The following is a 143,159-nucleotide window of genomic DNA, read 5'->3' on the forward strand; positions in this document are numbered from 1 at the left end:
CTCCCAGGAGTTATTGGCAGAAGCAGCTCCCTGGAGCTAAAGGGGAAGAGACAATTTAATGGGACTAAAGTTTAAAAAATGCTTCTCTCCAATTCAAATTATCTGTGGTGAATTATCCCTCCTCCTCGGGTTAGAATATAAGCCCAACATCTTATACCTGGCAACATTAATGGCTGTGCATGTGCAGCCTCTTTGCTCTGTGACCCAGGAGAATGGCTTCTTAATATTCCTCTTAAAGACTTAGTGTTTGTGTTTGCTTTCCTGTAAATTCAGAGTGTTTCATTTGCAGCCAAACTGCAACAAAAGCCGCAGAACAATTAGGAAGCCTCTCACGTCGATACAGAAAATGCAATCACAAGATTGCTAAATAGGAATTGCTCTATCTTTAAATGCTCATGAGCTGTCAGCTGTTCCTTTGTGTGGATTATTATAGACACACAGAAACCATTTGATTGAATGCTCGAGTTTTGCCCAGCCAGAACCCAGACGGATGTCTGCAAAAATAACAAACACCCCAGCCCTCCCCAAACCCCTTCCTGCCTCGGCTGAATTTCTCCCTGTCTTCAAACTGGCATTTCAGGGGCTAAACTGGACCAAGTAAACAATCTCCTTTGCATTGATTTCCAAATCAAATCATTGTTAATCACATCAGTATTCCCAGCTGGCTCAACAGTCTCACAGGGCAACTCTCTGTCAAACAAGCCCCTCTGCATGGATGGCACGGAGCCCTGTGTGCTGCCCAGGTCTGCTGTTGTCATTGTTAGCAGCATTAGGTCTGATCCCCTCACTCTTCGTGCCCCTATTCTGCTCTTGACTCTGGATTTCCAGCCTGTCTGTGATGGGCAGGGGCAGCTGCCTCGTGCCAAGCACAGACCCAGGGCCCCACTGACTTCCCTGTGAGCAGCCACAATCCCTGAGCCCTGGGAAGTGGCACACTCAGCATCCTGAGCTGCTGATTCCTGGGGCTAAACTCTTCTGGTTTTGGTACAGCTCTTATCTTACAGGGCATGTGGCATCTCAGGGGGACCAGAGTCTGCCTCCTCGGGCTGTGCTGCCTCCTCGGGCTGTGCTGCCTCCCGGGCTGTGCTGACTCCTCAGGCTGTGCTGACCCCACAGGCTGTGCTGACTCCACAGGCTGATCCTGCAGGACTTTGTCCAAGGGAGTCCTTTCAAACCCGTGTGCATCTCTTTATGTTCAGCGAGATGAAACTTCAAATGAAGTGAGTGCCTGAGCTCTGGGAGGGTGGCAGTGGGGCAGGGCAGTGGGGCAGGGCAGTGGGCTGTGCTCTGTGAGGGTGGCAGTGGGGCAGGGCAGTGGGGCAGGGCAGCGGGCTGAGCTCTGGGAGGGTGGCAGTGGGGCAGGGCAGTGGGGCAGGGCAGTGGGCTGTGCTCTGGGAGGGTGGCAGTGGGGCAGGGCAGTGGGGCAGGGCAGTGGGGCAGGGCAGCGGGCTGAGCTCTGACTGGCAGCAGCAGCACCAGTGTGCCAGCCCAGAGTGGGCAGGATGCTGGCAGCATCAGGAGCAGCTCAGGCTCAGCAGCTCTGCCCGAGGGCAGTGCCCACCCTGAGCAGGGAACAATTCTTCCCTCTGCTGCAAAAGAGGGAGCAGAGGGCAGAGAAGGGGAGGTGGCAGCCTCAGACCTGGCTGTTTCCAGCAGTACCAAGGAGCCCAGCAGTGTGCCCACCCAGGCAGAGCAGCCCACACAGAGCAGGGCACAGCCTCACACAGGGGTGCCTGTCTGACTCTGGATTAATGGGCAGGCTCAGCAGGGCAGGACCATCCCTGGGCACCAAATGCCATCTCCCAGTTGGGCTCAGTTCAGGAGCTCTGTCTGTGCACATGTGGGCACAGCTGGCTGGGAAGGCATATGCTGCCCATTTGACATGTGATAAATTTACCCTGTCAGATAAGCAAGACTTCAGGACTGTATCTGTAACATCTATTAGGAACGGCAAATTAATTAAAGTACAAACTAATTAACCTCCTTGCTCTCTGCTGTTCCCTTGCCAGGGCAGTGGGGTCACCCTGCCCAAGCCCTGCCCTGGCAGCCCTGGCTTTGCTAATGGTCCATCAGCTGCTCCCTGTGCCTCGGGGGAACGAGGTGCCCTCTGCTTAATGAGGCCACTGACAGGCTGGGGCTGCTTTCTGAGAGTTCCCCCTGGGCCTGCACTGAACTGTCTGTGCAGGGGCTGCCATGAGGTGGGGGAGCTGCAGGGCAGGGCCACCAGGCTGGGCTGCTGTGGGAGCTGCAGGGCAGGGCCACCAGGCTGGGCTGCTGTGGGAGCTGCACGGCAGGGCCACCAGGCTGGGCTGAGGCTGGAACAGGCTTTGGAGGGTCTCTGCCCTAGAAAGGGAAACTGGTGAGATGAAGGAAGCTCTAAAAACAGGCTGAAACTGCTCCTCAGGTGATTGAGCTGAATTTAGGGACTATTAGTGTAACATACAACCCTCTGAACTACCCTCTAGCAGAGGTTTTATAGCCCCAAGGGAGCTGCCTTTAGCCAAGGGGAACTGGGGCCAGTGCCCTGCCTGCCATGGCCAACCTGCCCCAGAGCTCGGTGTGCCCTGCAGGAGCCTGTGCAGGGACTGTGGGCACAGCAGGAGCTCTGCCCATCAGCCAGCTCAGTGCCACAGGTGGGTTCACCCCAGCACAGCTCACCCTCATTCTCCTGCTGTCACATTCCCCTCTCTGTTCACTTGTAAATCAAATTGCCACGTTCTCTGATGATGATGTTTTACTGCTCCCAAAATTACTGCTTGCACAGTGGCATCTGTACAATACTATTTTCCCCTCTGAATAATCATTTTCATAATCTGAAACCAAAAAGAAAACCCAAACAACTACCATGGAAGAAAGGAACATTCTCCTGGAATAAATTTCCATAGACTCAGTTACATTTCCTGGTAAATGTGTGTTCCTTCTGGAGCTTTCTGTGAAGGCAGCAATGAGAGAATTATTCTGCTCTGGTTTTAACTACTGACCCTACCAAACCCTTTCCCCAGCTGCCATCAGAGGTGTTGCAGAGCTGTTGCATTCACTGTTGCCTGTTTAATAGAGCTGATATTCAACTCGAGTGATGTCCCTTGTCACAAATGTAATTTCATCCTTCTCCTGCACTTGCCAAACCCAGAGCACTGGGCTCACTTAGATCCTGTGCTTGCTTCATTGCCTTAAAATATGTTAGCACTTGGTTCATAATGGCTTTGATGGCTTAAACAATAGAGGTGCTGAATTTTTAATGGTAACAATCAGGTATTTGCTTTACTTGCATTTGAAGAAGGAGCAGGAGGCACAAACACCTCCTGAGAAAGCTCTTTTCTGTGAGACTAAGTGTGGTCCTGCAGCTCTGCTGATCGTGCCAGCAGCCTTTTTTGAGGTGAAAATGTTGCAATTCCTGCAGGTCATTTGCCACTTAAGGATATTCTGAAAGATGCTCCGGAGGCTCTCCCAGCAGTGAGAGGCTTTACCTTTCCCTGGGCAGCCCCAGGGAGGCTGCACAGAGGGAGCAAATGCTGCCTGTGCTCAAAGCAGCCTGGAATCAGTGCAGAGACGTTTCCTGGGGGGGTTCTAAGGCTGATGTAGGAGGACAGGCACAGGTTGGGGTTTCAGGATCATGTGGCCATTGGCAACACCTCCCCTGTCTGAGAAAACCATCGAATCATGGAATGGTTTGGCTTGGAAGGGACCATGAAGATCATCCAGTGCCACCCCTGCCATGGGCAGGGACACCTCCCACCAGCCCAGGGTGCTCCAAGTCCTGTCCAACCTGGCCTTGGACACTCCCAGGGATGGGACAGCCACAGCTTCTCTGGGCACCTGTGCCAGAGCCTGCCCACCCTCACAGGGAGGAATTTCTTCCTAATATCCAACGTAAACCCACCTTCTTTCAGTCTGAAGCCATTCCCCCTTGCCCTGTCACTCCAGGCCCTTGGAAACAGCCCTCTCCATCTTTCCTATGGGCTCCCCTCAGATACCAGGAGGCCACAATTAGGTCACCCCATACCCATCTCTTCCAGGCTGACCAATCCCGACCCTCTCAGCCTTTCCTCGTGGGAGAGGAGCTCCATCCCTCTGCTCAGCTTGGCTTCCCTGTGGTCACTGGGTGCTGATGTGCTGTCAGGTCTGCTGTGTCCTGTTGTCCCAGAGTTACCTGGAGGAGCAGAGCACGAGGCTGCCCAGGGACAGGAGGGAGGGCACGAGCCATGCCCCTCAGGGCACCTCCTGCTGCTCCTGGCTGAGCAGTTTGGGGCTGCAGCCAGAGCTGGATCTCCCCTGGGACTCTTCATGCCTTGCAGGGAGCGCGGGGGGAGCAGCGTGGTGGCATTTCTGGATGTGCTGCTCTGCCCCTCTGCTCTCCCTGCAGAGCTGTGCCCCTTCTTCCCCTGGCCTGGCCCCACACCAGCCCTTTCCTCAGGGCAACTGCCCCTCCCTGTTCACATGCCCTCAAAGGGCTTCCTCAGCCTTTCCCCTGCTCAACAAGGAGGTGGGAGGCTGAAAACATCTCCCTATTGCCCCAGGAACTGGGGGTTCCCCCGGGCAGGACTCCCCAGTGACTGCAGGGAAGACAGACAACACTTTTAGGAAGGAACACTGGAGAATATTTCTGCAAAAAATGGAAAATAATTTATTTTTAAAGCCTTGTGCACAAAATTTGGCTTCCTCTGAAATGGGAAATTGTCTCACACAACATAAGCTAATTCATTAGATGAATTTCATTCACTGAAATGTGAACTACAGTAATTTCTTTCTGCTTTTGAATGCAAATTGCAATTCAGCCTTAGTTATGGTGGTATTCCCATTGCACAGGACTGAGGAGAGTCTTTAATGCTTTTAACTTAGTAAAATCTTTTCTCAATGAGCTTCATCTCATCCCCCTTCAGTTTTGCAGCCAGGGCTTGGCTCAGCCCCCAGGGTAGGGCCCCCCCAGGGCTGGAAGGCTCCCAGACCCCTGGGGGCTCCAGGTGGGGAGTTACAGTTCCTGTCTCTGTTCCTGGGGGAACTGGGTCTGTCCAACCTGCAGCAGCTCAGGGGCTGCTGAGGCACAGCCAATATGGGGCTTATTTTCCCTTGGATTTAAATTAACAATTAGTTAATTCATAAATGGATATATTTGCTTCCATTTGGATTTGTAATTTGAATTACTGATTCTTCCAGCATAAATAACCTCCCCTATAACAACACTTTCATAACCTCAGGACTTCTCTTTGGGCTGCTGCTGAAAATGCTGCATAACCTGCAGGAGCCCTGAACTCGTGCTGAGCATCATAACCACTGAAAAAGGGGAGGAATGGAAAGAGGGAGAGAGAGTGACATTCACTTTCATCCACTCATTACCTTGTTTCTTTAAAATTGTTCTGATGGCCTTTTTCTGCTCTCAGTAGTCTTGGCTGTGCATTCCTGTGTGCCATTCTCTCTGTATGAGGCTGATGAGTGCCTGAAATCAGCACTGAAAGCAACTGCTTGGCCTCCCCTTCCTGTGCTTGGGGATGTGATGAGGCGTCAGGTGTTGGTTATTGCTCAGCTCACAGGTGGCTCTGCCCAGCCCGGGGCTGGCACACACAGCAAGAACCTCACTGGGCATCCCACTGGCACCTTTCCCTGCCTCCTCTGGCTCTGTCTGCCCACACTGCCAGGGGTGCAGGGACAGGAGCGGTGCCAGGCAGGGCAGGGCTCTGCTTTGGGGCAGGAGCTGGTGAGGCATTAAAGCTGCTGGGCTGGCAGAGATGGCAACAAAAGCAGAAAACCTCCTTGTGCAGAAGGAAAAAGAGCCCACTGAGCCATTCAGAGGTGGCACAGGTACCAGGCACTGATTTCCAAAGTGCTGTTACTGCCAGCCCAGCCCAGGTCCTGAAGTGCCTGGCAAGGCTGGTCCTGTGGGTGGGTCTGACTGAGGGCATTTGTTCCACCTGCCCTTCAGCAAACTGGGCACAGGAGGCACAGCATGGAGAAGGCAAACCCTCTGCAGTGCCCTGCCCTGCCAGGCCAGAACCTCGTGCCCAAACCCATCTCTGTGTGCTGGTTGTGCAGAACACTCCGAGCTGTCCCGGGCAGTGCCCCAGAGCCCCGCACTGTGCCAGGCACTGCCAGCTGCCCACGGGGCAAGGTGACTTCCCCGCCGTGTGACACCACCCTGCACCACCCACCGCCACCAGCAGCCCCCAGGGCATGCCTGGGGGAGGCAAATATCTCAGGCTGAGGAGTCTGGGATTGCTGCATTACATGAGAATCCCTCAACCTGAAAATTGCTTATGGTAACGAGCTCCACTTTGCAGATATCGCTGTCTAACAGAGCAAACATCTCAGGAGTTGGGGAATGAACCTGGCACGCTCTGCTGTGACTGTTCATGGGGTGAGGCAAGACTGGCACGAAATACTAAGGAGCTGTAGGGGAGGCATTTGAACAAACAATCTTAATCTTCACCTTTCCGTATTTAAGTCACAGTGCAGCTTCCTGCCATTGTTAGAGCAATTAAAATGCAATTACTTTTTCATCTTTACTTGAGTTCTTGAATAATTAAAGGCACTTTATATCAAGGGTGATCCATAAAGCAGGGCATTTGGCCTGTGCAAAGCTGCAGAGGGTGGGAGCTGTTGGCTTTGGGCTCTCAGCAGCCAAGGGCTGAGAGAGGTGGTGCTGCAGGAGCTGCCTCCTCTGCTCATCTCCTCAGCAGTGTGGAAAGAGGCCAACTGCTGGATTTCTGCACTTTATCTTGATTAAACAGCTCTTTCCATTTGGTGTTCACTCCTTTCATATTTGTAATCACTTTGAGATTTTCATTTTATAGTGTTCACTCATTTAACTGCTTGTTTCCTGCCAAATCTAAAAAAAGAAAGGCTTTTCCCTCCCTTCTCCTTCCTGTAATAAAGGCAAGAGTTTACAGAAAATTACTTCTATATTTAAAGTCTCCTGATGTAAATCTCTGATTGCTTTAAATAGTCAGAGCTGGTAGATGGTGCAAATAAGTACTGGAGTGAAAGATGCTGAGCTGGGGGGGAGGCTGACAAGTGCTGCCAGCTCGTGGGCAGCTGCTGGGTGTCCCTGGGGTGCAACACCCCTGGCACAGGAGTTGGTGCTGCCTCGGGTCTTCCTCTGGAAGAATTTGGGATTGCTGGCATTGTTTCCAGGATGTGCTGCCCCCCTGTGCTGGGGCTGTGCCCCCTGGGCTCCTGTGGGCTTGGGCACAGGAGGGCTCTGTGCCATGGGCACCTCTCCAGAGGTCTGGGGAGAGGAAACCTCCCCCGGGGACTGCAGGGATTGCCAGACTGCCAACAGCAGCAGAACAACTCCCTGCTGCTTTCTTAGCACCCAAATTGAACATCATCTGCCTTGTAGCTCAGCCAAGGTAATGGGAAAAGAAATATAGTCTAAATGTGCTGGAAAGGATGGAACCCTCCTGGGGTTTAGTTTTATTATTAGAAATGAAGGAAATCAGCATATTCTCAGGCATTTGCTGCACATGGCAGCTTTATCACACCCATTTGTCAACACTTTTTTATTGATGTTGAGGGCTGTAGTTCAAAGAAAGGGAGCAGCAGGAAAGCTGGAACCCATGGGAGGGACCAAAGCAGGGAGAAATTCCTGTGGTCCTGCCTGGTGGCCAAGGGGTTCTGCTGCTGCTGCCCCTCAGCAAGGGCAGGGAAATGCTTTGGGATCAGAGCTGGGGCACTGCCCTGCCTGAGAAACCAGGAGCAGTCACTGGCAGCATCCTGTGGGCAGCCCTGGTGCCACAGCTGTGCCAAGGAGAGCTCAGGGGTCACCCCTGGAGATGGTGCCACAGACACAAGTGCCACTGCTCAGCTCAGTTAGGGAGTCTCACTTTTCAGCCTCACACCTGGGGCAAGAGGCATCTCACCTGTCCTACAACTGCACTGTAAATTGGGGTTAATTACTGCATTTAATTATAGGTGTGAACAGCCTTTGAACTGCCGAGGAACTGTGTGACTGGTTTGTGAATCCAGTCCTAGAGGGACATTATGAAACACTTCTGCTCTCCTTGGCTCCAAAGCTGCCTGGGGTTGGCACACAAACATCTCCAGGGGGCACAGGGAGGGCAGGGCTGGCCAAGCAGGAGACTGGAGAAAATCAAATTGGTCCTAAACTTGGCAGGGGGCAGAATTTCTCCAAAGAGATGCAGTGGGACAGCCCTGGCACAGCAAACCTGGGCAGGGGGGCAAAGGCTGCTGTGCCCACACAGCTTGGGCTGCAGGGGGGTTTGTGGGTGAGTCTGCAGTGCTGGGCAAGGAGCACCCAAAGGAACCTCTGCTCTCCTCATGTGGGTGTGGATAAACACACACTATGGCAAAGGGAAAGGTGCTCTGCAGCCTGTGGGACATTTGCATTCCAAGCTGGAGCTGCTCAGGAGCTGGAGCTGGTGGGGATTTGTGTTGCTGACAGACTGCCAGGAGCTGGACAGTCCTTGGCACCAACCTGGCTTAAGGACCAGGGCTCTCTAACTGCAGGCACTGGGGTTTCTACATTTTCCTAACTAGCAAAAGTCTCTTTTTCTTTCTAAATAAATGGATATACTCAGAAGATGTTACAAAGAGTGGCAGGACTGTGAGCTGTGAATTTCCTGCTTCTTGCTTTTCTTAAGTTACAGTGAAAAGGATGATGAAATAAAGGACAGATGCTGTGAGGGGAAATCTAAAATCTATTATAAGAGTAGTTCAGCTGCAAATGCTGGAATCCAAAGGCTCCTTACAATGGATGGTTTTCATGTTCACAAAGCAGCAGAGCATTTGTGGCCTTGATATTGTCTGAGATCTGAAAACCCCTCCCTATCCTTTGTATGGATTTTCTTTAGCCTTCTAAATCTCAGTGATATGAATCAATCATATCTGAGCACCTCTGTAAAACCCTCACGTCCTTTCCACTATGAGTTACACCAATCATTCCCCTTTTCAATCAATAAAACAAAAGCCAACTTCCATCTTCATTAATACCTGGTATAAAAATCAAGTTTGAAGGTGGAAAAGAAAGTTTTGATCATTTCTCCTTAGCCCACCCCCAAATATATCTGGTTTCTGACCAGGTTTGCTAATGAGAGGGTTGTGGTGGGAGTGAGTTCTCAGGGGGGTTCTGACACCACTGGAAGCAGCACCAGCTTTGCCTTCTGTCCTGCCAAAACCAAAAACCTCCTAAGGATGGGTGTGATAAAAACCCTCTGAGCTTTACAGAGTGTTCAGTGGCCAAGCCAAACCTGCAGCAGTTGTCTGAGCTGGCTCTCCAGAGGCACCATCACCCCTGGTCACAGAACACTTGGTCTCACTGCCCTGGTCTCTCCCAGCTCTTTGCAGTAGCTCAGAGTGGCTGAAGGCTCCATGGCACCAGACCCAGGGAACACCATCCTGAGCTTTGTGCCACACACAGACTGTTGTGGGCACCACTGGTGGCAATGGCCAAAGGGTCTGTGAGATTCCAGGGTCGGTTGGATTTGGGGGTGGGGTCTCCTGACCCTTGGGGCACAGGGAGCATCGTGAAGCACAAACAGGAGCACCCTGGGGTGGCTCCAGCTCAGGGGGAGCTCAGGGTCCTTCAGAACCATAATGAATTGCCCAACCTTTCTGCACAACAGAGGTTTGACTTCACTGTGATTTTTGGGGCAGGGAGGGAAGTTAATTTAAAGGGCAGCTAAAAGAAAATAGGGAGATTTACATTTGACTGAGCTACAGAGTCACTGGAGCTCAGGAGCTTCAGGTGAAAATCAGAGCAAAGCTTGGATTTTTCTGCATGTTAAAATTAAGGCCACCCGACTCCTTTATTTGCTTTTCCCAGACCCACTGGGTGAGATGCAGAACAGCCACACAAATAACATCATCAGAGGTGCTTTATTGACTGCTGCTTTCACAGTGACACTGGAATTCTGTCCTCTGTACAGTCACTGCAGGGCACAAAGCCCCTGGAGGTGACAGAGCCAGGGGTGCCACTTCAGTCCAAGCTGCCCTGCCCTGCCCTGCAGCTGCCCTGCCCTGCCCTGCCCGTGCAGTTGGTTTCTGGAGGAGTGGTCCCCTCCCAGCTCCCAGGGCTGCAGGAATTTGCTCTAAACATGCAGCTGGCAGCCAATTCCACTCCCTTTCCCTCCTGCAGCTGCTCCTGCCCTTGGATTTGATGGAACCAACTGCCCCTCAGGGCCCAGGGGAGGCTGGTCCAGCAGGTGCACCCTGAAAGGTTGAAAGGTTGGCCCTTGGCTTTTCTCCCCCTCAGCCCCAGCCCCAGCCCCAAACAGCAGCAGAGCCTGGCCCTGAGCTGGGCTCTCACTGCATTTTTATCATCTTAGGCAATTCTTCTCTGCAGAGTGATTTCTGTGACACCTCAGGGTATTTGCCAGCACAAACAGCTCCAGAGGCACAGGCTGTTTGTTTACAGCGAGAGGAGGAGAAGAGCCCTTAGTACTGAGATTTTGCCTTCTCCCCTCAGGCCTCTCCCTGGGAGGCAGCACGTAGGCAATATTGATACCTGCTCTTTCTAATTTGGGGCCAATTCTCTGTATAGATGGATGTGGTGATGCATAAATAATCCTCTCCTTTGCTGCATGGCTTGTTTATTGCAGAGCTCATTGGCATGCACAGCACACAAGGCAACCAAACCCTGCTCGGGATGGGGATTGTCAGAGAGCTTGCCAGGCTGTTCCCTGGAGGGAACCATCAGGCACACAGAGCTGGAGTTTGTAAAGTCCTTTTATTTCATCTTTCAATGCGCTCGGAGCTGCTGCTGCAAAGTTCAGGCTGAATCAGCACTCCCAGGAAAATTCCTTATTTTCAGGAATTCAGAAGTTGCTGGTGAAAGCAAGAGCAGGATGTGGCTGGGGGGGCCCAGGGCCCCGGGATGGGGGGGTTGGCTTGGCCCTTTACAAAGGACACAAAGCAGAATGGGAAATGCTGCTGTACAGAGCCAGCCCTGAGCTGGGGCAGGGGTGGGCAGGGGTGGGCACAGGGAGCTCACCCTGCCCAGCCCTGAGCCCTGGCCCATCTGGGCACTGCCCCCTGCGTGGGCAGGAGACAGAGCCTGTGCCCTCCAGGGGCTCTGGGGGGGCACAAATGCCTGCCCAGCTTGTTTGCTGCAGAGCTGATCATGACCTGTGATATATTCTACTGAAACAGACTATGAGAGGCCCAATTCTCCCATTAATTGCAAAATTCTCAAGAACTTCATTAAGAGCAAGGCTCAACTGTCCAGTGTAGAGCCTTAATCACTTGCTGTGCCATATGCCATCCCCAAAATCTAATACTGAGAGCAAACCCACTCCTGAGGGCTTGTGATGAACTCAATTTACAGCTCACACCAAATAACAGACAATTCTTCCTTCCTGTCTCACTGCTGGGAAGGGTCTTCTGCATTTTTCTATGGAAACACACTATTAAATCTGATGACATGAGGAGGGAAAGGGGTTGGATTTAGAAATGTTGGATAATAAACTGACCTGCTCTTATTCTGAAGTGTTTTCTGCAAAAATGGGGAATGGTGACCAACCCCTGTGCCCCTGCCCAGCTCGCAGACACCAGTTTGCATAATGGCAGTATATTAAATTTCCATTAGGTTTATGGTTTATAGCAGTGCCTCACTGAGTGCATAATGCATGGGAGCACCCCCAGCAGCCAGAGGCTGGAATGGCCCAGGAGTCTGGAACTGAACCTGAGCAGAAATGCTCTTCCTCTGCTGCCTGCGTGGGCTTTGCTGTTGTTTCAGGTTCAGGAGAGCTTCTCCCAGCACTGACAGATGACAAGGGAATGTGGTACAAACCAGACCGTTATGCTTTTAAATGTTTGTTATTAAATTTTGGAAAATACAGGGCTGAGAAGTTTAGTCAAAGCAAGCCTATTACCCCGAGGGAATTGCAGCAGTCTTGCATGTATTGGCAGGGGGAAAGGAGGACAAAATATACTTGGTGAAATGAGACTGTTTGGGTTGTCTGCTGGGTTGGGTTTTTTGATATTAAGTAATTGCCAAGCAGCTCTGAGATAATAATAACAACACAAGCATGGCAGTGAGGTAACAAATTCTGCTGAGCAGCTGATGGAAATGTGGGTGAGTGATCTGGCCTACAATTCCTGTGTCTGGGTGAGCCAGACCTTTGGGCTCCCCCCAAAGTCAGCAGAAACAGATGAGCTGCCTCTGTGGACAACTCTTGGGGTTGTTCTGCCTTTCCTCATCCTCATCTCAGAGCCCTGACCAGGTTAAGGAGAGGAGATGAAATCATTCCCCAGAGCTGCTCAGGTTTTCCTTCCCACCCCAAATCCCCCTGGCAGGAAACCAAAGCCCCTGTAGGGACCGAGGGAGATGATGTTGAGGAGTTAACGTGTCAAAGCCATCCTGCCTGTCACAAAGCTCCAAACAAACCAAGGAGTCCTTCTCACCCAGCTGGGATCAGCTCAGAGGGAAGCCCAGGGGGGTGTCTGGGTGTCCCCAGAGCTGCAGTGCCCCTGGCACTGTCCCATCCCACCCCAGGGCATGCCCAGCTGGGATCAGCTCGGAGGGAAGCCCAGGGGGGTGTCTGGGTGCCCCCAGAGCTGCAGTGCCCCTGGCACTGTCCCACCCCATGCCCAGCTGGGACTGCAGAGCTGCCTGGATTTGGGGTGGAGGGCTCTGAGGGGCAGCTCGAGCTGGAATGTCTAAAGGGTTATTTGTTGTTTCCTAATTATGACATTTAGGGGAAAGCCCTGTTAAGTGCAGGGCTGGAGGGTGTCTGTCTGGCTGAGCTCTGCAGAGGGGTGGCAGCCAAGGGACCAGGGCCCCTCCTTCCCTCAGCACCTTGGTTGCTGTGTCTCCACCACAAACATGGGGGTTCTCCATCAGGAGGGTGTGCAGGGGGGCAGCAGGCACAGAGGGGGCACACACGGCCCCAGGGGTGCCAGGAGCTGCACCCTGAGCCAGCTCCTCATGCCCTGCCAGGCTGGGGGCTCTGGGGGTGTCCCCGTGCCCGTGCTGGTGGCAGCTGCCTCCCTGCCCAGCCTGGGGGAATCAGAGGCAGGGGGGGCACCTGTCCCAGCCCAGCCGGGCTGATGCCACCCCCGGTGCTGGCAGTGCCCTGGCACTGGTGGGACAGGGCTGAGCCACCACGGGGCACAGGCAGAGGCTGCTGTGATTATGCTCCAAAATGGCTTTGGGCGAGATGCCTAAAATACAAATCAAGGGGGGCTTGAAAAATTGCTTGAGATGTGCAGCCAGCCCTGGCACAGCTCCTAAATGGGAACCATCTTTCTTGCTGGGATCATCCATCATGCTTGAAACATTCTGAAGGCTGTATCTTCCCCCTAACCATCTTTATCATTTTAATTTAAAAGCTTTTTAAAATTATCACCCAAATAAATGATAAGTAGTAACAGGGTAAACTGCTCTGAGCTCTCCATTAGTGCAAACAATGCAAAGCGACTGTGCTCTATTTACAGAAAATTAATGAACGTAAAAAAGATGAACTGCTTGTCATCCTGGTGATCATAAGTTGTTTTTCATGCAAGGAGGTTTGTAGCTTTATACATTAAATGCTGGGAAAAAAGAAACATCTCTGCAATATTAATAGTTGTAACGTATGATTGTATGTGAAGGGAATAGAAATAACATTTATTTTATTTAATGAAGACTAATGAAGTTGTTCTGATCTTTCCATTACAGTTTCAACAAGTTTTTCTAATCAAGAAGATCCTATTTTTTGAAAGCTAATTTTTCATTTTAGGCTTCTGAAATGCCAGTAGAACAGTGAGATGCAAAGGCTCTGTCGTGGGATGTCAGAACATTTCCAGTTCTAAAGGGAAATTGATGCATTTCAGGCGGTTTGTTTTGGTTTTGATTAAAAGAAGAAACCTCAGGCTATTACAGGAAAGTTTGTTTTTCTGTCGTGGGGCTTTATCCATACGCAAACAGGGCAGAGGCTTTTCAGTGGGTTCACCCACAGCTGGATGGGCAAAGGGGGTTTTCCTGAGCCTGGCAGGGCAGGAGCCAGTGCAGGTCATGGCAAAGGACACAGAGCTGAGGGGCAGGGGAGGAGCTGAACCCTGAAACCACCCCCTGGGGGCACCACAGTCAGCACACACAGACTGGCTCTGCAAAGTGCCCCCAGCACTCCCAGCCTGGCCACAAACAGGAAAACAAGTCAAACCTGACTTTTTGGGGGTGTTCATGCTCAGATTCCCAAAGGAACATTGGCTATAGGGCCCCACCTGTCTTTGGATGATGCAAAGGGAGAGTGTGGACCTGGGCAACCCTCCTGGTGCCAGGGGAGATGGGCACTGGCTGCCCCTTTGTGGGCACCTGGACTGGCTGCTGGGCAGGAGAGGGTGCCAAGGGCAGGAGAGGGGAGAGGGGAAACACTTCAAACCTGTGTCTGGGCAGTGATGGAGCAACAGAGATGTGGAGGGAGGGAGAAAAGACAGCTCTGCCCTTTTATTGCCCCCCTCAGCTGTGCTCCCAGCCCCCTGTGGGAATGCCCAGGGGCACTCACTGCTGAGGGCTCTGCCTGGCAGGGCCTGGCCCTGCCCCATATCCCTCCCCAGCTGCTGGTTCAGCCATGCTGCTTCCAGAGGGAAAAAGTGGGGAGTGGCTGCCCAGAATTTTGTCTTAATTTCTATCGTATGTCTCTTATGCTGTGCTGGTGCTCCTGCATAAATCTGCTGTCTCACACCTTTGCAGAGCTCTAATAGGGTTGTTGAGCCTTCAACATTTTTCACACCTGACAGTTTCTTAGAATGCATCAATTATTTTCCTACCTGTGTTCACAGTTTTGTTGTCATTAAAGAAAAAAAAAGGAAAGGAAAGGAAATGAAAGGATTGATTTTATTTTTGATTTAAACAGAAGAGCCTTTCACAGCCTTAATATAAGCACAAACCTGATACCTTCCAGAGCTAACGCTGAAATCTGAACTGGTGAACTGCCTTTTTCAGGCCTGCAGGTGTGGAGCAAGAACAGGACAGGAAAGTCATACTGAAAAGAAGATGGAAAAAACCACGACCTGTTAATGCCATTTGTAGCTGCACTGATGCCCCAAAGCACATGTAAACACCCACAGGTACACTCAGAGTGTCTGTCCTATAACATGCCATTCCATATCCTGGGTAAAATTTCCTGCTGACACTTGTCTTGGGCTGAGAAACAACTGCCCCCTCCTCCAGCTCAGTGCTGGAATGATGCCCTGCAGGTGCCAGGTTGGTGAGACCTCCATGGCACCTTCTGCTGTCTCTGGTGCTCCTGGAACAGCACCCAGTGGGAGCAGGTTCTTCCCATGCTCAGGAGCCCTGATGTCAAACTAGCCCAATTTTTTAACATTAAAAAATACCCAGAAGGACAAAAGGGCTTCTGTGTCCATGTGCTTTGTGCTTTCCCTCAGCAGTGTCATCCACACATTGACTTGACTTCTCTCTTGCCCTCACGCACATAAAATAGAAAGCTGACAATTTTAATAAGTATAGAGTTTTCTGCCTAATTGAGATTAACAGAGACAGTTAGAGCATTAGCACAGGAGCAGGACCTCGGGGCCCTTCAGCAATTGCTCAGCTATTTGCTGGGTCAGGTCTCTAATCATCAGTTCTCTGCACAGTTCCATGTTTGCAGTGCAGGGCCATGGGCAGAGCTGCCCGTGCTGCCTCGAGCCCAGAGCAGTGTGGGGAGGGCCCGTGTGTGTGCACACTCACAGACAGACAGACAGACAGACAGACAGACAGACAGACAGACACATGTGTGTGCACACTCACAGACAGACAGACAGACAGACAGACTCAACGTGTGTGCACACTCACAGACACAGACAGACAGACAGACACACGTGTGTGCACACTCACAGACACACAGACAGACAGACACACAGACAGACACATGTGTGTGCACACTCACAGACAGACAGGCAGACAGACACGTGTGTGCACACTCACAGACAGACAGACAGACAGACAGACACGTGTGTGCACACTCACAGACAGACACACAGACAGACAGACAGACAGACACATGTGTGTGCACACTCACAGACAGACAGATAGACAGACAGACAGACACACGTGTGTGCACACTCACAGACAGACAGACAGACACACGTGTGTGCACACACAGACAGACACACACACACAGACACATGTGTGTGCACACTCACAGACAGACAGACAGACACATGTGTGTGCACACACAGACAGACACACACACACAGACACATGTGTGTGCACACTCACAGACAGACAGACAGACACATGTGTGTGCACACTCACAGACAGACAGACACACAGACAGACAGACACATGTGTGTGCACACTCACACACAGACAGACACACACACAGACACACGTGCTGCTGGCTCTGCCCTCGCTGCCCGACGTGCCCTCCTGGTTTCCTCGGGCTTTGCCAACGTCCCCCAGCCCCGCGGGGCAGGGAGCAGCAGCCTGCCCGTCAGGGGCCACTCCTCGTGCCCGGGTGGGGGACTCAGGATGCTGCTTTGGGTCACCTGGAGCAATGAATGACTCCAAACAGAGCCAGAACTTTGCATTTGGAGTCCTTGCAATCACCAATGAGCAGTGACTGCTGGGTTGGGTGGTGACCTTGAGCAAGACACCTCCCCTTGACAGGGCACCTTCCCTTGAGCAGGGCACCTCCCCTTGACAGGGCACCTTCCCTTGACAGGGCACCTTCCCTTGAGCAGGGCACCTCCCCTTGACAGGGCACCTCCCCTTGACAGGGCACCTTCCCTTGAGCAAGACACCTTCCCTTGACAGGGCACCTTGCCTTGATAGGGCACCTTCCCCCATGCTCCTGCCTCCCCATGAGCACAGCGTGGCTTCTGGAAGCCCTGCCCTGCTCCTGTGAGCTCTGAGCAGCAGAGGGGGATTTTCTCGGGTTTTTTTGTAGTCCTGTGCTTTGCACGGGCAGCAGAGGCACCGACAGCGTTCTCTGCCCCAGCCACCGCAGGCTCTGCCATGGCCAGGGGGAGCCGGGAGGTGCCATCTCAGCTGTACCCCAGACCCTGCTCCTTGCCAACCCCTGCCCTTCCTTGGCCATCATTCCAGCACAGACCCAGCCTGGTGGGAGCCCTGGGCTCCCTCCCTCCCCTGGGTTTGGAGTGTGGAGGTCTCTGCTGCCTCTTCCCATCCCCGTTCATGAAAAGCCAGCCCGGTGTGCAGCGGGAGCAGCTCCAGCCACGCCCGGAGCGGGGGGGAGCGAGATGGGAGCTGGATGGGAGAGGGATGGGAGAGGGATGTGCCCCGGAGCGGGATGGGAGCAGGATGGCAGCGGGATGGCAGCGGGATGTGCCCCGGGAGCGGGATGGCAGCGGGATGGGAGCAGGATGGCAGCGGGATGGCAGCGGGATGTGCCCCGGGAGCGGGATGGCAGCGGGATGGGAGCAGGATGGCAGCGGGATGTGCCCCAGGAGCGGGATGGCAACGGGATGTGTTCCGGGAGCGGGATGGCAACGGGATGTGCCCCGGGAGCGGAAGGGCAGCGGGATGTGCCCCTGGAGCGGGATGGCAGCGGGATGGCAGCGGGATGGGAGCAGGATGGCAGCGGGATGGCAGCGGGATGTGCCCCGGGAGCGGAAGGGCAGCGGGATGTGCCCCTGGAGCGGGATGGCAGCGGGATGGCAGCGGGATGTGCCCCGGGAGCGGGATGGCAGCGGGATGTGCCCCTGGAGCGGGATGGCAGCGGGATGGCAGCGGGATGTGCCCCGGGAGCGGGATGGCAGCGGGATGTGCCCCTGGAGCGGGATGGCAGCGGGATGTGCCCCGGGAGCGGGATGGCAGCGGGATGTGGCCCTGGAGCGGGATGGCAGCGGGATGTGCCCCCGGAGCAGGGCACATGTGGCCGCTCCGGGCTCCGCCGGGACCGCGGGCAGGTTTCGTATCCAGGGAAAGGATGGACGTGACTTTGGTTTCGGCACAAATCTCCCCTAAAAAGGGCACAGCTGTCACTCCGTTTGTCAACATCAGCAAGTAATTATGTAAAGAAAAACATCATTGTACTTCTGACTTTGGCGCTTGTCGTGTCGAGCAGAGGCCAATAGATGGACCACTTGGACCGCGCGAGGTGAGACGCACAAAGCTGGAAGGGCTCCTCGGGCGTCTGCCAAGCTTGTTATTTTTTCCCCCTAATAATAGAGTGAGAATTGAGAAAGAGAGAAAATTAGCAGCAGAAAAATCAGTTCCTCTTTGTCGAATAGACAGTTTAATTTATTCCTCAGCACAATGTACCTGAAGAATGATAAGAAACAACTTTGATACCTTGCTAAATAAATAAAAAAGAGGTTACATAACCTAATTTTCTCTGGGTCTTACAGCAGTCTCTAGTTTATCAGCTTTCATTTAACCAGAGCAAAATTAATAAGACAAAAAAGTAGGACTCCCTGGAATGCTACAAGATTGCTTAAAAAGAAACCTGTCAGCTAATTCTTTGTGTGCAGGTCACTGCAGGGTAACCAGGAGGGGCAGCCTCCAGGAGCAGCCGGTGCTGGGGGAGTGGCACTGAGGGGAGGGGCGCTGGTCCCCAGGCTGGCACTTGCCCGAAGAGCACTTGGGACCTTTCACCAGTGCCAGGACTGGATGGGCCACCGGGGCTTGGCACGTGGCTGGGAGGTGTGGGGACAGCGAGGAGGGATGGCCACGTGCCCCTCAGCCCTGGGCACAGCTGCCTGGCACCTCTGGGCTCCCAAAGCAGGGCAGCCACGCCCGAGATTCCAGAGGCAGCTCATTACAATAAATTCAAATGTTCTCTGCTTTGTGAGACCACCACAAGCCCCATAGTTAATAATTTTCTCCCTTTCTTCCCTCTTGTTCCCCAAGAACAAAAACTAAGGAGAAATGGTGAAATAAACATTTTTAAAGAATACATTTCCAGGTTTTGGTTCTGCTTCAATTAGGGATGAACTGATATACAGCTACAGCTGGAGGAGAGGATGGCAACCACGTGTCTCCCTCCCCACAGTGTGACATTCACATGGCACCCAGATCCAGGCATGGCTTTGGGTTTGTTTCAAAAATCAGTTCAGAAGGAACAGTTGATGTGCAGGCTTAGATGCAGAATTTAGGTGTAAAATTCCCCATAAAGAGGCAAGGGTAGGTCATTTATTAGGTTTTGGTTTCCTGTGGCCTTGCAAATGTGGGGAGTGGGAGGTGAGAGGGCTCCTTTGCAGTTTTCCTTGCTAGGTATGACTCCAAGGGACCCAAAGGGGGGCAGTGCCCACCTGACTCTCTGGGGAGGGTGATGCCAACGCTGCCCACACTCAGCCTGCAGTGCTGGGGCTGCCCTGCAGCAGCATCCTCTGTGTTAGGTGTTCAGGAGACTCCTGAGCTGTGACAGCAGAGGGGGATTTGCCACCCTCCTGCCAGGCACCCTCTTAGTCCAGCTTATCCACCCTTGGGCTGAGCTTAAAGGCTGCTGGTGCTGAGCAGCCCCAGTGCCAGCAGTGCCCGCAGCTGGCCCAGTGCTGGCTCCTCCCAGCAGTGCTGCCCCTGCCAGCTGCTGCTCCTGGGCAGGAACAGCTCCCACGGTCTGACAGGAACCAAAGCTCTTCCTTTGCACACTCTGGAACTCTGCTGGGGGCATCCTGTGCATGCAAATTGTAGAGCAGGGACCAGTGGCCTCCCTCCTCGGGCACAGCATTTACAGTGGGGTCTGTTGTGCTTTGGGAACAGAAAATGGGAATTGAAGATACACTGGCAGCGTTAGGGGTTGGGTCAGTGGGACTGAGCTCTGTCACAGAAGGCACAGACTCTGGGGGGGTGCAGCATCTTGGGAGGTGCTGGCTCTGGGGGGGCAGGGGGGGGCTTTGGGCCTCTCCCTGCAGTTTCTGCCCTCATGTTACTCACATGATGACAAAACTGGCACGTGTGGGGGGTCAGCAAGTCATCCTCTAGTCCCTCTGTGCCCTGCAGTGTGCCAGTCCCACTGCTTGGCCCCAGTGCCCAGTGGCACACAGACAGGGGGACAGGCAGGCATTTGCTGTGCCCTCCTGCCATCAGGGCTTGGGCACCACGAGCCTGAGCTCAGCTGGGAGTGTGACTGGGGCAGGCTGGGGGCCAAGTGCACGCCAGGGCCAGGCTGCCAACCACCACCCCTGCCCATTTACCTGGGCTGTACCAACAGGCTTTCTCCCATAAAGGCAAAGCTGCAGAAGCAGAGCAGGCTGCAGAGAGGCTTTGCACTGGATTGTGGTATAGAAATACATTGCAGATGGTATTTACTTAAAAGACAACTTTTATTTTTGTGTCTGCTTGGAATAAAACTAATTAAAAGCTAAGCAGAGTGTTTTCCTCCTCACTTAAAATATTACAATTAGTGGCAACATCTGCGTTGCACAATTTATTATTGTATGTGCAATGCTGTAAAACACCCTCTCCCAACATTATAAAGTGATGTACAAATATTCTGCAACTAACTAATTAAAAACATTAAAATGCTAATTTAATTTTGAGTAAGATAACTCAATATAGTATCTTCTCTTTAAAGTGTTTTCCGTATTCTGTTACAGAACTCCAGGGAATCTGTGCTGTGGGGGGAGCTGGGTGGTCTCCTCTCACTCTATGGAGTCCATAAACCCCAGGCTGACACTTCAGCTGAACCCCATCTTGGGATGTCAGAACTGGAGAAGTGTCCCAGGGAGGGCCTTGAACCAACAAGATTTGGGTGAAACGAGACTTCAGGGGATGACAGTCATGCCCTGAGTGACAGCAGGAACAGATCTCATCTCTGTGACTTATGGGACGTGGTGAGGACAGTGACTAAAGATGTAATTCCTCTCTGGCATAAAATACTGTTTTCCTACAGCTTTTCATCCCCAGAAGTCACCAACACAGAGCACAGCAGGAGTCCTCTCTGCAAGGACAAGGATTGCTCACAGCACACAGTTCTAGTCATCACTTTGGAGCTGGGGTTGTATTCAGTCCCCCTCTCCCTCTTCCCTCTTTTCCCAGCTCAGCCAGTGCCCCAACAGTGCCCTCCACCTCTGCCTGTGTTAACCCCAGTTTGGCTGCACCTCCTGAGGCTTCAGGGCTCCCCAGAGACCATCAGTGCCAAGCCCCGAGGTGCAAGGGCAGGAGGGTGGAGAGACACAGGAGCTGCTCCTCCCCTGGTGTCTGGAAGGAGCTCAGCCCATGCCCGGAGTGCTCACACCCTCAGCAGTGCTGAGCACAGGAGCACCATTGCAAGTCAGACTCAGAGGCTGACCTTGATTGTCCTCACTGGAGTGAGAATCTTTTTTCTCCAGTAAGGATTTAGTTCAAAACTAACTTAGTTCATAAAGTCAGTGTAAATCTTTCCATGTTGTTCTCATGGAAATCAGGGCAAATTCATATATTTACATGAGCAACAACATTCATAGACTGATCAAAAAATAAAATAAATTCACACCTTTAAACCTGAATTGCTTGTGTTGAAGATGGGGCTGGTTCCTGGTTTGCTGCCTGCACTGAACTGGAGCTCAGCTGAGCTGAAGAGCATCTCTCCAAGCTCCCCCAGGCCCAGGCAGAGCAGCCCCAAACCCCGAGGGGCACAAACCCTGTTTGGGTGGTGTGTTTGTGCCCCAGGACACAGAGCTCGGTGCTGCCGGTGTGGAGCCCTAACCAGGACAATTCCTTCCTGGCTGCCTCCCAGCAGCTGGAGCCAGAACGGCTGAATTAGAGCTTATGGCAGGATGAAAAAAAAAGCAAACTCCTTTTCAAGTTTTCCCGTATCTTCCTTTTTTTTTTTTCCCCTCAAAACAAACATTTCCTGATTCCTTTCCTCCCTGTTTTGCAGTAGTGATGATGCTACATTGTCTCAGAGTGTTCTCACAGAGTTTCCTCCTCCCTGGGACTGCAGAGCAAGGTGTTTGTAAGCATTTCCCTGCGGGGAGCTGGAAATGCCTCTCCGTGAGACTCCTCTGCAGCAAACTGGGGGGTTTGGAAGGGTCTGTGATGGATTTCCAGGGCTGGCCCAGCAGCTCCTCTGGGAGCCAAACTGGCGTTGTGTGCAGATGTGCTCCTGTGAGGGGTAAACAGCGGCTTAAAGCAGCTGCTAATTAGCCCAGCTCTGTTCTGCTCCTGCTTTTCATGTCCAGATCCCTTCTTCAGAAATAAGAAGCAGAAGGAAAACATCCAAGCAGAAGAATCAGAAGGCAAAGGAAAAGAAGTGGTCGTGGATTGCAGAGCCAAATTAATGAGAGCCCTCATTTCAAAGCTTATGTAAAGCTGAGCTGCATCTGTGTGAGGAACAGTGACCCAGAAAGAGCAGCGTGGCCGAGAGCAGAGTGAGCTGCAAACCTCGGGAGCCTCTCTGCCCCTGGGATGCTCCTGCACTCCCAGCAGGGACCCCTCGGTTGGGGTTCTGCTTTGCAGCTGGTGCCTGGCAGGGTGGGCTGGGGCAGCCTCAGGCACTGCCAGCACCTCCCGGGCACAGGGAGGCTCAGGAGCTCAGCCCTTGCCCTTGGTGGGCACAGCAAACCTCGTGTGCAGCGTTGGTGTTCCCCCCACTCCTCACAGCTAAACATGGGTGTGCTGAAATATAAATGTCAATAAATGCCCTTAGCTTGTGGCCCAGATAAAACTCTTGGTTTATAACACTGCTGCCCACCTGATGGGAATTGCCAGTCTGGAAGGCTCAGGATTGCTCCCACCTGATGGGAATTGCCCTTGTGGAAGGCTCAGGATTGCTCCCACCTGATGGGAATTGCCAGTCTGGAAGGCTCGGGATTGCTCCCACCTGATGGGAATTGCCAGTCTGGAAGGCTCGGGATTGCTCCCACCTGATGGGAATTGCCAGTCTGGAAGGCTCAGGATTGCTCCCACCTGATGGGAATTGCCAGTCTGGAAGGCTCGGGATTGCTCCCACCTGATGGGAATTGCCAGTCTGGAAGGCTCGGGATTGCTCCCACCTGATGGGAATTGCCAGTCTGGAAGGCTCGGGATTGCTCCAGCACAGGGAGCAGGTCACGCTCTGTGTCTGCAGCTGCAGCAGAAATCCATTCCTGCTGAAAGAAAAGAGGAATGTAAAATGCCTCCTGGGTGGCACCAAACCCCATGGGGCGTATTTCTCATTGTTTCACAATTCAAACCCTCCATTAATGGGCAGCTGCTTTTAAACCCACTCCCAGAAGCAAAAGACCTTTGGTGCCTTGCACGGCAGGGCTGAGATTCTCACCTGGAATGCTCACCACTTAACACCTGAAAACCAGGACTGTTCACAATTTTCCTGGAAGAGCCAGTGCTGGATCATTATCTAGTTTGAGTGACACCCTTTGCTCGCTTGCCTGTTGCCCTTAGTAGAACTTAGAATTATTTAAAATGAAACCTTTTGTCTTTTCTAGTCAGACCCCCTCAGTAATGGTGAGCAGCTCGTGCTCTGCTGGGGGGTCTGCAGGGACAACACAGAGTTTCTGTGTCCCCCTGACCCCTCCAGCCAGTCCTTCCCCTGCAGTTCAGCTGAAGGGGATGAGCCCATCCCACGGGCTTTCTCAGGCAGCATCACCCCTCAGCAGCCACGGCAGAAAGGGCAGCTGGCAGACACCTCCCACAAGGGCCAAAAAGGCTCTAAGCAAGGAACCTTCTCCCTGAAGTCGGTCAGAGCAGGTGCTTATCACTCTTCATGAGACAGTGAGGACAATAAACTATTCAGTCTAATCCAATGGGCAGGTGCAATCTGAGTATTTAGTGTCTCATTAATATTGACTGGGAAGACAGAGTGAAGAAATTGGAATGCCAGGGGTGGCAGCTGCCAGTCTGGCAGGGCACAAGCAGAGCTGATAAATGTTTGTACTTGCACAGGAGGCTAATTCCAGTTTATTGTCCAAGGTGTTAACTGTGGAAATTCATAATATTTAAAACTTGCACTTTGTGAATCTGCTCAGCTTTCCTGTTGAAAGAATTGCTCTTAGTTCCCAGGAGGTTAAAGGAGCAATGAGAGATCAGCAGGGGTTTTATCCTGATAACTGGGGTTTATCCTGGTAACTGGGGTTTATCCTGGTAACTCTGGGGTTTATCCTGGTAACTCTGGGGTTTATCCTGGTAACTCTGGGGTTTACCCTGATAACTGGGGTTTACCCTGGTAACTCTGGGGTTTATCCTGGTAACTCTGGGGTTTATCCTGGTAACTCTGGGTTCTCCCTACATTTGGCCCCAGCACTTTGTGCCCTTTCTGACTCCCCCACGTCACTTGTTCCAGGTAGGGCAAAGGATGATATTTCCTCTTACAGACCCAGAGAGGCTGTTCCCACCCTGGCAGGTGTTTCTCTCTGCCAGCAGCACTGGCAGGGGCTGCTGAAGGCCCAGGGCAGAGCTGCCCAGGGCCAGAGCCCGTTGGGGGACGAGGGGCAGCTTTACCCACTGCCTGGAGGGCATTTATGCACTTTGGTCCTCTTTAGGAAAGCTGCTGCAAAGTTAGAGCTACAAAAAGACACTTCCCAAGGCCCATTTTGTTGTGGTGTAGCAGCATTTTGCTGCTGGCCCCTGCCCCTCTCTGCCCTGTGCCCTCTGTGCTGCATCCCTGGGCAGCTCAGGGCAGCCTGGCACCAGCAAGAGACTTCCAACCTCAAGGCACTAATTAAAACTTGCCCTTGAGTCAGCTCCAAGCCAGGTACCAAAACAAAGGGCCTGGAGAGGGATGGATGCTCAGGAAATAACAAGACCTATAAGGCCTTTCTGTTCATGGCAGACAAAGAGTTTCAATATATAGGGGTTAAGTCTTACTGAAAATTGTTTAAAACCACTTATGTCGTTTATTTTTCAGAAATATGGTCGAGTTGTTAAAGTTCCTCTTCCCAAGGATCTGATTATTTAGCACAGTTGAACCATCAGTGGCTTAAGAAGAAAGAACTACACACAAGCCAATAACAGTATTTTTACAATAAATGATCTGCTTTGCCTTTGGTGAGCTGAAACAATCTGGCTGCTGACAGACAATTGATTAGAGCTGGAGAGAGAGGATTAAACAGACAAACTATTTCTTGAGTGTGAACATTCAGGGGATTCTGAATAATTTCCTATTCCTTGTCAATCTTTAGAAGGATTTTCACTTATCACTGAACAGCAAATAACTGGGGACTTGGACTATCTGCTCTCTATCAAATACATTTGTACTTCTACCTATTTTCTGTTATGGTTTTGGGGTTTTTTAGGTGAATGTACCTTTCCAGTATGAGAATAAAACATTACTACATGCAGCAAATGGAACATATCTAAGGACATACTTCCAACAAAATAAGTTGCAAAATGTTGATGTTTGTGTCATTACCATAAAGGTTAATGATGACAGGAATAACAGGAAGCAATAGGTGCTGAAACTCCTACAGTAAAAGGGCAAGAAGGTGAATATGAAGCTTTAATCTACTGGCATTTATGTGCATCTGTTGTCCTTGTATTTGAGTCACTCTGCAAACTCCATTTTGCTTCAAGATTGCTGCATTTTTATACCAAAAGCCTTGTATGGAAAGCTGATGTTTTGGAAATGGTCTGATCTCACATTAATTCTGCATTGTGATAAAACTCTTGCCATGAGCCCCATGACTTTTGAAATAGATCTTTCTATTGCAGATGATGTAGAAAATAAAAAAAAAAATCAATTTCTCTATATTGGGGTGATACAGAAATCCAGAGAAGCCACTTTAACCAGAAAAAAGGTGAAAATATCACATAGAAAACTCTCCTGTCTCTTGGTGTATTCAGGTCTGTGTCATTGGATGCAGCAGAGGCTTTGCCTTTGCCCCCGGGGGTGTGGGGGGCCCTCTCCAGCACAGCACCAACCCCTCCCTTCAGGAGAGAATTCTCCTCTCAACCTGCCCTGCAAGTCTGGCATGTGCTGGTGGAATTGCTCTAAAAATTAGTGATTACTGATCCAAATACAAAAATGTAACTCCCCTCAGCAGAAACCAAAAATTGTGTTCTCCAACAAAAAAAAATTCTGTATTTTCAAATGCTGTGATTAAAAATGCATTTTGAGAAACACATAACAAATGTAAAGCAGAGAGAGCTGTTAGGGATGGGCTGTAGCTGATTCCCCTGTACAGCTTCTCTGGCAGTCTCTGGTTGCCAAGATACTGCCCTGGCACCTTCCACTGTGGCTCCTGCATTTGGAAATTCTGTTCTTTAACCCCAGTCCATGGATTGGCTCCAAGCCTTTCCCTTCCCTCTCCCTCTGCAAAGGCAGGTGGGGAGTGGAGGTGAGTTTTCCATGCAGAGCCCAGCCCTGCCTTCCTCCAGGGGAACATTCCCACCTTCCCACCACTCCCAGCCTGGGCTGCTGCATCAAGGGCTTTAATTAGACAGGAGCAGTTCTGAGGTTGTCACACCAGGTAATGTGGGTTCTTCTGTAACTGCAAATCACTTCCCTGCTCTAAAAAGTGCCAGAAAACCAGATGGACTGATTTTCCAGCGAGCTCTCCAATTCTGTGCTCAGATACCTGACTGCCTCAGTGAGAACACTGTCAATACCTGAATGGTTGGTGTGTGAGGGCTCTGCCCCTGCTGCCTCCAGGCTGCACAAGGCACATTCAGGGGGCTGCAGACGCTGCTGCCCATTCGCAGGAGGAGCGAAGATGGAGCGATGGGCAAGAAGCTCAGCCCTGAGAGCTCATGGCTCTCACCAAGCATGATTAACCACCAAATAATGGAACATTATTTGCTGATAGGAAATCAAAGCATTTGCCCCCAGCATGGTGACATTTACAGCAGTGCAGAGCGTTTGCACATTTTATGCTTATAAGAACAGATGAGGTATGAAATGGGCTCTGATAAGGCTTTGAGCACCAGGGAGGTCTCGTCATTTATCACAGCTCTGAGCTGGCTCTGCATCCCTACCATTATTGGCACATTTCTGTTCAGCAGGAGGACAGGAAAACTTTGTTTGAACAGCAGACAGTGGATGAATCTTCCCAAGTCCAGCAGGCACGTCCTCCTCAAGCAGGTCCCACTGCAGTGCTGGTCCCATTTCTCACATGGTTTGAGGGGTTTTGTTCATGAACACCTGGGCAGGCAAACTGCTGATGTGGGTTGTCTGACTCCTCAGTGCAAAGAGATCAGATTCTCTCTTGAGATGCCCAACTGTCATCCAGTTCTGTTAAAATCTATCACAAATGATGAGTTATATGAAACTATCTCAAGAAATTGCAAATGATTTTAAGTTTTAAATGAATGCACGTAAAATGCACACTTGGTGCCAGAATATTCCTCCTGAAGAAGCTGCCCTCCAAATCAGTAGTAGGATTTAAAATATTTATTTGGTGTGTGCTTGGACTCCATTATTGAAAAGTGCTGGAGAGTCAGAATCCCTTGGGCTCTAAATTTTGCTTTGGGTTTTTTTCATCTAAGAACTAATAGCTGCAAGCACAATTCTGGCTCTTTGATGTCTCCGGACTGAATTCCTTCCTTACTGTGAAATTGGAGATTATGAAATGGAGCAAAGAATCTTAAGAACAGATTCCCATAGTTTATATACATCCCAAATTTTTGAGAAATCACATTTGAATCTTTACAGCGTCACCTCCTCTCAAAACCAGATGAAAAGCAGGTTCATTGTCACCTGTTGGAAGTGTGGCCATTGTACAGTTCCCTGAGAACCCTCATGGATGCAAACTGGACTTGTTTTACTCATAAAACACGTGAGATGGACCCTTCATGACCTCTCAACAATCCTTGAAAGTAGTTTTAGACTTTTATTTGTAAAGCTCCAGAAGGTCTTGGGGATGTTCATGTTCTTCCTTTACGGTTCCAGTGCACTCCTGGGCTTGGTACTTGTCAGTCCATCTCCCACTCCATCCCACGTGCCCAGGAACAGGAGGAAGAGTCTGCTTTGCTCTTCAGGCCTTGATTTAGACCTGACATTACTGGTCACAAGCTGCCCAAACACTGGGAAAGAGGAGCCACTGAGACTGAGCATATTTAGGTGTTTGCTCTTCCTGCCAGAAGTCTTTAAAGTATTAATAAAACAAGATAGGCACTAATAAAGTCTCAGCTGAATCCAGGTGATTTCAGATGAGCTCCTCTGACCTGCCTGCAGCCTATTGATTTATATTTGTCCTTGTTGGAATAAAACCTATAAATGCACAGGAGTTCTGTTGGAGGTTAAATAGGACAATGTTAGTAGAAGGGGGAAGAATACAAACATACCAAAGGGAGGCACCATCTGTGCTTAGACTCCTTTCCAATGTGTTGGCTACTTATTTTTGCTGCATCCTCTCCAGTCCCATCAAGGTCTTGTCTCGGCTTCGTGGTGTTGAACAGTAATGGCAAAAACAAAACAGAAGTTTAATGATCTGGTTTCAGTGAACTTGAGGTCAAAATTCAGCTTCTGTGGAGCCAAAACTCGACCCTTTAGTCATTTATGTTGGTCATTTGTAGAGCTCTGCTCCCCTGGTGAGGAACACAATAACCACACGAGTTCTTGGGCACTGCCATGGAAGGAAAGCTGCAAAGTGTGGTTGGAGGTGGGAGCTGCCTCAGCAGCTGCACTGGGAATGGTGGGGAAATACCCCTGGCCTTCAATGCCTTCAGAAAGCAGCTGCCCCTCTGGTGTTTTTTGAAAAATAGTGATTCAGGCCCTGCTCAAGCTCAGTCTTGTCTGTGCAGATGAGAATAGGCAGGTGTTACATTAAAGAGCCAGGCAGCAAGTTCTGTTCACAGTTGTCTCAGGTACTGATAATTGCAGCAAGTTCCAGTCACTGGAATGTCAAAAGTACTTTATGGATCTTCAGCATTAGTTGGTTGTCTCTCTAAATCCCACCTTCTGTGATCATTATCTTCAAGAGTCTCTTGTCTCCACGTTTATATTTTTCCTCATCAGTGCTGCTTACAAGTACCTAATCAGTGCACATCCTGCCTGCATCACCTTCCCTGAAGCAAAGAGCTCTGTGCTCACACCCCACCTCCAACTGCAATCAAACAAATGAATTAAACATTGCAGCATCAGCCAGCAAATGGCAAAAGAGCTGCAATTCAGCCTTGGGAGAAGTGGCTTCTGTGCTGGAGCACCATGCACAGCTATTTCCAAATAGTTTTCAAGCTGGTTTTGTATTTCTGAGATATGTAAGAGCACAAACTGGATTCCTTCCTCCCTCCCATCTCAGCAGTTGTGGATTTTGGGCTGCACAGTTGGTCATTTCCAGCAGATGATCAGCTCTGTCAGAGGGCACATCTCCAACTTGTGCTGAGACAGACATGAGCACAGGATGGACGTGTGTGCATTCCCTGCCCCTTGTGCAACAAACACCCAGGACCAGTGCCCAGTGCTGAGAACAGGATGGGTGGCTCTTCACTGACCCTGCAAGCAGCCAAGGACTGCCCACACCCCTGGCAGGGCACCCCTGGGCTCCTCTGTGAGTGCCACCCCCAGTTTGTCACGTGGGTGTAGCTCTGTAGCTCAAAGCACTGCTCTATATGCACTATCCTTAGAATAATATCTCAGACCAAACTGAAAAGAAAGAAGCAATTTCACTAAAGCCCATTTAATTTTAATGTTTTGTAGTCCAAGTGTATGAAATGCTGAACATCACCAGAGAATACATTACAAAGTGAGACACCTGTTCTGTTGTCAACATTCACATTAGAATTAATGGAACATGGGGCTTGGCAGGATTATTAAATATGTCTTGAAATAAATAAATAAAACTACCTTGGAAATCCAGTTAGGTCTAAAAACCCATTTAGTAAATACACTTCCCCTCTTCCAAATAAATTCCTTCAGGGACTTGCTGTCTTGCTGTAGGCTTCCTTTCAGTGGCAAAAAAGTCTTTTAACTCTCAATCCTCCTTCCCCCAAGGACTGACAGTCTCAGCTAATTTGCCTCAGGCTCAAAGGGAAGTGCCTGTTCCCATCTTTTGAACTGGAGCTGGTGCACGGGCAGTTCCTCCCCAGGAGCACAGAGAAGGTCCCACTGCTCAGGGTGCCCACGTCCCCTGTGCCTCGGGGAGGGCAGCCAGCTCTGCCACCCGGGAGAGGTGCCAGGGGAGCTGCAGAGGGCTCTGCACAGCTGGAGTGCCAGCCCCTCCATGGGCTGCCCTTTGCTCCTGGCCAGCCCAGCCTTCTCTCCCCTCCAGGATCAGGGCTGCTTTTCCTCTGTCTTCAAACACTCCAGGTGAATCCATCCCATGGACCACACAACAGAAGGAACACTTTGTATGTCTGGCTGTGGAATTATTTAAGGCAGCCATGCTCATTTAGATTCTTGTTCTCTTTTAACTCGAGCAGCTATTTTTGGTTAAAGCCCAGAATGACTTAGAAAGGGACTCTTCCACTTCTTTGATTCCCTGACCTAGCAGAGACTCCATCACCAAAGAGCCTTTAGGGGTTATTTTGCTGCAGATCCAAATCAATCCTTCCTTCACTGCCCTTCCAAAGGGAGCCAGCCTTCCCTCTGCCATTTCTGAGCCTGAGCCCAGCTCTCAGGACAAAGGGCAAGGTAGGACAGAAACTGCAATGAGAAAACATGAGATCAGTTCTTGGCTTTCAGTTCAGGAATGGCCACAGAGTTTCCAGGTTTACCTGTCTGGCCCCTTGCACAGCCAGAGGAGTTTGTTACCTGGATTTTATGATAACCATTCCTGCTGGACAGAGGAGTGGCCCCTGGAACCACGAGTTTGATGCTTGTGAGGACAAGGAAAACCTCTCCCCTCCCTCTGTTTTCATCCTCTCAACAACACACCAAGTCATGACCATATGACATTTATTACTATAAAAACACTTCACATTCTGTAATAAAATGTGTAAGAAATGGACATTTCCTTTAAGTTCAAAGGAAATAGCCCATTTAATACAACACATGGCTATGAATGTGAGGGCCTGACCTTCAGTCCTGTCACTCCAGGTCCATTCCCAGCTGGTGAACAAACATCTGAGCAATCTCACACTCTATTAGCAACAGTCTCAGCTACACCCAATTCCCCACATTTGGTACATCATGCAAAGACTCTCCTTCTGAATTGTTTTACAGCTGACCATGGACACTTTCACTACTGCAGTTCTACATATGCTCTGGCTACCAGAAGTCCCAGTGGCAGATTTGCTGCTCAATTCTGCCTGAGATGATTTAAAGTAAGAGCTTGAAGAATCCAGTTCCAGTAATTATTATAAGACACAGAAGTTACATTAGTATTTGCTAAATAGGTTATTAAACAGATCACACATTGTGATAGGTCTTAAATAGCTAAATTAAGACAACATGTATAAAAAAGGCTAAAAACCTACTTAAATCAGAACCAGTGGCAGATTCACAAAAGTACTGCTGGCTTGAACTTAAAACTAGTTAAGATTTTATCCCAAATTGTGTAGAAAAACTTGGGAAATGGTCTGACTACTCAACATTTCTATAAGAAATACCCAAGTCACCTTCCATTGCATTGCAATAAGTAGTGATGATGGTGACATCTGATGGTTTTCCCCCCTGCATCTTGTTGTCCTGAGGTACCAAAAAGGGTGAACATATTGTTCCTATTTTGGCCATTCCACACCATGTACTTACTGCAGTGTGATGAGTGGCCTTCACAGGTGGCTTGTCAAAACCTCCATTACTGAGTTCCCAACAACTCCTGGATGTGACCAGCTGTGGGGAGGAGATGACTGAGCCTTGATGGAGTGCAGCAACACCACATTGTAATATAAAGAATGGAAGGGAGAAACTGAATTTCTAGATGAAAAATCAGGGACAACTTTAGAATTCTAGGACATAAATCCTTGAATGTGACTTGTTTTATCTGTCTACTTGTGTAGGTATGAAGAAGCAGACTCCACTTATCACTGAGTTATCCTGGCAGTGCTTGCAGTTCAGTAGTTGCATTTTTCTTCTTTATAAACTCATTTGTCCTTTCCTTAACAGTATCAGGTCAAACCACTACCTGCATAAAAATACTGAGCTTATTGTTCAGGGAAAACAGGCTACAGACCTGATGTTACTTGTATGAAGTTCATATATTAAAAACTAGAACATTCTCTGGTTTACCTTTTTTGTTATTCTTCAAGTACCTTCTGGACTCAGAGAGAACCATTTTTCCAGGCAGAACTGGAGTTTTTGAGTCAGTAAGGTCTTTTTAAGACTTTGAGAGTAAAAATTAGGGTGGGATGTGTTGCTTTAAGACCCAGCACTTGGGCAAAGCTGCATCCTGGGGCTGGTGTTGCACTGCTCCACGTGCCTCTCTCAGTTCGTAGTGGGCACGATGGTTAAGCATCAACAGACCTTGTGCTTCCCCTGTGTGTCCCTCTCCAGGGCTGGGAGTGTCTGCTCAGAGTGTCACTGCACTCACTGAGCGCCGGTGGCTCCCGTAGTGGGCACTGCCTCTGGCCCCTTTGCCCCCAGCCTGCCCAGGGGCTGTTCCCCTGCTGGCTGCAAGGGGCTTGTGGCCAGAGAAGGGCCCTGCTGAAGAGTCTGGAGCAGCAGATTCCTCCTCTGCCCACCTGTTATAGAAATAACAGCCTTCTTCAGGTGTGTGTTGGCCAAGAGCACTCCCTTCAGAGGCAGAAAGGCCCTGCCCCTCTGGATGCCCCTGGGGTGGAGCTGCTGCTGCTGGAGGGAGGAAAGGGGACACACACAGGTGGCTCGTGCTTTGGTCAAGGTCATCATTAGGTGCAGGGAATGCCACAGCAGCACCAGAAGCAGCTTCTGTTCTTGCTCTCAGTTTGTGGATTTGGAGATCCCTTTGTCCCTGAGGAAGTTTCTCTATTTGCTGTGCCTTCAGGATCAGAGAGGCTCCAAAGGTTCCTCGGAGAGCAAAAATAAAGAACCTGATGAAAGAGGAAGAGGATGGATTATTTTACCAGTCTCCTTGCATTATCTGCATCCCATAATGCAAATCCAGGAGCTAATCTTGCATTGCTCTGCAGGAATCTGGTGGACACCTGGCCCTGGCACTCCTGGACCTTAATGCAACCTGTAACTCTGTGCTTGCTTGGGCCTGTGTGGAGTCCCCTCTATGCACATGATCATGTACGTAGTATTTACAACCACTCCTTTGCTGACCAGTGAAGAAAGATCCACACAAGCTGACCAAGAGATGAAGTATTTGAAAAGCTTGAAATTATATTTATACTGCTATAACAGGCTAAAGAAGGGATCTTAATTTGATAGATAACAGAAAACAGAAGTAAAAAATCCTCCCCTTTGGATTTGCTCAGAAAGCAGCAGTAAGAAGTTGTCCCACTTGCCTCTTGCAGGACAGAGAACTTATATAACTATATACTGTGTGCAGTGGGAGAGCACACACCCTCCATGTCACACCAGCTGTGGGTGAAAACCAAAGTCTCTTTCAAAGCAGCTTTTTATCAGGATTTGACCTTTACATAGGGGGCCTCAACGTGTATTTTAAACCAAACACGGGGACTCTGTGACATCACACGGAGAAAGCTGCTGGCTGCACATCCTGCTGCTAAATGTGTGCAGAAAGAGCTGTAACATGATTAAAAATGCTAAAAAGCCACACTCAGCACAGAGAGGGCTTTTAAGGCAATGGATTTCTCAGGCTGGCACAGGTAGGAGTGGATAAAGTCTGTCTGCTGTGCCTGTGCTCAGGCTGGTGAGTGCCACACTCTCAGCTCTGCCTGGGCACTGCAGGGACAGCCCAGCTCTGGGTTGTGGGTGGGTCTGCTGTGGGTCACTCTGTCCTCTGTCCTTCCCCTCAGCCTGCCCTGGGTGTGTCTGTGCAAGCTGCAGGTGGAGCAGGCAGGAGGACAGGGGAGGGGTGGAAAAGTGTCTTCCAGCCTGTGAACTGCTCTCCCCTGCCCTTCCCTTCCCACAACGGAGGGCAGGACCCAAAGGAAGGGCTGGGGACAGCAGGGACTTTAACAACACCCCTTAGGCAGGAACCAAAGCATCGAGGTTCCAAGTGGTTTCTGGAGGAGGCAGGGAGCAGGCAGCATGCTGAGATGGACCATGGAATGGAACTGAAAATTCAGTGTATTTTAGGAAAGGGTGGTCTCACCACCGCTGTGGTGGCACAGCTCAGCCATGGCAGAAACTGGAGGGAGGGGAGTCTGTGACTGGAGGACTCTGCAGAAAATAATCTGCAGTACCAACATGAAGACACAGCAGCTCTCCAGCTTTGAAGATACTGAGACCAAATCCTGAAGCTTAGTAACCTGCTGAGGCAGCAAGGATCTTAATTGTGCTCAGTTCCCAAGGCAGAGGTCCGAGTTCCCTGCCCACGTGGTGAGGCAGCTCAGCACAGAGCTCGGGGTCAGGAATGACTCTGGGAATGAGCCTGACAGGAAACAGAGACCACAGAGGAGCAGAACAGCCTGGAAGAGGATGCCCTGCCCAGGAGACATGAGACCTTCCTGAACTGTGTGCTGTTTATTCTGAGCTGAACTTACATAATGGAACATGAAGTCACAAGAGCATCTTGACTCAAATGGGGAAATAATAATAACAATTTGAAGAAAAAAACTATCTACTCTTGAAAGGTTCCTTTTCAGACAAAGTTAAGGCCCAGATGCTACTGCCTCAAAGCCCTTACAAAATCAGATACTAAAAATACTTTCCTGGTTCCTGCAGTGGCAGTGTGCTGCCCTGCTTCATGGCAATTAGGATGGAAAGGGAACCAGCAACAGTCAAACCAGCCCATTCCTTTCCTTGTCCAAGCATAAATAAAGATTTTCAATAAATGGTGCAACTCAAACAAGGCATATCTGCTTAAATAATTAGTGAAGGCAAAAACCACCAAAAATAGGAAGCATCCCATATACATACATGGGAACAGAATCATTATGTTTTTCAAACCATTTTTTTCAGCAACCTATCAAAATAAGTATCCCCCTCCAAATATTATCCAGTCTCATTTAAAATTATCTTTAAAATACCTAATTTGTTGCAGGGAGTAAGACTAAAATTCTGTATGCAGAAAACTGTTTCATATAGAAACATGTTCTTAAATTGAACTTATTAATGAACTGCAATGTACTTAAAAGACAGAATATATCTTGGAACTCTCAAAGCCTATAGGAATATTCCAAAGACTTGCTTTCTAGTCTTGATCAGCTCAGCAACGTTGTGTTGATGGCAGTGAACAGTTACTTGGCAGATCTGTGCTGGTGACCTTTGAAGCACCCCAGGAAGGAAAGTTTCCCAGATGGGAAAACAAGCAGAAGATACAGAGTGACTTATCTAAGGTTATGTAACCGAGTCACGGAATGGTTTGTGAACTGGAAAGCTGAACCCAGACCTCTGACTTCTACCCTGAATTCTCCCTGCTCCTCACATCCCACCTTTCCACAGCCACCCCTGCTGTCCCCGGTCCCAGGTGCCCCCCGGGCACAGAGGGCAGCCATGCCCACCTCGGCAGCAGCGCGGCCAGCGGCGTCAGCAGGCACAGCAGGTGGAAGGTGGGCTCGCTGAGCTGCCTCTCCAGCACCCAGTAGGGGTTGGTGGGCGGGTTGCACACCAGGCACACGGCGTTGTAGATCAGAGAGAAGACCAGGTAGGAGGCCACGCTGCAGAGCATGGCCACCAGCTGGCACAGGGTCTGCAAAGGGCACAGCAGGACACGGTGAGAGAGCCTGTCTGGGGGTGAGACAGGAGCAAAGAGCTTACCCAACAGTCATTCTACTGAAAGAACTTGTCCAACAGCACATTCCACTGCAAATGCAGCAGGAGAAACAGCCAGAAGTGAACTCAGGAAACAACAGTGACTGCAGTTCTCTGAGTGACACACTGCAGTGTGCAAATATTGTGTCCTGTCCTGTCCAAAGGCACCACAGAAACAAATTCTGTCACTGTGCACATGGAGGTGTTATCCTGGGGCTAAGAACGAATCCTGGCACATTGGGACACCTCAGTGCATCTGTTCCTCACTTTCTGTGACCCAGAATTCAGGCAAATGGCTCAGGGACAGGGCCATGCCTGCACAGGACTCTGTGTGCACACAAACCTGTGCTCCTGTGCCCAGGCCAGGCCAGACACGTACCCAGGTCTTCATTTCCAGAGCCTGGTGCAAGAGGATGGTCAGCAGGGAGATGGTGTTGATGGGGTTTCCAAAGGAAAACACATCGATGTCAGAGTCCTTGTACACCTGGAAAACAGGCAGAGGGAATGAGCATTCAAAGGGAATCTGGTAGTTTTTAAGGAGAATGAGAATATTAATGAGAGTGTTACTTACCAAATAAGGGACAAAGAAGCAAACGAGGCTCTGATAGAAGGCATCCAACATTGTAATAATGAAAGTTGACAGGTTGTATATCTGCAGGGGTTTATAGATAACAGGCATTAGGATGGGCCACACATCTTTAGCCTGTCCTGCAGACATAATTGCTGCCTGTTTTGCTTCCTTTCACACTGCTGATTACAGCTGACTGCTCTCCCGTCCTGAGTGAATGCCTCCTGAGCAGCTGATTAAACCAAAGGCTTATCTATGAACAGGCATTTTCTCTGTGTTAACTAAAGATAGACCTCAGGAACATTAACTAGTCAACCAAGAGTCTTAAAAGCTGAATTTCATCAATATTCCATCCCTTCCCAAAGGACCCCAGTCCTCAAATTTTTTGTCAAACAAAGCTCTTCCTAGAGGTATTGAATTGGTGAAAAATCCTTTCTTCCATTGAAACCTCTATTTTGTACCATTTTAATTTGACTACTTGTCACATTTAAGCTTCTCTAACGACCTGTGGGGCCACAGCTGCCATGGAGTGGGTTGCCACAGAAGGCTGAGCTCCTGTTTCAGTGCAGACAAAATGCTGAAGCAGCAACAACCACCTCTTCAAAATGCCAATTACACAGATATCTCATGTGTATTTTAAATATATATGAGTTCTAAGGCTCCTAAGACAGGGGGTGGAAAGTCCTACGGAGAATCCTCGAATTCTGCAGACCCTTGCCGAGGTTTTTGGAAACCTCATTAAACACAACCTGAACCACCAGCTTTCATCAGTACCAGAAATCACAGTCCAGCACAATGAAGGCAAGTGTAGGGAGAAAAGGAGGAGAGGTAAGGTAAGGATTCCCAACTACCCTGCAATGTTGTGATTTCAAACTGAGGCCACTTCAAATTCTGCTCATTACTCGTTTCATAAATTCCTGTTAAAAATTTCAAGGCAATTTCAGAGTAAGTTTCCTGTACTACATCTACAGGCAAACCCAGGTTTGTATGTCTGTCTATGTGTGCTCCTTGAAAACAAGAGGAAGAGGTAAAAACATATTTCATGCATGTTTTCTGAAGGTGACCAATACTGACTTGTCAAATAAGTAAATAAATCAAACAGTTTATGCCTGGACCAGCCCAGGCACCAAAGGGTGACAAAATCCTTTATGTACTGGCAGGTGTGTCTCTGAACCTGAGAGCAGGAAAAAATTACAGGTTGCTCATTGATTTAAGGGTTTGTGTTTGCATGTAAGTTTTTGCTGTAATCTTTTAAACAAGCTTTTCTTCAGTAGGTTGAGACTGAAGCACCAAATCTGAGCTGGGTTTAATCAAGGACCAGCTCAACTGTTTCACCCTCATCTCTTACATTTTTTATCCTGTTGTATTTCTCTCTCCATGTGCCTTTGCTGAGAATCTGTCTCTGTATACAGTGCATGCACATGCATATACACACAGACACACACACAGACACAGACACACAGACACAGACACAGACACACACACACAGACACACACACTTGCTCCAGCAGCTCTTCTTCAATCACAACCCAACCCCAGGGCTGATTCACTCGAATGTCACTCATTATAATGCAGCATGCTGGGATTGCTCCATGTATTGAAGGGCAGAAGAACCTTCCCATTTACATCTTCTGACCATGACCAAGCACTCAGCATCATTCCAGAAAGCAACTTCAATCATATATTCCAGGTCTTCTGACAGCTATAATTATGCCTTCTTTTAGTGGACATCAGTAAACCAGACACCAGAAAATGGATCATTTGGTTCCAAGGAAGTCTGAGCTCTTTTCTTCCTTCCCTGCTTCCCAAAAAACCTCTGGTCCTTTGGCTTATCAAGCAGATATTTCAGCAATCATGACATACCTCTGAATTTTGCCCATTCTTGTACAACTCAGGCAAACTTAGAAGGGTTTCTGCAGAGACATCTTTATCCAGGACTCCAAAGAGAATTGGGGGCACTGAGGTGAAGAAGAGGTTGAAGAAGATCATCTGCCAGTAGTCGATCATGGTGCTGCCCGAGAAGCCGCAGAAGAACTGGTACCAGAAGAGCAGGTTGACGTAGCTCTGGGACAGGCAAAGACAAACACAGTGTCCTGCTAGGGCTGTGCTGGGCCTGCCACTCGTGCACAGTCCCATCCTCCAGACTGATGGGATTTCATGTCATTTTGGGCTGTGGGAGTCACAAAGCTGTACTTTTCCTGTGTGTGGGCTCTTCTTTCCATCCTCCTCCCGTCCCCAGCCTGTCCCCTGCTGTTCCACCTGACCTGGAGCTTTAGTTGGCCACCATGGATGGTCCGTGTCTCTCACAGCTCCATAGGAGGTTTCTGTAGGACACACTCACAGATCCTCCTGGGAATGCACTGCTTTGGCTGAAGGTGCTGTGTCTCTGCAGGGTCTGCCCCACAGCAGGCACTGTGAGAGAGCCTTTTAAAAGCCATTACGTTTCTCCAAGAACAGAATGAACCAAACTGTTTCCAGCTCTGAGCACCAGATTTCAGAATCCTTGTATAAACTGGCTGTCCATGTGGACTCAAAGGCCTCCTGCTCTCCCTAATGCTACTGGGGAGATAATAGAACAGCAGCAGCCCAAGCTGGAGAGCTATTTCACATTGCAAATAAAGATCCTTTGAACTCTAAAAGGATGTCCAATCAGGAAAAGGAAAGTGTTCAATTCCACTACAAAATTTAACAGCGATAAGAAATAATCCTTATTAAAAGTTATTAAACCCCCCACAAAACCAGATGCTTTGAATTCCAAGTAAATGGCCTTTCATGCTCAGAGTGTATTTCATGTCAAATGGACTTGTTTGCACAGTCCTGTAGAAGCTGAATTACTGTCTTTTTTCCCCTTTACACTGTACTTCAGCGCACAGCTCATTTGCATATACATTAAATTTTTAATAAAAAAGCCAGGTATGGCTGCATCATTACCTGCAAGAGGTTCCTATAAAAAATCAGAGGTTTCACAGACTAGCAATTCTTAGTGCAGAGTCACCTTCTATGTTCTAGCACTAATAATCTGATCTTCCTTATGCAAATGTTATTTTGAGGCTCATGGGCATTATTATGAAGTTTCCTGAACTACCATATGAAGTTACTGAGCTTTGAGTCCTTTTCCCTCTGGATAATTCTGTTTTAAAATGGATTGAGAGCCCAGATTTTCCTCAGTGCTTTATGCAGCCCATTGCTAAGAAAGAAGTGGCACACAATAAACTTGTAGCTTCGTGAAAACAGGAGTATGACCTGCAAAGAACAAACCCAGACAAAAACCCCAAGCCCTGGAATTAACCCTTACCAGGATGAAGAGATCCAGAATTTCAACAATCTTACCACATTTTTGTAGAAGAAGTAAATCACCATCTTTGCCAGGCGAGTGTAACACCAGTGCCCGTGGACAAGGAGCAGTTTCTTGAGGTGTTTGAATCGGGCTATTGCAAAGTCACTGGCCATCACAGCCTGTGGGGAGACAGCACAAGGGCCCTGGCAAGATATTCTTTTCCCACCCAATATAATGAAATCTGAATGTGGACATGGAAATAATTTCCTCCTATTGCATTTTTCAGGAAAGAAACCCAAAAAACGGACCCTCAAGGAAACAGTTGGAACTTTGTTTCTTTGCAGAACTCTGCATTTAAGGAGCAGGAGGAAGGGGGACGTGTGGGGAACAATTCAGGGCAGGAAGGGGAAAAGATTCCACAAACCTGCACATGCTGCAGCAGAGAGGATTCCGAAAGCAGAGCTAAGCTAACACTGGACAGGCATCTGCTAATTTTCCAGGCTCATGAGCAGACACACATCTGTCCATGCATGCTAATTGTTGGCTCAAAGTGCTCTTTTCTGGCTGGACCCATAATTATGAACTGCATGTTAATTTATGGCAGCAGTGATGCCAACTTGCATTTTTAAGATGCCACTGGGGAGCCCAGGACTGCTGTGGAGCTCCCAAAGCAGCAGGAGACCACAGGACAAAAGAGGAGAGGGTACCTGCATGCCTTCTTGGCCAGATATTCCAATGCCAACATCAGCTGCTTGAATCATGCTGACATCATTTGCACCATCACCTAGAGAGGGGAGACAGGAGGGGACAACAACAGAGTGAGAAAGGGATGCTTAGTACGTAGTGCCTCTATCAGAAGAAGAAAATAATCTTAGCTGTGCTCATTATTTTGGCTGTTCTCTACCACCTGCATCTTAATTAGGACAACTGATACTGGGCATCAAGTATTCATGACTCTGGGCTCTGATCTTGGTAGAACATCCTCCCTCCTCCCCAGGAGCCCTGGCAGGGCAAAGCCCAGCCCTGGGACCAGCTCGGTGGTGGATGGGCCACCATCTCCATCTGCCTCATGTTGTGTTCCTGCTCAGTGAGCTCCATATGCTCAGCCACACGCTCTGCAGCCCCTGCTTGGAGTCTCCAGATCACAGGACAAAAGACATTGCAGATGACAATGGAACAAGCCAATGTCAGGAGTTATTCTGCTCATTCAGCTTGCAGCAATATGTTAAATACATAACCAAATTTCCAGGGAAGGAACAGCCATGGTTGGTGCTTGCAATGTGGAGGTTGTAAATTAGGCTTGTGGTAAAGCAAGAAGGATGAAGCAGAAGGATGAAAGTTTACATTTTGAATTATAGGCAAAGTGAAAAACCTTAAAATACAACACACTCTTCTGTTTGGTCCACAGAGGTCTATTTTTTAGTTGGAAGTCACTGAAAACAATTTTGCAAGGATTTTAGTGGCATCACTTACCAAAAGTGGGGCAGAAACCTCAAAGCATTTCACATTATTTGGAGGTAAAAGGCAAATGAGTCAGTGCTTAATACCACTCTGGGGAAAACTCTGTTTTCACCAGCTGGGAAAATCCAACAGGAGAAGGGCTTTATAAAAAGACAAATTAGTGACTGCCCTTGAGTGCTTTCCAGGCCCAAAGCAAAGGCACTCCAAAGGGAACGTGTCCATGTGTTTGTAGTGCTGTGCATGGAGGGCACTGCTGGGAGGCTCTGAATGTGGAGCACCTTCATCTTGTTAAAGGGGGGCCACATTTACTTACAATCACAGAATCATAGACTCGATTGGGTTGGAAAAGTCTTCTGAGATCATCAAGTCCAACCCTTGGGCCAACTCCAGTCCCTTTACCAGATCATGGCACTCAGTGCCACGGCCAAGCTCAGTTTAAAAACCTCCAGGGATGGAGAATCCACCCCCTCTCTGGGCAGCCCATTCCAATGCCTGAGCACTCTGTCTGCAAAGAATTTCTTTCTGCTCTCCAACTTCAATTTCCCCTGGCAGAGCTTGAGCCCATCGTGCCCCCTTGTCCTATTGCTGAGTGCCTGGGAGAAGAGACCAACCCCCACCTGGCCAGAACTTCCCTTCAGGCAGTTCCAGACAGTGCTGAGGTCACCTCTGAGCCTCCTCTTCTCCAGGCTGAACACCCCCAGCTCCCTCAGCCTCTCCCCACAGCACTTGTGCTCCAGTCCCTTCTCCAGCCTTAGTGGGAGATGAAGCAGCACTTCCACACGTGCTTTGATCAGGAAAGATTCCTCACCGCCCTTTCCTACTCTGCGTGTCAGAGGCACAAACCCAGCGTGTGCAATGAATCCCACCCCCCAGCCCCGGGGCACAGGCAGGGCCGTGGGCTCGGTGGGTACCTATGGCCAGGGCCATGCCGCGCAGCCGCCGCCGCACCAGCCGCACCACCATGGCCTTCTGCAGGGGCGTGGAGCGGCAGCACAGCACCGAGCGGCACTGCCCGGCCAGCGCCAGCAGCTTCTCCTCCAGCCCGCCCTGCAGCGCCAGGCTCAGCGTCCTGCCGTCGATGACCAGCCCGAAGTGGGCACCGGGAGCCTCGGGGGCGGGCGAGGGCGTGGGGATAATGCCAAGGAACCTCCTGCGCCGCGTGTGCCGCTCACGGCTCTTCTTCACCTCCTCCAGGGTCAGATCCAAGAGGGATTCACAGGTTTCCTGGGAGAGAACAAGGGTGGCCTTAGGAATGGTTCTCCCCATCTCCCTCTCCAGCACAGCCCCTCAGCAGGTGTTCGTGTGGCTGTGCCAATGGGTTTAAGGCTGTGAGCAATAAACGTCAGGGCAAACTGGCTGGGAAAGGCTCTGCCCCATCTGACTGGAGATTATTGCAAGGACGTCATCGAATCCTGCAGGGAAATCACTGCACTTTTCATCAGCCAGTTGACTGAAGGAAGTATTTAAAAAGAAAACAAAATAATCTTTACATCAGGAGGACATACATGCCTTTGGAATGCTGAGAGGACAGAAATTAAAAAGAATTTTTTTTAAGGAGACTGAAAAATCTGGTTCTGATATGAATGATGTGAAATAATGCAGCATTTGCTTCCATCAGAAATAAACTGCAGTAGAGAAACAAGAGGTTCAGATCTTCAAAATTATACAGCAACTGTGAGGGTGTGGCCTTTTCTAGATCATGTATCAGGTGTGTGTCAGAGTGAGGAACAGAAATAAAACTTCCTACTTTCCAGCACTGTGTCTTACACACAAATATGGACCTTCTTTGTCAGCAAATCTGCCTCAATTTAGTCCAAGCCTCCTTTTAGATGCAAACAACCAGAATTGACTTAATATTAAATACACACAGAACAAGGGAAACACTTTTGTCTCTCCAATACAGATCTTCTAAATTGACAAACCACTATCAGAGAAAACCCTGAATGATCTTAAAGTTGTTTTGCTGCTGCTGAGTTCTGGAACTCCTCCTTCTGTGCATGGCACTGAATACCTGAGGAGCTAATCACTCCTTTTTCTACCTTTTCTCTCAGCTTTATTGAGTGATGATTCAGTACCAAAATGTTATTTTCACTTCATGTTGCATAAGGTACATGTGTAGGATGTTTGCAAGATTTAAATTACCCTTAAGTGGGAGGTTCTGGAATCAAATGCACTTCTGACATCTAATAAAAAGCCTGCACACTTAAAATCTCCAAAAAATACTGAAGAAGCATCATCTTTCTGTGACCAAACCAAAAATTGTAGTGGAAATTCCTGCTTTGCCTTGGCTTGCCTTTTGAGATGAACCCCCCAAGGCACCTCCTTTAGTTGCACCTTCCTGGCAGAGGTTTCATTTTCAGTGCTGGGATGAGCTGTTGGGCTCAGGGGGTGAAGGGAGGCCCTTCCACTGAAGCCACTCCGAGGGTTAAAGTTGACAGGTGGAACATTGCCTGCATTCTGTGTGTTCCTCACTGCACTGGGAGCCTCTTTCAGAACCAGGGTCTGCCCCCGGGTTTGTTTTGAAGGGGAGGGAACAAAATCTTTTCATGGAGTGACTCCAGTGCCCCCTGCACCCTCAGGATTCCCACAGGTGCCCATCTGTGCCCAGCCTATGCCTGAGCCCGGCCCCAGAGGGTGCTGGGGGGAGTGCCCGTGGCTCCTGGAGCCAGGGTGGTCCTGCTGCAGCATCCCTGCCCTGGCAGAGCCCATCCTCTCATTTCCATCCTCAGTGTATTCCCTCTGCATCCTGCTAAGGCAGATCTGTATGTCCAATGGAATCACACACTGAGGCAAGGACAGCACCCCGTGCCAAATTCCGTGTCCTTGTGGCGTGTTCCCCGTTCCCGTGACATTAAAAGAGACAGACATTTGCATGGGATTTTGTTCTCCTTTGGAGAGCCACTGGCTGCAGACAAAAGCAGGGAGAAAGTAGGGCACCTCCCTGCTCCTCACAATTGCTACCACAAGGAAAACACTCACGATTTGAACTATATTTAATTAATCCTCACAATAGCTTTAGCAAGAAGGGCAGGCTGGTGCTGGTGACCCCCCTCCTGCGGGGAGGAAAGCTGGGGCACCAACACAGGTGCCCTACCCGGTGCCACAGGGAAGCCCTGCCTGCCCTCCCCACCTCCTGCCAGGCAGGGCAGGGCAGGGCTGTTCTCAGGGGGGGCCACGAGTGATGCAGCACAAAAAGGACAGAGCAGCACTGGGAAAAGGGCAGTGGCTGCTGAGGGGGCACCTTGGGGGCTGCCAGGGCTTGGGGCAAGCAAGAGATCACCAGCAAGGAGATGCAAAAAGGGCAATGGCACATTTTGGACCCTGCTTTTGGGGTTAGAAATGGTCAGGGCTGAGCTCTCCTTAGCAATGGGTCTGCTTTAACCATAATGCTGCACTCCCCCTCCCCTAACCCACCTCCAAAGCCTCCTGTCCCACTGGATGCCCAGAGGGAGGAGCTGCAAGCTCTGCACAGTGGGGGCCACTCTGCTCTGCTGGAGTCAAGACATGCTTTTCCTGGTACCTGCTTGGGTTGCTCCACAACCACCCAAAGCCAGGGTGGCTCTTCTAAAGCCTTTGACTTTGCCCATCCTTGATGGCACTGCCCTCCTGGGAAGTTGGGACTGTGTTTGTTCCATTCAGATGGTTTCAGGAGAGCCATGGGTTGCACCACAGATTGCTCACCGTGGTTTAGTGAGCCACAGGAGTTGCCAGACGTGCCCTTGAAGTGACTGTCCTCAGTCTGGAGTGTGTCTGCTTTGCATGCCCTTCCTGGTGCCCATGGAAATCCAGGGAAGAGCTGTGCACACCAACAACTGTGTGTGCCATCATGGAATGCCAAGGAAGTGGCTGTGGCTTTAACCAACCCACAAGAACCATATTTAGGTGTTCAAGAAGGTGAAATGCCACTTACACAAAAAGACACCAGATTAAATTGTTCATTAATAAATTTCTGGTCAAGTCTAATCCTATCAGGGATCATGCAACTAGAAATTTCCAAATTTAATTAAGTCTCCACCTGTACATTTTTCCTGGCTGACTCAAAGGACATTCCAAGTGTCTTCCAAGAAATATCACCCAGGGTTAAAGTATCATTGGAACTGAAATTTCCACTGTAAGATGAAAATCCAGATATCAACATTATTAAGGAATTAGGCACTTAAACTGCATGTTACCTTCTTTCTAAAGGTAGTAATTCAGGTAATAGCTCATGAATCAGGAAATTTGTAAAAAGAATATTTTCATTTGGAGAAATCAGTGTATTCTCACTGAATGAAACTCTACAAAGTGTCTTGTATTTCAATTCATCCTGTTCTGTGTGGTTCTGCAGAGTTACTGGGCTAATGCCGTGTGGGGTTTTGTTGACTGTTTTGTGTTGAATGTGGTCTAAAGCAAAATGGTGCCAAACTGCAGGACATGAAGAAAGGGCAAGGCAGCAAATTCTATGCATCTTGGCTTTCTCTGCTCACCTTATTTTCGGTGTTAATGGTGAAGACAGTGTCTCTCTGGTGCAGGAGCTTGCAGGAGTATGCAATGTTCACTGCTGTCTCCTGCTTGTCCCCTGTCAGCACCCAGATTTGGATCCCAGCCTCTCGCAGGGCCACGATGGTGTCAGGCACTCCCTCCTGCAGCCTGTCCTCAATCCCTGTGGCTCCTGGGCAAAAGGGCAAAGAAGAGAAACTGTTGTCTTTAGCTGGAAATCACAGTGCTATTCTGTTGTTTAAGAAAAGCTCTTTGATTTCCAGTCATGCTCCTGAACTTATCAAGAGTTGAGCTAAGGTGTTGTCCAGCAAATAAACACACAGGCACAAGATCTGCATTTGAAATAAGGTCTGGATGTGTCAGCAGTCAAGTTCTGGCTCTTCATTTGTCTCATTGCCAGAACAATGAATTTCATTTCTTCTTAATAATCCAAAATGACAACGTGCTGGCAGAGGAATCACACCATATGCATTTTTTAAGAACTGCATTAAGTCCCATCAAAGCAACGAGAAAAGATGAACTCTGAGTATTTAAATGATTCTGTCCCTATTGTCGAGTCAGACGCTTCAGCCATCAAAGGGAGAAGACACAGGACAGCACATCTCCTGTTTGAAAATGCATGAACTCAGGAGAGGATGCCAACACTCATCCTGATGGTATTGGCCAATCACCACGTGAACGTTGCACAGCTCCTGATCTCCTCCACTAGAGGTCAGTTTGCAGATGCTGCAACTGTGGTGCATTAACGATTGGTATCGATCTCAGCTGAAAGGACACTTGGCAAATTAAAGTATGGAAGCACAGAGAGCCTTAAGAGTTGGCAAAGGTAACAGATTCTGACAAGATCTACATTCCCTCTTATGTGTTCTGCTTATGGCATTTACCATTATTACTCTAATTTTTTAAATCACTGCAGAGATTATGAGAAGCCATAATGCTAATAGCTTGCAATCACAGAAATGCAGGATAATGAGAGCAGAGTGCAAACTGTATGCACAGAAAAATGAGGCTGAGGCAGCTCCAGAAAGGAAAGTCCTAAAGAACAAAATGTTTGGAAACAAAATGGAACCCAAAGCACTGAAATGCTCCATCATTTCACAGAATGGTGTTGTTGGATACAATAGTGGTGGGTGATGCAGAAGGATGGATGTTGTAAGTTTTAACATTAAACATCTTTTCACAAAGTGCAGAAAGCAAACCCACCAATGCAGCCACTGCAGGAACTCACTGGTAAAACACCTACATGTTTAAGTTACTGGTTTTTATAATACAGTTCAATTATCAAAATTCTCTTGGAATTTGTGCTCAAAACTGAAGATAATTTATGGTATTTTATAGGTTTAAGTTAATTTATAGTGTTTTATAGGTTTATCTCAGGACACAGACACAACTGACTTGTGGAAATGTCCTTATCTGCTGTGTCAGCTGAGCCCCAGTAAGTGCCAAGGTGTGTGTCCTTTGCTCCTGGCACATGAGAGTTTCAGGGCACCTTTTCAAAGTTACTGCTGCTCAAAGTGCAGGGGGACTTGTGCAGACACTGTCACTGCATTGTATCTCCCTGGCCTGGAGATTTCCAACCTCAGAGGAAGACTTTGGGATAGAAATTAGTATAAGCTGCTGTCTCTGTGCTTGCCAAGAATGGCACAGGAGAGCCAGTGATACTTCCCACCGTGCCAGGTCCCATTTTAGCTACCCAGCAAGGTGAGGTTGGTCTCCAGGTGCTGGGCTGTCTCCATCAGCAGCTCCTCCCTGTTGTCCATTGCAGCTTCTGCCTCCCGACGAAAATTGGCCCATTTTTGAAAGTCATCTTCACTTAAGACCTGAATAACACAATTAAAACAGAGCTTATTTTAAATTTAAATGAGAGAGGAATGCCAGCTTTTGGGATCACAGGGACTTAGCTCCTATCCAAGCTGGTAAAGTGCTGGGTCATCTTTAAAATAGCACAAACTTTTCCAAGAGAAAACTGCAAGAACTTGTAGTTTGCACAAATGGCCTTCAGCTGAGACTCAAAAGTATGACCTAGAGGAACTCTTGCTCACACAACCCTCAGCTGGGGCTCTGCACTGGAACACACAGTTTCTGAAGGTTGGTCTACATTTCTCCAGGGCTTGAATGTGACCTCTTTGTTGCACGTAGACAACTTGTGTATGAAAGCACAACACTAAGATGCATTAACCCAGGCTGAGGGCAAGATTCTTGAAAGCAAAACAAAAAGCTTGGCTCCTCTGCAGGCTGTTTGTTTCTTACTTGGAAGCACCAGGTCAGCTGGAGTTACCAGGAGAGAAACAGAAACAAATTGTTGAGACTGACTAAAAATCCATCATCTGGTCACACTGAAGGAGGAAAAAAGGACTGCAGAGCAAGAAAATGGACAAATACATGGGCTGCATCTGGCTGGTTCTCTGAAGCAGGAGGAATTATAAAAATTAGTTTTTGTTAGTAAATCTCTTGCCATGCCCAGAGCTGAGCTGCAAACAACACCAGCCTGGTGCTCTCCCACCTTCTTGGCTATGCACAGAGTCCTCAGTCCGTCACGGGCATAGTGCTCCAGGTGCTTCTGGGTTCTTGCTTTTACCCTTTTCATTCTCTTCTCTGCACCACTGTCACCTGGGAAACACAGGGAAAAGATTCCACGTTTTAAGCACAGATCATTTCAGACCTAATGGCCTAAGGTTGAAAAACACTGGGCATTAGAGGGTAGTGGGTTCCAGTAAAGCTGCAATTCTTTTAAAGCTCGAAACTGTTGCCTGTGCAGAAGCTGAAGGCATGTTAGAGAACTTTGTCTGCTGTAAGAGAACGTTTCTTGTGAGTTTCTGTGTGTTTGAGTTTCTGTGTGTTTGCTGTGTTACAACTCTTGCTGACAAGCTGGAAAACAACGGCCAGCCCTCCCAGCAGTGTCACTGCAGAGCACACAGTGCACATGGGCTGCTGCTGTCAGGGAATTCTAATTAGCCCATTCCATGTTCTGAGCACTACTGAGGTTAAATAAATACCTCAGTTCTGTTCTACAAGGATAACACTAGAGGAAGCTTATCCTTTTTTTATACTTCTGATGTCTAGATATAACATTTCATGTACTCAGCACTGGTGAGGCCACACCTTGAGTGTTGTGTTCAGTTCTGGGCCCCTCAGTTCAGGAAAGAGATTGAGGGGCTGGAGCGGGGCCAGAAAAGAGCAACGAGGCTGGAGAAGGGACTGGAGCACAAGTGCTGTGGGGAGAGGCTGAGGGAGCTGGGGGTGTTCAGCCTGGAGAAGAGGAGGCTCAGAGGTGACCTCAGCACTCTACAACTGCCTGAAGAGATGTTGTAGCCAGGTGAGGGTTGGTCTATTCTCTCAGGCAACCAGCAATAGAACAAGAGGGCACAGCTCAATCTCTGCCAGGGGAGGTTTAGGTTGGATATCAGAAAGAAAATCTTTATGGAGAGAGTGCTCAGGCATTGGAATGGGCTGCCCAGAGAGGGGGCGGATTCTCCAACCCTGGAGGTTTTTAAGGTGAGACTGGATGTGGCACTGAGTGCCATGATCTGGTAATCAAGTGGGGTTGGACCAAGGGCTGGACTTGATGATCTCAGAGGTGTCTTCTAACCCAACTGATTCTGTGATTCTGTGCAGGAAAGAGCACTGAGTCTTTAGTAGGAAACACAACAGAGACAGCTCCCGGCTAATCACCTTTGGCAGAGTCCTCCAGCAAGTCCATGATGACGGAATCAGCGCCTTTGGTATAGACCACAATCTCCTTGGTGAGAGGGTGCCTCACCACCACAGACATCCTTTTCCTCACCGAGTCGAAGGGCAGGCTGTGCAGGATGTCGAAGGCGAGCAGGGTGCCCTGGGGCAGGCGCACGGTCACGCGCCGGGGCGTCCGTGCCACCAGGCTGACGCTGTAGGCGTGCGCCGCGTGCACCAGCGCCGCCTCGTCGGGGCTCTCAGCCTCGTAGCACAGGGCAGGGGGCACGGGGCTGCTGCCCACGGACTGCAACACCTCCTCCAGGGCGGCCGTGCCCACGTCTGGGCCGTCCCCGTGCCCCAGCCCCGCGCCCGCCGCGCTGGCACCACTGCCCGGACCGGCCAGGGGCTCCTCTGCGCCAAGACTGGCACCGAGCTCAGACCCACACTGGGAGCCGAGACTGGCACCCAGCTCGGGACCACACTGGGAGCCGAGACTGGCACCGAGCTCAGACCCACACTGGGAGCCGAGAGTGGCACCGAGCTCGGGACCACACTGGGATCCGAGACTGGCACCCAGCTCGGGACCACACTGGGATCCGAGACTGGCACCCAGCTCGGGACCACCCTGGGAGGAGGAAAAGGACTGACTGAGGCTTGCTAATTTCAGCCTCTGGAACATCTGATGGATCTTCTCCAGGGTGATCCCTGAAGGTTTTAGTGGTGGTGGGACTGTGACCTAGAAACATGAGAAAAGCTGTGGTTAAAAATAAAGGAGGGTGAACTGCAAGGTCCTTCTCAAAGCTTCAGTGTATTTTTCTGTATCTAAATGGCAATAATTATAGAAACATCTTTCCCCCTCCCCCCATCCCATTTAACTGCCCTCAGCAGAGGAGTCATAGACGAGTTGGCATCCAAATTTCATGGTGATTTGTATCTCCACCTCTGGAGCAGAGATGTAATCAAGCTCCTTGGAGCTCTGTCAATGGCCTGGCAGCTCAGAGCAAACCCAGCGTGCTCCACACCCCTCTGACAGCAGATATAACACAAAATCTAAATGGAAAGGTGCAGATGCTGTGATAACCTCAGCTATCCATCAGCCATAAAAAGCCCTGCTAGGAAGGGATGCCCAGGCAGGGAAACGAGGTATTACACAAAAGGTAAGAGAAGGAGAGGAGAACTCCCCAACGCCCCATTTTTCAGCATTTCAGGTTTCACTGAGCACTGCTCTGTGTGGTTAAATGGGAGCATAACCAATTTTCCTCATCTCCTGGCACTGAGCTCACCCTCTGCCTTGGCTCCGTGGCTGTGGACACCAGCACCGTGTTGCAGATGGCAAGGGCAAGGAAAAAGTCAGTGAAGGACGTGGAAGTCTTCGTGGGAAGGAAGGGAGAAAGACTCTCAGTGTGCAGGGCAGCTTCCCTCACCCTCCTCAGCAGCCTGCTGTCTGGAGTCACATCCTTCTCCTGCAAGAGAAATCACTCTGAGGATTATTCCTGTTTCATCTTGGCCTCAGGGAACAACTGGCAACTGGACAGACTTCTTGCCTCTTACACTGAATTTACACCCAGGATTATGTAAGGGAAATGCCTTCTGTACTTAACATCTAAGGTAAAAAGGATGTATTTCTAAAAGCTGCAGAACTAAATAAATAGAAGGAAATGCATCTTGAAATAGAAGTGATTTCATAGTTTTATTTCTTTTTGAGATCTGCTTAAAATTGAGAATAATCTATACCATATCCCCAAACTTTCAAACTGCTGACTCCTGAATTAAAGGGCATTTCAGATAGAAGTACACATGGAATCTCCCATTTCAGTGTGGAAGCTGTTCATTATTTCAACAAAGGATATTTTGTGCTTATGACTTAATTACAGCAGTATCACTTTTGTTTCCAGAATAATTTCATTTCACCCCCAGAAAGAGAAGCTGTCTCGAACTCTTCTTCCTCAGTCCTTGCAGTAAATAAATAAATCAATACATTCCTACATGTTCCTGGGATGTTTCTGTAATTTTACTACCACATTCCTTCTAATCAAATCTAAATTTCCAAGCCAAACTCCTTAAGAGTGCCACTTATCTACAATTTAATTTGGTGCAGGGCTATGGGAGGGCTTTAATTCCATGTAGGGCTGTTTTACTGCTAATGGAAGTTTCATGTGAGCAGAGTCTGGTTTGGATTTAATTCAGGGCCATATTTAACAAGGGCTTCCAAATTTAAGAACAACTTCCTGTGAGCCAACACTTTTGATGCCTTGTCCAAGGAACTGCCAAAGTTACTCAGCTGCTTCCTCGTTCCTCTCTGCTCTTCCCCTCTCCTTGGTCAACCTGGCACAGCTGGCCCAAGTTCTGTGAAAACACCCCACAAGTGCCCACCCTCCATGGCTGTGCTGAGCTGAACCTGCTCATGGAATTGCTGTTGCCAAAGGCAGGGCTGGTTCTTCATTAATCCTGATAATTACAAGGAGATCCACTGCTCCTTTTGCAGCTCAGCTGAAATCCAACCTTCTGAACTCAGAATTTTCCTCTGGAAAAACTGGGAATTGTCAGGTCAATTATGGTCTCAGAGACACATTTATCAAAACAAAATAACACTAATACTAAAATCAATATTTATGGGAAGAATTTTTCTCTTTTTCTTTTCCCATTCAGTGAAAACGAGGCTGACCTGAATTTCCAGACTGAACATATGGAAAAACCCCTCAGCAAACAAAAAACAAAACAAAATAAACCAGCACTAATGATGGTGATGATCAACTAAATTTGCCACCTTTTCAATGACAGCAATTCTGTTAGAGCAAATGGGGGTGCTATAAAGGGACCTGTGCCATTCAGACTTTAAGATCTCCTCATTAACTTGGGAGCATTTCTTCTACTTGGGGGCATTAAACTGATGGCAACAGGACAATGGGAACCTTCAGGAAATGCTTCCAGTAGCAAGGCAGGGCTTATTGCAGCTATTAAATCTAGAAGGAAATGTGCTGTCACCACCTCAATTCCTGAGAACCCCTTCAGGGAGAGAGAGCAAATGTTAATTTTCTATCTTGTTCCTTTGTTGAAAGATGGATTTTTTAAAGAACTTTTACCTGCTGACACCACACAGGCCACAGACACTCTTGGGATACCTGGAGTGCTCCGGGTGCTCCAGATTTGGAGCAAAGCACAAATGCATCAGACAAGGGGATTGAAGTTCCAAGGGGCAGGAACCAGAGGGACACAGGAAAATTTATTATCCCCATTTTATTAACAGGGAACTGGCTTGGCAGGTAAAGGAGGATTCTGCCATGTGTCATTTAAAGGACATCTTCATGCAGGACACCCTCTGGGCAATCTCTCATTGTCTCCTTCTTTACTACACCTTCATATTTGTCATAGGGGTCAAACAATTTATCCAGACAGTGACACCTCTGAGTCCATGACAGCAGCTTAATCTTCCTCTACAAAGGAGATATTTGATACCAGTTCCTCAGATTCTTATTTATAGAAGAAAATGAAGAGGCCTGGCAGTAAAAAATGGAATTGGGAAATGTACTGACAAGAAATTTCTTTATCACACCTCAGAATCAAGACCTGTAAGAAGTTCTCAGAAGTCACAAGTCATGGGTTCTCAAGAATCCATGGAGATGTTCTCTACATCTCATGAGGACTGGGCTGGAAAATCCTGGGATAACAACTGACCAAACTCCCATATTCCAAGGACAGGAGGAGTTCTGACTGGTATCTACTGTATGACAGAGGAATTGCTCAAGGTGAGGAGGATGTTATAAGGAACAACAACTGCAGAAAATGAAGATCTGAGAATTTTGTGTTTATTAGACTTAAAAAAATAATAATCAAGATTTGGAAGGGTTTCCCAGGCCTTTAATTTTAATTGGAATTCTAACTTTGAGAGTGTATGACCTTCTCTTACTGCTCACAAAAACCTTGTCTGAAATGCCTGTTACAAAAACCTTTCAAGAACAGAACTGTCTGACCTTCATTAGGCTGTGTTGGATTTTGGGAGGTTCAGATGTGAAGTTCAGCAGAGCTGAATTCAGTTCCACCCTGGCTGCAGCCTGGAGCCCAAAGCTCTGGCTCTCCTTCCCCCTGGCAGCTGCCCAGGGCTGGGTCTCTCCTGCCCCCCTGCCCACCCCAGGGTCTCTCCTACTCCCCTGCCCACCCCAGGGTGTCTCCTGCCCCCCTGCCCACCCCAGGGTCTCTCCTACTCCCCTGCCCACCCCAGGGTCTCTCCTGTCCCCATGCCCACCCCAGGGTCTCTCCTGTCCCCATGCCCACCCCAGGGTGTCTCCTGCCCCCATGCCCACCCCAAGGTCTCTCCTGCCCCCCTGCCCACCCCAGGGTCTCTCCTGCCCCCCTGCCCACCCTGGGCCAGCAGGGAGCTCCCTGGGTACTCACGATGGTGCTGCTGAATGCCACCTGTGCCTGGGCACTGTCCTGGCGCCCCATGGACCTGCTCCTGGTGTGCCCCTGGAACCGTGCCCTGGCACTCTGGCACCTCCTCAGGGGTCTTAGGGTGCCCTGCCTGCCCACTGGCCCCCCAGGGGGCACGGCAGGCAGAGTGAAGTGCTGGAGCTTTGCCAGGTCCTCATCATCCCAGTCCAGCCCTTTGTGTGTCTCCAGGCGCTTGGCTGCAAAAAAAGGCAAAGAGAAATTTTTCCTCTGAGTGAGGGTTTGGGTTTGGGTTTTGGGAGGAATTCCTTGAGCAGTTAAACAGAATGAAGCAAACTAAGCTAAAGCCAAAACATCCCAGAAACCTGCACCAGGAAAACCTCACTGTCCATAAAGTTACCGGTGACTCTCCCTGTTTGTTACTGCAAGAAAACCAAAGTGTGTTTCCATTTCCAGAGCAATCAGTCACTTCCATGGCCTTCACTTGGGCTCTTTGGCTGCGTTTTGCAGTTGAGTGGAACAGCAGAGTGGAATGTGGTGACCCACAGTTTGCTGATGTTCTCAGTCACAGAACACAAACATCTTTGGGCAGCTGTTTGCCAGTTCCATGAGATCCCTTCCACTGTGGGCAGTGAGAGCAGTGCCCAGCAGGGCTCGGAGCCTGCAGTGCCAGGAGCCCCGGGCACAGCCTGCAGCAGGAGCTGCTCCAGGGCTCAGGGCTTGGGCTCTCCAGGGCACACACAGGGCCATGGCAATTACTGTGGGACATGCTGAGTTTAATTGCTAACTAATATCAGTCTGGGAGCTTATGAAAGGTTGGCTGGTGCTCCTTCAGAAATGAAAGAGAAAATGCTCTCTTTGCATGCCCGAGTGGGCATTGAATGCAGGGCAGAGCCTGAGGTGCAACCCCTGCCCCTTCTGAATCACCTAAAACACCTTCACTTTCCTGGATCTCTGTAACAGGAGTCCCTCACATAGTGGAGACAAATCCACAAAGTTCTACATTCAATCAGAAGGCTCAGTAGATTTAAGTATTGATATTTAAATTAATAACATTTAACTGTTCAGAGGAAAAGAAAAAGAATCCAAAGGCATCTCTCACCATTTTCCTGATGGGAAAACTCAATTCCATCGACAGTACAGCGGCGAAATACCATTTTGTTTTCTGTCAGTGTCCCAGTTTTGTCTGAGAAGATGTACTGGATTTGTCCAAGATCTTCAGTAATATTCAGGGCTCGGCACTGGATGGGCAAATCTGCTGCTTCATCATACAGGTCAGTGTCGTTGTGGATCAGGAAGGCTTGGCCCAGTTTGACCAACTCAATTGACACATAAAGAGAAATGGGGATGAGGGTCTGAAAGAGAGTTGAAAATGCAGTGAGGGGTGAGATGTCAGCAATGCCCTGGCACAGGCACACGGATGGTTTCCCAAACAATTCTTCCCAGAGACCCATTGTAGGGCTGACAAATAACAGTTCAGGGGGCAAATAAATCCTGCACACAATAGCACAGGGTAGAGGGACAATAAGTGGCAAATTTAAGACCAAATTCCTATAAACCAAATTCAAAGATGGAGTTTCAGAGATGGCCTTACAGAGCACATTTTCTGGGCACGGGACTGTGCTTGCCCTTACCCTCCTGAAACTCTGAGAGCACCAGCACAGACTCAGTGCAGAAAAGTTCCACAAGCAATTACTTGGCACACACTTCCCACCCACGAGCCTCCTTGGCCTGAAATAATAATGAATCCTTAAGATGCACAAATATTCTGTTTGAATAATGAAGAATAATCCCCCAAGGAATCTCTGAGCAGCTCTGAAACTTATCTTCACATTTCACTCATATTGAAGAAATTCTGTCCACTTAAATCTCAGCAGTGACATCAAGGAATCTGAAAAGTAAATGTGACTTTTTTTCCTCACCCAAGAAAATGGTCTCCCCCAATTAGGCTTAATCAGACTCAAATATACAAGCATCCTACTTCTAATTTAGCTTTCCTCCTAGACCAGCTGAACCATAACTAGTTATTTTTCCCTACTGGCAAAAATGACAATTTTTGTTTCACTGTTTTCCTGAGATGTTAAGTGGAATTATTATTTTTGAATTCTGGATATAGGCAGAAAAAAAAAGGAAGCTGACATTTGGATGTAAACATCCTCTTTATTGCATCTGCTAGAGAGTCTGGAGTGAAAGACAGAATACAAGTCTTTCCCAGCTATATCCTTGTGGGGTTTCAGCAGCAAGAGGGAAAAATCTGCAGTTAGAAAGAAAAAGAAGATACGTAATTTCACACTTGGATGAGCTGAAATACTCCCAGCAATTTTTCCAAATAAGATTAAGAAGGTACTGCACAGCTATTAGTTGCTATTAATTGTTCATTAGTGATTAGACCTAATTTTGAATAGCTTCTTCCTTGGAGGTAACTGAGAGGCTTTGCCTCTTACCTGCAGCAGGATTATCATGGTCAGGAACGTGTAGAATCCAGCAAGAACTGGGGACAGAAAATTCCCGTTGCCATCGGGGACATCGTAGGGAGGGTGCTCTGAGAAGGTCCCAGACCAGATGGCGTGGCCTGTGGGGTGAGGAGCAGCATTGGGGCAGGCTGAGCTGGGGCTGTGCAGCCCCTGCCATGGGGATGGGGATGGGGATGGGGATGGGGATGGAGGTGGGGATGGGGATGGGGACGGGGATGGAGGTGGGGATGGGGATGGAGGTGGGGATGGGGATGGGGATGGAGGTGGGGATGGGGATGGGGACGGGGATGGGGATGGGGATGGAGGTGGGGATGGGGATGGGGATGGGGATGGGGATGGGGATGGGGATGGGGATGGGGATGGGAATGGAGGTGGGGATGGGGATGGGGATGGAGGTGGGGATGGGATTGGGGATGGGGATGGAGGTGGGGATGGAGGTGGGGATGGAGGTGGGGATGGGGATGGGGACGGGGATGGGGATGGGGATGGAGGTGGGGATGGGGATGGGGATGGGGATGGGGATGGGGATGGGGATGGGGATGGGGATGGGGATGGGAATGGAGGTGGGGATGGGGATGGGGATGGAGGTGGGGATGGGATTGGGGATGGGGATGGAGGTGGGGATGGAGGTGGGGCTGGGGCTGGGGCTGGGGCTGGAGGTGGGGATGGAGGTGGGGATGGGGATGGAGGTGGGGATGGGGATGGGGATGGAGGTGGGGATGGGGATAGGGATGGGGACGGGGATGGGGATGGGGATGGAGGTGGGGATGGAGGTGGGGATGGGGATGGGGATGGGGATGGAGGTGGGGACGGGGACGGGGATGGGGATGGGGATGGAGGTGGGGATGGGGATGGGGATGAGGATGGAGGTGGGGATGGGGATGAAGATGGGGATGGGGCTGGGGATGGGGATGGACTGCTCTGACAACCAAACAGAAGGATCATCTGCAGAGCAACAGGCCCTGAGGAGCACTCAGTCAGCACTCAGACCTCTGGGACAATGCACAGCACCTGCACACATGGGATGTGCTGGTGAGAAATAAACATCAGGAGTGTTTTCCTTCCCCCTCCTTCGGGAGGAGCCCCCCAGGGCTCACAGCTCTGCACAGACCCTTCCTCACTCTGTCTTGCTGCTGGAGGCTCCTTCTCTGGCACCCACCTACAATCCTTGGTGCTGAAGACGCCTCTTTCTAACAGAAGGAGACCTTAGAACCTTTATACAGACAAAACTGAAGTATTTCTTATCCCTCCTGACCATTCTTGATTTCAATGTACCTTTGTTAGAGTTGATAACCCTCCTGTAATTCAGACTGGGTAACTCATTTTTACATTCCCTTCAATCAAGTCATATCCCAGAGAGCCAAGGCAAACAACTGGGTTTCCCTCTTTGCCTCGTTGCTCCAGATGCCAAAAGCCTCCATTTGTCCACTTCCCATCCCCAGCTCTGCTCAAACTCCCTTTAGCAGCACATAAACAAGCAGTTGTTCTGCAGCATCTGCCTCCTAAAATGCTGCCAAAGATGTTCCAGTGATGGCAGCAACGTGTCCTGGCTGCCAGAGAGCACAGGCCCAGCTGAGCAAGGACAACTCTGCTCAACAAGCCACTTTTTGCCTCAATTTATCACTGTGTGGAAGTCCTGATGACTGATGCCCCAGTGCTATTCCCTCCTAGAACCCCACACTGGGACAAGGCTGCAAAGCAAGAACTCATGGCAGAGCCTGGGGGCATCTTGGATAGATGAAAGCTAATGGATTGTTCCTGTTTTACATGTTTCACTTAGACTAACAACATCTTTTTTTTTTAACACCAGCAGATAAATTGTTTTTCAAATGCTGATTTTTTCATCTGAGACTACTTTAAACCTTAAATTGAAGGACTTTATTACTCGAGGGCCCCTACACAACAGACAAAGACAAGTCTCTAAATCTACATGACAGCAGCCAGGGAACAAGGAAAATAAAGTCTCTCTCTCCCTCACACAGAGCTCAGTTGTCAAACTGAAATCCCATTTTGCTGCCAAAAGAGCCCACTGCAACACCAAGCAGTAAAATTAAAGCAGTGATTAAGTCAGTTCAATTGTTCATCTCTTTTGGATGGCTCTCACTTCCAAAGGTATTACACTGAGCTCTGGCTCTGTGTCCCATCACAGACCTCCAGGGCAGGTGCAGGAACACTTGGCAGAACCACAGGATTGGGCTTTGTCACTAAATCAGAGCAGCAGCACTGAGCAAGTTGTCACCGAGACAAAATCCATTAAAAAGGAAAGGGGCTCGTGGGAGCCTCTGGCAGCTCTTTCAAGCAGTGACCCATTCCAAAGCCAGTGGGTTTAAAATCGGGTCCTCTCCTCAGAATGATGAGATCCTGCTAATTCTGCCCTGCCTGGGACGTGCTGCAGCCAGAGCTGGAGGGAGCAGGTGCTTACACAGGGTGAGGATGATGTTTGTGAGACCAGGATGATGCTGGTTCCTCTATTCACGTGTGCTCACCCACCAGGACCCAGGGAAAGGGAACAGGTGCCCTCTCCCACCCTGCCCCAAGGGGGCTTTGGAGAAGGAAGCAAACTGTGCACCCTGGGAGCTGCAGGAACTGGTTGTGTGCAGCTCGGGGGTTCTAAACTGGGTGGCTCTGGCAAACATCCCTCCTGAACATCTCAGAGGAAGATGTTACTGAAATGGAGGTCAACCTACATCATTTGAGGACCAAACACCCCCCAGGAGGCAGATCCCAGTGGGCCAGTACCATCCCTCCAGTGCAGGAACCAAACAGCTTTCACTTGAGTTACACGTTTAACCATAGTGGAGATGGGCCTTATCTGGAACATTCCTACCCGTGGATGAGTTCTATTCCATCTGAATCACTCAAATTTGCCACTTCAACTCATCTGTTGGAAAGACCAAGGAACTGAAAGAGCCCAAGAGCATTCAGCTCTAGATCTGACTCCTGTCCGTAAGATCAGTTTTAGCCACCATTTCTGAAAAAGCAGTGAAGCAGCAGAGGGTTTGGTTGTGCTCATACCCACAGCAGAGGGTTTGGTGGTGCCCATACCCACAGCAGAGGGTTTGGTGGTGCCCATACCCACAGCAGAGGGGTTGGTGGTGCCCATACCCACAGCTCCCAGCAGACACATCCCCAGCAGCAGAGGGGTTGGTGGTGCCCATACCCACAGCTCCCAGCAGGCACATCCCCATGGCAGAGGGGTTGGTGGTGCCCATACCCACAGCTCCCAGCAGGCACATCCCCATGGCAGAGGGGTTGGTGGTGCCCATACCCACAGCTCCCAGCAGGCACATCCCCATGGCAGAGGGGTTGGTGGTGCCCATACCCACAGCTCCCAGCAGGCACATCCCCATGGCAGAGGGGTTGGTGGTGCCCATACCCACAGCTCCCAGCAGGCACATCCCCATGGCAGAGGGGTTGGTGGTGCCCATACCCACAGCTCCCAGCAGGCACATCCCCATGGCAGAGGGGTTGGTGGTGCCCATACCCACAGCTCCCAGTGCTCATCCCCACAGCAGAGGGGTTGGTGGTGCCCATACCCACAGCTCCCAGCAGGCACATCCCCAGCAGCAGAGGGGTTGGTGGTGCCCATACCCACAGCAGAGGGTTTGGTGGTGCCCATACCCACAGCTCCCAGTGCTCATCCCCAGCAGCAGAGGGGTTGGTGGTGCCCATACCCACAGCTCCCAGCAGGCACATCCCCATGGCAGAGGGGTTGGTGGTGCCCATACCCACAGCTCCCAGCAGGCACATCCCCATGGCAGAGGGTTTGGTGGTGCCCGTACCCACAGCTCCCAGCAGGCACATCCCCATGGCAGAGGGTTTGGTGGTGCCCGTACCCACAGCTCCCAGTGCTCATCCCCACAGCAGAGGGTTTGGTGGTGCCCATACCCACAGCTCCCAGCAGGCACATCCCCAGCAGCAGAGGGGTTGGTGGTGCCCATACCCACAGCTCCCAGCAGGCACATCCCCAGCAGCAGAGGGGTTGGTGGTGCCCATACCCACAGCTCCCAGCAGGCACATCCCCAGCAGCAGAGGGGTTGGTGGTGCCCATACCCACAGCTCCCAGCAGGCACATCCCCATGGCAGAGGGGTTGGTGGTGCCCATACCCACAGCTCCCAGTGCTCATCCCCACAGCAGAGGGGTTGGTGGTGCCCATACCCACAGCTCCCAGTGCTCATCCCCACAGCAGAGGGGTTGGTGGTGCCCATACCCACAGCTCCCAGCAGGCACATCCCCAGCAGCAGAGGGTTTGGTGGTGCCCATACCCACAGCTCCCAGCAGGCACATCCCCAGCAGGAGCCCCACGCACAGCACGATGTCCCTGTTCATGCGGCGCTCGATGCGGCTCCGCTTGTACCGGGGGCCGCTGTTGTTCAGCATCGCCTTCGTCTCGTGCCCTGCACAACACACAGAATAGCAGCCCCTTTAGGGAGGGTTTTTTGGCTTGGTTGGCTTTTTAAAAAAGTATTTCTCTCACAGGATGAGAGCAGGATGACTAATGTTGATGTCACTCTAGTTTTATTCATCTTCCTTCCCTTTTGACTGAATGTGTCAGAGACTAAATCCAGGGGTCTGCAAAAGACCCCCCATTGCACTGCAGATTTCAGCTGTCCCAATGACAGCAGATTTAGCATTACAAGGTTTATGTAAATATTCAAAAGTCAAATCATCCTGAGAATAAAACCAAAATGAACAATAATATTATATATTTGTATTTTGCAAACAAATAGCTTCGGTGCTATGCAGATTCCTGAAACCTACATTGGAAGATTTCTCAGCAGCTGTTTCAAAGCCAACAGACACATTTCTTGTATTGACTTAAATGAAATCCAGCAAGTCGGATTCAGCAGGGAAAGACACTAATGTTACTGAGCTTTTCACTCTGTGCTTGGAAAGTGCTAACAAAACAGTAGGATGAGAAATAAACAAAACCTATTCCTTAAACTTAGTGAAATAGAACTGAGCTGGTGTATTTGTAATGGCAAAAGAGAAGTAGAAATTGCTTTTTCCAGTCTATTAATATTATCTAAACTGTGGCTCCACAACTGGGAGGTCTGGACACCATCTGTTGCTGTATTACATGGGATCTTTGCTTTTTCCATTGTCTTTCCCCCTGGAAATACAGACCCTTCAGACTTGTATTTGGTTTCCATTTGCATGTGCAGGATGTGGGTGACAGGGACTGTTTTCCAAGCTGCCTTTCAGCTTTCTCTGGGGAAGGGATTCAAACCCAAAGCTGGAATTCAGGTGCAATTCCATCCCACCTGCTGGATCCAGCCCAGGTTCACACCCACAGTTATTAATTAAGGCAGAGAGCAAGAGAGACATTGCTCTGCAGCCTTATGGTCAGCACACCCACCCAAGGGCTGGGGCTCCTGGCTCTCCACTCCATGAACAGGCCATTCATTATTCACCCAGCCTGGAGCACTGTGGGCTTCTCCCACCCCTGCTCCTCCTTGGCAGCTCCTGCCTGACCCTCAGCCTGGCTGTGGAGCTGCCGGGGCAGGGGGGGTGTTCCCTGGCAGGGGGGGGGTGTGTGTTCCCTGGCAGGGGGGGGTGTTCCCTGGCAGGGGGGGGTGTTCCCTGGCAGGGGGGGGTGTTCCCTGGCAGGAGGGGGGGTGTTCCCTGGCAGGAGGGGGGGTGTTCCCTGGCAGGGGGGGGTGTGTGTTCCCTGGCGGGGGGGGTGTTCCCTGGCGGGGGGGTGGTGTGTTCCCTGGCAGGGGGGTGATCCCTGGCAGGAGGGGGGTGTTCCCTGGCAGGGGGGTGTTCCCTGGCAGGAGGGGGGTGATCCCTGGCAGGAGGGGGGTGTTCCCTGGCAGGGGGGGTGTTCCCTGGCAGGGGGGGGTGTGTGTTCCCTGGCAGGGGGGGGGTGTTCCCTGGCAGGGGGGGTGTGTTCCCTGGCGGGGGGGGGGTGTTCCCTGGCGGGGGGGGTGTTCCCTGGCAGGGGGCGGTGTTCCCTGGCAGGGGGCGGTGTTCCCTGGCAGGGGGCGGCGTTCCCTGGCAGGGGGGGTGTGTTCCCTGGCACGGGGGGTGTTCCCTGGCAGGGGGGGGTGTGTTCCCTGGCAGGGGGGTGTGTGTTCCCTGGCACGGGGGGTGTTCCCTGGAGGGGGGTGTGTGTTCCCTGGCACGGGGGGTGTTCCCTGGAGGGGGGGGTGTGTTCCCTGGCAGGAGGGGGGTGTTCCCTGGCAGGAGGGGGGTGTTCCCTGGCAGGGGGGGGTGTGTTCCCTGGCAAGAGGGGGGTGTTCCCTGGCACGGGGGGGTGTTCCCTGGCGGGGGGGGGGTGTTCCCTGGCAAGAGGGGGGGTGTTCCCTGGCAGGAGGGGGGTGTTCCCTGGCAGGGGGGGTGTTCCCTGGCAGGGGGGGTGTTCCCTGGCAGGGGGTGTGTGTTCCCTGGCAGGGGGGGGTGTTCCCTGGCAGGGGGGGGGGGTGTTCCCTGGCAGGGGTGTGTGTTCCCTGGCACGGGGGGTGTTCCCTGGCGGGGGGGTGTGTTCCCTGGCAGGGGGGTGTGTTCCCTGGCAAGAGGGGGGTGTTCCCTGGCAGGAGGGGGGTGTTCCCTGGCAGGGGGGGTGTGTTCCCTGGCAGTGGGATGTTCCCTGGCAGGAGGGGGGTGTTCCCTGGCAGGGGGGTTGTTCCCTGGCAGAACGGGCACAGAACTGAGTCTGCCCTTCTCTGAACTGCTGCCCCAGCCCCTGAGCTGCCCAGAGCAGGAGGGCACTGCTGCTTGGCTTGCACTTCTCCTCCAGCAGCTGTGGGGACCTTGAGCCTCGCTTTTCTTTTATGCCACTTAATGGAATGTTTTGTGCTGAAAATAAAACAAGACAAAACTCTCTAATCCCTCCAAGAAAACCCTCAAGGAAATGTTGATGGATTTATTTCAAGAAGAAAATATGAAGGGCTTTCCTTCCAAATTTCCTTTGCACTTCAGCTGACCACTTCTGTAATGCAGATATCACCTTGCAAGGAACAGAAAATCAGAAACATCAGGAATAAATGACTGTGTTCTCCTCTAATTCTCAGTTTCCTGTGCTGTGCAACACAGCCCCTCACCTACCACCCTACTAGTCCCTGGTCTCTTTCTGGGTGCTGATGGACTCTCCTAAAACTTCTTTCTGGTACTTTCTTAAGTGAAAAGCTTATAATTCTTGCTGCTGTCCCTTCCACATTGGCTGTGGCTCTGTAATGAGGGGTTTGTGCTTTAGTGCTATTGCTTTGTGCAGAACCATTTGGGTGGCCATGAAAGCATAACCATGCTCAGGTCAGAGGAGAACTGCACGGGCCAAGCAATTGCTCCAAGTGATGGTTGTGCTCTTCACAAAGGCTTCCATTAGAAATGAAGTTTGGGGAGTAATAGAGTTAGAAAAATGGAAAATGTGCCCTCTGATGATGTGGCTGATCGTGATTGTTCAGAAAAGGTCACAGCCCATGATTAAAAGCCAGAGTACAATCAATGTCAAAGAGCCCTGGAAGTGAAGCTGGTACTGACTCAAGGCAGCTGAATTTTAGGCCAAAAGAATAAACTTTTATGCTGATATTAACAATCAGACGTCAGCTGGAAATTGGATTGAAGACTCCCTGACATCAAAGGCACCAAGTCTTGGGAACAACTTTAAACCTCCAACCTTTGCTGGCAGCAGCTTAAGTGACATGAATAGAGACCCACGTGAGGATCTGGGCTGGTGGTCAAAGGAACATACGGGAAATCTTAACCAAGGAGAAGAAAATTAGGAATTGCAACGTGAGAAGAGAAGACATGTTACTCCAATTCCATAGGGAATGATCCCTACTGAGTTTTCTACATGGAGTAGCTATTTCCAAAAACAATTGAGGCTGAGTCTGCCCCTGGCTCTCCTCTCTGTGACAGGCACCGCCTCCCAGGTGTGTCCAGAGAGAACAATGACAGACCCCAGAGACAAAGCCACTTTGGAAACATTTGGGAATTACAGACATTTAGATCCCAGTTGTGCAGCAGTGAAATAAACAGTCAGTTGTCAGGCAGATTGTTCCAGGTTGTGAAGACTAATCCAAGCTAAATGACTCCTGCAAAGACTGATTTCTATTTTCTCTTAGGTGGCTCAGCTTTGAACCTCTCGCTGCTGATTAGACACAAAACAGGGGAGATAAAAATAGCCAGTGGGATTAATTGTTGTGTTTAACTTGACCTCTGTTTAATCTACAGAGAAAAGAGTAGCTGATCCACCCTGTCTGGAGCAGAAGAGGGCACAGCTGACAAAGCCAATGATAAATCCTGCTCCTGAGTCAAAGCATGGGAACACTGCAAAGATAAAAGCTGCTGAGGACCAGCTGAAGTGCCCCACTGCTGCCCCTGGCACTGCTGCCCCTGGCACTGCTGCCCCGATCTGGGCACTGGCACTGCCCTTCTTGGCCCATGTCTCTGCTGCAGGAATTCATGGCTGTGTCTGTGGCAGCACAAACCTCTGCTGCTGCTGCTGCTGCCAGTCTGTCTGTCCCTCCCAGCTGCTGCTGCTGCTGCCAGTCTGTCTGTCCCCCCCAGCTGCTGCCAGTCTGTCTGTCCCCTCCAGCTGCTGCCTGTCTGTCTGTCTGTCTGTCCCTCCCAGCTGCTGCTGCTGCTGCCAGTCTGTCTGTCCCCCCCAGCTGCTGCCTGCCTGTCTGTCTGTCTGTCCCTCCCAGCTGCTGCTGCTGCTGCCAGTCTGTCTGTCCCCCCCAGCTGCTGCTGCTGCTGCTGCCAGTCTGTCTGTCCCTCCCAGCTGCTGCTGCTGCTGCCAGTCTGTCTGTCCCCCCCAGCTACTGCCTGTCTGTCTGTCTGTCCCCCCCAGCTGCTGCCTGTCTGTCTGTCCCCTCCAGCTGCTGCCAGTCTGTCTGTCCCCTCCAGCTGCTGCCTGTCTGTCTGTCTGTCTGTCCCTCCCAGCTGCTGCTGCTGCTGCCAGTCTGTCTGTCTCCCCCAGCTGCTGCCTGCCAGTCTGTCTGTCCCCCCCTAGCTGCTGCCTGTCTGCCTGTCTGTCTGTCCCCCCCAGCTGCTGCCTGCCTGTCTGTCTGTCTGTCCCCCCCAGCTGCTGCCCCCGTGTGCTGCCACTGTATCAATGGTATTCACTGATCAGAGTCTGGTTTTTTGCTGGGCAGACCTTCAGCTGCCCCAGTTTGCTCCCTGAGGAGCCAGTGAGGGCTCCCTGAGGAGCCAGTGAGAGCTCCCTGGGGAGCCAGTGAGGGCTCCCTGAAGAGCCAGTGAGGGCTCCCTGAGGAGCCAGTGAGGGCTCCCTGAAGAGCCAGTGAGGGCTCCCTGAGGAGCCAGTGAGGGCTCCCTGAGGAGCCAGTGAGGGCTCCCTGAGGAGCCAGTGAGGGCTCCCTCAGGGCAGCTGGGGAGGTTTATGACACATGGAATTACTATTAGAGCCAGAGCTGCAGAGCTGAGGGTTAAACTCACCTCTGCAATTTTTTTGTCTGGATATTTTTGCAAGATGTTTGACAAGCACCAGGATACTGTCACTTGCCAGAGACCCAGTGCAAGACCTGATGGCTTTGGAGAGGGATGAGTAATACCTTTATGTATAAAAAGTTATGTAATTTGCTTCTGCACTACCAGTTTTTAAAACAAAATGTTGAATTGTGGTGCAATATGAGACTATACTTATTTCTCTAGGGATATTTACAGTGAATTCTCAGTTCACCTAAAAAGAACATGCATCTTACCTGCATATATAACAATCCCTACTGCAGCCTCAGTGTTCCTGATGGTACAGCCCCGGAGCAAGAGGCTGTCAATGTTAAAGCCAACCCGTTCATGGTTTGGCTGCTCCCTGGAAGAAAGAAAAATCAAATGAAACAATTACTTTTTCTGTTCTAATGGGGTGTTAAACAAAATGTTTTGGTGTATGTCTGTTTTAAATTGAAAGCAAGTAGCTTTAAAGGCCCATTTTGCTTTTATTTCACTCAGCTGCAATGAAGACTCTGGCAAGAATTACAGAGAAGTCCAAATCTGTCTTTCAAAGGTCACCTGCACAGTGTGTGTGTCATGAAGACACTGAGCAAGTTTGGCTCTCTCTTGGTGCCTTCTCTGGCAGATTCAGTGTCTCATGGATGAAGCCAAGATAGATTATGTGACTTCTTACAGACACAGTTCCTTTAGAAAGCTGAGCAGGGCTGGGCTGCAGGTCCTGGGTCAGGCAGGCCCATCTCCACCTTGCAGCAGCCTCTGGCCCTCTGGCAGCCACCAACGGCCTCCCCAGCTCTGTGGACCTCAGTTCACTGAGCAGTGTCTGGGCTGAGATCTCTCTCTCATCTCCCCCTGGATGGAAGACTTTCCATCCTGGCTAGAGGTGTCCCATCCCTCTCCAGCTGCTCCTGCTCAGAGCAGCAGCTGATGGAAGCCACAGGGTCAGTGCTCCTTGGGCAGGCAGTTTGGTCCTTGCCCCTGAAAGTGAGGGCACTTCCCTGCCTTGCCCACAGTTTGGGTTGTGCTCTCTGGTGGCTTCCTCTGAGATCTTTACCCAAGCAGAGATTTTTTACTTCAGACTCTCCACCTTGTTTTGTTACATAAATATCAGAGACAGAAAAGAGTCTTTTTTTCCCAAGGCTGTGCATCTTTCCCTCCTTTCTGTTTGGTGTGTGGCACTGCAGTGCCCAGCAAAGGGCACCACTCAGGTGAGGGCAGGGGCAGAGCTGTGCCAGGGCTAAGTCCAGTCCCATGTCCAAGTGCAGCTGCACATGGTTAGATAACTTCAAACAGACAAGGGCAAAGGTGCAGCTGCCAACAACCTACACCTGGCTGCAAAAATAATGCCAGAATGTGGATGGGAACCTCCACTCAGCCTTGGTGAACTCACTGAGCAGGAGCCTCCCCTCAAACAGACTTTGCTGTGCTCAGGGGTGCCAGGGGCCTGTCACCAAGTGTGTTTGCATCATTTCAGCAGGGATAGTACTGCTACTATTTTATAGCAAGGCAAGAGAGCCTCAGTTAAGGGTTCTTGGAGAGAAAGTAATTTGTGTTTACAAAACAGCTCAAATCTCAGCAGAGCAAAGATGGGAACTCGACTAACTGTTAGCAGGGAATTTTCCCTGGCAAATTCTTCCATCCAGCCCTGAGGCAGGGAGGGAAAGGCAGAAAATTCCATATTGCAGCAGGCAGGTGGGCCAATAGGCATTTTGAAGAGAGATGAAGCCCTGTGAGAACAGCTGGGATGGAACCACTGCAGACTCAGTGCCAGGCCTTGGTTCTCCTCACCTCCAAAAGGAGCCCAGTCTGTGCCTTATATTGACCTCTGACTCCAGGAACAGATAATAGTGCCAACCCCATTTCCCCCCAGATCCTTCCTTCCATCCAGTTCCTCCAAGAGAAATATTAAAGTTCAGATACAAGATGCATTTATGGATGACAAGTACTTACATGTAACCCTTGAACTTATTGAGATCATTGTTTGGCATTTCACAGACAATGGTGTTCTGGAAAAATTCAGGTTCAAACAAAGTATTCTGCAAGAGGAAACACGCTGAGAATTAGTGTCAAATCCAATGGCTACCTGAAACATTAAACTCTAAGAAAAGCTTAATTTAGACCACCAGGGCTGGAGCACTTGCCCTGGAAGAAGAGCCAGAGTGAGTTTAGCTCATTGAGCCTGAAGCAAAGCTAAAAAGGGCTGAGGAAAGACCCAAGATTTTCCTCTCCTGGATTTACAACTGGTTAAATTAAATGAAGAAAATTCTGTGTATTGGACAAGACATCACAGAGGCCAATTAGGAAAACATCTGTCTTCATTTAAACTGAACAGAGCAAAGACAGTACATTTAGATTACATACTAGGAAGAGATTCTGCCCTGGGAGGGTGGGCAGGCCCTGGCACAGGTGCCCAGAGCAGCTGTGGCTGCCCCAGCCCTGGGAGTGTCCCAGGCCAGGTTGGACAGGGCTTGGAGCAGCCTGGGCTGGTGGGAGGTGCCCCAGTCCCAGCTGGCAGTGCCAGGGCAGGGTAGAGCTGGTGCCCCAGTCCCAGCTGGCAGTGCCAGGGCAGGGTTCACCTGGTGTCCCAGGTCCCAGCTGGCAGTGCCAGGGCAGGGCTTACCTGGTGTCCCAGGTCCCAGCTGGCAGTGCCAGGGCAGGGCTCACCTGGTGTCCCAGGTCCCAGCTGGCAGTGCCAGGGTGGGCTCACCTGGCTGGGGTTGCCCGTCACCACGCGCCGCTGCTTGAGGTTGGTCTCCCCGTCCAGGTTGGCAGTCTCCAGGTGGCAGATGCCACTCTGGTCTGAGGAGTGGAGCAGCAGGATGTCTGCTGGGATGGTCTCGTTGCTCTGCAGCTGCACAAAGTCCCCCACTCGCACGTCCTTCCAGCACCTCTCGACGTAGGCACGTTCCTCCCTGGGCAGCACAGACAGGGCACGGGTGAGGGGGCACTGCCAGGGCACCACTCGTGCCTCGTGGGCCTCCAGCAAACAGCAGACTCTTTTTGACAGTGTATTTTCTCTAATTGATCCTTCAACTGCTCTTAACCATCTCAGCAAACCCCACACTGCACAATAAGCTTTAAAATGAGGGAATGGGAACTGCCCTGGCAACAAAGGCTCAGCTGCTCTGACTCCTGGAGAGGAAATTATTTTTTCAGTATGAATAATTGAATCATCTTCTGCCTTGTTCTCAAAGAGGGAAAATGCTCATGATCCTTTACCAGAGAGGCAGAAAATGGCCTTTTGTAATGACTCGGAGTCTCATTTTTGGGTAAGTTTTTAACCCCCCTCGTCTCTGCCTGAGGAACCCTGAGCTTCATTCACTGTTTGCAGCACCAGAGGGGAGCAGGGCCAGAGCACGTCGAGGGTTTGCTGCAGTTCAAAGCACACACCAGGCACAGCTCCAGGGCCAGGCACTTCCCTGGCACTCTGCAGGGCAGAGCCAGCCCTGGGGCTGCCAGGCAGACCCTCACCCTGGGCTGGGGGCCTTCAAAATGGTGCCCATTCCTGGGAAAATAGACACTTGAAAGCAGTTTAATGGAGAAAGATACACAGGTCACCTCTATCAGAAGCTTCCAAGGTGCTCACCAGAAGGTCTGTGACCCCCTGACCAGGAATGTTACAACTTTTATAACCTCTCTAGTAATTTGCATGTGAGAGATCAATAACCAAGAATGACCTTCCTTCCTCTGAGTGCCCCACCCATGGGGGTCTCCAGAACTGCCCCCTGGAGACCTTCCAGGACCTCCAGGCTTTCCTTCTCCCTCTCTCCAGGTGGCTCCTCACAAACCCCATGGCCTCGGCAGGGCATGGGAAAGCTCACAGGTTGTGGGGAAGAGCTTTGGGATGTGAGCAACCTGCAAGAATCTCTGCAACTTACGGGATTCCAAAAGTCTACAAGAACACCCTGGAATCCTTGGGCATCAGAAACATCAAAGCACAGCCACCTGCAAAGGTTATGCAAGCACTTAAATCCTGTGCTGATCCCAGTGGTATCCACTTTTTATTCAAAAAAAGAACCTCTCAGCCTAACTACTCAAATCCCTGTCATGCTGTGAGGTGCTTACTAAATGAGGGTGTTGTAACATTATTTTTTTCCTTCTTACATGAATTTTTCTTTCCTGAATTTTTCATTCTTCTTTCTTATCTTATCTGACTCTACTTACCTGAGTGTCCTTTTCTTTTCTCAGCAACAGACAATAAAAAACCACACTGAAGAACAGAAGTTTGTTCCATGTTAATTTGATGTGTCTCTACATTTAAAAAACCCAAACAGCTCAACTTCTATTTGAAAAGTATTTTAAGAAGGAGGATATTGGACATTTCATGTTCTACACGTAGATACTGTTAATAAAGCAAATGAACTAAGTAGCTGTGAATCCTTCCCACGTCAAACACCTTCATTTTGTTTGGTTTGTTTAGAGGAAGCAGCTGGCAGGTGCTGCCCTCCTGGGCGTGTGGGAGGTGGCACAGTTGGCAGGTGGTGTTTGCTGTGGCTCTGCAGGCACATCCCAGCCCTGGGCACGTCACCCCCTGCGCAGGCAGAGCTTTGCACAACACACCTCTGATCCTCCCTGCTCATAAAACCCTCCAGAAGGGCCTGGCCCAGCTGGCACTGCCCCAGGTCAGCTGGAAGGAACCACGTTGGCCAAAGGAACCCACAGAAATCCCAGAGTTGGGATGTTTTCCCAGAATTCCCAGTGGGACACACATCCCACGGGGAGCCCCAGGGCTCTGCCCAGGCACTGGTTACAGAGGAGAAGGTGAGTCAGGAAAGCCAAAGGACTTCTTTGGATCCGAGGAAAAGCCTGACTTAGCTCAGCACTGGAGCTCAGGAACTGCAGAATCCCAGACCTGCCTTGGGTGGACTGACTGTCCTTCTCTCAGGGAACATTCAGGCTGGGAGAGAAGCACATTTCCTGCTCCTGGCAGAGCTTTTCAGCCGGAGCCAAAGATTAACAATTCCCTGCAGCACAAAGGTTTGCCACAACTTTGCAGAGAATCAGCAGTGGATTAAAAGGAAATGAAATCCTTGAGGATGAAAGGGGTGCAGCCCTTGGCAGCCCTGGCACAGCTGCCCAACGAGGGTTTTCAGAGGAAGCAGCTTCCTTCAGCAGTGCCTGTGCCTGGGAACTCTGCCCAGTTCTGCTCAGTGATTAAAGGGCACAGCACAAGCTCTGCTTGCTGAACAAACAGAGGAGCTTCATAAATCCGAGATGGTCTGAGGAGAAACACACAGAAAAGGCAACTGTATTTAACCAATAAAATAGGGGGGAATCTGGAAATCTGATTCTTAGGGCTGTGGCACAGCCAAGACATGATGAAAGCTCTCAGTGCCTTCCCTCCTTTACCATCCAATTCATCCACAGCACTCAAAGGGTGTTCCCTTGCTGTCCTGGCATGATGGGCAGCAGGAAAATGCCCATCAGAGGATGGTGCCAAGGAAAAGAGGTGGTTCCCTGGAACAGCCAGAGAGAAGTCTGCCAGAACTCTTATTGGACTCATCAAATCTGACCAGAAGACCTGAACTAAACAGACCTTATGAAGTCATTTCTGGGAAAAAAAGGGTTATAAAAACATCCTGCTGCCATTGGAGATTGTGGAGAGACTTGAATAAATTATTGACTTTGTGTCAACAGTTTGATTTCTCATTCTTGGATTCAATAAAGATAAATCTCAAACAAAAACTGGGTCAGAATGGATGCTGAATGGGAGCACAGAAAAATCATTGTCCAGCTCCCCAGTGGAAATTAAATAGAAGTAATTTCTCACATGGACTGCACAGCATATCTGTGTGTCCCAGACTGTCTCAGAGAAAGAGCTTCAGAAAGCATTTAATCAGCCAATTAGAGTTCCATGAGTCTTATTCCCTTGAATCACTGCAAGCTCCATCTTAGGATCCTTTGCAGCTTGAAGCAAACCCTGTTTGTTCCCCTTCCAGCCCCTGAATTGCCACTGGGTTATGACACCAAGAAAAATATATCAGTGTCATCAAGAGACAAGGCCCAATGTTTGTATTCTGTTGTATGTAAAGTTGCTCAAATGTGGTATGTGAAAATGACCTTCAAGCATCACCTGCTTGATAAAAACCCCTTAACCTTCTACCATTTGGACACTCACTGAGACAGCAATAGCACCTTTTAAAGATAATGGGAGGGAAATTTTTCTACAGCCTAATAAAGTACAAACACTTCCATGGTTTTGGCATTTCAAATTCCTCAATGGGAGCAGCAAATCCTGTCTCTTTATGTGCTAAAACTGCCTATAGCTTTGTAATAAGGGAGTTATTCTCTTGATGGTTAAAGAAGGCCATGATCAACTTCTGCAATCAATTCAAGTTTATGTGAACTTTAAGTACCAGAACTTCATAAATGGACCATGTGCTCATATGGAAGGTTTTGGATTTCTTTTAACCTGCCCTTGAAGAAATAAAATAGGATTAAAGAGCATGTTGAGAACACTTTTCCTTAGACTTTACTGGGTTCATTTTGTAAGTTATAGATTATTGTATTTAGGAAAACCTATTTTGTTTTTAATGCTGCCTTCAACAAAATGCTACTGTTGCAATTCCTGCTGGCCCCAGCTGGGACTGACAGGTGACTCCAAGGTCACTCAGTGTCCTCAGCATGCACTAATCATTAGCATTAATCAGCAGCATTAGTTTCTCAGGTCTCTCATTAACTTAGGAAGTTTCTGGAATCCACAGTCTCCATCAGATTCTCTGGCAGGCACATCCTTCTGTGCCCACGGAGCTCTGGAGGTCACTGGTGGAAACGTTTCTCTCCAGGCTTTAAAGGCACTTTAAAGCTCCTCACAGTGAGGATGGATCTTAAAGCCCCGAGGCCACAGTTCTGCAGGGCCCTGAGCCAAACCCACTGATTTTCATCGATTTGCCCTCCATGTTGAGTCCTCAACTCCTGCTGCCATTGCTGCACCTTTCCTGGGAAGCAGCTTCCAGTGCCTTGGCAGGTCACAGATCCTGGAGAAAGCTCTGACAGAGCAATACCCAAGGCAGTGGGAGCAATTCATGGATTTATGGATTTTCCTCCACGGAGAGGAAGGATCCCACTGTGCCAATGCCCTGACTGGCACCATCCTCTGCTCTGCTCCTCCCCTCCCAGAGCTGCTCTCTGGACCAGCTCAGTGCCACATTTCCCTGGGGCATTTGGGCAGTGCAGCACGTCCCAGGTTTCCTCCCCACACCACCAGCACACTCCCCACAGGAGGAATTCTGGCTTGAATTCCTTCCCAGTTTTGGTAGTCCCAGTTCCAAGCAGTGTCCTGGTGCCTCAGCCCAGCAGGGTCCCCTTGGCCAAGGACTCTCCCAGCTCTCTGCAGTTCCAGGAATGCCCCAGCTGGCACACCCAGGGGGCACTCTGGGGTCAGGTGGCCACAGCTAAACCAGGTACAAAGTGCCCACAGTGCCTGAAGTGCACCCCAAAATGCCAGGGCTGCCAGGGCAGAGAGTGCCCATTGCCAGGGGCAGGATCTCCTGGGGAACAACAGCCATGGGTGGCACCAGAGCAGGGAGTGGGAGCTTGGCATTGATCCAATGTCCCCGTCCTAGGGATGCCCTTACTGAGCAGACCTTCAGCCCCAGCTGATGAGACTCGTGCCCTGTTCAGAGAAGGCACCACTGAGCTGTAGGAGCTTTGATAGTTTTGTATCCATGCCCAAAGAACTGATTGCACTTTTGCCTCAGGGAATGTGGTGAGATCTCCAGTGGGACACAGGCTTTGGGTTTTTTGGAGTATAAGATGAACACCCTGAAGCCTCCAGCAGGCTCCGAGTCTTTAAAGTTACACTTTGCTGGAAAACAAAAATAATAAAGCAGAAAGAAAAGGCTTTTAACAAGTGAAAACTCTATGCTGCTGAACAAGACTTTAATTTAAAGTATTGGCAAGAATTCTTTTTGCTTACTGTGCCCTTGGCAGGCTGGTATTTTCCTCTCATCCTGCTTTCAACTTTCCAAACTTTCAGGTTCACCCTGGGCTGGATGAGCTGCAGATGATGGTCCCAGGCCCCAGACAATTTATATTTTAAAGAACACCAGAGGAAATGAGGCTTTTGAACACAGGTCTGTATCACCCACAACTCAGGGTTTTCTTCTCTCCTTTTGGGGTTGTGTGATTCACTCTGAGAGCACAACAGTTTCTCTACAGAGAGGAGATTCCAAAGTTTGGGTTCCGAAATTGCAATCTCCAAAATCAAACATTGGATCGAAGTTATTGCCCTTCCCCAAAACACTTTAATGCCTCTTAATTGGCTCCCATTTTCTCAATTAAACACTCCTTAAACACACTACTGGAAGTGCCTTTTCTTTCCCTTGAGCAGAGAATGGATTTCTCATTCCAGCTGATCTTGGGGAAGAGAAAATTAGAAGAAGGATGTTTACAGGCAGCCTCTTTAATTCCAATTTCCCTGGCAAGTTCCTGCATTTCCCCTTGTCTGCAAGAAAGTTTTGGAGAACAATCAGCCTTTGGAAAAGATTGGTCTGCCTTTGTGCTTCCTTTGGAACAGGTGCCAGAGTTCTTGTTATTGAAACCTGAAATAAGGGCAATATGCACTCCAAGATTCCCTCTTCAAATCCTCATCATCTTTCATTTTAGGAGGGAAGATCAGTTGCTCTGTTAAGAATGACTTTTGCTGCCACAAGATTTACAAAATTTGCAGTGTCCCAGAGAGACTTTCACCTGAGTTAAAAAAATCACCTACAGCAGATGATTCATAAGGAAGAAAATCAGCAGACAAGATGCTCTTCTTTGACTTTGCAGCAAGCAAGAAGAACAAGAAATATCAGCTTCCCAAAGCAGCAGAGAAGCCTGATTAAAATTATTCATGATCTAATAAGCTGGAGTGACTGATCAGATGGCAACTGTAATTAGCCACGTTCTTTGCAGACAGGATGAATCCCACAGACAGGATGAAGCTCTTCTCATCCTCCTGTCCCTCACAGCACCTTTGGGGCCATAAGACTTTGGTGAAAGACAAAGATTTATTCATGGATCAGAACCTTATTTACGGGATGGGAAAGCCAATTTTAAGGCAGGCCCATGTCATGTTTCTGCAAAACAAAGTGCCCATGGCTGTGGCTTTAACCTGCACCTGGATGTCTGTTGTAATTCCATGATGGACACTTTTCCCTTCCACAGAACAAGGTTCCCTGTGTTCCCCACTTCTCATGCTCCCACAGTAAAGGGCTTTTAGCCATGTGTTACCATGGTTGCTGTATGGGAAGAGCAACTCAACCGGATTGCTGTGCAGATTCCTTCACTGGCACCTCCTGCCCAAGTGCCCACAAACACCCCGGTGCCTCCTGGGCTGATGCAACACCGAAACATGGACACGTCCAACCAGATGGCAACCTCTGGGCCACCCTCCCAAAGAGCTGCAATCACTGACAGGCTCCACTGTGGGACAGAAGAAATCTTAAATGAACACCATTTAGAAACTCCTCGAGTGCCTTCTCTTTGGCTCCGAGAGCAGAGCAATTTGTTTCTGACAAATCCTGATCTGTATCTGGGCCAAGTTCAGCCCCTAAACAAGCCAAGCCATTGTTTTCCTGTTTAACCAGCAGGACACAAAAATACAAACCTGACAAAGACTGCAAAGGAATCAGCAGAAAGGACAGTCCTGTGTGATGAAAGGCAAAGCTGAGCCAGGCCCTGCCCCAGAAGGGGCTCATTGGGTGAAGGGCCATGGATGGACTAAGGCAGGGCAGGGATGCCCCAGAGGGAGGGCAGGGATGCTCCAGAGGGAGGGCAGGGATGCCCCAGAGGGAGGGCAGGGATGCCCCAGAGGGAGGGCAGGGACGCCCCAGAGGGAGGGCAGGGACGCCCCAGAGGGAGGGCAGGGATGCCCCAGAGGGAGGGCAGGGACGCTCCAGAGGGAGGGCAGGGAGGCCCCAGAGGGAGGGCAGGGACGCCCCACAGGGAGGGCAGGGACGCCCCACAGGGAGGGCAGGGATGCCCCACAGGGAGGGCAGGGATGCCCCACAGGGAGGGCAGGGATGCTCCAGAGGGAGGGCAGGGATGCCCCAGAGGGAGGGCAGGGACGCCCCACAGGGAGGGCAGGGACGCCCCACAGGGAGGGCAGGGATGCTCCAGAGGGAGGGCAGGGATGCCCCACAGGGAGGGCAGGGATGCTCCAGAGGAGCACTTGGCACTCCTGACCCCACATGGATCCTCTAACAGGGACAAGGCATTTGCTGCTTTGCTGAGAGAACACTTTTGATACAAGAAAACATTTTCCAAGTTAGGCAAGTGCCAAGAGCAAGAAGCCATGAGGCACTTTGAGGAAGAAGATCCAAACACAGGCACTGAATTCCCACAGAGATGACTACCCAGAGGCACATATATCACTGTCCTCCATGTCTAGACTGGGTTTTTACAGTTTAATTTTGCATAGTAGCAATTAAAAAAAAAGAACAACTGAAAGCTACAGTGCAGAGTATAACATTAAATGTAGTTCAAAGAGCCAAGACTTTAAGAGGTTTTTTGGCATCTAAGAATGCAAACAAATCCCATGAGAAATCTTGTTCTGTGCTACCTTACATGGATAGAATTTTTCTTAGAAATCCAGCTGCTTGTAGCTCCTGAGGCTCCTGTTTCTAGTGCAGGGCATGTCCAAGAGGCCCAAAGCCACACCAAAATCACGGAACTCAAACTTACTTTCCCAGTCTAAGAATGCTTTAAAAAAATGAAAAACATTTCCTGTATCAGCACAAATACCAGGTGATAAATATTGGCTGTGAATTTTCCCCCTTTCACTCAATCACTGGGATTTTCCAGCAGCTGGGAATTCATTAGTTTTTTAAACAAAAAGCCCCACCACTGACAGAAGATCTCAAGCATTATTTTAGTGCCCAAAGCTGCCCAAAGCTCACCTGCTGTAGATGTAGCAGCCCATGTGATTGATCTCCTTGTCCAGTTTGTAGCGCCTGAAGTCCTCCCAAGCATCCTTGATGGCTGTGATGGCCATGATGACCGAGATGGGGATCAGAGACACCTCTGGCTGGAAGGCATTGACCACTGGCACGAAATTCAGCAGGGCAATGAACACGAAGTACACGTTGGCAAAGCGGTGGAACTGCTCGTAGATGTTCTTAGGGAGGAAGGTCAGGAGGGTGTACTTTGTGGTCTTAATTTTGTTGGAGCTGTAGTATCTGTTTGGGTTTTCCTTCCACTTCTTGCTTCCAAAAGGCAAATTGGAGATGACCACTCGTTTATTTTCATTTTTCTTCTTTCTCTTCCTTACTTTTCCTCTCTTCTCCAGCTCCTCACTCGGCATTTCAGTGTCTGAAGCACCACAGTGGCAGCAGGTTTCCTTGAAGAAATGTTTCTTCCAGAGCATTCTAGAGAAGCAGCCTGGAATAATCTTCCTTGACATCTTGGTTTCCTCTCAAACAGTAGCTCCAAGGCAAAACCCAACAAAGTCAGAAGAGTTCAATAATCCAAATAAGCTTCCAAACAATGGAGAGAAGAGTTGAGGTGTCCAAAGCTGCCTCTCCTGCCCCAGTCTCCTCCTCCCCTGGGCTGGGATGATCCTGACTCAGCTGCAACAGGTCTCAGAGCCTGTTGGGGAGGTGGAGCAGGTGCTGGGGAGGTGGAGCAGGTGCTGGGGAGGCTGCAGCAGGTCCTGGAGCAGGAGCTGGAGAGGCTGCACCTCCCTGGGACAGAGGCAGCCTGCTTGCCCTGTTCCTCCTGTTGGCAGATGCCCGGGGGCTCAGAGCACTGCCCTGGCACTGCCTCGCTGCTCACACAGTCTCTGCTCCAGCCCAGGGTAGGGACAAAGCTCAGAACACACACACAATTTCCACCAACCACCCCAGGACTTTCAGGATCACTTTATGGCCCTGGGAGTTGCCAGGAAGCTCAAAGGTAAAGGGCTGAGCTGCACGTCCCAGATGGCAACATGGGATTGCTCCAAGCCTCAGCTCAGACACTGTTTCCCTTTTACTTCCTCTGTCTATTATTTGCTTTCATGATGATAACATGGATTATTAAACAAACAACCAACTCCCACCCCCCAAACCAAGGAAATCTATGATTTAGCAGTTTGGGGAGTTATATTGTCCCTCAGCCCAGTCCTCCTCTGACAGACCCAAACCCTCCCTCTCTTATCCAGTTACTCCTTCCAGTCTCTCATTTCTTCTTCCCCTTTGGTCCTCGTGCCTCTGACACACAAGAATGTCATTCCAGGAGAGCTTCTGGCATGAGAGCAAACCACAGTCATGTTTTGGCATAGCCTGGGCTTAAGGGGAGGTGACAAAAGGAAGAGACCCGAATATTTAAACTTCTTTGCAATGAAAACTCTTGTCTGCTACATTATCTAGTGATGAGCTGAGCAGTCTCATCGAGTCAAGTTGGTGCTTGGACAAGAAACTCTGATGAAATGCAAATGTTGCAATAAGAATTGCACATGGAAATCTTTCCTCCTTCTGAGTCAGTCCTGAGCCAAGAGCTCCCTGCAGGTGTTGGGCCATCCCAGAGCAGCCAGTCCTGAGCCAAGAGCTCCCTGCAGGTGTTGGGCCATCCCAGAGCAGTCAGTCCTGAGCCAAGAGCTCCCTGCAGGTGTTGGGCCAGCCCAGAGCAGCCAGTCCTGAGCCAAGAGCTCCCTGCAGGTGTTGGGCCATCCCAGAGCAGTCAGTCTTGAGCCAAGAGCTCCCTGCAGGTGTTGGGCCATCCCAGAGCAGTCAGTCCTGAGCCAAGAGCTCCCTGCAGGTGTTGGGCCATCCCAGAGCAGTCAGTCCTGAGCCAAGAGCTCCCTGCAGGTGTTGGGCCAGCCCAGAGCCAGCCCTGGGTCCATCCCTCTGCTCACTGCAAGCCCCAGACATTGTTTTCCAATTTCCAATTATGATTCACCTTCAATGTTGTTGATCATTAAATTTTTGTTAGTCGGTTTTGTGTGAAACATCTTAAATTTTTTAAACAGCCCCAGTTTTCCTTTGCAGCCTTGGGGAAGTTTCATTTTTCCCCCAAATCCTTTTGAGGATGTTGTGTCAGTTGGCAAACTGGTTTGGAAACTTGGAGTGGAACCCTGTACACATCAGCACACCCAAAGCTCCAGAGGAGATGAGATCATCAGGAGATGATTTCAGGGAGATAAATAAGGCATTTTTAAAGGCAGAAAAAATTCTTCTAGAAGAGTTTTTCCAAACTTCCAGTTCTCCAAGGGGTCAGTGAGGGAATCTGGAAAGCAGCTCCACAGCCAGAGGCAGCACAGCCACTGCCCTGGGGGAGAATTCCACTTGTGGGAACCAGTTCAGCACCACCAGAAAGAAGTAAAGATTACTCAGCCTGAAAAGGTAGAAAGTAAATTGAGAGTAGTCAGAAATTAGAATGTGTCCTTTCCTTAATGAACAACACCCATTTTGTGTCAAAGGAACATTAATCATTTCACTCCTCTTCCCTCCTCTTCCTTTCTCCAGAATGAATTAATCAGTTGTTAAGCAGGATGCCAATTACTCCTTTAGAGGAGCCTCTGGGATCCATTTCCATACTATTACAGTTAACTCCTTCCCCCACACACAACAAACATCAGTTATCTCCAGGAGCTCCGAGGCCTTTAGTGACTCCTCCCTGCCTTGGCCTTGAAAACAAACACAAAATCAAACAAAAGCCAAAGGAACCTTAAAAACCCAAACCAGTGAGTGAAATGTCCCCATCAGAAATCCACGAAGGATTCCACAAGTGGAAGGTCAAATTATGAAAGTGTAAATCTAAACTACAGAATGAAAACTTCAAGGTTAGAAATGAATATACAACTTTCTTTTCTCTTTCTCATGGTGATATTTCCCTGAGCATCTTTTTGACATGATCATTATTCTGGGTGGGGGGACATCATTTCAAACCAACACTTGGACAGAGACCTGACCTGGTACCTGCCCGTACATTTGTACAGTTTAGGGGTTGGTAGAGAGTCACTCCATGACATTAAAAATATATAAAAATTGAGCTGCTGAAATCCACAGAATTTCAAAGGTTTTCCTGAATATAACCCAGAGGAGCACTCTGAGTGCTGCAGGCTGGGAAACACTCCCTGTGCTCTCATCTGCCCAGCCAGGAGTCCTTTTGGCTGTAGCCAAAGAGGCTGGCACCGGTTTCAATCCAATGTGTGCCTCCTCTCCAGCTCTCTGGGTGGGCCTGCACATTCCCTGACTAGGAGACCATGTATTTCAAACTGCAGCAATGGCAGAAGTCAGTTGCATTTTAGCCCAGAAATGAGGACACCAAAATTAGAGCAATTGTCTGAATAATTTTTTTTGTTTGTTTCACTTAATATTTGAAATCCAAGTGAAGTGGCCTCTAAAAGACAATCTAATATTTATAGCGTGTGATTATAAAGCACTTTGGATCCAAATGATGTTGCAGATGTTCATGTGGGAACTCAGCAATGCTGACAAATACCAAAAGGAAGCAGAAAAATTGAAAATCAACTGGAAAGTGACCAAAAGATCCTTTATTTGTAAAAACCTTTTATGCAACTATGTTTTGTCAGAATGTGCTGACTCTAATTTCAGTTCTCCAAATTGGAATGTTAAAGTGCCCCCAGGAGAACAGTTACTTATTTATGTGAATGGAAAGAAAAAACAGAGGCTAAAAAGGCCCAGGGCACAGCTCCATGGCAACCCCAGAGCAAGGGGATCCACCAGGATCCAATCACACCACATGGCTGAGGGAATGTCCAGGAGCACCTGGGCTGGGCACCAGGGGTGGGCACAGCACAGACTTGGGCTGGGCACCAGGGGTGGGCACAGCAGAGACTTGGGCTGGGCACCAGGGGTGGGACAGCACAGACTTGGGCTGGGCACCAGGGGTGGGAGAGCACAGACTTGGGCTGGGCACCAGGGGTGGGACAGCAGAGACTTGGGCTGGGCACCAGGGGTGGGACAGCAGAGACTTGGGCTGGGCACCAGGGGTGGGACAGCACAGACTTGGGCTGGGCACCAGGGGTGGGACAGCACAGACTTGGGCTGGGCACCAGGGGTGGGACAGCAGAGACTTGGGCTGGGCACCAGGGGTAGGACAGCACAGACTTGGGCTGGGCACCAGGGGTGGGACAGCAGAGACTTGGGCTGGGCACCAGGGGTGGGCACAGCACAGACTTGGGCTGGGCACCAGGGGTGGGACAGCAGAGACTTGGGCTGGGCACCAGGGGTGGGCACAGCAGAGACTTGGGCTGGGCACCAGGGGTGGGACAGCAGAGACTTGGGCTGGGCACCAGGGGTGGGCACAGCAGAGACTTGGGCTGGGCACCAGGGGTGGGACAGCAGAGACTTGGGCTGGGCACCAGGGGTGGGCACAGCAGAGACTTGGGCTGGGCACCAGGGGTGGGACAGCAGAGACTTGGGCTGGGCACCAGGGGTGGGCACAGCACAGTTCTGGGTCTGTCAGAGCAATTATGGGCAGACACTTTTGGAAGAAAAACATGGAAATGCCTCCAGTCCAGGAACTCACTCCTGGCAAAGGTGAACCATCAGGAGACCCAAGAGGGCCACGGGAACTCCTGGGGGGTGGTCATGGGGGAAATGCAGGACACTGATCTCCCCTCCCTGCTCACAGCTTTCCTTGGCCTTAAAGACCACCACAAATATAAGAATCTGAGCATAAAATGCATAATAACATGTGGTTGTGAAATGCTCCTTGGAAGCACTAATTCCTTTTTTAAAATCAGCAGTGGGATTCCCTTCAATCCTATATCTCTTTTTTCTTTCTTTAATCCTACACTGTCATCCTCCTCTCAGATAAGGTCATTGGGGTGCACATTTTAAAGATAGAATAGGATAATATAATAGAAATTATTTTATAAGACCACAAGAGGATATAATACAAAAGTTCACCTCTTGGCAGGGTATTTGCCCCCAGCCCCACATTAATAAAATCTGAGAGACCAGAATTTACAACATGCCAGGTCAAAGCTGCTTTTCCTAGAAAGGTTTATAACCACCTTATTGTATCTATAACCCATTTCCTCTACAGTCTTCCTCCTTCCTCATCCTGTCAGATAAAACATTGACCTTAGGATTTATTTTCTCAGGGTGCCTCAAGCTGCCCAGACTGTGCTGGCTCTCTCTGAAGCCACACTCAGGGCTCAGTGGCCTCCAGGAAGGTCCCACAGGGGCACAGGGTGGGGTGTGTGTCCTGCAGGTGCCCCAAGCCAGACCTCGGGGAGGAACAGTCATTATTAAGCAATTTGGGGAAACGTCACAGCTTGTTCCCATAGGAAAGCACATAAAGCCAGAGGAATGAACCCAGACCCTTCAGAAACTGTGACTTGCCAGGGTATCAGATGGACTGCAGGGAGGCAGCATAGGCAGAGACTCAAAAATACATTAAAAAAGGGAAATCTAGGAGCATTTCAGAAGAATTGTCCCCTTGCATTCCCTCAGGCTGCACTCAGAGAATGCAGAGATTACACCTAAATACCAAACTGGGGCAGAGCTGGGGCAGAGCTGATGGAGCCCCTCTGTTACTCAGCAGTGTTTTACTGTACAAAACCAGGCAATGCCAGGAGGCACCAGGCTGCAGTGCCCCACACTGGCACCGTTCTGGGCTGGGGGGAGACTCTTCCCTCCCTGAGCTTCTCCTCCTGCTGGTGCAGATTCCTCCTTGCCACAATCTCTGCCAAGTTCCAACTTCCCCTCCCAATCTGTGTCCAAGCTCCGTGTCTCCACTAAGGTCTATCCCCAAATCTGTGGCAAGGAAACGAAGCATTGGCAACTCCTTATTTCTGTTGTGAAACCTCATCTGAAACCTTAAGATAAAAAACAAACTTAAGCCTCTGTCCCCCTGGAGGTTCCCTGGGCTCGCTTTTCTCTTGCTTTGCAACAAATGACTTGTGCCGTGATTTCTGTGAGTGCAGAATCACCTTAATGAGCAATCAGTTGTCTGATTGCTAAAGTGAGAGGCAGGGTGGAATCCACGTGATGTCAGAGCAGCAAAGGTTAAGACTAAATCCAAAAGGAATTTAAGAAATCTAATTCCAAACCTGATCTTCACTTACATCTGGTTGCAACAATTGAGGTCACATTATCATAACCTGTATTGTTAATTGCTACCTCACCAATGGAAATGAGGTTTAATTCTGTTTAAGATTCTCAAGTCTGAAATGTGCCTTTAAAGCGGAATAATAAGTATCAGACTGTGAAAACATTCTGAAGAATGGGCTTAAATGAAAAAAAAAAAGCAAACACCCTTTCTGCTATTATTCTTTAATTTCCAAAATACCCTGAATTTAAGACACTAAATCCTAACTCATGGAAAGCTGTTTTGTACATCTGTTCTGAGGGTTATTTGTTTGGTTGTAGAACTTTATACCATCAAAAACACTGGCACAAATTTCAGGGTTTAATTACCCTGCAATTGAGGAGCAGAACATGAAGCATGTGGGCACTGGGATGATTTGGAGCCAAGGGTTGTTTCAACAAAACCAGCAAATATTTTTTGCTGCCTGTGAAGTGGGAGGGTGGCTGATTTCTGACTGTTCAAAGTACTCATTCATTTCATTATTACCCAAAGCAGATGGCACTGAAAGTCAAGCACAACAAAAAGCACCAGTGAGCAAAAATGCTGTGAGAGGCTCATGGACAAAGGACTTCCCTTCTGGGCTGGCTTATCACAAACAATGGTTTCAGCTGAAAGTGCATTAGGTCATGAATCTGCTCTTGAGTCAAGGAAAGAAGTTCTTATCATCCTCTTCTTTCCTACACTGTTGACACGAGAGAGATCCACAGCCAAACCTTCCCAACAAACCCTGGAGCGTTCCAGCTGGTCCCAGAGAGGCAGAAGGAGCTTCCCCAGCACTGCCTGCCAAGGGGCTGCTCTGTCAGAGCAGTCTGCTCTGTGTTACTACAGGGACTTTGAGCCAACCTTTCTGCTTTTAAAGCACCTGCTTGGAATTTAGGTCTTGCTACTGAAGGTGAGACAACCTGCTCTGCTGTGGCACCTGACTCATCACCTTCCCCAGTCAGAGCTGAGCTGGGCTCAGCTCTAACCCTGATGTGGATGGTGGAAACCACAACAACAGCTCTGCTTTGAGCAGGCAGTAAATACTCTGAGCCTGGGAAGCTGTCCCTGCCTTCCTGCAGTTTGACTCATTGTTAGTTATCGTGTGCAAGGCCAGCTGAGCTGCTGTAAACAGTGAAACCTCCTTCTCTCTGCATTCAGGGGCAATCCCTCACATTGAGTTCCTTCTTTTCTGTTTCTTCACTATTTTCTCTGATTGAGTGTGGTGGTGTTGACCTTGGCCCTTCTCCTTCCATCAGGCCCAGAGAAGTTATAAATACCAGGAGGTTCTGGGAGCTCCATCCCTGCAGGGAAGGGGCAGCATTCCCAGGCTCCTGGTGGTGCCACAACTGCTGCCACTGCCTGAGTGGGTGAGGGTGGGAACACAACCAGGGCAGGATGGAGGTGCTGCTGCACCAGGCTGAGCCAGGAGCTTCTCACAGTGACTGTGCTGCTTTTCTTGGCAATTAGGAGACAAAGTCTTTGGGCAAAACCATCTATTTCTGTATCTAGTGCAGCATCTTTTCATTCATCAGTGCAGGGCAGAGCCCCAAGACACGGTTTGTTCCTGTGCCATGGGAATTCTACTAAAGAAATCATTTGCAGGAGTGAGTTCCCCTTGGACAAACCCACAGGTCACACTGGTTCATGTTGCCATTCCAGTGTAAGGAATCTGGAATACCTGAGCCCCCTTTCCAAGGCACAGCAGTGGGAAGGGCAGCACCTGCACTGCAAGAGCCTTGTGCACCAGAGCTGACTGTGCCCCTTACCAGGGGGCTGCTTTGAAAACTGAAGTGCCAACATTCCTAGTTTTGTAGCTGTCTGGGGCATGAGATTCCAAAACCTCATTTCCTTTTAACATTCCCCAGTACTTTTATCAAATTGTTCCAATATTAAGAATCTGCTTGATGGAATTCTTGATCTGATAACATGAAGAAATAGAGTAGGGGTCTCTCCTAAAACGTATTTTCTGCCATTTCATGAAGTCCAGGTGTACAGCATATACAGACACATTCAGGGTGATTTCCTACAGGAATCTGAAAGGAACAAACCCAATGCCAAGACCATCCTAGAGAAGTTCCACTTTTGCTGGCAAGCAAACAGCACTGGGGATGGTTCCTGAGCAGAGCTGTCACCCAGAGAGCTGTACAGAGATGGTGCCCAAAGAACAGCAGCACACATGGGGAGAGTACAAAAGAAAATGCATTTTAGTGACTTTGCAGAGGAGAGAGATGCAAAGGAGTGTGCACAACCCCAGCCAATCCCCCAGGACAGAGCTGGAGTGGGAACTGGTGCCAGTGTCAATAAACAGGCAGAAAGCTCAAACATCAATGATTCCATATCAAATAATTCTGCCTCTAATCGACAGAAAGGCAGCACAAGGAATGATCTACCAGTTATTTCAGAGCCCTCTCTCTGTCCTGCAATCATTAACCAGGTAGTCATTGTAAAAACCTGATGATGTAAACAAATCACCCATTTGGCAAATAGAAAAATGACTGTTACTGTCACAGCAAGGACAAAAATTCAGGATCCAGTGTCCCAGCCTTTGCACTCCATCCCAGCAGGATTTCCCACTAAACTATTGCCTGGAAAAGGTAGAACTGGGCAGAACATGTTGCTTAACCCACATCAGGGGAGTGTTTTACAAGTCTCAGAGCCTGGCAGGTCCCCAGCTGTAATTCCAAGAGCACAGTACTCTGAGCAGGCAGACAAGGAGCATTCAGGCTCTGTCTCTATGTGTTTGTTTCTGGGTTTACATCTTTAGCTTTGCAGGACACTCCCATTTTTAAAGAAAGATTGATGTGTCAGTTTGCCCCAATTACACGTGGCAGCTTTAAAGAAAGTCAGTGGCATTTATTAGAAATGAATGTTTAGTGCAGTGTGTTTGTCTTGTTCTCCTTAGGGAAATATTTACAGATTTTAATGGGAAAAAAAGAAGAGGCACTTTTCTACTGATAGATTTTGAACACAAATTTATGAAAATCCTTTCTTAATTAATGGGCCTAGAAGGTGCCCTTCTTCCTTCTTGAACTACTGGAACTAAAACTTCCTCTCTGAGCTATATGGTATAAGAACCAAACCCACTAAAGTCTTTCCTTTTATACAGAGTACAAGAGTGGCAGTGGAATTAGACACACCTTTGAGAAGTTTACTGGTTGTTCCCAGCCCAGGCTCAGGGTTTCTCCCCATGCAGCACTGCAGAGGTGCCAGGAGAGGCCCAGAGGCAGCAGGTCCTGCCAGGGCAGTGAGGAGGAGCAGAACTGCCTGGGGAACAGCTCAGAGAACCCTCTGCTGGAAATATCTCCCCCTCAGTCTGCATGGGGCACAAGTGAGGAATAAACAGAGCGCAGACAAGTGTTTAAGTGGCAATGCATTCACTTTACAGCCTGCCCGCCCCTCCCCTCGGGCACTCTGCTGCCCGCAGAGCTCTCCCGGGGGCAGTGCCTGCTATGGATGTGTGATCTGTGCCCGCCACGTGGGCACCACCATCGCTCACTGCCAGGCACGGGCAACCGGGGCAAGAAAAGCAGCTCTGCCCAAATGTCCTCATAAATCCCAGGCAGGAATAACTGTGCAGCACTTCCCAGAGCCTTTGGGTTTATTCATGGCAGCAAGGCAGCGTTTCTGTCCCATGAATCTTCTCAGCTTCCCCCACTGGCCCAAAGGAAGATGCACCACGTTGGCCAGTTCTGCTTTGGCTCATTATTGCAGGTCCTGCAGCCCGTTTTGGGGGCACTCTGGGTGCCAGGATGCTGTGGCAGAAATAAGCTCTCAGAGAACCAATAAGGGATGTGGGAAGTTGAGCAGCAACTCTTGTGCTGTGCTCGAGTACAACTCAGTGGCCCCGAGGGGGCAGGAGGATAAACCCAACCAACCAAATGGGAGATCATTACAGAGTGGCTGTAATGAAATGGCAGCACTGCTGGAGCACCAGAGCAGGACACAGAGCCCAGCAACACACAGGCAGAATGGGCAGCAGAACACTCACTGCTCCTTTCCTGCTGGTGAAAACATTTGCCACTTCTTGCTGAAAATAGTTGCCATTCCACACAGGTGCTTTGATAACACCAACACTCAAACCAGCAGATGCCCCAGTATCACAAGAACCACAGGCAGGTCAAACTCAGGGCTGTTTTCTTGAAGCTGAACTGGCTTCAGTGCAGCTGTTCCATCCCTGGGGGAATTAGCTGAGCCCTGCACATTTTACAATCAATAAATCCCTCAGCAGCTCTGCCACAGTCCTGTCTGCAGAGCTGAGGGAGGCCTGGGGGATGCTCTGTGTGGTTACTCCATGTGTGTCCTGCAGATATGAAATGATTGATGCAAACTGTGGCAGGAGCCAGGGAAAGCTCTGCCACTGTCCTTTGCAGTTTGTCTAAAGAAAAATTAAGAATATACCACATTTAAACCGAAGGTGAACCAATTCATGTGCCAAGCACATGATTTAAGTGCCCATAAAATATTTCAGGATATATTACACACAACAGAGTGGCTTTTCCAAAATTTATGTAGATGCATCACTGACTTCACATCTCCTCTGACACTGCATTTTCCTGGACTTCCAGTGTTTGCCACTGTTAAAGCAAAGTCCATTGTGCCTCTGAACTGAACTGCCCTGTGAAGGGGCAGAGGCTCCTCTGGACAAGTACAGGGGTGAACAGAACCAGCTTTGCTGCTCAGCTCTGCTGTGGCTGAGGCTGTAGGTGACAGGTTCCTCTGCAGTGCCAGTGCCACCCTGTGCAGTGCCAGTGCCACCGGGACCCTGTGCAGTGTCACCAGGACCCTGTGCAGTGCCAGTGCCACCGGGACCCTGTGCAGTGCCACCGGGACCCTGTGCAGTGCCACCGGGACCCTGGGCAGTGTCACCAGGACCCTGGGCAGTGCAGTGTCACCAGGACCCTGTGCAGTGCCACCGGGACCCTGGGCAGTGCAGTGTCACCAGGACCCTGTGCAGTGCCACCGGGACCCTGTGCAGTGTCACCAGGACCCTGTGCAGTGCCACCGGGACCCTGGGCAGTGTCACCAGGACCCTGGGCAGTGCCAGTGTCACCAGGACCCTGTGCAGTGCCACCGGGACCCTGGGCAGTGTCACCAGGACCCTGGGCAGTGCAGTGTCACCAGGACCCTGTGCAGTGCCACCGGGACCCTGGGCAGTGCAGTGTCACCAGGACCCTGTGCAGTGCCACCGGGACCCTGGGCAGTGTCACCAGGACCCTGTGCAGTGCCACCGGGACCCTGTGCAGTGTCACCAGGACCCTGGGCAGTGCAGTGCCACCAGGACCCTGTGCAGTGTCACCAGGACCCTGTGCAGTGTCTGTCCCACCAGGGCACTTGTCCCCTGTGCCCTCAGTCACCTGTAGAGCCCGCACTGCTCCAGCACTGCAAACCTGTTTGCTCTTCCACAACCTCAGAGCACAAACACTCTCCAGGTTCCTGGAACATGGAACGTGGTGCTGTTGGTGGCAACATCACAGCTCATTTTTACTACACATCTCCAAGGGGGAGGCTCATTATGGTGCTGTTTGCAGGAGCTCAGAGCAAGTTTGCAACTCTCCCATGTGCTGCACATCCTTTGTTCCTCTTTCTTTTCTTTGCCAGTGAGGAATAGACTCTCCCAAACAGTCTTTCTTGCTTTTTTTTTTTTTTTAATTTTTGGGGAGAGGCTGCAGGAGACAGGGTGGAAATGGCATCCAAACACATTCCTGCAAGATTAATGTGAACTCAACCTCACACAGCTTAACAATTTTCATCACTCCTATGCATAAGCCCTGTGTGAGGAATAAAGCTATAATGATGTGTTTACTGAATGGTTGAAGCCTGAAAAAGCACAAACCAGATGAATGGATCCTCAAGTGTCTGCTTAATTACAGTTAAGTATAGGAGAACACGGATAATTTCAGCCTCCAGTGCCCACACCTGGCACTGCCCACTTCAGAGCTACAGCACTCCCAGCAGCTCTCAGAGGGCCCTGGCAGTGGGCACAGGGGCTCCATCCTCCTGTGGATGGCACAGCCACGGGGCTGGCACAGGCTCCTGCAGTACTGACGGGGCTGGTGCTGGTGCACCCACCCCTGTGCCACTTCCTTTTGCCCGATGGGATGTCCTGACTCAACACTGGGGCCACGTTTTGGATGAGTGGAGGTTTCTGCTTGGGGTCTCCAGTTCTGGGATGTCTTTTCTCCTCACTGAATTTCAGGTCACTTTAAATGCTGTGGGGACAGGCCAGGGGTGCACATAATGAAAAAAATAGTAATAATGCACATGAAAAATAATATGCATATAAAAATAATAATGACATAATGAAAAAATTATTAAAAACATGAAGAAAAAGGTAACTAAGACTTTTTGCCAAAACAGCAGAAAGAAATTGCATGAGAGAAGAACTTTGAAAAATTAATATTTTAGGTAAAACAGAGACAACTACTTTACAAGTCCACAGTACAAGAAACAAGTCACCAGGGAGAGGGAGCTGGGCTGAGGCATGCAGGAAAACTCCATTTTTGACATGGGTTTGCAGTTTCTGATGGGGACAGCACAGCACACACAAGGTCACCTCACTGTCACTGTGCAGGGGAGGGTGGGGGCCAATTAAGAGCAGAGAGACATCAATAACCACGGCTTGGGACAGCGGATTTGGGAAGGCTGGAAGGGGAATTTTAGGTAGGCAGAATGTAATTATCCACCTGGAACTCAGCCAGACACACACAGCTCTGAGCTCTCCATTTGCTGCCAATGTGAACAAGAGCACACCCCCAGCCTTTGCAGTGGCAGCCCTGGCAGCAGCTCCCAGATTGGGCAGCAGGTACCTCGTGAGCTGTTTGCAGGATGGCAGAGCAGACCCTGCTGTCTGCAGAGGAAAAGAGCCAGAAAAAAGCCAGGAAATCACCAGGCAGCGTGACAGGCACTCTGTTACTGGGAAGTCAAGGGCTAAACCTGTTTCACACATTAGAGATTTAAAAAGTTATTTGGCATATCAACTTTCTTGCAGGCAACTGCAGCCATCTGGCTTTCTCTGAGAGCTGCCCCCCAGCCAGTCCCTGTTTGTGCAGCCCCTGGGGCAGCTCACACACCCCTGGCACCTCCAGCACGTGGCACTTGCCCTCTGTGCCACCTCTCCATGTCTCTGCTTTGCCTCATAGGAGCTCCCTGTTTCCAGACATGCTGCTGAAGCTGGAAACAAGTGCCACTGAATCAGATCCTTCCACCAAGACGTGCTCTAAACTGTGTTTTCAGCCCTCACCAGGCTGTGTCCCACCCTCTGGGCACACCCTCTCAGCTGTTCTCCTGCACCCACTGGGCTCTGCTCACTGTGCTGCCCACTGTAGGAGTCAAGTGCACTCCCCATGGCAGCAGCTGGGGCTGGAAACACCTTCGGGGTGCAGCCCCATCACTGCTCAGAGCTGTGCTCTGGGATGCTCCTTTCACCCAGAGTATTCAAGCAACACAGACACAGAGCAAGGAAACCCCTCTCCAGATCCTGAACTGACTTACAAGACAGAGCATAAGTGATTTTTGCTGGTCTCTGAGCACCTTGTCCTTCAAGGAATGGTTACAGGTTGAAGGGTGGTACTGAAACCAGAGACTCATAAGGGAAGGTGTATCAGACACTGGGAGTGCATTTCTTGCTACCGAGATTACAGTAACAGTTGTATCATTCATAAACATCTAAGATTTATGGGTTCTCCTTCATTTTCCTGCTGCAGGGGATGAACCTGCTCTGAATGGAGAGCTTGAAAGGAACCCCCTGTGAGTTCTGCCTGGAGCTGTTGGGTTCTGGAACATTTGGCACTGGGAGGAGCCCTGAAGCCCCAGTGCTGCCAGCAGGGCAGGGGCAGCTCAGGCTGTCAGGGATTCATCCCCTCTTGTGTCTCCAAGGGCAGACACACCACAGGGACTTGCTGGAGACCTTCAGACACATCCAGACTAGAGGTTGACAAGGGCACCAATTCTTGTGTGTGATTTAAATAGTCCTAGAGGTACTCCCTGCCCAAACACCCATCCTCATATTCTAATCTTCCTTGAGCCAAAAGGAAAGGTGAGAATCTTACAAAGGATGATTTGAGAGACTCTGAGATAATACAAGGGACTTGTCTCTTCTGATTATTTTCTGCCTAGGAAAACAATGCTCCCATGTCAATTCTTTAAATTAACTCTCTTCACTTAGCAGGTGTCAATATTCAGCAAAGGCTAAATAACAATTTCCTAAATATCAGGAAAACTGGAAAAAGAGCACCAGCCACTATTCCTGAGGCCCTGTGGGTGTCCAGAGTTTAAACTGATGAACATATTCAGAAATGCCCCCATTTCAGAGTGGCCTCCTTGCTTCAGTCCATTGAGCCACTCAAACAGCATAAGCTGCAGCTGTTTGGGAGAGGGGGCATGACCTGAAGACTAAAGGCTTTCATTCAAGTAACTTAAATATTTCGGTTTTTAGAGCCACCTGAAGCTCCACGAGGCAGAAAAACAGGACAGGAGAAGGACTCATATACTCTTTCTTCTCTCTGTATTGCAGAATCCACTCATGTTCCAGAGAGGTACAGACTAAAGGGTAAACTTTTCTGCAGCTAGATTACATTTTGTCAGTAGTTTGTTATGGGTAGTGTGGCCTTGGTTTTAATTGTCAGCTTATTCCATGTTTTAGGGTTGTTAACCTAATTAACTACCACACCACAAGTGGGACACCTGCGTTATTTCCAACACAAAGTAGTTAAGCTGTAGTGGAATGATTCAGAGCAGTTGTGTTGGATTCAAGGCTTTACTCAAAGTTCACATTCAGGCAAGTATATGCTTGTTTTTATTCAGAAATCAGCTGCAACAATGTCTTTAACCCAACTCCTGTTAACAACATTTTTGTTATGTTTAACTCAACCAAGGCCTTTTTGAAATCAACTGCTAAACTTGTAAATATGAGTTTAATTGAAAGCTCAGTTAATGGACACATCCAAATTCAGATCAGGTATGATCTCAATGGGCTTGGAGTGGACTTCAGGTCTGACAGAACTGACAAAAAATGGTCAGCAAAGTCAAGCCCCTGAATTTTCCCTCCAACCGTGTCAGCTCCAAAGGCAGCTCAGAGCACGAGGTTTGAGCTGCACCCCTGGGGCGAGTCGTTCTCCAGCACTGGGAGTGAGGACAGGGATTAGAGGGGAAGAGAACCTCCCACACCCCTCTAAGTGTCAGATAAATAGTTCAGGGATTTAGAGCTGTTATTTGACTGTCAGCAAACAAGAGCCACAGCTACACTCAGGCATATTAAATAAATTATTCAAACTACAGCAGAACAACTCCCATCCCTCCCTGGCAGAAATCCCTTCCCTTGCTCCTTGGACATCCCCAGGCAGGCTGGCAGAAACAGCCCTGGCCCCCTGGGTGCAGTCTGTCCTCTGCCTCCTCACTGCCCACCACACCACTGATGGGAAGGAACTATGTCTTAAGAGAGCCCGTGCCTAAAAACTGGGATGGCAAAGTTCAGTTAAACGTTAAGGAGAGCAGGAAGCCTCAGGGCAGTTTTGTTACACAGTTTGCTCAGAGCTGCCATCAACTCCACTGAAACTGTCTGTGCCACTGAAAGACAAACAATGAATACAGAATGCTGTGCTGTGGGATTTGCTGCATCAATTATTCCAGCTGGAGTTTATTATTAGGTTTTATTTAGAGAATGGCCACAGGGGTTTGGACAGGCCAGGTGGCAAGGAAGCAAAGCACTATAGGACAGGTTCATTTTCAGGCTCCTGATTCAAAGCAATGTATTCTTTCAGCAGCCAACACTGCCAGAGAAGCTGGGTTAGATTTTATGTGAGCTTTCAAATGGAAAGAAGGACTTGGAGCCAAGCAACACATTTGAACAGAAAGAATTACCAGTGGCACTGCAGGAGAAATCTCCCAAAGCAGCACATTAGCACTTCATGCAGAGCCCCACAGGTCAGACCTGGCTCAGGTCACTGTGAGTGTGGCTGGACAGGAGCTCATGTGAGTGCCCAGGGCACAGAGTGTCTGTCCCACACCAGCAGCAGCACTGGCACGGTTGGCAGCTGTGCTGGGCATGAGCTCCAGGTGCCACAGGGCAGCCCCACAGCTGACAGGAGCTCACAGGGCACCTGCAGGGGAACCTCTGGCTGCTGCACAGGTTGTGGTTCCAGCACAACTTACTGCCAGCCATTCCAGGAGGTCAGGGAACCATAAATGAAGCCTCATTTTCAAGTGTTCCTGGCAATGTGTGGCTCCTGCTGAGAACTCCTGGGCAGGTTTGCAACAGAGCCAGGCTGGAGTCCCAACACAATCTGTCACCTTCCCAAGGTGGATTTGCTGAAGAAATCTGTCCTGCCTTGGCCACTCACCATCCCTCAGCTGACAGCAGCCCAAATGTGCTTAGAGGGAAGGGAAAGCAAAGAGGCTGAGTTTTCAGAGCATTTCTAGGGCACAGGTTGATGATGCCCTGGTGGGGATCATGCAGAGTAAATCACTCCCTCCTGTTTGCTGCAAAGAGACCAGAAAGCTGAACAGAGGTGAGAAACTAAGATGCAGATGGGCAAGAGCAGCTTTCCTGCCCTTTTCCTGCTTCCTGTCTGAACCCTGCCCTCCCTGACAGTCCTTTCAGCTCTCAGGCTCTCCAGGAGCAGAAGAGCAGAGGAGGGTGGTGGTTCTGGGCAATGCCAGTGAGCTGCAAACAGGCTGCTCTCCGGAGCTGCTGCCACTCCATTTGCCTGGGCATCTGTCAGGGCACTCAGCCATGCCACTCTGATGCACAGAACTCTTTTGCTCTGAAATGTGTTAACACAGTAATGGCCCTTTTAAGCAAAAATTCCACTGCACTTGCTGTGTAAGGGAAGATGACAGCACTGACACCCGTTTGGGTTCCTGACATCAAGAGTTGTGTCTCAGTGGATTTATGTCATACATGGACACTGTTCATCCTCCCAGGAGAAAAGAGTATCTCTTTTCATGTTATGCAGTATGACTTTCCTCAAGCTCTCTGATGGAAACAACTTGAAAGACACAATCACAGTTTTACAGCTACAGATGGAAAATGGCACTTCACAAAAATGCCAAGGTTAAAAGACAGATCAGGCAGTTGGGAGAGGCTGCAGATAAGAACGATTCACAGTTACAGTTCTCTTGATTTGCTTAGAGAAAAGGGATTTTATTCTTAAGTAGCAGATTGAAATCTTGTGAATTGAATTAGAGGAAAAACCTGAGGCTCTCTGTTTGCTTCTCCCACTGTTTAAAAAATAAAATATTTTAAAATCCACTTCATAATTCTCAGTCTGCATCTGTGAAACCCCCTTGTGAGACATCCTGCAGCAGGAAGGAGCAGCAATAACTCCAGGGCCTCCGTGTCTGTTTGGCAGCCAGTTAGCTTGTGAGCAAAGGGAGATTTACCACGGAGCTCCAACAGTATAGCCCATTCTGCCATAATTGCTGCATAATGATCTTCTTTGATTACTCCACAGGAAAAAACCAGCTTGTTTATAGCTAGTAACACTCTAGCCTTTATTTCAGACACAAATGCCAAGGTAGGAACAAGATAAAGTAAAATTTAAATTAATATTTCTCCAAATGGTTATCCATCTTTTCCACTCCTGGCAGATGTGGGATTTTTGCCAGCCCTCCCCTGCCTGGTGTCCTTCCTCTCTCCTGTCCTTGTGCAAGCCACAGGCAGCACAGCCCAGCTCAGCAGTGGGCATGGCTTCCTTTGCTGGGTGCCCACCTGGCACCTCCCAGCAACTCAGACCTGCCCCTTTCCCAAACCTCCCCATAAAGCAACACCCTCCAAAGCCACCAAACTTCTATTCCAAGGATGTGGTTGTAGCAGGAGGAGGAACAGCCTCCAAGGGGACTGGGACACGAGTGATTTGGCCACTTCAGGCAGCTCATTGGGTGGCACAGAGAGGTGTCCCCGCAGGCACAGGAAGCACTGACAGACACTGGAGTGCCCTGCAGAGCCAGCCCTGCCCTGGCACAGCCAGCCCTGCCCTGGCACAACCTGGCCCAGGGGGCTCCCGGGGGGGCTGAAGAGCCCCTTCCTGCATGGGGAAAACATTGGCAGTGCCCGTGCCCGGGGCTCAGAGCTGGCTCTGAGTGCCCAGTCGGGCTCAGAGGAGACACCCGCGGGGTGCTGTGCCCGTCAGCACAGGGCACTCTGCAATGGGAGCAGCAGCCAAGGGAGCCAACTCCTTTCTATTCCAGTCACACCCAGCAATCCTGTGGAGGATCAATGGCCTGACCACGGTCTCTGATGCCCCCAGTGAGGGCAGGCTGAGGGGTGGGCTTGGACCTTTCCTGTCTCCATAAAGCGCTTCAGGGTAGAGCCCAAACATCAGCATTAGTGTCTGTTCCCACCCTGGTGCCAGAGGGAGGCAGGGAAAGCTCTGCCCTCCGTTTCCCAGGCAACTGCACCCAGCACAGGCTGCTCCTGCTCATCCCAACCTGTTCTAAGGAGCACTCAGTCCTGGAGGCTGCAGAGCTTCCAAGTAATTACATTCATATGGTGCATATATGCTGCAAAAATAGCTGCTTCATTTTCTGCCAGCCAAATTAGCCATGAAAACGGCCCAGCTTAAGAAGGTAATTATTACAGAGTAATTTGGCAAACGAGCAGGCAGTGTTACCTCAGCCTGGGCAGCCCTGGCTCTGGGATGGCACTGCCTGAGGGTTTCAAGGAGCAGGACAGCTGGGACAGGGCACTGGGCAGGTGGGCAGGGAGGGCTGGCAGGGAAGGGGCTCTTCTTTGGGCTTCCTTTCTGCAAACAGAGCCCTGCAAATCTTCAGCAACAGCTCTGAAAACTATCAGAGCTGCCAGGGGGGTGGGACAGCCAACCCCTTGGGGCGCTGGGATGGGATGCTCAGAGCTGAACCAGCAGGGAAAGGACCCTGTCCCCTGCACAGGCCACTGTCACCCCTGCACATGTCACTGTCACCTCTGTCCCCTGCACAGGCCACTGTTCCCCTGTCCCCTGCACAGGCCACTGTCACCCCTGCACATGTCACTGTCCCCCTGTCCCCTGCACAGGCCACTGTCACCCCTGCACATGTCACTGTCACCTCTGTCCCCTGCACAGGCCACTGTCACCCCTGCACATGTCACTGTCACCTCTGTCCCCTGCACAGGCCACTGTCACCTCTGTCCCCTGCACAGGTCAGTGTCCCCCTGTCCCCTGCACAGGCCACTGTCACCCCTGCACATGTCACTGTCATCTCTGTCCCCTGCCCAGGCCACTGTCCCCCTGTCCCCCTCTTTAGATGAGCCTTGAAGAACAGCAACATGGAAAACTTACAGAGACTATTTTTGGATGGCCCAAACCCAAGGGCAAGAGTAGATTTTGAGCATTTTGAGGAACAAAAAAAAGGCAGCTCAAGTGATACCGTGGCAATAAGTCAGTGTGGATAAAGCAGGAAGACAAGACCAGCCAAAGCAGACAGAAGAGTGAGTGATGGCTGTGGGGAATGTTGGGCAGGGCACTGCCAGCTGCCTCTGCCCTCTCTGCCTGGCAGCTGCACTGACTGGCACAGAAGTTGGTCACTGTTATCTTGACTACAGATACTTTCTCTCCAGGAGATTTGTCAAGCTGGACATTTTAATGAAATACCTTTAGAAACAAAAAACCCTCTTTTTTTGTTATTTTTCATAGAGATGGTAACTTGGTGAGGATGTTTCAAAGTGTCTGACTTTGCTGATATAACACATGGATTAGCTGCAAAATCTTTAATATAAGAACAATTTGTTAAAAGGCATTAATATAAATCCATATGAAAACCTTTGTGGTTTCTGAATGGAAAGAACCTGCCATTTCCTGTCAGGTGTTCTCAGCTGGCAATTATTGTACTTATATCTTTTTCCCTTTCATGTATTATGAGCCAGGTGGAAAAAAAGTCACATCAAAGAACAAACATAGAAATAGTCTCTAAAAGCCTTACAAGGGAGATGCTTTGGAAAACACACCAGATGACATTGTAGTGCCCAAGCAAGGCAGAAGGTGTTAAACTTCACATGTTGAGCTGGACAAGAATTTCATTTCTGCCTGTGCTGGGGGATTTCTGCCCACTCAAAAGAAGAAGAAATCTTTGACAAAATGAGTATTAATTTGACTTTGAAATTAAATGTAGAATTTCACTCAAATGAGAAACAGAACTTGAAAAATCAGTTGGTGGGGTCATCTAAGAAATTATTTCAACAGCAGAAAACTTTTATGCTGTAAAGATGTTTGCTCCAATTCAAAAGCTGATGTACAGGCAGACCCCAAATTTAGGACTCTATACAGAATTATCCATTCTACAACAAACTGAACACCTGAATCTCTAATCACATCCAACTATTCCAGCATCCAGGAGTTTCACAATCTTAAAGCCAAACTGCACAGAGCACAGTCCTATTAAAATTGCATCTTTATGTCTCTCCAGGCCTCAGAGAAATTGTATTACATTCTTTATGAAATCTTTTATATATTTATTAAATGTTTGAATTGATTGAGAACCTCAGAAAATAAGAGGCTGCTGAACTTCTCATTTATTCCAGTCTGGCTTCAACCCGTTGCCTGGTGTGACATGAGCAATTCCTTTTGCTGAAGGCCCCGTTTAAAGGTTGTGACAGTTTGCCCAGGACATGATACAACTTGTAATGTCCCCACTGACAAGGCCACAACCTTCACTTGTTGACATCTTATCAAACAGTCTCATTCTTGTTCGAATTTTGGCCTGAGTTACTTGAAATGACACTTCTTGCACTGCCAGTGACTGAGTCAGCCAGTAATTGCTGCTCAAAATAATATAAATTCATAAAAATAAATGATAGGAGACAGTTGTTTTTAACATGTTTGACTTGGTTCCTGAAATATCACTCAGTGACACAGAGGAATAACTCCTGCAAGGGGGAAGCAGCTGGAGAGCTGGGGTGGATTTGCTGCTGGCACTGAAGCACTGCAGGGACAGCCCAGGGGCTGAGCCCCCTCCCTGAGCCCCCTCCCTGAGCCCCATTGCACAGGCCCTGCCAACACTGCCCTGGGCAGCCCCCCCTCCCTGAGCCCCCTCCCTGAGCCCATTGCACAGGCCCTGCCAACACTGCCCTGGGCAGCCCAGGGGGCTGAGCCCATTGCACAGGCCATGCCAACACTGCCCTGGGCAGCCCAGGGGGCTGAGCCCATTGCACAGGCCATGCCAACACTGCCCTGGGCAGCCCAGGGGGCTGAGCCCATTGCACAGGCCATGCCAACACTGCCCTGGGCAGCCCAGGGGGCTGAGCCCATTGCACAGGCCATGCCAACACTGCCCTGGGCAGCCCCCCCTCCCTGAGCCCCCTCCCTGAGCCCCATTGCACAGGCCATGCCAACACTGCCCTGGGCAGCCCAGGGGGCTGAGCCCATTGCACAGCCCAGGGAGCTGCCAAACTGCCCACACACCTGGAAACCTTGAGCTGCTCTGTGAGGGACACATGAGATGAGATGGCAAATTGCTGGGGTTGGTCAGCCTGGTTTCCATTTGCCACCTGACCAGGGTTTAACCCAAGCCTTCAGAGGAGGAAAAGTTAAACATTTCCACTTTCCAGTATCTTCTCTTCAAAGCACACACACTGCCATAGCCTGGGTCACACTCAGAGCTTGCACACACACTGCCACAGCCTGGGTCACACTCAGAGCTTGCACACACACTGCCACAGCCTGGGTCACACTCAGAGCTTGCACACACACTGCCACAGCCTGGGTCACACTCAGAGCTTGCACACACACTGCCATAGCCTGGGTCACACTCAGAGCTTGCACACACACTGCCACAGCCTGGGGGACACTCAGAGCTTGCACACACACTGCCACAGCCTGGGGGACACTCAGAGCTTGCACACACACTGTCACAGCCTGGGTCACACTCGGAGCTTGCACACACACTGCCATAGCCTGGGGGACACTCAGAGCTTGCACACACACTGTCACAGCCTGGGTCACACTCAGAGCTTGCACACACACTGTCACAGCCTGGGTCACACTCAGAGCTTGCACACACACTGCCATAGCCTGGGTCACACTCAGAGCTTGCACACACACTGTCACAGCCTGGGTCACACTCAGAGCTTGCACACACACTGCCACAGCCTGGGTCACACTCAGAGCTTGCACACACACTGCCATAGCCTGGGTCACACTCAGAGCTTGCACACACACTGTCACAGCCTGGGGGACACTCAGAGGTTGCACACACACTGTCACAGCCTGGGGGACACTCAGAGCTTGCACACACACTGCCATAGCCTGGGTCACACTCAGAGCTTGCACACACACTGCCACAGCCTGGGGGACACTCAGAGGTTGCACACACACTGTCACAGCCTGGGGGACACTCAGAGCTTGCACACACACTGCCATAGCCTGGGGGACACTCAGAGGTTGCACACACACTGCCACAGCCTGGGGGACACTCAGAGCTTGCACACACACTGTCACAGCCTGGGTCACACACTCAGAGCTTGCACACACACTGCCACAGCCTGGGTCACACTCAGAGCTTGCACACACACTGCCACAGCCTGGGTCACACTCAGAGCTTGCACACACACTGCCATAGCCTGGGTCACACTCAGAGCTTGCACACACACTGCCATAGCCTGGGTCACACTCAGAGCTTGCACACACACTGCCATAGCCTGGGGGACACTCAGAGGTTGCACACACACTGCCACAGCCTGGGGGACACTCAGAGCTTGCACACACACTGTCACAGCCTGGGTCACACACTCAGAGCTTGCACACACACTGCCACAGCCTGGGTCACACTCAGAGCTTGCACACACACTGTCACAGCCTGGGGGACACTCAGAGGTTGCACACACACTGCCACAGCCTGGGGGACACTCAGAGCTTGCACACACACTGTCACAGCCTGGGTCACACTCAGAGCTTGCACACACACTGCCACAGCCTGGGTCACACTCAGAGCTTGCACACACACTGCCACAGCCTGGGTCACACTCAGAGCTTGCACACACACTGCCACAGCCTGGGGGACACTCAGATGCAGCAGATGGATGAGAGGGACAAGCTGAATTTCTGTATCAGAAGGACCACGAATCCCACACCAAATCCAGGTTTAGAGCTGCCAAAGTCCCTTCTAGTTGGCCAGTGACATAAATGACCTTTTCCTTGGTGGCATCCAGAGGTTCAGCACGTCCCTCACCAGCACTCAGCTCAGGTAAGGGCTCCTGGGCAGAGATGCCTGTCCCCAGGGCACTCAGGGCTGGGCACTCCAGAGCTCCAGGAGCCCAGAGGGCACAGCAGGGCAGCCCCCCAGGAGCTGAAGGGGAGCAGAGCCCATCAAAGCTGCTGCTGCTGCTGGAGATGGCACTGGTGACAAGGCTGCCCCCAGGGCACAGCAGAGTGGCACCAGTGTACCAGTCTGGCCTTGGAGGTGAAATGCCAATCATGTCAGTAAAGTTGCTAAGCAGAGCTGATAGCTGGGAATCAGAAGGTTAAAAACATACCAACAACCAAACAAGAAACCCAACACAAACCCTCCAAAGCCCCAGCAACAAGGGAGAGATCTGAACCATCACGACATGAAAGATTAGCGAGGATTGACTTGCTTACTCTTGACACAGCCATTGATTTTTCCTGTAATTTTGTAGCTCTGGGCACTGACTGCCAGCTCATTCCTTTTTCCAAAATAGTTCCAGTTCAATGGGAATGAAAAGCACTGCATTTACAATTAGAAGACTTATTAATGTCATATAAAAAAAGGAGTGAGTTTTGAAGTTGTGGAGACGAATCTGTGTTTCTGTCACCTTTCCTGCCCACCAGGTGCTGGTGTGACCATGGAGAGGCTTTGGTTCCAGTGCCCTGTTCTCAGGGATGCTGCTGGGAGCACTGGGAGATTCCCCTTTTCACTTGTCTTCCTCATTTCACTCATTATAGGATTATTTGTTTATGACAACTCTCAACAACCCTTTGGTCCTGGACTACAGTTCTCCTTCCCTCCTGTGTTGAACATTTATCCAGGCATGTTGTTCTGAAGTTATGGGAGTTATTTTTCAAGCTGATTTTAAACCTGGTTTTATCACACTTTATACTTGTCTGCCCTCTGTGTTGAAAGACTTCACATACATTAACACATCCTGCTGAATTAAGGAAATCTGCTGGAAAAATCTGTCTGCCCTGAACCAGCTCAACTCTCTACCTGTGCTCCTTTTTAGGCAGTTTAACCTTGTTTATTAACCATCATTTTCAGACTGAGAGTCCTGGAAGCTGCAGGTCAAAGCAGAGGAACATGTTACTGTATCTTCCATTGTCAATGCTCTCCTTGCTCTGTGCAAGAAGCAGCAGCCTCTGGGTCCAAAACAAAACCCTCCCTGGATCTGCAGTGCTGGGAGAAAACTTTCTGCTCATGCCCTTCCCAGATGCCCAAGATGCAGCTCTGCCATTTCATTGCTGGCACAGCAAGTCCCTCTGAGTCTTTCCACTGCCAACCAGCACATGAAAAGACAACTTTTCCCACTAAGAAGTTGCTGTCCACAATTCTCCCATCATTTATCTTTAATTAATCCCCTGGTAGTGCAGACAGTGCTATGCTGTGATATCCAGAGCTCATGGAGGGCTGCCCTTCCTTCTCAGCAGCACATCCCTTGCTTTGGCAACAACACACTGCATGTCTGACCAAAGAACAGCTGTTCCTCTTCATTAATCAATTATTCAATCAATAAGGATGGGATAGGCCAGGAAGGAGTTTCAAGTGCAAGATGGACAGAATGTGCACAGTGGGCTGTGAAACAACTGCCCAGTGGTGCCCGTGAGGCTGTGCTGGCAGAGCCTGGCTGGGCACAGCCCGAGCCCAGCTGGGCACTGACAGAGCAGGGCAAGGACCAAAGCAGCACAGTCAGACTGATTGCAGTTTGCACTCCCCCACCTCCCTCTGCTCTGACAGACACACCCAGAGAAGGGGCTGAGTGACCTGGTTAAAGCTGCTCAATTAGCTGAGTGGATGACACAGTGAGGAAACTGAGGAAGAGCAAATATTGTGGGGAGGAGCTGGCAGGGACTGTGCTGGCACTGGGGGCATCTCCCTGCTCAGGATGGGACCAGGGGACTCTGCTGGCACTGGGGGCATCTCCCTGCTCAGGATGGGACCAGGGGACTCTGCTGGCACTGGGGGCATCTCCCTGCTCAGGATGGGACCAGGGGACTCTGCTGGCACTGGGGGCATCTCCCTGCTCAGGATGGGACCAGGGGACTCTGCTGGCACTGGGGGCATCTCCCTGCTCAGGATGGGACCAGGGGACTCTGCTGGCACTGGGGGCATCTCCCTGCTCAGGATGGGACCAGGGGACTCTGCTGGCACTGGGGGCATCTCCCTGCTCAGGATGGGACCAGGGGACTCTGCTGGCACTGGGGGCATCTCCCTGCTCAGGATGGGACCAGGGGACTCTGCTGGCACTGGGGGCATCTCCCTGCTCAGGATGGGACCAGGGGACTCTGCTGGCACTGGGGGCATCTCCCTGCTCAGGATGAGGCTTAGGTTTCTACTCCTGTCATTGCTTCTTCTTGTAATATAGAAAACTTCCCAAGGCAGGTGAAAAGGCACATTACTGAATACACTCAGAGCAATCTCAGTGTCTCATCCTCTGCTGAAATGGCCAGAACCTGAGGAGGAGTATTTACTGCTCCAGGTTTGGGTGCAACAGCAGAGGTTGTACAGGGACCAAAACCCCAACTTAAAAAAATAAATCCATGTGGTGCAGCCCCTGTTTTCTGCTCCCAGGCTCTGCTGCAGCCACGGGAGCTGAGCAGCCTCAGGGCCCTGTCCCCAGTCCTGGCTGGTGGGCAGAGCCATGGCAGGATTGCCTTATTCCCAGGCACTAATGATGGAGCAGTTATGTCTGTAATTAACTGCTATTACAGTGAAAGGTTGTCCAATATCTCACACTGCTGCTGCTGCCAAATGAGCAATTAAGAAGCAAGGTTTAGAGCCACTGCTCTTGACCAGCTGTAAAAGGGGATTACAGTCAGTGGGATGACAATTCTTCCCTGAGGGACAGGCTCAGCTCCCCCCAAACCTTTCCTCTGGGCTGGGCATGGAAGTGATGCTGCTCAGGTAGAGCAGCTTCTCCTGTTCCACCCTCACTTTATTTCTCTAATCCACAGAAATTCATCTATGCTGATGGTAAGTTTAGTTTTTGATTCACCTCATTTGCCCAACTATTTGAGGACAAGCTCATGACAGTGCTGCAGTGTGTGCTCTGTGGTTGGGGGTTTCTGGGTTTGTTTCTTTGTTGGGGTTTTGTTTGTTAGTTTGTTTTCCCCCCCAGCAAATCAGAGTCTGGGAGTGGAATGGGGTTTTTTTTCTGAAAACAAGAGAAACAAGATGCTGAAAACAAGAGAACTGGAAACCAGGCAAATTACAAGCTGTAATTCCTTCCAGATGACACAAAACTGTAACCCAGGCCATACATCTGATGTCCAGACACAACTTTGGTGCCCTGCAGGTCCTCACATGAGATGCCCAGAGGAGAACAAAGAAACATTCACATTCCAGGCCAGACATCAAGCCCTAAATAAACCTCTGAACCCCCAGGGCTTCAGGTCCCCCTGCCAGCAGCAGGACTCACATCTTGCACCCCAGAAGGGAAGGGTCCTGCAGCAGAAGGGACACAGCTGAGCATTTGCTGCAGCTCCCAGGGCTGAATCCCTTCCTCAAGTGCTGCTGAAGCAGCTCAAGGGGTGACATTGGGGACTTCACGGCACATCCCCAGGATCAGAGGCTGCAAACAGGGAGCTGTGCCCTGTGAGCACAGTCAGCCCCTCAGAGGGATGTGTCATTCAAGAACCAGAGAATGGAGCATTTCTGGGATTAAAATCAGTTTTTCTTCCTCCATAATTTAAGCCTCTCTCACATTTTTTGTTTCAGCCCTTTCCTCTTCCTGAAAGCAGCACAACAATGGGGAAATGAGAGCACATCCGTGGAACTTTAACTGGGAGCAGCACTGACACAAACATGGGGCTTGTTCCCCCTCCTCAGGGCCCAGGAGAGACAGTTCTGCTAAGGGAGGGCAGTAGAGAATGGCAGCAACTCAGACATCCTGGAATGGGGACTTCAACATTGCTGTGGGAATTGTTCAGGTGATCCTTAACTTCCAGATCCTGCATGTCCAGGATCATTCAGCACTTACAGGGAGGACAACACAGTCATTTTACAAAGCTTTAGGAATTCTTCTCAGTCTGTGACTGAAACTGAACTCCAGAGCAAAGCAGATCATTACAGAACTTATGAATGCTGAGTGAACTTTGTCCTCTGAGTGTCTGAGGAGATTCCTTGGCCCAGCTGGGCTGGCTGTACAATGTATTTTCTTCAGGGGTATCCATTGCAATCCTTTGTAAGTCTTAAAGGTTATTAAAAATCAAGATGGGTTTCAACAAAGCCTTTTCCACTCTCAGCTTTTAATATTGTCGAGATTATCCCTTTGCCTTTCAATCAATTATGAAAGTTGTCAGAAGGGGAAAGTGTTATTTATGTAAACAACAGCTTTGTAGTGCCCAGAACATACTTGGCAGCCAAATTTTACAATACTGATGAATACAATACACTCTGCACAATTGCTGTGTTAGATTAAATCACTGCACTCCATCTGCAGACAAATTCTCCAGGTACTTGGGGTTTCCTCACATCAAATATCCTGCAGGTGTGCAAATAAACATTCCCAGTCCACCCCAGATGTCAGGCTCTAATTAAAATCCACACCTCCAAAGGCCTCGCTCCTGATGCTCCCTGGGATCCCCTGGGCAGGACTTTGCTGCTCTTCACTCTCAGTGTGAGCAAAAAGAGGCACTGACAGAGCCCAGTGAAACACAACCCAATTCCTAATAAATCAAATTGCACAGAGAAGCATTAAATTAGACCCAAGATTGCCAGTACTTTCTCAAGTACCAAAAGGGGCTAAAAGAAGTTTCTTTGTCTGTCTTATCTCATTGTGAAAAATGCAAGACCAATTAGTGCTCACACAGTTAATTCAGGGCATCCCCACCACCATGGGCAGCTGGACAAGGGGAAGCAGCATCAGTCTGATCCTCCCCTTCTCCTGGCCCAGTCCCCAGAACTGCCAACAAGGTGTTAGCTGAGAATTCCCATACTCTGCCTCCCTCCTCAGTGCAGGAACTCCAATCACATCCCCCTGAGGCTGCGCTGGCACTGCAGTCACAATTTCTCCTTTAGAAAAACCTCAGAAACACAAAGGTCTCTGGGCAAGTGTTGAACACTGAAATGGGTAATAGCTTGTGGAGGCACAAGCTGGAATGAGCTCTAAACTCTACAAATATCCCTCATTTTTGGTCTTACAGAGAGCAACTCTTGCTCCCAAGGCTCAGTTAATGGAAGTTGAATCTGGATGCCCTGGAGACAACAGTCTCACGTGTCAGTGTGGGTATCAGAGCCAGCACCACACCCCAGAGCTTGTCTGTACAACACAAAGAACTGCCCGAGACACCTGCATGACTCTCCAAACACAGGTCAGACACTGAGGGGGCTGCAGAGGAGCTCCTTCACAAAGCAACAGAGCCCAGGGGGCTGGTTTTCTACTGTCCCCCTTCTCTTGCAAGTCTCAGACCAGGATTTTCTACTTACTTCATTTTTAACTCGCTACAGAGATGAGTCAAAACACGTTAAAACAGAAAGACCAATGACTTCCCCAATTATTTTAGAGTTAGAACAATTTGAGTTGGAGGCAGAGATTCCTGTCCCCACTGGCAGAGCTCACCCAGTGCCAGTGGCCAGTGCAGAGAGCAGAGCTCTGTGTGCCTGAGGGATATTTGGCCTCAGCATCTGTAAAACCTGCCAACTCCCTCCTTGTGACCAGAGAAACCCACTTGACTGGAGTGAAATCAGAGGGTGGTTTGGCCTGAGAGCCACACAGGGCAGTCCACACTGCCCAGGGAGCCCCAGAGCTCCCCAACCTCTCCCTGGCTGATTGAACTGCAGACAAGGCAGAGGATTCCTGTGTTTGCTCCCGACTCTCTGTGGGGCTGCTCTTACAAGCAACTCCTGTAGACCTGCCCGAGGAGCCTTTGGGCAGAAATTACACAAATGAGGCAGAAAAAGGGCTAATAAGGAGTACCCACTCCCATTTTCCTTCCCAGAAACTGGTGAGAAAGGCCATTAGAGAGGATCTCAGTGTCTCACCTTCCAAAGGATGCTCATGAGGAGGGAGAGAGGCAGAGAAGGAGCAGGGCAGGAGGATCTGGGACAAACATCCTTCCTGCCCTGAGAAATCTCCTCAGGAAATGCTGCAACTTTGCTGTCCAGTCCAGAACAGACTATTTACAAGTTCTCTGCAAGACTCAAACCCACAAAATAATGTTCAATAACAGGCTGTAAAATTCTTTCAGTGTGACAGGAACATTAATTAACACTGCCCAGTATAGGCAAGTCCTAATTTCCTGAATTTCTGCTCTTCAAACATACTTTTAACAATTCTGGGTTAAAATATGTGTGCTGCATGCTCAGGCAAACCTCCAGCTGCATAGAAATGAAATATTACTGAAGAGGTTGTTTACAAGAGCCAGCTGGAGCAGCTAATACATATTATAATATGCTAAGCTCTGATAGTCCCATATCAGTTGCAATTACTTACAAATGCAGTAGCTCTAAGATTGAGGCAAATTAAATTCTCTTTATTCATGAAGTAACTAAAACAATGGGCAAGGAAATAAAAGAATACCAGTGGTAAAAGGTAACAATTGGCAACAGCCAGGCTGCAGGCAGCAAAATCTGCTTGTTGACAGCACCCTGGAGAATGCTAAAGAAAACACCCAGTTTTCTTTAATTGGTTCTTATTTACATTGTTTGATCCAGGCACATAAATTCCATTAAAACACTGAAAACCTCCTCCTCGGGTTTACTCAATGCATACAGTTCATTTCTAACTGAGGCTGCAGGTGCCCAGCAAAGCCTTTCCTTTGCCCAAAGGATCCCCCTGAGCTGGAGAAGAAGCACCAGCCCAGAGAGGCAGCCCCAGCTCTCACCTCCCACCAGGGAACACGGGAAATAACCACAAAACTTCCTGGGAGCAGAAACTGGGAGAAATCCTGGGGTTGGTTGGGGTGCTCAGACTGGTGGGGCACAGAGCTCAGGGCAGGAACAGAAGTGGGGAACAAGAGGGAAACCAGCACATGTGCATTGTGCAAAGCAAGGGCTGTACTCTTCATTTCCATGGATGTAGCACCTGCAAACCTCTCCTGCCTCTGTGAGCCTTTGCAAACAATGCCGAGTGTTTGCAGAGCTGCAGTGGGTGTGGAAACCCCTGCAAACCTGTTGCCACAGTGACCGAGATCCCGTGGAGTTGGACAGCCCCAAAGGGGGGCACTTGCTCGAGGGGTCTGCCATGGCACAGCAGGGAGAACCTGCCCCAGTGCAGCAGAACTCCCTCCAGGGTGTTTGCAAGGAAAGGGGTGGCAGGGCAGGAGGGTGGGCACTGCCTGCTGCCCCTGAGCTCGGCAGGAGCTCAGCAAGTGGGACCAGGCAATCCCAGAACAGCAGCATTTAACCATCAGTGCATCTCCAAAACAGGAAGGAAAAGTCCAGCAGAAGATGGCACAACAACATAAATCTGGATGCTCACTAATGAGCAGACAAACCTTCCTCTTCCCCAGAAATCTCCCCTGCACAACGTGACAACAGCAACTGCCCAAAGCAGCTTTGCCTCAGAGCAGTGATGGCTAAAGGGACAGCAGGGGACAAGGGCTTGGCTGGGAAATGCAGAGGCACAGGGAGATTTACCAGAGGATATGGCTATTAGAAACAATTAAATAATTTAGAGAGCAGCCCTCAGGGTGGGGAAGTTTAGCAGCCTCTGCCCTACAGCTCCACAGTCTGCATTAACTTCTGCTCAGCAGCTTAAACCCACCCAGGATTTGCTTTAGCCACAAACCATGGGAAGAACCAGCAGCTGAGCTGGTGCTGCAGATGAAGCCTCAGAAACACAACAGAATTCAACTGTTGGGCTGTGTTGCACACCCTCCTAATCCCCTGAATTACCATACAAATAAAGTGTCACTGTGCATTTGTCAGCCCTCCCTCGCAGGTGAACCCCATTCTGGGCACACTAATGGGAAGATTGCAGAGAGAAGGAAAATAAAGAGGATTGAGTCTCCCCAGTTTTGTGGAAAGTATCCCAATGAACCTTTTGGAACTTAATGACAATATCATTGCACAACTGAACAAAATATGTAATTAAGGTCCTTCCCTTTCTGAAAGAAAGGCCATACCCAAGCACGGGACTGGCACAGATTCATTTGCCAACTTGTCTAATTGGCCAGAGGATGCAGCAAGTTAAGGGCTCCTGCTCTGCCTGGGTTAGCAGCTTCTCCTTTACCAGGAACAGAAAACAAGAAAGATACACAGTACTTATTGTTATGTCATTCTTGGTAGAAAAAATTAGATGTAGTTTTCTCTGCTGGGCTAATTATTTCTTTTGCATAAAGCTCACAATTTTGGTTTTGTTTGCTTGATAACTGTTTGTTTTCCTGATGATTGATTGATTGATTTTATTTTTTGTTGCTTTTTTAGAAGCCTGGAATTCAGGAGGTGGTTGGACTGGTGAAGGATGACTTGGGATGGTTACAGAGGGAACTGCAAACACTCCCTGCTTGTCTCTGCTCTCCCAAGAGCCCTGCAGTGAAAGGCTGAGGAAAAGGAGCCCAGGCAGAGGTGCAGCAGCACCACCAGCACACCCCGTGGAACTCGTGTTTTCGACTCTGCAAGCACTCCATATTTGCATTGCTCTTTTCCTTGGTTCATCTCTCAGGACTGGAAGCAGCTGGAAAGCTCTGACAGCAGCTCTGGGGCTCCTCCCAGCTGGATCCTCAGTGCCCAGCTCTGGGGTGCCCCTCTCACCCTGCCCTGTGCCCCACAGCTCACTCAGTGCCCAGCTCTGGGGTGCCCCTCTCACCCTGCCCTGTGCCCAGCTCTGGGGTGCCCCTCTCACCCTGCCCTGTGCCCCACAGCTCACTCAGTGCCCAGCTCTGGGGTGCCCCTCTCACCCTGCCCTGTGCCCAGCTCTGGGGTGCCCCTCTCACCCTGCCCTGTGCCCCACAGCTCACTCAGTGCCCAGCTCTGGGGTGCCCCTCTCACCCTGCCCTGTGCCCCACAGCTCACTCAGTGCCCAGCTCTGGGGTGCCCCTCTCACCCTGCCCTGTGCCCCACAGCTCACTCAGTGCCCAGCTCTGGGGTGCCCCTCTCACCCTGCCCTGTGCCCCACAGCTCACTGCTGCCCACAGAGCCTGGCAAGGGCACCACCAAGGGAGCTGCCACATGAGTTTCCTCAGCACAGGCCCCCTCAGGGCACAGGAGGTTTCTCCAGGGCATGAGCTGCCCTCCCAAACCAGGTTTTCCTTAAAAATGAACCAAGGATAGAGCTCAGAGAAATTCCCAATACACGACTCTCTTCTTGTTTTGTTAACAAAAGGATTACTTTTTTATTCCTGTCTCCTTGAGAATTCTTTCATTTTCATATTTAAACTTCTCTCTTCTCCCCTGGATCTCCCTGGGAAGAGCAGAGCTCTTGTGCATCTCCCAGGCAGAACCACCAAGATTAATATTCTGCTGCTAATTCAGCCCCTCAGCTCCCCAGGCACAGAGCAGAGTGCCCCACACTAATCACATTGTCTGCAATAAAGATAATCCTTTCTGAAGCCCCTCAAATATTGGCACTCTGTGGTTTAATGGATTACTCTTTGGAGGAATTCAAGAATACATCTAAAGAGCAAAATAAAACTTCACCAGAAACAGCTTCAAAAGTCAACAAGAGTCGACTTTACATCAAAACAGAGTTTCTATTTTTATGCTCCGTTTCTTTCCAATATGGATTACTTGTTACTGTAAAAGTCTCTATTTTGCCTGTTCTAAAGTCTGGGTGTTTTCAAAGACCCTGGAAAGACCAAAAAACCAAAATACAGTTCATGTTAATGTTGGGGGTTTTGGTATTACTGAATTCTGCAGTAATGTTTAGTGTTTTGAGGGGTTTCTAATTATGCAAATTGCTCAGCATTCTGCATAATGTACAACATGTTTGGGTTCAGTGCCTGGGAGCTGAACTCCATTTCTCCAGTGCTGATTTTGTGCTCTGCAGCTCAGTTTGCGTTGCTCACGCTCCACTGCTCAGTACCTGTGCTGCTCAATTGACATGCAGCCTCAGTACCTTTGCAGACATTTGGCTCGCAGAAATTACCTCAATAATTTATGCAGCCAAGTTAACATTTTGCAAAGCAAAGCAGCGTTTTGATAGCCCTGTAGTGTGAGACCCAGAGAGGAGACTTGCAGCCTTTTCATGATCAGCCCAATTGTTCTCAGCAAGGTTCAACACTGAAAGCTGCTCCAAGATGGGGGTGGCATTTAGGTGGGTGTGTTTTCTTTTCCAACTCAGATTTTCCTGTATTGCTTCAAAGACTGCACAGCTCCCTCCTCTCACAGCTCTCCTGGCTGGACTCACTGACAGGCTGTGGGATTAGACCTCCTTTTCTGTGCCTGTGCAGGCAGTTCTGGGGCTGGCAGTGCCACAGCCCTGGGCATCCTGCACCTCCCAGTGCTGCTCTGGGTCAGGTCTCCTTGGCTCTGGGAGCAGAGCAGCTCCTGGTCCAGCACCCACACTGATGTGGTGAGCCCCAACACAGCCTTGTGCATCCTGCAACTTGTGGTGCTGTTCCTGGGTCAGGTGTCCTTGGCTCCGGGAGCAGAGCAGCTCCTGGCCCAGCCCAGAGTGATGGGTGAGCCCCAAACAGCCCCACTGCCCACCCAGGGGCACTGCCCACCCAGGGGCTGGGGAGGAAACCACAGGAGAAGGAGCAAGGGGAGCATGGAAGCAGCTGGAAAGTTTGACTTGCTCCAACATCTGCTGCTCAGGGTGGTGCCAGGACAGCACCACTCTGTCCTGGCACTGCCCAGCCCTGCCCAGGGGCTGGGGCTCCCTGTTTGCCTGTTCACAACAGCCTGGCACAGTCACCTGTGCCCCTTCTGCACCCATGTCCCTTGTGCTCTGATGGCACAACTTTAGCAGGTGATTAATTAGAGCAATTATGACCTTCAGCTCATGCTCAGAGTGGGCCCATGCCATGCACACTGACAGACTCCAAACCACAGAAGGTCTTGACTCAGCTCTGGTTATGCTTTTAGATGGTCTCTGTGGGACAGCAATGCTCAATTAACTGAGATTACTGTCTACAAACTAATAGGGGTTTTACAGCTTGAAGAAATTTGTGACACTGTTTCCAAGCTCTCATGTCTGAGATGAGCTGAAACTGCCTTTTGTGCTGCTGGTACAGACGTGTGGGGGTCAGCCCCAGCAAGGCTGGCACTGCAATGCCAGCCCTGTGCCTGTTCTCAGCAGTCACCCCAAATCCACTCTTACTAAGCATTTCTCAAAGACAATATTCAATTCCCATCCACCCTCTGAAATAAAAGGAAATATTCAGGAAGATTTTTTCCACCTTGTGTCTGCTTTCCACATTAGTTATTTTGTGTCTAAAGCTCAAAATGGATTTTATAATTTTCTAATATCCACTTATTTTAAAAAAGGAATTTGTTTCAGCACTTTCTAAGCTCCCTTGTATAATTACATGAGAAATATAAAACATTCTTCCTCCAGGGAATAAGTCAGCTCATGCAGTTAAGAAGAAATTTTCCTTAGAGACAGATAATTTCCTAATTAGCCACCACAGGCTTGCTTGTGGCTTCCAGCTATTAAGGGAGAAAAGATCTTTGCCCTGCCTGACTCAGGGGCCTCCAACAACATCCCCATCCCTGTGTTCTGGGCAGGAGTGGAGAGGACAAAGCTCAATAAAACAAACACACAGAGACCAGTCTCTGCCAGTACCAGCAGTACCTTCTTTTCCACTTTGTTGTTGTTTCCTTTCAGGGTTTAAGTGATATTATCTTACCTACTGAGTTTATGTCTAATAAATTCAACAACATTTCTACTGGTCAGAACATGCACCTTCTGCATCTGCTTCCCCCCTGAAGACACTGTTGGTTTGTGTGCCAGATTAGAGGGCACTTCAGCTGTGGATTTGCCAAGTCCAGCAGTGACCTTGCATGTGCCAGACTCAGTAAAACAGTGATGTGTTACCACTACAAGGTCTGTTGTTTCTTTTAAACCTCAAAAACTGCTTTACAACAATCAGATCTTTCTTGTGCCAGGACATGTAACTTATCAAAATCCACAAAAGTTCCTTCTTCATGGACTGTTTCACTGAACAGAAAACAAGGGCACGAGGAAAGGTGAACATAGAGCTACAGTGGGGAAAGTATTTGTCCAACATTAGGAGACTTCAGATTTCTCAGGAGTCTCCTTAGTAACAGATCACCTTGATTCCTCTTCCTGGAGGGTTCCCATTCCCATCTGAGCAGATGAACCATTTCCCAGGGCAGGTGTTACAGTGAAAGGAGCTGGTATAGAGTTTGTTCACATTGCACCTTCTCTGCCCACAGGAACTAATCCAGGTAATTAATGCCCATTGCTATTTGTGCATTAAATATCTTTCCATCATCACTTCCTGTTCAAGAGAAACACTCAGACCAGTCCCATCCTTTCAGTGGCATTTGGGTGATTGTTGCCCAGTCAGTCACTGGGCAAAGTGTTTAACTGGCCCTGTCAGTGGGGCTGGGCAGCAGGAAAGCCTGAAGGAACTCCCTGATCCAGGGATGGGCAGAGATCCAGCTCTGTTAAATCAGAATATCTCCTGCAGCTACATCATGCCACCGATGGCTGACCAATGTCCCATCATGCCACCGATGGCTGACCAGTGTCCCATCATGCCACTGATGGCTGACCCGTGTCCCATCATGCCACCGATGGCTGACCCGTGTCCCGTCATGCCACTGATGGCTGACCCGTGTCCCATCATGCCACCGATGGCTGACCAGTGTCCCATCATGCCACTGATGGCTGACCCGTGTCCCATCATGCCACTGATGGCTGACCAGTGTCCCATCATGCCACTGATGGCTGACCAATGTCCCATCATGCCACTGATGGCTGACCAGTGTCCCATGGTTTAGAACAGTCCTGAGGAAAGGAACACCCGACCAGCCTGGCCAAGCCAATCAAGGGGCTCAGCACTGCCCTCCAGAAGGGGAGAGCTGGAGCTTCCCAAGGAAAGGAAATGCTCAGCAGCCAAACAGAGACCACCTCAGGGGGCTCAGAAAGGGAGAGGCAAATGAAGACACAGGAGAATTAAAGCAGCTGAGCTCGAAGCCAAGCACCACAATCTCTGTGCTCCCAAGCAGCAAAGAAACTCCTCAGAATGATCAATTCCCGTGGTTGGGAATTTGCAGCTCCAGTACCAACCCCAGGGCTGAGGGAGCTGAGCTGACACGGGCACGTTGGGGCTGGGAGGAAGGAATTTTTGTCTAAAGGCTGCACTGTTGTTTCTAACACAAGTCTACAAACATCAGAAGGGTTTGTGAGTGGCCCAACCAGTTCTGCTTTTTGCTAAACAGAGAAATAAAAGGAACCCCAAAAGAAGGCAAGACTTTTACCACCTTGGAAATACATTCCCTGATTTCCTGGAGTAGTAACAGGAGTGTTAACTCCATAATGTGTGTAAGGAGCTGTTTTAAAAGGTTTGCAATTAAGGTGTTAGAGCTGCAAATGTCCCTGTTGTAGGTTCAGTGACACCAGACAGTGATTATTAAATAAATACTGTGACTTTGGCTGACGCAAGTGGAACTATCAGAGAAACTTGGTTAGAAGTTGTTAAGAACCCAATCAGTGACAATCAGCCATAAGGACACATGCAAATTGAACAAATGAACTGATGGAAATCAGTCCTTGAGAGCTCAGTCAAAAGGTTGAGATCTCATATATTTGCAGTCCTTGTTCTCACCTCCAGAAACGGTACCTGCCAACATGATACTGTGCTGGAATGTTATTCAGTGTTAATAACATACAGTGCTGACCTATATTTATTTTTTTCCTGTTGTGAGAGGATAAAACAGTTCCTAAAAAAGCCACAATAATTTTTACATGACTGTGTACATTAATGAGTCCAAATATATAACAAATATTTAACTAACTTGTTTTCAGCAGGTAGCCAAGTGCACAGGAGCTGCCCAGTCCTCAAAGGGCACTGACATTTGCTTCCTGGAGACTTAGTGATTTTAAATGCCTGTACCTATGTTAAAAAAGCTTTAAAGTGGTTCTTTTCCATTTCAGAAAAAGAGAAAAAATATTCTTTTCATTTTGGTGTCACATAGAAAGCCCTTTTGAGAGACATGGGAAATATCACAAGGAAAAATCAAATCAAATCTTCTGGGTTGTTTAATAGGCAGTCCTAAATTCTCTAAGACAAACAGTTATAAAAGTAACCCTAGAATGCCTTTTTTTTTTCCTTCCCTGGAAACAGATTTTAAATAGAAATGGACTTTAACTTGTAATAGATACCTAAAAAAGAAAATGGCCAGAGAATAGTCCTTTTTATTGAATCACCATGCTTGGATTTTCATCACAAAAAAGGCTGAGATGAAATGGAAGTGTGGCCATTCTGCATTAGACCCAGAGAACACGATCTCTGCTTTATCTCTGCACCCGTTTCTGTATCGGGGTTTGATTCCTTGATGGTTATTCATAAGGATTTGCAATTCTAATCCTGCCTGGGCTGAGGATCTGGAGCTGTTTCAGGGCTGGAGGGCTCGTTCTCAGGCTGTTTGTTGTGCCTTTGAGGGCACGGGAGGATGAAGGACTGACCTTGCTCAGGTTCCCACCAGCTCCAGAGTTCAGATGGACACAACATTTACCTTTCTATTAAGCAAACATCATTTTCCTTGGACAGAGGACTTGCAGAGCTGCTCTGTCTACACTGCACTCCACACACTGCAATTAACACCACTGATGTCAGCCAAATATTAAACATTTTAGGAATGAGACCCCACTAGAGGGTATTTGCTTAAAAACAGTTTCATTGGTTTTCAGTGAACAGAAAAAAAGAAACACATGGGGAAAATAAAAAAAGAAGACAAAACAAGCCACCAAGCCCAAACCAAGCAGAGCCACTTCTGTCATGGGTGTGGGCAAAGCCTGCAGGACTGGGCAAATCTGAGTATCTTTTTAGATCTTGTATTACCTCATTAGACAGGAGTATAAACTGGAAACAAAAAACATATAAGCAATAAATAAGCAAGACAGTAAACATAAAAGATTCATTGGAGCAATTTATGTGCTCACAAACCTGGAGAGAAGCAAAGTTTCTCTTAATGAAGCTCTAACAGCCCCTCCCTGATTTATCTCCTCATCTCCCAGGCAAGGAGGTTTGAATTTCTGCACTGAATTTCAAAGATTCAACCTGTATTGAACACAAAGAACAGCCAACAATTTCATTAAAGGGGTCCCTGATGGGGTTTGGAGCCTTCTGTGTCTGAGAGGAAAATGGCAGCAATAAAATCTAAAATGCACCCCAAACACGTGCCTGGAGCTCAGCTCAGGAATATGGAAATCACCTCTGGGGATCTGATCCCAAATGGGCCCTCAACACATTATTCCTAAAAAAACCACAAACCACCAAACCCAACCAAACAAAACCAGAGACAAAAAAATGTTTCCTTTAACAGTTTTCCTTTCTCTTTGTTTCATTATGGCCATTTTGACCATTCCTGTCACAGCCCTGCTGGGGCACCTTCTCCAAGGGAATCGTTTCCCCAGTTAATCAGCCTCTGGTAGAAGCTCATTTGGGTCAGCTCTTCAAGCAGCAGAGTGAGGGGCAGAGCACAGACCGAGTTCACTCTGCACTTCCTACCCCAATGACTCCTTCCAGTGCTGAGTACAACCCTTGAGAAAGTGCACAAAGGCTGAGAGTCTTGGCATCATTATAAAACATTTAATGCTATTGTGATGTGAGGTATGAAGTTATTTCCTTCAGAAAAAATCCCCAAACTAAAATGGAAGTTTTGGAAATAGAGGATGTTTCTATCACTTGAGCACTCCGAGCTACAAATGAGACTCAAAGGCTTTCTGGTGCCACTGGGCTGACAAATGCACTATCCCAGTCCATGGACACTAGATGGCAATGTTAGATTTTATTCAGTCATGTGATTGCAGCAATGATCAAGTGGGGGCTTCTAAGACAAAAATCCTTTTTTGGCTTATAAAGGAAGAGAGGGCTCTTTGATCTGGCTAAGAATTAAGATCTGAATCTTCATGAATAATCCATCTATAATCATGGAAAGTCAGCAAAATGCTTCTCCATGGGATACAAGCTGTAGGTGCTGTGGATGTGATCACTGCACAGGAGAGAGGGAACATATTGAGGTGAGAGCACGACGTGCAGTGAAAGCCTCAGCCCTTATTCTTGTCTCATGTGATGCAGTGTCAGTGCTTCACAGGAAGCAACAAAAGGAGTGAAATTTTAACAGGCTTTTACCAAATTCTTTGCTTCTCTGTATTCCAGGTATTGAGACATCTGAGGACACCCAGTTTCCCTCAGACATCCTGAATTTCAGCTTAGATTTCCCTCCAGTCTGGAGCAGCCAGTTCTGTTCCAGCAGGAAAAGCCATTTCTGCACCTGGCACATCCAACTGCAAAGATGAGACCTTTTCAGGGCTATTCCTGGGAGAAATGGTGTTGGGAGAGAGTCGAAGGATTGAGTCCTATCACATGCAGAAAGCCCAGATTTCTACCCAAACTGTCTTTTTAAATCTATTTCAGGGAGACTTCGGGCATGAGCCTGTCTCCCCACACCCCAGGAAATGTGTGAAATGAAGGGTAATTTCTTACATCTTGCCAGTCTAACAGCAGCAACAACGGTTTTCCCTTTGCCTTCCTTTCATATAAGAGCAGGAGTCAGGCAAAAGTCCAGACATCAGTTCCATTCCCTGGCTTTTAATCTGCCCTTGCTGCAAAACACCCTTTCATTCAAACCCATTTCCTGCTGAACATTCAAAAGCTTCTTCAAATGTTGTGTGCACCTCTCCCTCCTTTAGCAATCCCCACCCACAGCAAGGAACAGGGAGAGGAACAATCCCCACCTACAGCAAGGAACAGGGGGAGGAACAATCCCCACCTACAGCAAGGAACAGGGAGAGGAACAATCCCCACCTACAGCAAGGAACAGAGAGAGGAACAATCCCCACCTACAGCAAGGAACAGGGAGAGGAACAATCCCCACCTACAGCAAGGAACAGGGAGAGGAACAATCCCCACCTACAGCAAGGAACAGGGAGAGGAACAATCCCCACCTACAGCAAGGAACAGGGAGAGGAACAATCCCCACCTACAGCAAGGAACAGGGAGAGGAACAATCCCCACCTACAGCAAGGAACAGGGAGAGGAACAATCCCCACCTATAGCGAGGAACAATCCCCACCTACAGCAAGGAACAGGGAGAGGAACAATCCCCACCTACAGCAAGGAACAGGGAGAGGAACAATCCCCACCTACAGCAAGGAACAGGGGGGGAACAATCCCCACCTACAGCAAGGAACAGGGGGGGAACAGTTTAATCAATAACCCAACTGCTCTGGGGGAGTTTCCTCCCTCCTCCCCCTGTGCTGACAGGGAGGGTTCAACATGGGACCCCCTCAGGTTATCAGGGACAAACTGCCCCAGTCTTGGGGGCACATTTCAGAAATGTTCCCATCATTCAGTGGTGGCTTTTGCTGATCATCACATTTGGGGAGAGCCCCACTATTTAAAGAACATCCCAAGCCAAGCCCTTTGCCTTCAGCTGCCATCCTCCTCCTCCTCCTCTCCACAGGCTCTGGTAAAACCACATGTGCAAGAGAGGTTTCCTGTCCCAGGGACTCAGCCTTGTGACTGAGTGACATCAAGGATTATTTCAGTGATTCTGACATCAGAGATGGTTTTCTCAGAGCAAAGGAAGCTCAAGGTTAAATAATTTCAGAAAGAGGACAGAAGCACTGATTTCAGTTTTGCACCAAACCTCCCAGTTTCTTTGCCTCGTGCTTTGCTGCTCTCCAACCCAGGAATAGCAACCCAAGCCCATCTGTCTGGTGGGATGTTGTGCTGCTGCTCTTCAAAGCCATGGGACAAAACTGCCTGGATGTTCCTCCAATTATGTGGTGGGAGCACCTCAGGCAGTGAGCTCAGGAGGAGGAACACCCAGCAGGAACTGCAGCACAATTGCTCCACTGAACCCAATCCCAGCTGTTTTCTACCTGGCTCAGCCAAATTAATCTGTCATCTCTCCTTCCAAGAGCTCTGTGATGGTTCAGGGTTTGACTTATTATCTGAACTACAGCTATAAAGGAAACACAACAGGAAGAGAAGGAAACAGGAAAAACAGGTTCAATTTCATTATAAAATTACATTTGAGATTCAAAAATGGCAGATGAACTCTCTGCATTGGGAGCAACTTGGCCTTGGAAATGCAAATGAGTGACAAAATTTGTGGGCTACAATAGTCCCTCTATCCTGGTTAAAGGAGATAAATAAAGCTGAGGAGAACATTTCTATTAGCAGTTATGAGGCATAACTCCCCCATCTGATTATTAGTTATTTATTCCTGTGCAGCTCTGCCTTGAGAAGTCAGTAAATTCCAGACTCCTTAGTACAAAAGAAGGGATAATTCTTGTCTACAAGAGGAAAAGTAAGTGATGAAGGGAGGCAGAAACAACTCTTGCTGCACAGAGAGTCAGGAAGAGGACACAAAGGGAGAGCAAAGGATTTGGGAGCAGCTGCTTTTGGCTGTTGCAAACAAACCCCAGAATCAATGCAGACTTTCCTGGGACTTGGTGCTGCTGTTTGGGGCCAGCCAGAGCTCTGAGGGGCTGTGGGAGCTTCAGCTCCACCAGGACAGCAAGTCTTAGTTTTGCATAAATAGAATGTCAAAATGGTGAAGTGTAACAGTAAAATGCATCAGAAACCCCCCACACTGCATGAAAGCTCCTTTTCCCACATTTAAATATTGTGTCCGTGTCACAGTGTCTCAAACATGCACCTGAACATCACACAAGATTCTCTAACACGTTCCATAACCCCCTAGTTACAATATTCTCCCACCTTCACAATTCCCTGGAACTGCAGTGAAATCCAGGAAGCCTCAAAGGCTGAATTAGCTCAGATCATTTCCCTAAGACAAAGACTGCAGAGCACACCTGAGTGAGCTGAAGGCCTCCCCAAAATATTCATTTGCAGTTATTTGTGTAGCTTAAAAGGAGAGATCAAACACTTTCCAGATTTGAAATACAGTCTGACAGCCCCATCCTGGCAGAGCTTGTTGAGGCTCAGAGGGAGAACGTTGGTGCACGAGAGTGGGGTTTGTGTTCTGCAGAGTGAAGCACAGACCAAAGGGAAAGGAGAAGGGCAAGACCCCACCTCCCACCTGCTGTTCTGGAGCCAGATCTCTGCTCTGGGCACTCTGCCCAAGGAACAGCAAAGGGGTTGGGCCAAATATGGATTGTGTTACAGAACAGCTCAGCCTCCCTGTTCCAAGCAGAGGGGGGGGTTGCCCCCAGGGCTCCTCTGTGCCCTCAGAGCAGCTCAGGGACAGCCCCACCCCATCCCTGGGGGGCACAGCAAGGGCTCCTTCTGGGGCAGTCCAGCCCCTGAGATCCTGCCACAACCATTCCTCGGGGATTTTTCAGTAAATGAAACGCCCAATAAGTCCAAGTTAAGCTTCTGTCCAAAGCAGACATCAACAGTATCATGTACTTCTGATTTAAAAAATTCAGTGGAAAACCCCCGAAGTAACAGAGCAAAGACCAAAGATCCAAGTTGTCCTTTCAACTCAAAATCAAGGCATAAATCTTATGGTGAGATTTTTTGGTCATTGTTGGGGGAAAGGTCTTAAAAAACAAACATCACTAAACCCCCCACATAAACCAAGAGCCAACCAAAAGATGTTGATGTCCCACTGGCGAAGGGTCCCCCCCTCCCAGGACAGGCACTGCCCTGGGAGATCCAGAGCTTGCAAGAAGCTCCAGTTCCAGTGCTCAGGGAGCCTCCAGAACTTGATATAAAGGAGGTCAAGTTTACAGGGAGGTTTTACTGGATCAGCTCATGGAGCTGGGGAGGAAACCAGGGAAGATTTCAGGCACTTGTAAACTGAAGTGAAACCCCTCAACAGAATCAGCCCAGAATGCAATATGATCATTCTGATGGTCAAAGTAGCATAACATATTTATTAGCTTCTATTTCTCTTCTCATATGCATTCTTGGGTTTACTGTGTTATTACTCAGAGGATTAAACCTGGATGCTTGACTACCTTCATATCTTAGTTCTACTTGACAGATTAAAATAAGTTTCTACGAGACTTTAATAATGAGAAGTCCATAAAGTAAGAAGGACAAAACTGCTGTGCAGTGAGTGGAGTCCCAGGGCACAGGCACTGACCATGAGGGCAGAGCCTGGAGGGGGGCAGAGAGCTCAGAGAGCCTGGAGGGGGGACAGAGAGCCTGGAGGGGGGGCAGAGAGCCTGGAGGGGGGGCAGAGAGCCTGGAGGGGGGACAGAGAGCTCAGAGAGCCTGGAGGGGGGGCAGAGAGCTCAGAGAGCCTGGAGGGGGGGCAGAGAGCTCAGAGAGCCTGGAGGGGGGGCAGAGAGCTCAGAGAGCCTGGAGGGGGGCAGAGAGCTCAGAGAGCCTGGAGGGGGGACAGAGAGCCTGGAGGGGGGACAGAGAGCCTGGAGGGGGGACAGAGAGCTCAGAGAGCCTGGAGGGGGGCAGAGAGCTCAGAGAGCCTGGAGGGGGACAGAGAGCCTGGAGGGGGGACAGAGAGCCTGGAGGGGGGACAGAGAGCCTGGAGGGGGGACAGAGAGCCTGGAGGGGGGACAGAGAGCCTGGAGGGGGGACAGAGAGCTCAGAGAGTCTGGAGGGGGGGCAGAGAGCTCAGAGAGTCTGGAGGGGGGGCAGAGAGCTCAGAGAGCCTGGAGGGGGGGCAGAGAGCTCAGAGAGCCTGGAGGGGGGGCAGAGAGCTCAGAGAGCCTGGAGGGGGGGCAGAGAGCTCAGAGAGCCTGGAGGGGGGGCAGAGAGCCTGGAGGGGGGCAGAGAGCTCAGAGAGCCTGGAGGGGGGGCAGAGAGCCTGGAGGGGGGGCAGAGAGCCTGGAGGGGGGGCAGAGAGCCTGGAGGGGGGGCAGAGAGCTCAGAGAGGGCTGTGCAGCTCCTCCTCTCTGCAGAGCAGCCCCAAACCACCACCTGAGGGCTCTGCATTCAGGGCATCTGGGAGGGCACAGTTCCTAAAGGGCACTGAAGTACCAGTTTGATGAGGCCCTTTCAGTTCAAGGTCTCACCGTTCAACAGACTCTTATGAGAAAAACTCGAGTGGTTTTTACCCCTGATTGCTGAGCTGGTTCAGGCAAAGGCACCTCAGAGGCAGTGGGGTGGTGGTGAGGGAGCTGAGAGAGCCCAGGGGTGCAGCAGGTTTGGGGGGCACAGCCCTTTTTGCTGCTGCTTTGTGAGCTCTGTGGCTCTGCAAACACAGACCTGCAGCTGCCTGTCCTTATAATAAAGCACTTTGCTGTCCTTGTGTGCTACAGGCACAAGGGACAATATCCAGCTTTGCTCAGTGAATCTCCCACCCAACCCAAACAACCTCTGTAAGCACTGAGGCTTCAGAGTGAGGTATTTCTCTATAAAATGCACTGGAAAGTTAAACTGCACCAGTATTTAGAATTTGAGATACCAGTTCCTCACCACAGCCAATGCTCCCTGAACCCCCTGTGCACAAAGAGCTGCTCCAAAAACCTCAGAACCACCACAGAAGTAACACAGCTGAAAACAGCTGGGAAAAAGCAGTGTGTTAAACACTAATTATTGAAATCATCAGCTGGTGTGCTCCAAGCAAGAACATTCAAAAACATCCCATTAAAAAAAAAGAAAATTCCAAGAGTGCAGAAAACAAACCAGATGTTTGCGAAGTTTTCTGGCTGCTACATTAAAATCAGCTTTCCTGAAGGCACCACACACATTCCTGAGAACAGCAGCTTTGGTGACAAGTGTTTTAAACCGTGGTGTGAAGTGGCAGCAGTGGGGACAGCAGAGCTCAGTTCTGTTCAGCACAGAGCCCAGGGAGGGACAGGGTGAAAGTCCCCTTTGCTGGGAGTGATCTCTGCTCACTGTGAGCACAGGCATGGCCAGGGCACAACAGCCTGGGGACAACCCAAACAAACCCAACAAACCCCCCAAATCCCACCTGACTGAGAGCCCGACCTTTGCTCTGCAGTGGCTGGAACAGGTGGGGCAGGTACAATGCCCAGCTCAGAACTGCATCATTTTCTTCACATTTGGAGATAAATGTTATTAATATGTTAAATACCAATTGATTATCCAAAGCATTTATTCAGGATTAGGGAACATTAAAAACATACATCATGTGTAACCACTAATCAGCCACAAATTCAAACTTAATAAACTGGCATTTCATTGTATCTTGTTAAATTTAGCAGTCATCTTAATCATAATTAAAAGCATTTCCAAGATGCAATTTAAATCATTACCAAAGCCTCTTGCCAGTCCATTTCCAAACCAAAAATAAAACCATCTGAAGTTGCTATTGATTTTTGCCCTCTCCAATTAATTCATCCACAACCCTGCCTGTGCCTCAGTGGCCATGATCAACCCATGCCAGCCAGAGCCAGGAAAGCTGGGCAGGAGAACAGCCAGGACAATGAACACAATGACCCCAGCAAGGGCAATCAAAAGCTTTGCCTCCCTGCATGGATCTCTGAAGCCTCAGCTGGGCACAGCTCTGCAGTGCTGAGCTTGGAATGAACCACTGCCAAGGGTGGCATGGGACTGCCACGGGTCAGCTGGGACCTGGGCAGCAGCTCTGCAGTGCTGAGCTTGGAATGAACCACTGCCAAGGGTGGCATGGGACTGCCACGGGTCAGCTGGGACCTGGGCAGCAGCTCTGCAGTGCCCCAGGGCTGGGCAGGAGTACAGGGACATGGCTGGACAATAAACCTGGGGTTTGGATTGAACCACTGCCAAGGATGGCATGGGACTGCCACGGGTCAGCTGGGACCTGGGCAGCAGCTCTGCAGTGCTGAGCTTGGAATGAACCACTGCCAAGGGTGGCATGGAACTGTCACGGGTCAGCTGGGACCTGGGCAGCAGCTCTGCAGTGCCCCAGGGCTGGGCAGGAGTACAGGGATGTGGCTGGGCAATAAACCTGGGGGCTTGGAATGAACCACTGCCAAGGGTGGCATGGGACTGCCACGGGTCAGCTGGGACCTGGGCAGCAGCTCTGCAGTGCCCCAGGGCTGGGCAGGAGTACAGGGATGTGGCTGCTCAGTAATCCTGGGGGTTTGGAATGAACCACTGCCAAGGATGGCATGGAACTGCCACAGGTCAGCTGGAAGGGAGAGGACAAGGACCTTGCCTTTCCAGAGTCCTTTGTGCCAGCAGCACAGGCTCTGTGCCAGGCAGCGGGAGGTTCAGACTGCCCTGTGTGTGCCCAGCAGAGGAGAGCAGGCAGAGCTGTCACAGAAGGGGCACTGCCCCAGCTCCTGGGCATGTGCTGCTGTGCCCAGGTACGGGCTGAGCTCTGCTGGCACATCTGCCTGAGGAGGGATGGGGCTGAGGAGAGGTGGGCAAAGCTGCCACAGCCCACGGAGAGAGTGCACCTGCCCCAGGAGGGCACTGGAGCCCAGGCAGAGCAGCCCCGTGCCCCCTGCCTGCCCAGCAATCCTGGCACTAACGCACTCATGCAGGTGACCCCCCTCACACCTGCTGGCCACAGGATCTGCAGTGAGGGCAGCATTGGCCCCACATGTTCATCACACCCACTGGCACAGGTGGCACACAGGGCACTGGGCACTGTGGATGCATCAGCACAGTGTCAGAAAGCACCTCCTGGAAAACACGAGGACCTGGAAAAGTCAGAGTTTTCTTTTACTTTGGTTCTAATAGTCCAAGTTTTCACTTTTTTTCCATGTAACTGCTCCTACAAATGGACAAATGGATAATGAGAGAGTTTTTATCATAGAATTGCCCCAATTTTGTCTTGCTGTTTTGAAAAATCTGTGGTTAGAATTGACTCACAAATCAATTATCTAGTACTTTTAAAAAGTTTCAGAAAAAGGGTGTGAATAATAGGTGGGCCAAGCAATCAGGTATGCAAATATGGCACCAATCTGGTGCTACTCAAGTGAATCAATTAACTCCATAGGAAACAATAGATGTGAAGACCTGCCTTCTGTTTGCTCTTTGCAATTTCCTCCTCAGGCTGTAGAAGTTCCAGCCCTTGAGCTTTATTCTCTTGCACTTTAAATGAAGGTTTTTTCATGGGGTACATGTGTCTGTATTAGAGCTCATTGAATACACCAGGGCTCACCCCTCACTCTGCAACCCTTTCAAGTCTCCTTTATTGTTTGTTCCACAGCCTCTACTGCTCCAAATATAGTTTAATAAGCAACTAACTAGTTCAGTCTCCCTGTCAGTCATGTACATACATTAGACAGTGCCTGTGTTCAAGGACTGCCCCTCTGGGAGCCCTGCTTAATACTTCTCTCCAATTTAGCAGAGCTTTTCTGACAAGCAATTGCTTGTTGCCATGTTTGCCCGCTGTCTTTATCCCCTGGATCCACTCTCCACCCTCCCTTGGCTGGCTGCAGCTTTCAGTTTAGGCAGAAGTCTGTGAAGTGGAACTTTTGCCCAGACTTGTCTCCAAATCCATGAGTTCAGCTGCACATGGGGCACCAGGAGGGCCATGGCCGTGGCTGCAGGAGAAGCAGCAGCAAACCCAGCTGAGCAGGAGCCACTCTGCTCATGAGTGTCACCTCTGGGTCACTCTGGCTCCTTCCCCCAAGGGTAAGGGAAGAGATGAGCCTTTCATCCTGTGCTTCTTTCTAACAGGTTGAGAGAGATTCTGCTCTGGGTGATCCCTGTGGGAACTCCACAGCTTTCAGAGATTTAGTGTCTCCAACACCTTTCCCCTTGCATGGATGTCAGAGTTCAACATCTGGTGTTACAGAATTAGCATTTAGCACAGCAGCAAACTCCTATTCCTCCTCAGTGGATCAGCAGCCAGACTTGTCTTTAAAAACCCACAAACCAACCAACCCACCCAAACAGGGACTCTAAGACTGATGCAAGTCCTCTGTGTGGAACAAGGGCATGACATGCTCAGGATTTGTTGTGCAGAGGAGTTCAAGTTGAGACCTTTGCCCTGAGGGCCATCCAGAGCCCCCCACTGGTGGCTCAGCTCCCAGCAGAGCACTGGGGGGAAGCAGCCAGACATTCAGGGCCCTGCACACAGCCAACCTTCTCACAGTCCCAGGTCTCTGGGAGGCCTCTGCTATGGTTTGTGAGCAGAACATCTGCCACCTCCTGTTCAGCTGCACATCCTTCCAGGGGCTCAGAGGACATCCTGATTCCCTGGGAATGCTCAGCCCAAGTGCACAAGTAAAGATGCTGAAAATCGTTCCCCAAATTACCAAACCACTCACTTCTCTCTCTGGGCATCTTAATGGCATTACAGGAAATTAGCTGCATATTTGCTACTATTTTGCATGGAAGTCAATCAACACAGAAACAATAATTAACACAGCCAATGTGCCAGTGTCTGTGGAAGTGTTACCAGCACTGTTTGCCTGCCTGAAGCTCAAGAGCAACTGGGGGTTTTCCACATACTCAAAGCCATTAGAAAAGCCTCTGCAACAAGAAAATGCCACAAGCTTTTCTGGAGCCATTCAGAGTCCCTGCTCCAAATTCTCCATGGAAGTCTCACTGCAAGGTTCATTTTACAGCTTCCTGTACAGCTCTTAATTCCATTTTTACCTCCCCCTTCCCTCACTGCAGTGACACATGAGCACACAGATCATTACCAAAGCCCTGCTTAAAGGCCCTGATAGAAAATCCCCACTGGGTTATGCATCATAAAGATCATTTTTGCAGAGAAATCAGAGTAGAAATAGGTGGCTGTTCACTTTATTATAGAAACAGAGGTAAGACTTTGCCTGAATCCCACAACTTGTGGAGTATTGGCAGAAATTAAATCTTTGTCTGCAGACTGATCTCCTGGGCACTCTCACAAGGCCAGTTTTTTTCTAGATCTTTTCTCTACACCCTCTTTCATGCATCTCCAATAGAAATGAGCTGACTTAGTTCTTTCATGTGCTACAAGATATGGAGCCTGAAGAATTTTTCATCTAAAATCCCAAATGAATACAAAATATAACACCTTCATCGAGCTGGTAATTTGAGGGGAAAGGAGGTTCCTGAAAAACTCTATTTTGAATGGAAAGAATATATATTTCCTTCATGAGATGCTTTGAACAGATCATTATGTTTGCACCAGGAATTAATTTCGTTCTGTAGCTGCAAATGGAACTGGTAAGACTCAGTAAAGAACCCACTGCCTGGGAAGCAGCTCCACCCTATCCCTCCTGCACATTCTGTTTATACCCAAGTGTCACATGGCTCATCCCTTGGTCCCCAATAGTCCCCTCAGAGCCCATCTCTGTGATCATTCTCTTCCTCCTCAGTCCTAAGATCAATCAGCACACAGATCATTAGTGATGCAGCTCTGAGCTGCATTACAGAAACTTTGTTGGAACACAAACAGAAGGAGAAGCAATTACAGGAATTTCCTAAGACAGCAGAAGAAAAACTAATAGTTTACAGGATTTTTCCCTATTAATATGGAAAATCATAAGCTCAGAAGCCTCCTGTGTTTCACAGGCAGTGTCTTAGCTTAGCAGGAGCTGAAAATGTTGGATATGCTCCGTTATATCCATCACAGTCTCTTTTCTCCTGTTTCTTAAAGGTGCTCTGAGCTGTACATTGGTTTTTATAAATATGCCACTTCCAAGCACATCCCTGCATTAAATATACCCTGAACCTGTAACTGTAACACAGACAATGGATAGAAATCCAACACAAGATTTTATTTAAAAAACCCAAAGAGGTTTCCTTTGGAAACATCTGCTCTCACCAGTCAATGGTCTGCATAAGCCAAATGATACCTAAAGAAGTCCCCAGGGCCACCAGAGAGAGTGGCCACGGCTTTGGTTTTGCACCAAGAACAGCCAGAGGGACCCTCCCACCCTGAGCCATGGGTGGCACTGACAGCACCATACAAAACCACACCACCCCTGCATCACAAAAATCTGCAAATATTACAAAAGCACCTTTTGCTGGAGGTTCTGTACTTGGCACCTGCCAAAATAATCGACTGTAACTTTGGTATCTCTTTGTGGCCAACATCCATTAACAGAATGAGGGATCTCTCCCACCCCTGCTCTGCCCTCTCCCCCTCAGCTGCTCATGGTCCCTGCAGAGCCACAGCTCTTTATCCCTCCAATGCAGCCCTATTGGATTGCACTTTCACCAGTGCTCAGTTACTGCTCTGCAGTGGGTGCAAGGCTTGTCTGGAACTAATGAACAGCATCTGATTTAGGAGGGTGACAGGATCAGAGGAGCTGGGCTGGATTTTCTTGCTGTGCCACTCAGAAATCCCTGAGAGGAGCTGCTGATTTGAGTAGGTGTGCCCTGCCAGTCTGCTGTGCCAGCCTCAGGTACAGAGAGGAACATCTTCCTGGGGAAGTGGAATACAAACACAGAAAACATCCCAGAAATAAAATTAATTGTAAATAACTGTTTGAGACCTGGAGCAGAGAAATCCTCCTGAAAGCCCCACTAATGAGCATTTACAGCTGAAGAGCAGCAGCCACTGGAACAAAAGGGAAAGCTGCAGTGACCAAGAGCTGAGCACTGGCCAAGTGGCCATTGTGACCATCCAGCCCTGGAATGAATCAGTCACCCTTTCACCTCAGAAAAGACACCAGTGGAAGGTGAACATGCATTAAAGTGGAAGGGAGAAGCCTGAGTGCCCTCCAGCTGCTCTGGCAGCAGCAACCCCAGCCCTTGGGGCAAACCTGCCACTGAGCTGAGTGACCTCTGGGAGAGGAGGCTTGGACTGGGCAGGCAGAGCAGAGGACAAAGGAAGCCCCGTGTTTGCACCTTGTCTGTCACCAGCAGTGGGCACAGCACTGCCAGGTGCCAGCAGGGACACACAGAGCTGAAAGGGAAGACTTTTCTCCAGGTACTCCCTGGAGAGTCTGAAGGAACCAGCTGGATTCAGGAAAAGGGGGACAAACGTTCCCTTCCCTACCAGGCTCCAAAGGCTTTAGTGGAGTAGGTGACAGAACCTGTTCTCACACCCATTGCCAAAGGAATTAATGAAACCAAGGACAGCACTGGAGCTGCCCACAAGGCCCCCAGACACACTCACTGTCACTGGGATAGGAAACACTAACAGTGGGAAACCTGTATCACCCTTGCAGAAAGCAGCTTGTCTAACACAGCTCTTGCTGCAGCCCCCAACTCTGGCTGCCTTTTGCACCATCCTTGTGCTCCAGCTGAGAACCTGGCACACTTCCAACCAGGCTGCCCATTGTGGTGGGAAAACCAGCTCTCCAGTGAAAATATTTCCTTTTCTACCTCACTCATCAGCTGTGGAACAAGCATCCTCCCCTACAGAATACTGATCTAGGAACTGCAGTTGTTAGATTGCAGGAAAACATTACCAAGGTTCCTATTTTCACTATTCTTTCTATTTTCACTCTACATTACAGTTTTTCCTTTGCTTCTACTTTCCTGTTTTCTTCAGATTATGTCCTAAATCTCAGCTGCCAGCACTCCAACACACTTCCAGCCCATCTGGTGGGAAGCAGTTGTTGCAGATTCTCAACTAAGCATCCCATCCAACACATTCCAGTACTTTAGTTAATGCTTTTTCATCTAGACATTAGCACAGAATAAAAATCTTCACAACTACCTTCTGTTGTTTAACTAAATAGCTGCTGACCTGCTCCCAAAGGAAATGTTGGCTGAGTTGTCTGTTCTGGTGGAATTTCAGCCAACCCTCTGGAACCCTGAAAATTAGATGTCTCTGCCTCTTCAGATGAGAAGCAGTGACAGAACAGTGAGGCTTTAAGGAGTGTTATCAGTGACTGCAGACAAATGCTGCAGCCTTGGCTTCCTCAGCTGGTTGCTCACCAGTTGGAGAGACTTATTGCCTCAGGGTTAGGTCTGAGAAGGAACTACAATCAATCCATTAATTCCCTGTGTCCTAATCCTAGAAGGGGCAAATTTATCTCTTGAGATACTGAAATTCAGGAATAGTATCTTGGATGCCAGCCTTTACTCCAGCTGGTGTTTCCCACCCACCAGGGAAGGTAAAACTAGAAGGATGTATTTCTGGAGGGAAGTCTGAACCATCCACAGCAACTCTCTGGGGTTCTGCATGAACAGGAGGTGGAACGTGGGAGAGGGGAAGGAGCTCACACCTTCCTTTCCCCCGTGTTAGGACTCTGTGCAGTGTGTTCCTGGGACTGGAACACACACACACTCAGGTGGAAAATCATGGAATACCCTGAGCTGGAACAGGCCCACAAGGACCCCTGAGTGCAACAGCCCAAAGCCCCCCCTGCCCCTGGGGCACTGCCCAAACACTGCTGGGCTCTGGCACGGAGAGCAGAAGGGTCAGTAGCCAAAGTGTGAGGAGGCAACAAAGAGCAAATTAAGAAGAAATATTCACAAATTAGAACAAAAGGGGAATTTAAATCAGGTAATGTACGTAAAAAGGAAAAAAAGAGCTGTCAGTTGAAATGAGATGAAACATTCAGTTGATGTATTATGGGTAATTATATTAACATTCTGAAGAGAAAACAAAAGATATGATTTGCCTAATTAGTGACTTAATATAACAGTTCATTTGTTAATGAATCAGAATCACCTGTTAATTATGGTTGCAGTTTCATGACTTGAACACAGTGGAGGGTTAGACACAGCTACAAGATAAACCCCTCACCTGCAGCAAACTTCAGCTTTTCTAACTCAAACTGGTAAATGTTTATCATTTAATGGCAAATCTCCACCTTAAGGTTAGAATGATGAGCCAAATAACAGCTTTAAATAGATCCAAGTGTATATAATGTGAAGAAATAATGTATAAATAAAAGTCCACAAAAATTAAGACTTTTTAATGGCCTTGACCTCCCATCCTCTCCCAGTGTGATGCCTCTCCCAGGGACAATTAATGTGCTGCTGCACCAATGCCCTCCAAACCTGATTTAGTGGCTGCAGTGGAAGGATTAATATAACAGCAGTTTGCCAACTGTCTGCTCCAGCCTGTGTGGAGGGAAGGAAGCAGCAGAGCTGTTCCCCCACAGTGTGCTCACCTCCCACCTGGGAGGCAAAATGAGGCTTCAACAGAACATGTCAAAACATCATCATTCCTGTCAAACACTGCTGAGAAAAGCAGAGACTTCAGGCACTTTGTCTGAACCCAATTTACCTTGTTCTATTAACATGCACAAAGCTGGGCTCAGAATGTTTAAGAACACAGAAATTGTTCTTCTCCCAGGTGGGTTGTGCATCTTCTATCCATGAGAACTCACAGGTGTGTCCACCTCCCTCCCCTGCATCCCAAGCCTTCAATCCAAAGCTAAACCACAGCTAATATTTTTTGTGGCTGAAGTTGAGAAGGTGAAAAGCTTTTTATCCCCCATGACTGTTGCAGAGTTTCTTGCCAACTGTACATATTGGGGGCTGGGGGTGAGCTGGGGGTGAGCTGGGGATCCCGAGAGGAGATTCCCCTGGATAATAAAGCCAGCCAGCAACTGAGCCCAGAGTCAGGGGCTGTGGGTGATGCCCTGGAGGTGCAGAGAGCAGGAACAGCAGCCCTGGGGAGAGGCAGCTTCTCACTCAGCCTTAAGCTGCTCCAGGGAGGTTGAGGTTGGACAGTAGGAAGAATTTCTTCACAAAAGGGTGATTAAACACTGGAAGGAGCTGCCTGGGGAGGTGGTGGAGTCACTGTCCCTGGAGGCGTGGAGGGAAAGGCTGGAGGTGGCACTGAGTGCCCAGGGCTGGGGACAAGGTGCTGGTTGGGCAGGGGTATTTTCCCAGGTATTTTCCAGCCTAATTCTCTGATTGTGTCTCTGATTCTGATGTAACACAACTTTAAAGGAAGAGATTTAACACTTTCACTATTATTTAAACTGAGGGGAGACAAATTTCCAAGTCCCAAGGTGTACCCCAACTCCCAGGTTGCTTCATGGATCCAAGGCCTGTGGACCTTGACCCATCCCACAGCAAGAGCCACAGCACTGGGGGCCAGGACACCCCAGGGGCTGAAAAGCCTCCTTTGCTCACACAGCCAAAAATGCTGAGCAGTCACGTTACCAGCATGATATAGGTGGAAAAAGAAACCATTTGTTAGGTCAAAAGCCTCATTTTCCACCTCATTTCTTTGATTTAAGATTACTATAATCTGGTTTGTTTTGTGGTGTGGAATCCACGTTGGCAGCTGTGTCTCAAGGACATGGAATGTAAAGGTAAAGGCTTTTCAAACTGATTTTCATGTGCATATTGGCTATTGCTCCATGACCAAGGTCTATAAATCTTTAACTTGGAAGAACAAGAGTTCTTATGGATGATGGTTTGATCATGCAAGACAAGGCAAGTGGCAGCAATAAATCACCTTTCTGGATTATTTGTGTACATGGAGGGAATGGGATTAAAAACATGTTTCTCATGTTTGCTGATGGATGGGCATGTAAGGATGGGCCTGGGGATAGTCTGTTAATGAACTGGCACAGAAATGGAGGGAACGTTCTCAGGCCTTTCAAACCATCAGTCTCCTGTCTCAAGAGCAGACACTGGGAAATGCTGGCACATAAATCATCTTATCACTGGTCCTAAACACAATTTTACATTAACTTAATTAAAAGGCTGCATGAAAACACCACTGAACTCTACTAAATGGAAGGAGATATACCAGGCAGATTACCCATACCTGCCTTAATTGAGCACACAACAGCTGCTCTGGGATACTCCCAGGAATTAAACTCCTAAATTACAATAATTTTTCCAATTTACCCAGATTGGCTGAGTCACCCAGGAGATCTCTGTGGCTTGCTATGAAGAACAGCTCCTCACTGAATTCACTGGCTTTGAAAATCGTGCCAAGATACTCAGGATTTTTTCCCCACAAGCAGAACCACTCCGACCCTTTTCATTCTTCTGTGCATAAGAGCTCGTGCAAACCTCAGAAGTGGAAGATACAGAAATTCCTCCTGCTTTGAAATTCTATTCCTGTTACTCCTGGAGCTACAGGATGAGCTGAATTTGCGATAAACATTCAAAGGTGACTTGCTGAAATTCTGCATTTTGGTGAGCTGTGGTGCCGACTCTGCCTTGGAGGAGAGGCAGTGACCCACCTCAGCCTTCCACCTGCCACGGGTGGCATCAAACCTCCTCTCTCCATTCCTCCTGCCCCCAACCTGCTCTCTGCTCTTTTGCTCAGCTGCTTCATTATGAGGCAGAACTAAGGGAGTTTCCTTGGGGGCTTGGACATGAGCAAACACTGCTTGGCTCTTTATCCCCATAAAAATCCAGCATATCACTCAGGAAAAAGAAAAACAATAAAATAAGATTAAGGTCTTAATTATGGGCTTTCTAAAAGTACTACTGTGGTTAAGTGATTGGTTTTTAACTAATCACTGCTGGCCAAAGAAGCTTGCACCATTTTGCATTAGTTTTCAGAATGTGTCAGGTGTCAGCAATGGTTTCACCACAGAGGTGGATGCCCAGCCCAGAGCAGGAGTTGGATGGTGAATTCTCTCCTCAGCCACAACCACTGACTCCTGAGCTGCAGTTCCCATCTCATCTGCCATGGCACAAACCCTGGGGCTGTGCCACCCAGCAGTTGGTGTCAGGGCTGGTATTCCCATTCCGTCACAGCCCCCAGGAAACCACGACCTTCTGCTGGTGGGTCCTGTGGGCACCAAACACTCAGGGTGTCCTGTTTGGGAGGGCTGAGGGCACAGGGGAACCACAGCACAGGTGGCAAGGGCATCCTACGAGGCAGGAAAAATGCCATCCCTCCACCCCTCACCTGCCAACCACAGCTGGGTCCTGTGGCAGGAGGAGGGATCAGGTGCCTCCGGACACTCCCCCAGAACATCAGCAACCTGCAAGGGCAGTCGTGTCTGCTCTCGGTTCTAACCAGGACTCTCAGACCCTTCAGAATATTGCTCAGGTCAAAATGTGACTTTGTCAAGACATGGAAAATGTGAGTTTAAAATGCAAGCACCATCAGCAAACCCAGATTTTTGATGGTTAGAAAGAACAGCACGTTCAGTAACTTCTAACCAGAGAAAACCAATTTCCTCTGCCGACTGCCATGACAGTTGAAACTCCCCATCTCCTGAGTCATTGAAATTCAAAACAAGTGTGATAGAGCATTGGCAAAAGCCATTAGATGGTCACAGGGAAGAGCCTGCAATCCTGGAATAACAATGAATTCAAATCAATACAGAAATTAGAAGGAAAGATTAGAAACTCCTGAAATTCACCCAGTGACAACAAGTTTATATTTGTAGCAAAATGAATCCTGATAAAGGATCAGTAAGACTTCAATTCAGAGTCAAGCTGAAGTCCTACAACTTCTTTCTAAAGCAGAGTGTTAATCTGATGCCAATCCAGAAAGAAATGCAGCTGTTTGCTACAGTTTGGAGTAAACCTCTGTACAACTTTGAACCAGGGACAGCACAAAGGCTGTGACAGAGAAAGGGAAACGTGGCACAAGTAAACAAATGGACAAGATTAGATTATTTGAGAGGCCTGAGCTGGTTTTCCTAAAATATGCAACAGGAAGGTTGTACTGCAACATTAAAGCCTGACAGAAGATCAGTCATGGTGTGTTGGGGGAAATCCATCTGTTCTCAGAGCACTCCTGAAGGGATGGGCTGGTGCCCCATCAGCACTGGCATGGGCAGAGTCCACCAGGGCTCACCCAGGGCACGGGCACCTCCTGCCCAGGCACTGCAAGGTTTGGTCACAGCTCAGCTTCTGTGCACACACTGACCCCCTGCTCATTCCTCAGACAGACACAGCACACTGTAAAATTCCATGCAAGAATTCAAAGCAATTTTCCCCCTGGATGTCTCCCAACAAATCCTCATTATGTATCAAGGCTGACAGGCAAAGCTTTGCAACATTCGAGGTAATTATCTGAACTTTCCCCTCAACAAATCAAATAAACAACAACTCCCTGCTCATGTTGCATCCTCCTCTCCCATTTATTTTCTCTTCATTTGACAACAGAGAGCGGCCTGATGCTTTTTTTGCCTCTCTGTGAGCCAGGGCAACAAACTCTGGGAAATGCACATGCACAGCAGCAGATGACAGCCTGCCAGGGCTGGAAGTTAGTCCAGGAAGAGCTGTTCTTACAGGTCTCCTGAAAGCCTTTGACATGTTGTTGGTATTTTGCAAACCAGAGAGCCACAATGAGGGTAAAGCACTTCCTCCCTGTAATCTGTTTGCCAGGGGATGACATTGCTGAATCCTTTCCTCCCTCTCCACCCATCCCATCGGCCTGAAGCATCAGGACAGTGAATTAACAAACATTGTACTCTTACCTCTGGCGTGGGAAAAGGTCACTGCTGAAACATCCTCTGTGCCATCCCTGCAGCCTGCTGGGAAGAGAACGAAAACCCTGAGGAAATGTGTCTCCTTCCACTTCTGAAGGTGTGCACAGCCCCAAAAGGTCTGCTGTTAGGAGAATAAGGACAACTGGCATTTCTAAGGCAAGGACTCCTGGCAGCCCCCTCACCCCCTGCAGTATCATAACCACAACAGGGCATTGGAAAGAGATGAGTTTTCACACCAGCAGTTCAGAGGAAGGTCAATGTGTTCGGGTCAGGCTCTTCAAACGACTCTTGAGGAGCCCTCGCTTTGAACAAACATTTGTGCAAACACTGACAGTAAGATCTGCTGGGCACCTCTTTTATGCCAGGAGTTCACTGAGAGGCAGCACAGCAAAGGTGCCTGCAGGAACAGAGCTCTCCCCTGCTCAGCACAGGCACCAGGAGGCAGCAGGAGGCTGGCACAGCTGGCACTGCCTGGGGGCAAGAGATGGTACATGGGATGCAGAAGGGAAGGGATGAACTGCACAGGCTGCAGAAGGGTGTGAGGGGTAGAAAAGGAGGTTGTGGAATGTCTCAGAGGGAAACTCAAAGCATCCTCCTCTCCTGACAGTTTTCTGGAAATAAACCATCCAGTTCTATCACCTGGCAATGCCCTCCACAGCTGCACAAGAGCAGTGTGCCAGAGAACAGCAGGATGGTTTACTTCCCTTTTAAACCCATTTCTTATTAATGACCTCTTCAGAGAGCTTCGGGTTCTTCTCTCACTCTGAAGCTCCCTTTACCCTTGGCACGCTGGTTTCCTGCTCTGTGCCCACGAGAGCTGGACTCCCTCTATCAATGGGCAGCCACTGGCAGCACATTGAGCCTCAAGCCACACTTGCTTCACAGTCACAACAGGACAAATTAAAAACCCCTCAGCAGCAAATTTTCCAAAAATGAGTGAGAAGCTGCACATACCCTTTGGTGTTAGAAACTCAGGGATGGGGTTGGGAGATGAGAATATCAGCATGGCATTTGTGTAATTACTAAACACACACTGTAAAAAATGCTGTTAATGATCTTAACACTTAATGAGTACTGAGCAATATGATATTAAAAGCACATTGTAGTTTTATTGCTATATTTAAGTAACTGTTAAAATAAATTACACTAGAAGTCCATTTCCAGCTTTCTGCAAGGCCTGTGTGTGTGTGCAGTGCTACACCAGCCCTGGCACTGTGCAATGAAAGGGGCCCAAGAGTACCATTTGCATCACTATTTTCTTATGCTTTTAACCTCCTAGTAGTAAAATATCAGCAGGACTTGTTAACAAAGACTGCACTGCCAACAAACTGCACATCTGCTGAGCTGCACTGCCCCTTCACTGCCCTTTGCATGGTGGCACTTGGCAGAGTGCTGGGACAGTGTGGCCCCAGCAGTGGCCCAGGAGCACCCACAGCCCCCAGGGGGGTCCCACACTGCAGAGCCAGCTCAGCCCTTGCATTGCCCTTTGCATGGTGGCACTTGGCAGAGTGCTGGGACAGTGTGGCCCCAGCAGTGGCCCAGGAGCACCCACAGCCCCCAAGGGGGTCCCACACTGCAGAGCCAGCTCAGCCCCTCTCCAGCAGCAAGAACTCAGGCCAGGCTAAGGGAACGAGGCTCTTCTGTCCAAACAGTTGCCACTGGAGTTCTCCTCTGCTGTTCTGCCACCTTACAAAAGTGGGATTATCACTTCACTGATGGCCACTGCCATATGATCAAGGCAGACACAATATCTCAATTAGGTTTTGTATTCTCAATAGTTTTGAAAAGAATTTTGATGCCTCCATAGCTGTGGAAACTCACAGCAATTTCCTGCCCATCCCCAGGCACCACCTCACCCCTGTGGCACTAAGAGCTGAAGCAAAAAGCACTGTAGGACTTGAGTCACTCCTCATTTCCTTCCCTACAGATCACTTCTCTCTTGCACCACTTTTTTCTCCACTCCCTTCTCTGTAGTCTCGAAATCAGGAGCAGGGAAGGTCCAGGCTCCCTCCCTCTTGGCCACCTTTCCAGGGCTAGAGAGGGGGCAGAGAAAACACCCACTTCCATTTCATAAAGAGATTTCCCCATCCAACAAGACTAAGTTAATAGCAGAAACCAAAGTGAGGACATTTGGGTCAATGTTTTTGCTGTTCTTCATCCCTCTCTACCCACAGACATCTATCCAGGCACTGGGCAGAAGTTGCATTTTTTTAGCAAAAGCAGGAAGCAGTTCACAATCCTCCAAAGTTAATATACCCCCATCTAAAATTCATTAAGTATTTAAACAAGGGATGGAATTATTGATTTGGCTCACAAAATTACACAGATTAATAAGAATTTTAAACTACAAGGTTTGACTCTTGCTACTGTAGGTTTTTCAGGATCCACAAAGCCAAGGAAACACTGAGGAGTCAGGGAAGTTAGTAATTACCAATTAACTAATCAACATTTACTGCTTATTATAAAGACTCATTGCTCCTCCATTCCCAAATGGTGGAAGGAGAGCTGGGACCAACAACACTGGCAGTGAAACAGTTACCAGTTGCTACTTTAAAGCATTTTGCTTTTCACCCTCCAGTTGAAAATACTGACAAATTCCATGAACTTTGGTAAAAAGTTTCAGTATATTCTTCAAGATAAAGTTTCATAAGAAGAACAAAATGCCAGTGGGGTTTGGGGAGCTCTGTGCCCTGGGAATGCCATGGGATTTGGGGAGCTCTGTGCCCTGGGAATGCCATGGGATTTGGGGAGCTCTGTGCCCTGGGAATGCCAGTGGGGTTTGGGGAGCTCTGTGCCCTGGGAATGCCAGTGGGATTTGGGGAGCTCTGTGCCCTCACAATGCCATGGGATCTGGGGAGCTCTGTGCCCTGGGAATGCCATGGGATTTGGGGAACTCTGTGCCTTGGGAATGCCATGGGGTTTGGGGAGCTCTGTGCCCTCACAATGCCATGGGATTTGGGGAACTCTGTGCCCTGGGAATGCCATGGGATTTGGGGAGCTCTGTGCCCTGGGAATGCCATGGGATTTGGGGAGCTCTGTGCCCTGGGAATGCCATGGGATTTGGGGAGCTCTGTGCCCTGGGAATGCCATGGGATTTGGAGAACTCTGTGCCCTCACAGTGCCAGTGGGATTTGGGGAACTCTGTGCCCTGGGAATGCCATGGGATTTGGGGAACTCTGTGCCCTGGGAATGCCATGGGATTTGGGGAACTCTGTGCCCTGGGAATGCCATGGGATTTGGGGAGCTCTGTGCCCTGGGAATGCCATGGGATTTGGGGAGCTCTGTGCCCTCACAATGCCATGGGATTTGGGGAGCTCCATCCCTGCTGCATCCATGGCAATTCCACACTTAGAGAGCACTGGCTACAAGTCAAAATGACTGTGGGGAATTACATGCCTTTTGCTTTGATCTTTTGGCTCAATCCAAAGCCCAAAGTGAAGCCAAACACGTGGCTTGGGAACCTGCACCAAGGAAAAGCAGAGGACATTCCCTAAATCCCTGTAAAGGGATTAGTAAAGCCCCATGTACTTGGCTGGGATCAGAGGGAGGAAATGCAAAGCCACGACATGAATTACACAGCCCAGTGGCTTTTGGTAGGAAAAGAGGGAAAATAACCCTGGGATGTTTCCCATGAAGGTGGTGTCTCAGTAGCTGTTGCACTTGAGATGTCTGAATTTAAATGAAAAGCAAAAACTGCTCAGCAAAGACTCAGCAAGTACCAAAGGCAAATTCTGCCAACGTGGCCCTGCCAAGTTTGGGGTTACTCAACCTCTGCCCACCACCATCAGGTGGCTCTCACCAGTTTGCTGTCAGAAGAGCAGCCCCTCCCTGCCTCCCTCCTGTGTGGGCAGCACCCAAGGGAGCCTGAGCTGTGCCCACAGGGCACTGTGGCACCTGCTGCTCAAACCCTCACTGACACTGCAGCTTGGCCCCTTAGCAGAACAAAAATTAATCTTTTCTTGCACCTTTGTCCCCATAAACTAAGTTAAATAATGTAATCATAGAAAAATCTGGTTTTTACCTCTGCCCTTCCTAAACTTTGCTTTTGACATTATTACAGAACTAATAATGACATTTATATTTAAGTGGTGGTACTTTTAAAGCCCATCATGGAGCGAGACTCTGTCCAACTGCAAAAGCCTTGAATAATAGTTCAGAAATGGATCACCCAGCTGCAAACTAAGACCAGGATTTTATCCACTTGAACTATTATTGGCTCTATTTAAAAAACCAAAACAACAATAAACCCCAAGAAACTAATCAACAAATAAACATGCAGCCCCAGCACCCCTCAACCTTCTGCCCCCAAACCAGCTCTGGATTTTTGTATTTCAGGAGCAGTTGCATGACAAGATTTGGCAAGTGCTCCCCCCGCCAGGAGCTACATCCAAATCCCCTCCCCAGGCCTGAACGTTTCAGGAGTTCCTCAGGACTACTGAACCCAATACATGGGCTCCAGCCCCATGCTGGGAAACCCTGAAATGCAAAGTTCTCCAAGCAGTGCAAAAATCAGTGAACGCTGCAGTTCTCCTGAACAGCTCAGCCTCTGAAATTACATAAGTGATCTGAATTGAGTGAGGACTCCAGCCCTTGGGAGCAATTTCCAGCAGCGCTAATGAGAGCACATTGAGTTCTTCCTGTCCAGAATCTGTCACTGTTTGCAGGAGGATTTGGAGCACATCTTGATGCTGACTCACAGATGTCAAACATGTTATATCACCTTGCACTGGTTCTGTTTAGTCAGCTAGAAAGTTCAGCATCTGGTTCCCTTTGGGGAGTTTATTTATATAGAACACCTACTTACATTCTACACACACAGATTAACTGCAGAGACACAAAGGGCTGATGACTAAAGGCAGCATTAATGTGGATACATTCAGCTCTGCATACACAGGACCAGGGGAAAAAAGATCCAGCCAGGCCAAGAGGATTTACTCAAGTGTTTCAAGTTATGATTTTGGGAGCCAGAATACTTAAGTTGTTCAGTTATTCAGGACAGCCAGAGTGTAGATCCATCACTTACTCCTTAATTCAGCTGGAACGTTTTAAGGTGCCTTCCAAGTTTGCTGAACAGTTTTAAGGGCTGTTTGTAACACTCTGGTGTCAGCACACACTCGAGGAGGGGCAGAGGGGGAGCTGGCAGGGACACCAAAGCTGTGCCATTATTTCTCATTCCCAAGGACCAGTTAACAAAAAGACCTGTATTAAAAGGCAACACCAACAGTGCTCAAGCACAACCCCCTGGGGACCAGGACTGTTTGCTGTTTCTCACCACTGTGTCTGGAAAAGTATAAAGCAGGTCCTGGTCCATCAATGCACTCCCAGATCTAATGGGCTGTGTGAACCAGCACTGAAAAAAGGAGAATGCTAAAAATTACCCTTTGGTTTCCTTCATTTTTCTTTCTGGGAATTTGCATGTAATACTTGATTCTGACAGGGACTGTTGGACTGTCAGGCTCGTGGTTTGTGCCACACGATGCCCCCTTCTGCCCTGCCCAGCCCGCACTGTCCAGCTCCCAGTCCAGCCTGCCCTGCCCAGCCCGCACTGTCCAGCTCCCAGCCCAGCCTGCCCTGCCCAGCTCCCAGTCCAGCCTGCCCTGCCCAGCCTGCCCTGCCCAGCTCCCAGTCCAGCCTGCCCTGCCCAGCCTGCCCTGCCCAGCTCCCAGTCCAGCCTGCCCTGCCCAGCCTGCCCTGCCCAGCTCCCAGTCCAGCCTGCCCTGCCCAGCCCGCACTGTCCAGCTCCCAGTCCAGCCTGCCCTGCCCAGCCCGCACTGTCCAGCTCCCAGTCCAGCCTGCCCAGCCCGCACTGTCCAGCTCCCAGCCCAGTCTGCCCTGCCCAGCCTGCCCTGCCCAGCTCCCAGTCCAGCCTGCCCTGCCCAGCCCGCAGTGCCCTCTGTGCCATCAGGACTGCTCCAGACAGCGGGGCTGTTTCCCTTTGTATGTTTGTGGCTGGCATTGAGCTCCAGCCGCCCCTTGGAACCCACCCAAGGGTTCCTTCCCCCTCTGCCCGCAGCGCTGCTGTGATGGATATTTCAGACATTTGCCACCAGAGGGAGATGCCAAAATTCCGCAAATGAGAAGAGACAGGAATCGACTGAGACAGCCAGACCCGTTTTTTTCTCCCCTCTAGATGGCTGGAAACCAACTACATTTCACAGTACAAACTCAGCTCAATGTGCATGCCATATCTGATGAACATTTAAACTTAATTTACTATTTTTTCCTTCAGTAGAGCAAGAAGAAAAAGGAAAAATGGATTTTACTCTTACAGAACTTTTTAACCATTAACATGGATTGTTTGCTGCTTTCACAAAAACCAGTTTCTGATTAATTGACATCCTGAGAGGCTGCTTTACTTCATGTATAGAAACATGGCTAAGAAATGGAATCCTTCCTTTAAAAATGTTCAAGACCTGTTAGTTAAGCCAGAAATGCTCAGAGGGTGGATATTATTGGAGTCCTTTTCCCTTTTTGAAAGGGATGGTGACCATGAGCATTGGCAGAGGCAGGGCTGGGATCCAGCCCCAGATCCAGAACACTCAGAGCTCAGGGATACCCTGAGGAGAGCTGTGGGGTCAGAACCACATGGACAGATGGACAGAGGGACTCCAGAATGCTCTGAGAGCTCAGGGATACCCTGAGGAGAGCTGAGGGGTCAGAACCACATGGACAGATGGACAGAGGGACTCCAGAATGCTCTGAGAGCTCAGGGATACCCTGAGGAGAGCTGAGGGGTCAGAGCCACATGGACAGATGGACAGAGGGACTCCAGAATGCTCTGAGAGCTCAGGGATACCCTGAGGAGAGCTGAGGGGTCAGAGCCACATGGACAGATGGACAGAGGGACTCCAGAATGCTCTGAGAGCTCAGGGATACCCTGAGGAGAGCTGAGGGGTCAGAGCCACATGGACAGAGCCTCCAGAATGCTCTGAGAGCTCAGGGATACCCTGAGGAGAGCTGAGGGGTCAGAGCCACATGGACAGATGGACTCCAGAATGCTCTGAGAGCTCAGGGATACCCTGAGGAGAGCTGAGGGGTCAGAGCCACATGGACAGAGCCTCCAGAATGCTCTGAGAGCTCAGGGATACCCTGAGGAGAGCTGTGGGGTCAGAACCACATGGACAGAGCCTCCAGAACCAAAGTGCCCTGGAACACTCCAGGGGAAACAAAGGAAAACCTCAGCTGCTCTGAACTTACAAGTGTCTTCCAGCCTGCCTTGAAAAATCAAAGGGCCAGATGTATTTTGGCATTTTAAAAATAGAACTTCTGGTGGCAAAAAGCAGCTGCCAGTTCCTCAGGGAGAACTCACAGCAAAGTCCACAGCAGCTTTTGGACAACAGCCTGCAAACATTCCCAATTGGTTCACCTTCAGCACAAGCCCCTCACCCAACTCTGCCTCCTCCAAGACCTGTGACATCTGTGCCCTCCGTGCCCTCCAGCTGCGGGGCCTGGGCCCGCCCAACGAGCCCCACCTGAGGAGGGGCCTGGGCCCGCCCAACGAGCCCCACCTGAGGAGGGGTCTGGGCCCGCCCAACGAGCCCCACCTGAGGAGGGGTCTGGCCCCGCCCAACGAGCCCCACCTGAGGAGGGGTCTGGGCCCGCCCAACGAGCCCCACCTGAGGAGGGGCCTGGGCCCGCCCAACGAGCCCCACCTGAGGAGGGGCCTGGGCCCGCCCAACGAGCCCCACCTGAGGAGGGGCCTGGGCCCGCCCAACGAGCCCCACCTGAGGAGGGGCCTGGGCCCGCCCAACGAGCCCCACCTGAGGAGGGGCCTGGGCCCGCCCAACGAGCCCCACCTGAGGAGGGGCCTGGGCCCGCCCAACGAGCCCCACCTGAGGAGGGGTCTGTTCTGTATCGAGTTATCAATTATCTTTCTGAAAAAGTTGCAGTGTTTTTATAAGCAGGGCCAGTTTTTAACAGAATCACCCCTTTAATTAGAACAATTAGCTCCACTAACTCCCTTTTTTCTTTTTTTGAGTCTAATTGAGTAACAAGACAAAGAACATAATGTGGTGGATTCCTGAGCAGTAACAGCAATAAAAATAGAGAACAATGAAGTGGATAGTTCACACCCCATGAAACAACATAACACGAATCTGTTAATTACAGCATCTTTCTTCAGCAGTTACCCCTTTCACTGCTGAATTAGTTGTTTTCCTTCAAGAGCTGCAGCTGAAACCTCTCTGCTTCCATTACTAACCACCATTGCTCTGCACCACACATGAGTTTTTCTTGCACATTTGGATGGAAACCACTCCCAGAGAGTTTTGGAGTCCCCACTCTCCCCCTGGGTCCCTTGATCCCATTTTGCATTCCCTGGGAAGGTTCCTCTCTGCTGGGAGGGCCCAGCCCCACCATGGGCTGGGCTTTGCCCTTAGACACACACCAGGCTCTCCCCCTGGCACAGAGGAGCATTCCCAGCACTCTGGGCCAGTCAGGTGGGCACCAACACACATGGAGTTTGTGCCATACTTGGCTTGTTAGTCTGTGCTGGAGAAACATGTGAGACAGACCAGGGAAAAAAAAAGAAAAAAAAAGGAGACCAATTCTCTGAAGGACTGTTTCATCCAAGAAGCTGAATTTCATTTAGTCTGGGCTTTGGGGTCCCAAGGAAAACAATTTCCAATTCTTTTCTTTTAGCAAAACACAGAGAATGGTTATTACAAGAGAGCTTAGCATATCCCTAAGTGGTGTTACATTGAAACAGAGGGAATTCCATTTCATTGAAGGCAAAATTTCGCCTGTCACTGGCAGTTGGATTGTCCTCCCCAGAACCACCAGGGGTTTCAGTGCAGGAAAATGAATGAAAAACTCGTAGAACAAAATATTAAGTGATTTCATTGCCATTGGTGGCCCTTCCTTCCTGGAGACACATCCTGGGGGACTGCAGGGGGGATGCTGAGGGGGCAGGGCGGGTTCCCCTCCTGCTCCAGGGCTCTTTCCTAATTAAGTGCTGCTCCCAATCAGCAGCCCAAGGTTCCCAACACCTCCATTATGCACAGACACCATCAGAACTCTGCTTGCTGACAAGTGCAGCCCTAATCGGGGCTTCATTAAAGCAATTTTTGCCTGTATAAGATAAAATGATGGCAACTGGAATAAGAGATGGAACACAATTAAACTTTCAGATAAACCCATGGTGCTTCACTTCAAGGAAAGACTGAGTCCTCTTAATGAGTTGCAGCTCCTGCTGTGGACAGTGAACAAACTGCATTTGTGAGTAACCACAGAGTGACTGAGAGGGGAAATCTTGGCTGTTTTTATCTCCATAGCCAAACACAGTGATAGACTTAATCCACCTTTTGATTAAGTCTGACCTTGAAGTTTGCCCTCTTAGGAACTTGCAAGTAATTTCTGAATAAACTGAGATTGCAATTAAAAAAAATAGACCAAAGTACTGAGGTTTGCATCACAGAACATTTTCTCAAACAAGTCAAATATTTGTTTAAAAAAATTAACTGCATTTTGGCCATTTGTTACAGCAATGAATTAGTCATCACATCACATTCACCTAATTACCAATTGTTCATTTTCAACAGTTAAGTCTGAATTAAATATCAGAATTCTCATTAAACTGTCTGCCAAATCAGACATCCCATTAACAATTGCTCAGCAGGAGGAATGGGGCTCTCCCTGGGCCCTCACAGACAT

The 143,159-nt window shown here is 49.6% G+C and overlaps 1 protein-coding gene across 5 annotated transcripts; it reads right to left on the reverse strand.

The window, feature by feature from the left end:
- Positions 1-29,353: 29,353 nt before the first annotated feature.
- Positions 29,354-76,742, reverse strand: ATP10B (ATPase phospholipid transporting 10B (putative)). 5 transcript variants are annotated; one of them, XR_011699148.1, is made up of 22 exons: positions 76,045-76,742; positions 67,869-68,073; positions 67,112-67,197; positions 65,419-65,525; positions 60,019-60,150; positions 55,723-55,850; positions 54,381-54,633; positions 53,285-53,517; positions 50,176-50,355; positions 48,893-49,628; positions 47,724-47,830; positions 46,914-47,040; positions 45,208-45,392; positions 41,653-41,965; positions 39,988-40,064; positions 39,334-39,459; positions 37,867-38,067; positions 36,007-36,087; positions 35,815-35,919; positions 35,186-35,373; positions 31,386-32,641; positions 29,354-30,338 (listed from the first exon to the last, which is right to left on the reverse strand). XR_011699148.1 is itself a non-coding variant. In XM_071570575.1 (21 exons), exons 1-21 carry the CDS (start codon positions 76,545-76,547, stop codon positions 32,143-32,145), a joined length of 4,572 nt encoding a protein of 1,523 aa, XP_071426676.1. In that variant the 5' UTR covers positions 76,548-76,742; the 3' UTR covers positions 29,354-32,142. The 5 variants fall into 5 exon arrangements, 4 of the variants coding, with proteins under 4 accessions (XP_071426676.1, XP_071426677.1, XP_071426678.1 ...); XM_071570575.1 differs by having other exon boundaries at positions 29,354-32,641; XM_071570576.1 differs by lacking the exon at positions 60,019-60,150 and having other exon boundaries at positions 29,354-32,641.
- Between the last annotated feature and the right edge of the window lie 66,417 nt (positions 76,743-143,159).

Source organism: Pithys albifrons, chromosome 15 (assembly GCF_047495875.1).
Source record: "Pithys albifrons albifrons isolate INPA30051 chromosome 15, PitAlb_v1, whole genome shotgun sequence".
NCBI classification, from domain to species: Eukaryota; Metazoa; Chordata; class Aves; order Passeriformes; family Thamnophilidae; genus Pithys; species Pithys albifrons.

Bases quoted from the DNA above. Each gene is read 5' to 3' on its own strand.
- ATP10B (XM_071570575.1), bottom strand. From the start codon at position 76,547: ATGTCAAGGAAGATTATTCCAGGCTGCTTCTCTAGAATGCTCTGGAAG. The intron at 45,393-46,913 runs GTAGCTAAAATG...CCTTTTGCCCAG, and splicing joins GACCAACCTCACCTTGCTGG to GAGCCACAGGGATTGAGGAC. The intron at 35,920-36,006 runs GTAAGTAACACT...CCTGTTTTCCAG, and splicing joins GCTTCTTTGTCCCTTATTTG to GTGTACAAGGACTCTGACAT.